This window comes from Scyliorhinus canicula, chromosome 5 (assembly GCF_902713615.1).
Source record: "Scyliorhinus canicula chromosome 5, sScyCan1.1, whole genome shotgun sequence".
Classification (NCBI taxonomy): domain Eukaryota; kingdom Metazoa; phylum Chordata; class Chondrichthyes; order Carcharhiniformes; family Scyliorhinidae; genus Scyliorhinus; species Scyliorhinus canicula.
This window is the reverse complement of record NC_052150.1, coordinates 208,005,727-208,149,905: the sequence shown is the minus strand read 5'-3', so window position 1 is coordinate 208,149,905 and position 144,179 is coordinate 208,005,727.

Sequence of the window (144,179 nt, the reverse complement as noted above, 5' to 3'; positions counted from 1 at the left end):
ATTCGCTGAAACAGTGCTTGTGGCGTGAGCAGCATTAATCAGGACTCTCACTGCCAATAAGATCAGACTAAATTGTATCGAAAGTCAATAGTCAGCAGAACCAAAACAAAATACAGGAGGGCGTCAAAAAACCTACAGAATGGGCAAATCTTTACGGGGGCTGGTTTAGCTTAGTTCGCTGGGCAGCTAGTTCATGATGAGTGAGACTAGCAGCACGGGTTCAATTCCCATACCAGCTGAGGTTATTCTCAATCTTGACCACACCGCCCCCGCCCCCCTGCTTGAGGTGCCTATGGTCATGGGACTATGTCAACTGCTTTTACTGTGTGCAGTCCTGATCGTCACATTATAGAACGGATATAGAGGCATTGGAGAGGGTGCAGAGAGATTTACAAGGATGATACCAAGAAGGCACAGGTATAGGAAAGGATTGACAGGCCGGGCCTTATTTATGTTGGTAAAATGGCTGAGGGGGGGGGGGGTTAGTGGAGTGACAGAAATCTTTAGAACTATGAACGGTTTTGATACAGTAGGCACAGAGAAAATGTTTTCTCTTGTGGGAAGGGCAAAACTAGATGCTGTCGATATAGTCAGGAAGAAATCAAATAGCGAAGTCAGAACAAAAACCTTTATCCAAAGAGTAATGAGAATGTGGAACTGTCAAGAACACAAGAAACAGGAGCAAGGGTAGACTATTTGGTCCATCGAGCTGGAATTCAGTCCGATGATGGCTCACCTCGGGCTTCAACTCCATTCCCATACCAGCCTCCCCGGACAGGTGCCGGAATGTGGCGACTAGGGGCTTTTCACAGTAACTTCATTGAAGCCTACTCGTGACAATAAGCAATTTTCATTTCATTTTTCATTGTTCATTTTCCTGCCTGTTCCCTATCTCCCTTAATTCCCTGAGAGACCAAATATCTGTCTGTCACAGCGTTAAATATATTCAGTGACACAGCATCCATAGTCCTCTGGGGGATAGTGAATGCCAAAGATTCATAACCGTTGAGTGAAGTAATTTCTCCTCATCTCAGTCCTAAATGATCAATTGATTCCCCCTTCTCTCTGTTCCCCAGTGTTTCATATTCCCTGACCAGTAGAAACAATGTCAGTATCCATCCCGTCAAGCCCCTTCAGAATTTTGCCTTGGCGATGGCAACATATAATAAGTTTTTGTCCGTCTGGACTATTTCGATTGGTCAGGTCAGGAGTGTTTATTTGGCGGGCGGGGGGTGCCAGGCACATGTGAATGCACTCTTGGCACATGGAGGAATAGAGTGTGATATACATGTGCGGCTGCCAACAGTCGCCCCCCCACCGACTTCCTGTGGACTTGAAATGAGCCACCCTTCACACACCCTGCCGGGCCAATTGTGCCTCCCCACCTCGATGAGACAACATTCACCTGCCCGAGGTTTCCCCTCCCCCAATGGGGGTGGGGTGGGGGGGGAGGGGGGCGGGATTGGGAGGGAGAGAGACCGGCGTGTCTGGTGAAGAGGAAGAGACAGTGCAAGGTAAGAGGAACCCACAACAAAGTTACACTGACTGGTACACTGACTGACACTGCCTGGAGACATTGTTTCCATGAGGGATAGGTTGGGATTAATGGGAGGGATGGGGATGGAAGGTGAGATACTGAATGGGAAGGATGTAATGGAATGTGGATGGCATGGTAAGGTTTGATTTGATTTGATTTATTATTGTCACTTGTATTAGTATACAATGAAAAGTATTGTTTCTTGCATGCTGTACAAACAATGCATACCGTACATAGGGAAGGAAGGAGAGACTGCAGAATATAATGTTACAGTTATAGCAAGGTGTAGAGAAAAGATCAACTTAATACGAGGTAGGTCCATTCAAAAGTCTGATGGCAGTAGGGAAGAAGCTGTTCTTGAGTCGGTTGTTACGTGACCTCAAACTTTGGTATCTTTTTCCTGATGGAAGAAGGTGGAAGAGAGTATGTCCGGGGTGCGTGGGGTCCTTAATTATGCCGGCTGGCTTTCTGAGGCAGCGGGAATTATAGATAGAGTCAATAGATGGGAGGCTGGTTTGCGTGATGGACTGGGGAGAGGATTGCATGGGAAGGAGAAGACGCCATGTGAAGGGATGAATGGGATGAGAATTGGTTCAGTGTTGAAATGGCGGGGGGGGGGGGGGGGATATTTGATGCAACATTGAGGTTCAAAAGGAGGAGGTGTTAGCAATTTTAGAAAATGTCAAAATAGATAAGTCCCCTGGGCCAGATGGGATTTATCCTAGGATTCTCTGGGAAGGCAGGGAGGAGATTGCAGAGCCTTTGTCCTTGATCTTTATGTCGTCTTTGTCGACAGGAATAGTGCCGGAAGACTGGAGGATAGCAAATGTTGTCCCCTTGTTCAAGAAGGGGAGTAGAAACAACCCTGGTAATTATAGACCTGTGAGCCTTACTTCGGTTGTGGGTAAAATGTTGGAAAAGGTTATAAGAGATAGGGTTTATAATCATCTTGAAAAGAACAAGTTGATTAGCGATACTCAACACGGTTTTGTGAAGGGTAGGTCATGTCTCACAAACCTTATTGAGTTTTTTGAGAAGGTGACCAAACAGGTGGATCAGGGTAAAGCTGTTGATGTGGTGTATATGGATTTCAGTAAGGCGTTTTGGGGCCTCACGGTAGCATGGTGGTTAGCATCAATGCTTCACAGCTCCAGGGTCCCAGGTTCGATTCCCGGCTGGGTCACTGTCTGTGTGGAGTCTGCACGTCCTCCCCGTGTGTGCGTGGGTTTCCTCCGGGTGCTCCGGTTTCCTCCCACAGTCCAAAGATGTGCGGGTTAGGTGGATTGGCCATGCTAAATTGCCCGTAGTGTAAGGTTAATGGGGGGGATTGTTGGGTTACGGGGTTACGTGGGTTTAAGTGGGGTGATCATGGCTCGGCACAACATTGAGGGCCGAAGGGCCTGTTCTGTGCTGTACTGTTCTATGTTCTATGTTTGATAAGGTTCCCCACGGTAGGCTATTGCAGAAAATAAGGAAGTATGGAATTGAAGGTGATTTAGCGGTTTGGATCAGTAATTGGCTAGCTGAAAGAAGACAGAGGGTGGTGGTTGATGGCAAATGTTCATCCTGGAGTTCAGTTACTAGTGGTGTACCGCAAGGATCTGTTTTGGGGCCACTGCTGTTTGTCATTTTTATAAATGACCTGGAAGAGGGTGTAGAAGGATGGGTTAGTAAATTTGCAGATGACACGAAGGTCGGTGGAGTTGTGGATAGTGCTGAAGGATGTTATAGGATACAGAGGGACATAGATAAGCTGCAGAGCTGGGCTGAGAGGTGGCAGATGGAGTTTAATGCGGAAAAGTGTGAGGTGGTTCACTTTGGAAGGAGTAACAGGAATGCAGAGTACTGGGCTAATGGCAAGATTCTTGGTAGTGTAGATGAACAGAGAGATCTCGGCATCCAGGTACATAAATCCCTGAAAGTTGCCACCCAGGTTAATAGGGCTGTTAAGAAGGCATATGGTGTGCTAGCCTTTATAAGCAGGGGGATTGAGTTTCGGAACCACAAGGTCATGCTGCAGCTGTACATAACTCTGGTGCGGCCACACCTGGAGTACTGCGTGCAGTTCTGGTCACCACATTATAGGAAGGATGTGGAAGCTTTGGAAAGGGTTCAGAGGAGATTTACTAGGATGTTGCCTGGTATGGAGGGAAGGTCTTACGAGGAAAGGCTCAGGGAATTGAGGTTGTTTTCGTTAGAGAGGAGAAGGCTGAGAGGTGACTTAATAGAGACATATAAGATAGTCAGAGGGTTAGATAGGGTGGACAGTGAGAGTCTTTTTCCTCGGATGGTGATGACCAACACGAGGGGACATAGCTTTAAATTGAGGGGTGAGAGATATAGGACAGATGTCAGAGGCAGTTTCTTTACTCAGAGAGTAGTAGGGGTGTGGAACGCCCTGCCTGCAATAGTAGTAGACTCGCCAACTTTAAGGGCATTTAAGTGGTCACTGGATAGACATATGGATGAAATGGAATAGTGTAGGTCAGATAGGCTTCAGATGGTTTCACAGGTCGGCGCAACATCGAGGGCCGAAGGGCCCGTACTGCGCTGTAGTGTTCTATGTTCTATGTTCTATGTTGGGTCAGAACTTCCTTAGAGTGGAAACCACCATCGGAATGCCATCTTGCACCTTTCTACTTCGTCGGGAGCTGCACGTTTCTTGCCTAACCTTCCTATTCGAGCATGTTGAGAAAGTACGGTGCAGTGGGTTCCTGCGAGTGTCAGTGCTGAGCACTGGCATCGTGGGAAGCAAGACCATGTCCCCTTTTCACAGCAATAGCTGCCGTAAAGCAGGTAGGTTCAAAGGTCCTGTCATGTTGAGAAGCCAGGAAGAAGGTAAGTGGGTAGGGTTGGGTGGAGTGGTGAGGGGGACAGGATGATACAAGGGGGAAGGTTGAGGGAGGGAGGGAGGTATGATGGGTAGGTGATACAATGGGGAAAGGGGTTCGATGGGGACATGATAAGATGAGGGAGGGAGTTGAGGGTACAATGGGAATGGGTGTTCAACGGGGAAGAGGGTATGATGGAGGGAGGAGGTAGGATGTGGGAGGGATGGAGGTACATAGGATGGAGGTGGTATGATTGGGAAGGGGATGCAATGGGCTGAGGGGGTAGGATGAAGAAGGGAGTGAGGTAGGCTGGGAACGGGTGTACGATATGGGAGGGAGGTATGTTGGGGAAGAGGTATGATGGGGAGGTGGGAGCATGATGGACAGAGGTAGGATAGGGGGGGGGGTATGTTGGGCCGGGGGCATTGGGGGAGTGGAAACCTCAGAGGGGTGAGTGTTGTGTCATCGAGGTGGGTTGGGGGAGGCACAATTGGCCCTGCAGAGTATGTGAGGGTTGGCTCATTTCAAGTCCACGGGGTGGGATGGGGAATACTGTGGAGCGGGGGGTGCCCTCAGGGTGTATGGGGGGGGGGGGAGTGATGTGGAGGAAGTCCCGTGAGGTGTTAATGGGGTTGGGTGAGGGCAGTCCCATGGGTGAGTAGTCGGGGCTGAGGGGTTGGTGCGAGGGGAGTCCAAGGCGCGTTAGGTTGGGGTGGGGCAGTCTTATATTGGGGAGGTAATGGGGCGGTGGGGAAGCCCCTCAGCGATTGGGTGTATAGGGGGAGCCATAGAAACATAGAAAATAGAAGCAGGAGGAGGTCACTCAGCCCTTCGAGCCTGCTCCGCCATTCATGGTCTTGGCTGATCATCAAGTTCAATACCCTGATCCCGCTTTCCTCCCTTGATCAGTTTAGCCCCAAGAGCTAATCTAATCTAATAGAACCCTAATCTAATTCCTTCTTGAAATTACACAACTAATTTTTTTGTGGTAGTGAATTCCACAGATTCACCACTCTCTGGGTGAAGACATTTCTCCTCACCTCAGTCCGAAAAGGTTTACCCTTATCCTCAAACTATGACCACTAATTCTGGACTCCCCCACCATCAGGAACATTCTTTCTGAATCTACCCTGTCTAATCCTGTTAGAATTTTGTTAAGTGTCTATGAGATCCCCTCTCACTGTTCTAAACGTTGGGCAGCACGGTAGCATAGTGGTTAGCACAAATGCTTCACAGCTCCAGGGTCCCAGGTTCGAATCCCGGCTTGGGTCACTGTCTGTGTAGAGTCTGCACGTTCTCCCCGTGTCTGCGTGGGTTTCCTCCGGGTGCTCCGGTTTCCTCCCACAGTCCAAAGATGTGCAGATTAGGTGAATTGGCCAGGATAAATTGCCCTCAGGGTCCAAATTGCCCTTAGTGTTAGGTGGGGTTACTGGGTTATGGGGATAGGGTGGAGGTATGGGCTTGGGTAGGGTGCTCTTTCCAAGAGCCGGTGCAGACTCGATGGGCCGAATGGCCTCCTTCTGCACTGTAAATTCTATGAAACTATGAAACTTCAATGAATATAATCCTAACCGATTTAGTCTCCCCTCATATGACAGTCCCATCATCCCAGGAATCAGCCTGGTAAACCTTCACTGCATTCCCTCCATAGCAAGAACATCCTTCCTCAGATAAGGACACCAAAACTGCTCACAATACTCCAGGTGTGACCTTGCCACTGCCCTATACAATTGCAGTAAAACACCTCTATTCCTATCCCCAAATCCTCTCGCTATGAAGGCCAACATACCCTTTGCCTTCTATACTGCCTGTGGTACCTGCATGCTTACTTTCATGCATGGGTGGCATGGTAGCTTAGTGGTTAGCACAGTTACTTCACAGCTCCAGTGTCCCAGGTTCGATTCCTGGCTTAGATCACTGTCTGTGCGGAGTCTGCACATTCTCCCGTGTCTGCGTCGGTTTCCTCCGGGTGCTCCGGTTTCCTCCCTCAGTCCAAAGATGTGTAGGTTAGGTGGATTGGCTATGCTAAATTGCCCTTAGTGTCCAAAAAAGGTTAGGGGGTTGCTGGGTTACAGAGATAGGGTGGAGGCCTTAGGTCGGGTGCTCTTTCCAAAGGGCCGGTCCAGACCCGATGGGCCGAATGGCCTCCTTCTGCATTCTAAATTCTTTGATCAGCTGATGCACGGGGACACCATGATCTCACGGAGTATCCACCTCTCTCAATTTACACCCATTCAAATAATAACTTGCCTTCCTACTTTTGCTACCTAAGCGGATAATTTCACATTATCCACATTATACTGCATCTGCCATGCATGTGCCCACTCACTCAGCCTGTCCAAATCCCATTGAAGCATCTCTGCATCCTCCTCACAGCTCACCCTCCCACCCAGCTCTTTGTCATCTGCAAATTTGGAGAAAATATATTTAGTTCCCTCGTCCAAATCATTAATATCATAGAATTATCATAGAATTTACAGTGCAGGAGTCCATTCGGCCTATCGAGTCTGCACCGGCTCCTGGAACGAGCACCCTACCCAAGGTCAACACCTCCACCCTATCCCCATAACCCAATAACCCCATCCAACACTAAGGGTAATTTTGGACACTAAGGGCAATTTATCATGGCCAATCTACTTAACCTGCACAACTTTGGACTGTGGGAGGAAACCGGAGCACCCGGAGGAAACCCACACACACACGGGGAGGATGTGCAGACTCCGCACAGACAGTGACCCAAGCCGGAATCAAACCTGGGACCCTGGAGCTGTGAAGGAATTGTGCTATCCACAATGCTACCATGCTGCCCCTTAATATATAATGTGAACAGTTGGGGTCCTAGCACAGATCCCTGCGGTACCCACTAGTCACTGCCTGCCAATCAGAAAAAGACGCATTTATTCCAACTTTTACTTCCTGTCTGCTAACCAGCTGTCTTTCCATTTAAAGACACTACCTGTAATCCCATGTGCTTTAACTTTACAGTTATACGGGAAGCCTTCTGAAAGACTAAATAAACCACATCCACTGGTTCTCCCTGGTCAACTTTACTAGTTGCATCTTCAAAGATTTCTAGTAGATTTGTCAAGCATGATTTTCCTTCTGTAAATCCATGCTGACCTTGTCTGACTACGCTACTGCTTTCCAGATCCCGTGCCACAAAACCTTTGGCTAGGGGGACTGGTCTGGGCCTTTACAATAGGTACGCAGAATTTAGAAGAGATTTCAATTCTTCAGTGTTTGCAATTTAAATTGCATTTTGGTGTGACCCCCAGTGCGTGAAGCCTGCACTTTCTGGGAAATTGCCATGCAAACCCTTACTGTGAATGTCCGAGAAGGATTCCCCAGTACATCATTGGGGTGCCCCCCCAATCCGACTCTGGGGACCTGGGAAGTTCCAGTCTCCAGCTGTTACTGGTGGAAGTATTGCGGAATCATCTTCCTGAGATCCACCCTACCAACAGGCCTTTCTTTTTTTTCCTCTCTCTTGTTTCCCCTCACCACCTAAACAGCAGGGGCTGTTTAGCTCACTGGGCTAAATCGCTGGCTTTGAAAGCAGACCAGGGCAAGCCAGCAGCACGGTTCGATTCCCGTAACAGCCTCCCCAAACAGGCGCCGGAATGTGGCGACTAGGGGCTTTTCACAGTAACTTCATTTGAAGCCTACTCGTGACAATAAGCGATTTTCATTTCATTTCATTTCACGTCCGCACCTTTATCCATGGCTCTGCACTTGCTGTTGATTTCTAACTGGCTACCACAGGGAGCATTTGAAGTGAATGGTATGGATGAATTAAAGGGGAAAGCTTGGCAATGGAATGAGGTAGAAGGGCTTGAATATTAGGATGTTAGATTTAAAAGAGGAAAGATGTGCGGATGTTCAAGTGGAGCATAAATGCTGGCATGGAGTGCCTGGTGCGAATAACTTGTTTCTGTGCCTTATAACCTATTGCATCCTATGCAATTCAACCTGAATAAGTCTGGTTTGCAAGTATTGGCTAACTTTCTTGTCTATTTCCAGCATTTCCTGCTTTTATTTCAGAATTTAGGTGTTGTATAAGATTTTCTGTCGAGAAATGAATCTAGAGTGACATCTAGTTATTTTCAGGGGACTTGTGGTTTACAAAGTGCTTTTATAATTAGGATTTCATTTCACTGGGTCATTAAAGTGCAGAGGTCAAAACAAACACTTACTGATGCCTTTGAAATCAAATTGAATCAAATTGCTGGGTTTCAGAGCCATCCACTCAGAACTTTCCCTGGCGCTGCCTGAGTGAAGTCCCTGGTACACTACCAGGCACAGCCATCACTCCTGATGGCGCTGCTGGCAATGGTGAGCTTATGGGTGGCTGGCAGCTCACGCCAAGTAGGATTTTTGACACTGGGGTTCTAAATCCTGGGAAGGCTCGACACTGGCTCGTTAAGTACCTGACAGGCACTTAATTCAGTTCGGCCCTCCCCATGGAAGCGATGCAGATTTCCCACAGACTCCCCAACGTTGGGCAGGACATATGTCCGGAACATTTTATTCCAATCCTGAACTCTGTTTCCCTCTCTCCAGTAGATGCTGCCTGACCTGCTGACTGTTTTCCAGCATTTTCTGTTTTTATTTCCGACAACCTACTTATCATGTGTTAGCTTACATCATTTCCCATCTGGTGCTGTACACAGATCGTACCCACGGCGAGTCAAAGGTGCACCGCAACATACACAGCTAAAGACGTGGCCACCGATGGTGCAATGGTGGGATGGCGAATGCGGTGGTTGGGGTGGGGGGGGGGGGGGGGGGGAGCTGCACAAAAGGCCAATGTTGAAGGAAGGCAGGGTTCTTGAGAATTACAGAACTAGAGAGGGGTTACAGAAATAGTGAACATCAAGGCAATGGTGAGATTTGAACACAAGACTAAGACAGGGTTTTCCAGAAGATTAGACTCGATGGGCCTAATTCAGATCCTATATCTTATGGTCGTACCCTGCCAGCAGCCAATGGCGAGTCGCTTCCACTGCTTGAAAACACGCCAAAGGGAGCGGGGGCGGAAAATTGGGTCCGAAGAATTTTGAATTTGAAGCATTAGTTCATTGTGGACTGATGCAGCTCAGCAAGCACATGGCGATGGATGAGTGGAACTTGGTGCAGGTTTGGGCGGGGGCAGCAGTTCTGGATGCTGAGCTGAAAGTTAACATAAGCATGGATAAAGGTTTCAGGGGCCGATAAGCTGAAGCAAGAGCCGAGATGGTAGAAGAAGATGGGTTTTCGTGTGGCACGGTGGCGCAGTGGTTAGCACTACTGCCTCACGGCACCGAGGTCCTCGGTTCGATCCCGGCCCTAGATCACTGCTCGTGTGGAGTTTGCACATTCTCCCTGTGTTTGCGTGGGTTCACCCCCACAACCCAAAGATGTGCAGGGTAGGTGGATTGGCTGTGTTAAATTGCCCCTTAATTGGAAAAAGTGAATTGGATACTCTAAATTTATTTTTTTTAAATGAGTTTATGAGGGCACATAAAGGCAGCGACCAAGTTAAACATTTTATTAAAATGATTGCAAAATTGGTGGCTTTCAGATTTTTAGGATCTTAAGTGGCCTTGTTACTGCAAACAAAACCTGACTTGTACTGTTTAAAGAGAGAGAAGAACAGCGATGGATGAACGTCCAGATTTCAGCAGACATATCTCCTCTTTGTGAATTTGCACAAATGTGTGCAAGTTGCTGAAATACAAACAAACATAAATTCCTTTTTCCTATTCATCAGCATTAAGCTTTGTTCTTGTGCAATTTAATTTTCAAGGTTGTCAATCTGTGGGTTTATACATTTTAATACAGTGGTTTTAATTTTCATCTGTTAGTTAGGGAAAACTATGTTGAAATGTTGATTTCATTCACAGGAAGATCACTTGTTATCCTGGGTTCAGGACTGTGTTACCATCTCTGAAAATCGAAATCCGGCTCAATAATAATCTTTATTATTGTCACATGTAGTCTGACATTTACACTGCAATGAAGTTACTGTGAAAATCCCCTAGTCGCCACATTCCGGCGCCTGTTCAGGTCCAGAGGGAGAATTCAGAATATCCAATTCACCGAAGAAGCACATCTTTGTGGGAGGAAACCGGAGCACCCGGGGGAAACCCACGCAGACACGGGGAAAAGATGCAGACTCCGCACAGACAGTGACCCAAGCGCGAATCGAACCTGAAACCCTAGCGCTGTGAAGCATCAGTGCTAATGACCTGGCCGCCTATGCTACCATGATGCCCTCAGCTCAAGTTTGTGCAAAGGCTCAAAACAGATGAGGGAGGCTTAGGCTGCTGTGCTGTGAGTGGGAAGAACAAGGAATGGGCCCCAGCTTCTGACCAAAGAACAATAGCGGCTCATATAATTCTCAACAGATTTTTGCAAACTGATGCTGAAAAATTATAATCTATTATGCATATTTAAATTAAATCATAACTGTCATCAATATGAAGTCGAGCTTGAATACAGTCAAAATTTCTTTCAATGAGGAACCGTACGATGGAACTCTTGTTAATGGAAAGGATGTGGCGTCAGAGACTCAGTTGAGTTACAAATAGGACACCAAAGTTGAAAGCTGTCTGGGGACAGCCTAAGAGGGGATGGGCTTGAGAGCAACCCTAAGGGACGGCACGGTGACACAGTGGTTAGCACTGCTGCCTCACAGCGCCAGGGACCCGAGTCCAATTCTGGCCTTGGGTGACTGTCTGTGCGGAGTTTGTACTTTCTCCCCGTGACTGCATGGGTTTCTTCCGGGTGCTCTAGTTTCCTCCCACAGTCCAAAGATTTGCAGGTCAGGTGCATTGACCATACTAAACTGCCCTTAGTGTCCAAAGGGTTAGGTGGGGTTACTGGGTAACGGAGATAGGGTGTGTCATAATATACACCAGTATATCATGGTGCGGACACACACACTGATGGACACACAGTAGGACCAATCAACACGCACAACACGGCAGCCAATCACCAGTTAGAGCACACTCACTACAAAGACAGAGGGCATCAGTTTTCCCGCTCCTTCGGGATGCAGCCTTTCAGAAGGACAGAGCTTACAGCTTACAGCACAGATCTTCACCATGTGCTGAGTGCATAGACTGGTTAGGATAGGCATAGATCTTTAGTTTAATCTAACATCGTGTTAACCCACAGTGAAAGTAAGTTCAACATTTTCTAGCTTAATAAAATAGTGTTGTACTATTTTAAGTGTTGGTAGCCTGTATGTGTTCCACGGATCCAGAGCACCCAACACATCAGGGTGCAGGCATGGACTTAAGTAGGATGCTCTTTACAAGGGTGGGCTGACACATTCGATGGGACGAATGGCCTCCTTCTGCACTGTAAATTCTACGATTCTAAGGCAGTAGTGCGGTGCAAAGTTAATGACTTTGGTTTTCCTAATACTTTGATTGGAGGAAATTGCAGCCTGTCCTGAACTGGATACTGTGGAAGCAGTCTAACAACACCAGGGCTGTGGAGGGGTTGAGAGAGGCAGCGCTAAGATTGGGTTGGGTTGTCATCATCATACACGTGTCTTCAGATAATGGCCGTGGTGGGGAGTGTGCAAATAAGAAATAGGAGGGAACAAGCACGACTTCTTTGGGGAATCTCCAAATGTGACTATATGGGGTCTGAAGAGAAGCCATTGCAAGGGTTTCTCTTGTTATGGCTGGGTAGATAAAGATGGAACAGGGAGTGTAATCTGACTTAACTGAACGATGGAGGAGAATGGTGTGTGAAAGGCTGTAGAGGGTCTGTGAAGGATGAGGAGCAAAGCGCATTACAGTCACAGAGGTGGTCATTGTGACTCCGATCGGGGGATTTCAGTGCTGTGGCAGGGGCAGAAGGCTGATTGGAGAGAGACAGACAGAATTGTGAGAAAGCTGGGCATTGATATTTTAGTCTCAACCTATACAAGGATTCTGAGGAGGGAACAAAAGGTTGAGCAGTAGTTTGCATGGATTGATGGATGAAGAGTTGGATTTTTTACAAGCTGCGCGATAAGACAAATTTGAAAGGGAGTTGCAGTGCCTGATATGAAGTGCAGAAGGAGTAAAGAGGGAGGTTGAGGGAGCCAAGAGTAACATGTCAGAAGAGAATGCTGCTGGAGGTTGCTGGGAATGGATTGAGGAGGAAGTATTTGTAATGTAATCGAGAAGTGTAATTGTGATGCACAGCGAAGGATGTGGTACAAAGGGAGGGAGTTTTCAAAGTGCGGGAGGACAAGAGTGGGGAGGACCAAGCGAATGTTTAGGGGAGGTTGTGGAAGCAGATACATTAACGGCGTTCAAAAAGCATCTCTACAAATACATGGATAGGATGGGAATAGAGGGATACGGCATTGGAAAGTGCTGAGGGTTTTGACCAAGAGTGGTATCGTAGTTGACGCAGGCTTGGAGGGCCGAAGGGCCTGTTCCTGTGCTGTATTGTTCTTTGTTCTCTTTGTTACTGAGGAATTCAGAGCTACAGTCATGCTTCCTACTGAGGACATTGGTGACTTTCCTGCATTCGATATAGGTTCTGGGAGTGAGGTCCATGAAGCTGGAGATTTCAACCACCTTTCCCCAGACCGGGTAGATCTCATGTTTGAGAACCTTCCTTCCACTCATCAGTTAGAGAACTTCACTCCGTGTTTTCATCTCTTCCACCAGTACCTCCGGGAAGACCTGCAGTTTGCCCCAAAGTCTATCAAAGGAAGCGGCATGATAGCTGAAAACATATTCAATGAAGAATAGAATTTCTATCTTAAATCAACCTCTAGGAGTCTGCTGGAAATTACACGTGCTTATACTGACAACGTGATGGTGTGGCAAACCCAGCACCCCAATGTTAATGAGGCCTCAGAAAGTGAGTGCGTTTTGCTGGAACATTCCAGTGACCCTCCCCCAGCCTTTTTATCTCTTGTCTGTATTTTGTAATCATGGTGTACTGCCTTTAATGCCCCATAATGGCCCCCATCCTGGCGTGGGAGTTAAAAGAAGCAAGATTCATGCCTCCCTGCCATAAGTACCACTTGGCCTTTGTCCACGACCGTCACACTCCACAAATGCCACCTTTGTCCTTCTTTTGGAGGCCATTGTCAGCTTCTAAACAGCTTTACCCATGTAATTATTGGTTGATGAATGGCCAAAATCGTTTTCTGCATGGCATGGTTTTTAACCGTGATAACAATGACTTGGCGTCACAACTTGACTGCAAATTAAGTTGCAGTCCATCAGAGTTGCAGAGCGCATGTACACACTGCGGCACCAGCACAATGCCTACAATGTATTTGTACCCCGATAGTCGGAATATTTATTACTCCCTCTTTCCTCATCAGTACTTGTCTCGTTAATGTAAGATGTTGCTCCTCCATTAATATCAGGACAACCAAGGACAAAAAAGGTCATTAATTCCAGCAAAACTGGTCTTTTGAAGTCTCCCAATAATTGAATCTGTCTCTACAACCTTGACTGGGCAATTATTCCAAGCATTAATTTCCATTTCTGAAAGACTCGCGGTGGCATTCTCCCATCGGGAGACAAACAGCCGACGCCGGAGTGAAACCCGGAGTGTTTCACTCCGGTGTCGGAGGCCGCTCCTCACCCCGTAATCTCCCCACCCTGGGGGGCTAGGAGCGGCGGCGCGTGAATCTCAGGCGCCGGGCCTTGACGCTTGCGTCAAAGCGGCACGCCGGGAATGACGTGGCCGGCGGCACCAAGTGACGTCAGCCGCGCATGCGCAGGTTGGCCGGCGCCAACCCGCGCATGCGCGGTTGCCGTCTTCCCCTCCGCTGACCAGCAAGACATGGCGGCTAGATCTTGCCGGGCGGCGGAGGGAAAAGAGTGCGTCTTTTAGAGACGCCGGCCCGACGATCGGTGGGCACCGATCGCGGGCCAGACATCTCCTGAGCACGCCCGTGGTGCTCGATCCTCCCTCCGCCCCCCACAGGCCCCACACACAGACATTGCGTGCTGTTCAAGCCGGCAGCGACCAGGTGTGGTTGGCGCCGGCGTGAACCGGTCGGGTTCGGCAGGCTGCTCGGCCCATCCGGGCCGGAGAAACGCCGGTCGCCGTGAGAAATGGCGAGCGGCGATTCTCCGAGCGCCCTGTCGGAAAACGTGACACATCATTTTGGGGGGGGGGGGGGTGGGAGAATCGTGGGAGGTGCCAGGGAGGCATGTCGTTATTTGCCCGGCCCTCCTGCGATTCTCCCACCCAGTGTGGGGTGCGGAGAATCGCGCCCTCTGTGCCTAAAATTTGTTCGAGATACACCTCAGCCGCCAAATGGCATGCACTCCCTCCACCGCTGGTGCACAGTGGCAAGAATGTGCAACATAGGGCAGCATGGTGATGCAGTGGTTATCACTGCTGCCTCACGGCTCCGATGTTCGCTCCCAGCTCTGGGTCACTGTCCATGTGGAGTTTGCACATTCTCCCCGTGTTTGCGTGGGTTTTCGTCCCCACAACCCAAAGATGTGCAGGGTAGGTGGACAGGCCACGCTAAATTGCCCCTTAATTGGAAAAAATGAATTGGGTGCTCTAAATTTATTAAAAAAAGAATGTGTAACATATACAAGATGCACCACAACAGCTCACAAGGTACCTTTGACAGCACGGTCCACATTCATGACCTTTACCACTTTGAAGGACAGGGGCAGTACATGCATGGGACCACCACTTGCAAACTTTTCAGTCAGAGCATTCCCATCCCTAACCACTCGTGTGAAAAAGCTTTTTCTCATATTCCATTTGCTTCTTTTGCAAGTCATTTTAAATCTGTGCCCTCTCATCTTGATCCTTTTATGAGGGGGAATAGTTTCTCCTTATCTACTCTGTCCATCCCCCTCATGATTTTGAGCATCTCTATCAAATCTCCTTTTAACCTTCTTCTCTCCAAAGAGAACATCCCCAAAATCTCCAATCCATCCTAATAACTGAGGTTTCTCATCCCTTGAACCACTTTTGTTATCCTCTTCTGTACTCTCTCCAATGCGCACATATCCTTGCTACACTGTACACAAGAACTGTCCACAATATTCCAACTAAGATCTAGCTAGCGTCTTGTATAAGTTCAGCATAACCTCCTTTCTCTTGTACTTTAGGCCCCCATTACTAAAGCCCAAAATGGTATATGCTTTATTAACTGCTCTCTCCACCTGCCTTGCCATCTTCAATGATCTATTCATACATAGACCCAAGTCCCTCTGCATCTGCACAATTTAAGAATGTTTTCCCTAATTTTATATTGTCTCTTCATATTCTTCCTACCAAAATGCATCACCTCACATTTCTCTACATTGAACTTCATCTGCCACCTATCTGCCCACTCCACCAACTTGTATATCTCCTTTTCAAGTTCCACATTATCTTCTTCACAGTTTACAATACTTCCAAGTTTTATGCCATTCACAAACTTTGACATTATTCCCTGCACACCAAGATCTAAGTCATTAATATATATCAGGAAAAGCAAGGATCCCAATACTGACCCCTGGGGAACTTCACTGCAAAGATTCCTCCAGCCTGAAAAATATCCATTGGCCATTACACCTCTGCTTCCAAATATTCAGCCAACTGTGTATCCTAGTTGCTACTGTCCCTTTTATTCCATGGGTTATAACTCTTCTCACAAGTCTGTTCTGCGGCACTGTATCGGATGCTTTGGTTAGCACTGTTGCTTCACAGCGCCAGGGACCAGGGTTAGATTCCTGGCTTGGGTCACTGTCTGTGTGAAGTCTGGATGTTCTCCCCGTGTCTGCGTGGGTTTCCTCCGGGTGCTCCGGGTTCCTCCCACAAGTCCTGAAAGACGTGCTTGTTAGGTGAAATGGCCATTATGAATTCTCCCTCCGTGTACCTGAACAGGCACTGGAATGTGGCGAATAGGGCCTTTTCACAGTAACTTTATTGCAGCGTTAATGTAAGCTGACTTGTGACACTCATAAAGATTATTATTATTATGAAAGTCCATGTACACCACGTCACCAGTATTACCCTCATCAACGCTTTCGGTTATCTCCCCAAGAAACTCCAGCAAGTTAGTTAAAAACAACGTTCCCTTTAGAAATCTATGTTGTCTCTTCCTAATCAACCCACGTTTTTTCATGTGACTACCAGAATAATTGTTTCTAGAAGCTTGCCCACCACTGAATTTAAACTGACTGGCCTGTAATTGCTGGGGCTATGCTTGTGAACCTTTTTTAACAAGGGAATAACATTGGCAACTCTCCAGTCCTCTGGCACATCCTCTGAATCTAGGGAAGACTTGAAGATTATGGTTCCCACCTGCAATTTCTATTCTAATTTCCTTCAATATCCTTGGAATCATCTGACCTGGCCCTGGTGCCGTGTCAACTTTAATTATTGACAGTCTATTCAACGCGCTGTCCTTATCAATTTTGATGCTCGTTTTGGGAAATCATTTATTTGTCTGTCACCATGTCCTGGGTAGTATCTACCACCTTGCTACAGACGGATGCAAAGTATTCATTTAATACCTCAGCCATGCCCGCAGCCTCTTGACGTAAATTTCCTTTTCAGTCCCTAATCGACCCTCCTTATCCTCTTACCACCAATTTATTATTTTTGCATTAATAGATGACTTTGGGAGTCTCCTTTATGTTGGTTGCCAGTCTTTTCTCATTCCCCCTCTTTGCTTCTCTAATGTGCTTTATCGCCTCCCTTCATGTCGGATGAAAACATTTGGAGTTGGGTGAAAACAGGCAGCTCAAGTGGTGAGTGAAAAGGAGGTAAGTAGTAATTAAACTTATTTTCAGGGTTAATTGCAAGATAGATTAGTTCTTTAATCAGGTAATTAACAGCTCCGAATAGTTCCAGCGATGTAGAGGAAAGGATTGCAAAGATGATTCTCGACAGGAGCGAGAGTAACAGGATAGTTGTTATGGGGGACTTTAACTTTCCAAATATTGACTGGAAATACTATAGTTCGAGTACTATAGATGGGTCAGTTTTTGTGCAGTGTGTGCAGGAGGGTTTTCTGACACAGTATGTAGACAGGCCAACAAGGGGCGAGGCCACATTGGATTTGGTACTGGGTAATGAACCCGGCCAGGTGTTAGATTTAGATGTAGGTGAGCACTTTGGTGATAGTGATCACAATTCGGTTATGTTTACTTTAGTAATGGGCAGGGATAGGTATATACCGCAAGGCAAGAATTATAGTTGGGGGAAAGGCAATTATGATGCTATTCGGCAAGATTTAGGATGTATAGGATGGGGAAGGAAACTGCAGGGGATGGGTACAATCGAAATGTGGAGCTTTTTCAAGGAACAGCTACTGCGTGTCCTTGATAAGTATGTACCTGTCAGGCAGGGAGGAAGTTGTCGAGCAAGGGAACCGTGGTTTACTAAGGAAGTTGAAGCACTTGTCAAGAGGAAGAAGAAGGCTTATGTTAGGATGAGACATGAAGGCTCAGTTAGGGCACTTGAGAGTTACAAGTTAGCCAGGAAGGACCTAAAGGGAGAGTGAAGAAGAGCGAGGAGAGGACACGAAAAGTCATTGGCGGATAGGATCAAGGAAAACCCTAAAGCTTTCTATAGGTATATCAGGAACAAAAGAATGACTAGAGTAAGATTAGGGCCAATCAAGGATAGTAGTGGAATGTTGTGTGTGGAATCAGAGGAGATAGGGGAAGCGTTAAATGGATATTTTTCGTCAGTGTTTACACTGGAGAAAGACAATGTTGTCGAGGAGAATACTCAGGTTCAGTCGACCAGGCTAGATGGAATTGAGGTTCACAAGGAGGAGGTGTTAGCAATTTTGGAAAGCGTAAAAATAGATAAGTCCCCTGGGCCAGATGGGATTTATCCTAGGATACTCTGGGAAGCCAGGGAGGAGATTGCAGAGCCTTTGTCCTTGATCTTTATGCCGTCTTTGTCGACAGGAATAGTGCCGGAAGACTGGAGGATAGCAAATGTTGTCCCCTTGTTCAAGAAGGGGAGTAGAGACAACCCTGGTAATTATAGACCTCTGAGCCTTACTTCGGTTGTGGGTAAAATGTTGGAAAAGGTTATAAGAGATAGGGTTTATAATCATCTTGAAAAGAACAAGTTGATTAGCGATAGTCAACATGGTTTTGTGAAGGGTAGGTCATGCCTCACAAACCTTATTGAGTTTTTTGAGAAGGTGACCAAACAGGTGGATGAGGGTAAAGTGGTTGATGTGGTGTATATGGATTTCAGTAAGGCGTTTGATAAGGTTCCCCACGGTAGGCTATTGCAGAAAATACGGAAGTATGGGATTGAAGGTGATTTAGCGGTTTGGATCAGTAATTGGCTAGCTGAAAGATAGGTGGTGGTTGATGGCAAATGTTCATCCTGGAGTTCAGTTACTAGTCGTGTACCGCAAGGATCTGTTTTGGGGCCACTGCTGTTTGTTATTTTTATAAATGACCTGGAAGAGGGTGTAGAAGGATGGGTTAGTAAATTTGCAGATGACACGAAGGTCGGTGGAGTTGTGGATAGTGCTGAAGGATGTTATAGAATACAGAGGGACATAGATAAGCTGCAGAGCTGGGCTGAGAGATGGAGTTTAATGCGGAAAAGTGTGAGGTGGTTCACTTTGGAAGGAGTAACAGGAATGCAGAGTACTGGGCTAATGGCAAGATTCTTGGTAGTGTAGATGAACAGAGAGATCTCGGCATCCAGGTACATAAATCCCTGAAAGTTGCCAGCCAGGTTAATAGGGCTGTTAGAAGGTATATGATGTGCTAGCCTTTATCAATAGGGGGATTGAGTTTCGGAGCGACAAGGTCATGCTGCAGCTGTACATAACTCTGGTGTGGCCGCAGCTGGAGTACTGTGTGCAGTTTTGGTCACCACATTATAGGAAGGATGTGGAAGCTTTGGAAAGGGTTCAGAGGAGATTTACTAGGATGTTGCCTGGTATGGAGGGAAGGTCTTACGAGGAAAGGCTCAGGGACTTGAGGTTGTTTTTGTTAGAGAGGAGAAGGCTGAGAGGTGACTTAATAGAGACATATAAGATAGTCAGAGGGTTAGATAGGGTGGACAGTGAGAGTCTCTTTCCTCGGATGGTGATGACCAACACGAGGGGACATAGCTTTAAATTGAGGGGTGGTAGATATAGGACAGATGTCAGAGGCAGTTTCTTTACTCCGAGAGTAGTAGGGGTGTGGAACGCCCTGCCTGCAACAGTAGTAGACTCGCCAACTTTAAGGGCATTTAAGTGGTCACTGGATAGACATATGGATGAAAATGGGATAGTGTAGAGCAGATAGGCTTCAGATGGTTTCACAGGTCGGCGCAACATTGAGGGCCGAAGGGCCCGTACTGTGCTGTAATGTTCTATGTTCTATGGGGGAAAGATGACATTGCTGTTACTGAAACATGGTTGAGAGAGGGGCAGGATTGGCAGCTCAATATTCCAGGATATATGATCTTCAGGTGAGATAGGGAAGGAGGTAGCAGAGGATGGGGTGTGGCAATTCTGGTCAGGGGATCCATTTCAGAAGTAAGGGAGGAAATAGCAGGTGATAATCTTCAATTCCTCTCTGGCCACAGGAGAGGTGCCAGAGGACTGCAGGATAGCCAATGTGGTACCATTATTCAAGAAGCGATGAAGGAATAAACCAGGAAACTACAGGCCAGTCAGTTTAATCTCAGTGGTGGGGAAACTGTTTAAACAATTCTGAGAGACAGAATTAATCTGCATTTAGGGAGGCAAGGATTAATCAAGAAGAGTCAGCATAGTTTTGTTAAGGGGAGGTCATGACTGACCAACTTGATATAATTTTTCAAAGAGGTCACCAGTTGTGTAGATGAGGGCAATGCATTTGACGTGGTCTACTTGGACTTCAGCAAGGTTTTTGATAAGGTCCCACATTAGATTGGATTAGATTTGTTTATTGTCACGTGTACTGAGGTACAGTGAAAAGCGTAAAGTGTTCTGTATACAGTCCAGACGATCATTCATTACATGGAAAAAAAAACATAGGGCAAACAAATGTACAATGTAAATACATAGACACAGGCATCAGGTGAAGCATAGAGGAGTGTAGTACTATTCGGTAGAGAAGATGTGTGAAGAGATCAGATGAGTGCATAAGAGGGTCGTTTGGGGTCTGGTAACAGCGGGAAAGAAGCTGTTTTTCAACCTGTTAGTGTGTGTTCTCAGACTTTTTTTATCTCCTGCCCAATGGAAGAAGTTGAAAGAGTGAATAAGGCGAGTGAGAGGGATCTTTGATTATGCTGTCCGCTTTCCCCAGGCAGCGGGAGATGTAGACAGAGTCAATGGATGGGAGGCGGGTTCACGTGATGGACTGGGCTGTGTTCACGGCTCTCTAGTTTCTTACAGTCTTATGGGAGACTGATAATGAAGGTAAGAGCCCATGGGATCCAAGCAAATATGGCAAATTGGATCTAAAATTGGTTGAGCACATTTGCTTCACAGGGCCAGCGATCCAGGTTCAATTCCCCGCTTGGGTCACTGTGCGGAGTTTACGCGTTCCTCAGAGCCCTATGAGAGGCATAGATAGAGTAGACGGGAACAAACTTTTTACCCTTGGTGGAGGGGTCAATGACCAGGATGGTAATGGGCAGAACGTTCAGAAGGTGGTGGGAGTTTGGAATTCTCTGCCTGAAAGAGTGGTGGAGGCAGAGACCCTCATAACGTTTAAGAAGTATTCAGATGTGCACTTGCGATCCCAGCGCGTATAAGGCTATGGGCTAAATGCTGGAAAATGGGATTAGAATGCTTAGGTTGTTGCGTTTGACCAGCGCAGATGCGATGGGCCGAATGACCTTTTCTATGCCATATGATTCTCTGACTATGAAAAAATTGGATTTTGCCACAATACATCTTTACTCCCTCGTTGGCTTAACAATTACCCTCAGGTTCTCGGAGTAACACTGATTATAACGTACATCTTAATCGACAATGGTCTCATTAACACAAAATCCCTTTTAAGCACAAAAGGTGACTATGGGCAAATACACTCTCCACGCTGATCCCCAAGTGAATGTTTGTGGAAGTCGCTTTAGTATACCCCCAGATGTTTGTCACATGTGTTTTTAAAGTTCACTCCCAGAAACACGTTTTAACATCTTCTCTAATAAAAATAAAAACATGCTTTCCCTGAGGAGTTTGCATTTTGAAATCCAGTCCAGGTTTTCCAAATGATACTTTTAAACGAAGCTTCTGCTCCACTTATAATAGTGAATCAAGTTCAGGATTTTAAACAAACCCCTTTAAGATTTCTTTGTCTTGACTGCTGTGCGAACAACTCATAATGCTTTGACTCTCGATTCCTAGACTGTATTAAAATTGCATCAGATGTTCGATTTATCTTTCAAGACTCCTGCCCAATTTTAAATGTGGCGACTGCAATTGTCTCATTAACTCAGAACATGTTGATTGCCCTTCCATGAATTCTTCTGAACAATCCCTTGGCTCTGTTCACTTAACTCCAGTTGTTGTAAAAGTTCTTGCTGTCCAAATTCTCTGGTTGTCTGTAATTTATACTTTAGGAAGCCTGCATCGATATAGCTCCCATCGTGTCCAGTCTTTCTTCTGGCAGAGTTGAGAGATATTCATTCCCAAGGTCCTGTCCATAACTGCCTACAAAATCAACTAAAACTAACAATTCAAAGCTTTTTAAAAATCCTTACAAGGACCTCCAGTTGCTAAGCAAAGCAACCCCCACATGCTTATGCCTTTTGCTTATTATTCGTGCCGTATCCCTTTCTAAACACAATAGAAACACAGTTGGAACTTAACCAACCCCTACACATACAAGCACCTTTGTCCTGCATGATTCTAACTATAGATTGTATTCTTCCAAGCACAGAAACATTACATCATACCCACTTAAAACTTTATCTTATTTCTAATGATTACCGATACAAATAGAAATCCCTTAAATTACCTTTATTTTCCTCACCACCCCAGAGAATGATTTACTGACAAATTGAACCCAGAAATATTTAACACCACGTCTTGCCATTCCTTGAGTCAGGTCTCTGCTGTGGACACACCATTATATTTCCACAATGCAACTGTGCATAAATCTGCACCTGTAATTCCCCAGTCTTATTTTCTATGCGTTATGGGCTGGTTTAGCTCAGTGGGCTAGTCAGTTGGTTTGTGAGGCAGAACAAGGCCAGCAGCGCGGGTTCAATTCCCGTACCAGCTGAGAATTCTGAATTCTCCCTCTGCGTACTGGAACAGCCGCTGGCATGTGGCGACTAGGGGCTTTTCACAGTAACTTCATTGCAGTGTTAATGTAAGCCTACTTGTGACAATAAAAAGATTATTATTATTAGTAGTAGTAAATGCTGTACATGCACTGGTTTAAGTTTTCCATGGACTTAATCAGGGCAATGGCGGGAATATGGTCAAGTCCCCTTCATCGCACCACACAGAGGGAATACATTTCTCCCATCATCTCTGTTTCTCCCTCCTTAGATGCTGTCAGGACACCTGAATATCTTCAGCATTTACAGTTCATACTTCAGATTTCCAACATTTGTAGTATTTTGTTTTAGTCACATAATCTAGATCTCAATACCATACGACATAGGAGCAGAATGAGGCCACTCGGCCCATCGAGTCTGCTCCACCATTCAATCCTGGCTGATATTTTTCTCATCCCCATTCTCCTGCCTTCTCCCTATAGCCCCGATCCCATTATTGATCAAGAACCTATCTATCTCTGTTTTAAACTCACTCAGTGATTTGGCCTCCACAGCCTTCTGCGGTAAAGAGTTCCACAGATTCATCTGATTGACAAGTGGAATGCCACTGGGATCAATGCTGGGGCCTCAACTATTCATAATTTCTATCAATGACTTGGGTGAAGGGGGTCAAATGTGTGATTGTTACGTTTGTTGATGATACAAAGAGAGGTAGGAATGCAAGTGTTGCAAAGGACTGAAGTATTCTGCAAAGGGACATAGATAGGTTAAGTGAGTTGGCAAAAATGTGGTTGATGGAGTATAATGTGGGAAAATGCGAACCTGTCCATATTGACTGGAAGAATCGGAAAGCAGCATATCATTTAATTGGAGAGAGATTGCAGGACTCAAACGTAATGAGGGATCTAGATGTTCTGGTATATTAAACAGGAAAAATTAGTATGCAGGCAAATGATTGAAGGCAAATAGAATGTTGGCATTTATTGCAAGGGGATAGGAATATAAATGTAGGAAATTTTGTTACAGCTGTCAAGGGGATTGGTGAGACCACTTCTGGAGTATTGTCTCCAGTACTGGTCTCATTATTTAAGCAAGGATATAAGTGCATTAGAAACTGTTCAGAGAAGGTTCACTCGACTGGTATCTGGGTTGGGGGGGGGGGGGGGGGGGGTGATCTGATGAGGATAGATTGGACTGGTTGGGCCTATATTCATTGGAATTTAAAATAATGAGATGTGAGCTTATTGAAAAATATAAAATCCCGAGGGGGCTGGCATGGATGCTGAGAGGACGTTTCGCTTGTACGAGAGACGAGATCTAGGGGATGCATTTTATAAATAAGAGATCTCCCATTTACAACGGTGACACGAATAAAGCTCCTCTCTCAGGTGTTTGTGAATCCTCTTCCCCAGAAAGCGGTAGTGGCAGGACCAATGATTATTCTTAACGCAAAGGTAGCTGGGTTCTTGACGAACAAGAGAGACGCAGGTTATCAGAGGTACGTGGAATGTGGCGTTGAGGTTATGATCAGGGCAGCCATGATCTTATTGAATAGCAGTGCAGGCTCAAGGAGCTGAAAGGCCCACTCCTGCTCCTGATTGGATTGGATTTTGTTTATTGTCATGTGTACTGAGGTACAATGAAAAGTATTTTTCTGCGAGTAGCTCAAACAGATCATTAAGTACATGAAAAGAAAATAAAATAAAAAGAAAATACATAATAGGGCAACACAAGGTAAGGTTAGTAATAATGTTAGTCTTGGAATTTAATTTTAAAAGATTATTACGATTATTAGATATGTAAAAAGAGGATCTGTTCGGGAGAGCTCGCAGAGAGCCGCCATGCTCCGGCGCCACCTTGTATTAATTTGTATGCTTCCAAGTATGTATCTAAATGCTATCCATACTATTCAAGTAACCCTCAAGATTGGTTACCAGCAGCAATTTCTAGTCTGCGATGAACGTGTATCTCAAATGGCCATTTTCATCACCTCTGTATTAGGCTTTTATCAAACTATAGTGCTCTGACATCCAATGTTTTAGATCTCAGTGATTCCATGCTATAAGTACCATTTTCCTCCTGTATGTGGACATGTGTGACGAATCATGGGCTTGTGCCAAATAGATGCTAATTATAGTTACAATCTTAGATAATGACCCTATTTAACATCTCAACAAATGATGGATTACACCATGAGCAACAAGTCCAACTCTGCTGACGAATGACCTCTGATTACAATAGCTATGTGCATGCTAGAAATTATGTTTGAATCAGAATTGTAAACAGCTCCCGCACTCATGGTCAAGGCATATTCATTACAGAAATTGATTTGATCTCATAGTATCACAGAATTTACAGTGCAGAAGGAGGCCATTCGGCCCATCGGGTCTGCACCGGCCCTTGGAAAGAGCACCCAACCCAAGCCCACACTTCCACCCTACCAGCAACCCACCCAACCCTTTTTTGGACACAAAGGTCAATTTAGCATGGCCAATCCACCTAACCAGCACATCTTTGGACTGTGGGAGGAAACCGGAGCATCCGGAAGAAACCCACACAGACACGGGGAGAACGTCCAGACTCCGCACAGACAGTGACCCACGCCGGGAATGAAACCAGGGACACTGGAGCTGTGAAACAACTGTGCTAACCGCTATGCTACCGTGCTGCCCATTTTAGGTGTATTGTAAATCTGTCTTTGGAGACAATAAACTTTAGAAAAAAATAGATGGTAGACTTTTGCTGGTAGCTGCATGTGCAATTAGTTAATTTTCTAGTGGAAAAGGTAACCTAAAAAAATTTAAGTTAATATGACAATCAAAATCATGAAATGAATGCTGAACTAAAAGTTGTAGTGCATTGAAAATTGCATTGTGCATTTTGTCCACTTAAAGAACAAAGAAAAATACAGCACAGGAACAGGCCCTTCGGCGCTCCAAGCCTGTACCGACCATGATACCAACCTTGGCCAAAACCCTCAGCACTTCTAGTGCCATATCCCTCTATACCCATCCTATCCATTGTTGCTCATTTTACTGAGTGTGCTTTACACTCAATTGGCTCTGTTTTATTCCTTAGCTGTAGAGTCGCCAGGTATCTTTATGATACCACCACGATGTTCAAGTTCAAGTTCAGATCAATGACTCAATACACCAGTTAGTAAGGTTCAATCAAACACATTTATTAATACACGGTAAATCGATACTCATGTAACTAATACTAATGGACTAAACTATTCCTACCACTATAAGCCAATACTTATCTTCGATAATGGAACACACTGGATCAGGGAACAATGGCCTCTTGTTCTGTCCTGAGACTGCAGGCTTCCCAGTTGGTATGGGCTAAGGGGTCAGGAGTGTCTATTCTCATAGCATGCCTTGTATGACACTTACTTGGTGGTGCAGCAATTGGCCAGGCCTCTCCTTCTCACGGTCAAGTTATTCGAGAGCTGCTAAGGTGTTCTGCTGGGTGGGCAGGCTAAGAGAGAGAGCTGGACTTGGGGTCTGTCCTTTATAGGTCACAGGGGCTTCGCGCCCATCTGGGCGGACCCTATACCTGCTTGCAATCGATTGGACCTCATACCAATCGATTGGTTTGAATTCCCCAATACTGGGGCTGTTTCCCGATCGCTGGGTGGTTCTTGGGGCTGTTTGTAACTTATTGTTTCAGACTCCCGTAGGCGCCGGGAAGTCTGACCTTCTATAGAATGTCCCAATTGTAGCTAATCGTTGTATCCATTGTTCCCGAGGATCGCTTCATTAATATGCAAACTTGTTAGTTTCCGTGCTGTCTGGTTTCTCTGCAGACAGAATACACAGAGAGATTCTGCAGCCTGCTTGTCTTTCTGACATTGTCCAATTTTCCCTGCATGCATTTCAATTCTCCATTTTATGTCGGGCAGTGGCCAACTTCGGTGGCTACACCATGAAGATGCTTTTTGAACGCCATTAATGTATCTGCTTCCACAATCTCCCCGAGCAACGCATTGCAGGCACTCACCACTCTCTGTGTAAAAACAAAACTGCCCCACACATCTACCGTACTTTCCGGACTATAAAGCGCACCTGACTATAAGCCGCACCCACTGATTTTGAAATTTTTTTTTATTTTGAACATAAATAAGCCGCACACGTATATAAGCCGCAGGTGCTTACCGGTACATTGAAACAAATGAGCTTTACACAGGCTTTAACGAAATACGGCTTGTAACAAAAATAAAAAATTAGCGGTAAAGAATAGCCTACCAAGAAAGTCATTGGTCACTGTGGAGCGAAATCAATCCGATTAAGCTCTTAAGATTAACATAGAATCATCAGTTTGAAACATTAAAAATAAATAAATCATGTGTAAAAAGAAGTATTTTATTACTGATCGTAATCAAGATATCACCAACCCAGGTGATCAGAGTCACTATCCTCCTCTTGTGCACTGAAACCACTGAAGTCATCTCCTTCAGTGTCAGAGTTGAATAGCCTCAGAATTGCTTCATCCGATGTTGGATTGTTTTCATTGTCGCTCTCATCACTTTCATCCGGAGGCAAATTTCCCGCTGAGCTCATGCTGCCCTCTTCAACACGCAGCAATCCAGCTTTTCGAAACCCGTTGATGATAGTGGATTTTTTAACAATGCTCCACGCTGTCAGGACCCACTGGCAGACTTGACCATAAGTTGCTCTTCGCATGCGGCCCGTTTTAGTGAAGGATTTCTCCCCACTTGTCATCCAAGCCTCCCACTGAACACGAAGCGCCACCTTAAATGCACGATTTAAACTGATGTCGAGTGGCTGTAAATACTTTGTTGTGCCCCCAGGAATCACAGCTGGAATTGAGTTTGTCCTCTTGATGGCTTCTTTCACAGAATCTGTTATGTGGGCCCTCATGCTGTCCAAAACGAGCAATGCCTTGTTCCTGTGAAAGAATCCTCCCGGTCGCTTGCCGTAGCACTCCGTATGCCATTCATGCATTAGGCTTTCCGTCATCCATCCTTTCTTGTTGACTTTCACAACAATTCCTGTAGGGAATTTTTCTTTTGGTATCGTCGTGCGTTTAAAAATCACCATCGGTGGAAGCTTTTCTCCCGATGCCGTGCAACTCAGAACACAGGTGAAGTGCGTTTTTTCATGCCCAGTTGTTTTCAGCATGACGGATGATTCACCTTTCCTGTTGACAGTCCGAGTGAGAGGCAGGTCAAATGTCAGAGGAACCTCATCCATATTTATGATATTGTGTGGGCCAATGGAATGCTCTGCTATCATTGCATCAGTGAATTTGCGGAAGTTTGAAATTTTTTCCTCGTAGTCGGGAGGGAGCTGCTGACACAAACTCGTCCGTACCCTGATGGACAGGCCTTTACGTCTCATAAATCTGAGACACCACGATGGTCCACCTCTAAAATTCTCAAACTTCATTGCGGTGGCGATTGTTTTGGCTTTCAGTCGGATCTGTACTGTTGAAACACCTCGGCCGTCTGCTCTCTGCATGTTGACCCAGTCTTCGAGCTCATTTTCTAGTTCGGGCCATCTGCTTTTCTTCCCTCTGAAAGCTTTAGTTGTCTTTTTGCACTGAGTCAATTTCTCACGCTGCTGTTTCCAACGTCTTATCATCGACTCATTAAGACCAAGCTCTAGTGCAGCAGCTCTATTTCCTTTCCCAACAGCCAGATCGATCGCCCTCAACTTGAAAGCTGCATCATATGCATTTCTCCGTGTCTTTGCCATGATGAGGGTGACAAAATGACTACCGTAATCAGAATGATGGGATGTTTGAGCGCGCTCGATTTAATCTAAACAGTAAACTAAAAAGTTACATTGTTTTACCTTGACCCGTTACGCAATTTCATTGGTTTAGTGAAAAGAAAGCGGGAAAAATCCATAAATAAGCCGCGTCATTGTATAAGCCGCGAGGTTCGAAACGTGTGAAATAAGTCGCGGCTTATAGTCCGGAAAGTACGGTACTCTAAACTTTGCCCCACGGACCTTAAATCTATGCCCCCTGGTGACTGACCCCTCCACCCTGGGAAAGAGTGCATGCCCATCCACTCTATGCCCCTCATAATTAACGCTACCACACCCATGTACCATCCGAGGGAGTTAAGAAGGAGTAGTTCATGTTTTAGCAGAACCTACAATTCTGATTCTGAATGCTTCTTATTGAATCTTAATACATAATAGTAGGCTTACAATAATACTGCAATGAAGTAATGGGCAGCACGGTAGCATTGTCGATAGCATAATTGCTTCACAGCTCCAGGGTCCCAGGTTCGATTCCGCCTTGGGTCACTGTCTGTGCGGAGTCTGCATATCCTCCCCGTGTGTACGTGGGTTTCCTCCGGGTGCTCCGGTTTCCTCCCACAGTCCAAAGATGTGCAGGTTAGGTGGATTGGCCATGATAAATTGCCCTTAGTGTCCAAAATTGCCCTTAGTGTTGGGTGGGGTTACTGTGTTATGGGGATAGGGTGGAGGTGTTGACCTTGGGTAGGGTGCTCTTTCCAAGAGCCGGTGCAGACTCGATGGGCCGAGTGGCCTCCTTCTGCACTGTAAATTCTATGACTATGAAGTTACTGTGAAAATCCCCTAGTCACCACATTCCGGCGCCTGTTCGGGTACACGGAGGAAAAATTTAGAATATCCAATTCACCTAAGAAGCATGTCTTTCGGGACTTATGGGAGGAAACTGGAGCACTCGGAGGCAACCCACGCAGACACGGGGAGAACATGCAGACTCCGCACAGAGAGTGACCCAAGCCAGGAATCGAACCCGTGTCCTTGGTGCTGTGAAGCAACAGTACTAACCACTGTGCTACTGTACCGCCCATGTATCTTCCCAATGTTGACTTCAGCGGTTCAAGAAGGCAGCATATCACCACCTTCTGAAGGGAAATCAGGAATACACAATAATACTGGCCTTACCAGTGACACCTACATCCCATGAACGAGTGAAAAACAAATTCACACTGGCGATAGAGAGGATGAAATTGTGAAATATTGCTGGGTATGAAACTTTTGGAAGGGTTTTTGCCTATTTTCTGCAAACAATATTTTAAGATAGAAATTTAGGGAACTTATTGATGCTGTAACCTGCACATTGAGGCACTCCAGTTTGGCATTAGCATGAGAAAAGCCTGCACGGTGTACAGAACTACTGATCTCACATATATAACCATCTAAACAAAATGAAAGCAATCGTACATCATCACTCAGAAATCTTCCTTTGGAAGGAACTTGATCCCAGATTCTTGATCACACTCTATTATTATGTTATGGATCAAGATGACGTTGTCTATGCACAATCTACACTGGCAAAAGTGGCTGCAATGTTTTGAAGTTGCAATGGGTGGGTTTGCTATCACAGATGGCAAAAGAAAACCACCGTAACCATCTTCTTTTGTGCCAGGTGTGGTTCCAGCCAGCGGAGGGTTTTCTCCCCGCTTCCCATTAACTCCAGTTTTGCTGGGTCTCCTTGATGCTACACTTGGTCAAATGCTGCCTTGATGTCAAGGGCAGACACTCACCTCACCTCTGGAATTCAGCTCTTTTGTCCATGTTTGAACCAAGGCTCCAATGAAGTCAGGAGCTGAGTGACGCTGGTGGCTGCTAAAGGATCAATGAAAAGGAATGAAACTGGCCCCTGAACCAGCAACAGCAAACCCAGCCCTGTCGACCCTGCAGAGTCCGGTTTACTAACATCTGGGGGGCATGTGTCAAAATTGGGAGAGCTGTCTGACAGATTAGCTAAGCAATAGCCTGATATAATCCTACTCACAGAATGATACAAAGTACATTGAAGAAGAAGAAATAAACTTACAAAATATTACAAAATAGGATGGAGAGCCGATGTTTTTTGTTGACAGTTCTAGACAGTTGTATGTTTTTTCTCTCTAGTCACTTATTGCTTTCCAGTGCAATTATGTAAGCATTGGCTTGAATCCAAATATTATACTGCTGTGTTCAAAGGAGCCTCTGTGTGCTGTGCACAGACAGTGATCCAAGCCGGGAATCAAACCTGGGACCCTGGAGCTGTGAAGCATTTGTGCTAACCACTATGCTATTGTGCTGCCCCTATTACACTTCTGGTAGCATAATATATTATACTACTGAATGTAATATATGTTACTCAATACTGTTGTTGATGAGGTTTTCTGAACCTTGATGAGAAAGACTCAGTCGTCCAGTAATGACAAAAGATTTATTGAATAACTAAAACAATAATATCGTGAGTTCTTTGCTTTAATATTTATACTAGCAAAAAGTTAATAAGATTTAAATACAGCAACTATGTTTATCTACAATACCACTCTGAGCCAATCTACACTTCTATCCCCTAGTCACAATACACCCAAAAGAGAGCGGGAAACAGAATGAGCTTGCTTTTATACACCTGTTAGTGCTGCCCTCTAGTGATCATCTGATTCTAATGATTACACATTAACCCCTTGTGTACATGCACATACAGAGATCACTACAGTTCCCTACACAGCTTGTTGCTGCAGCCGGGTGCAGAGGGAAGTTGGAGGGCGGGGAACTGGGTTGGACTATTGGGGTCCTCAGCGGGTGATTGGGAGGATAGATGAGGAGCTGGGATTTGGGATGCATAAGCTAGCAATGGAGTGGAAACCTGGGGTGGAGGCCAGCCATTGGTGTGGTGTCCTCAAACAGTCTAAAAAAGGAGAGCTCTCCCTTTCCCATGACCTATCCGAAGAGTGGGACTCGGCAGGCTTCAAACCTGACTCCCTCCTCTTCCCGTTGCACGACAGACATGACAAAGGGGCTGGTTTAGCACACTGGGCTAAATAGCTGGCTTTTAAAGCAGACCAAGGCAGGCCAGCAGCATGGTTCAATTCCCGTACCAGCCTCCCCGAACAGGCGCCGGAATGTGGCGACTAGGGGCTTTTCACAGTAACTTCATTGGAAACCTACTTGTGACAATAAGCGATTTTCATTTCATTTTTTAATTTCAAATTGCAGCAGGGTGGGAGCTGGTCCAATGATAGTTACGTCGCCTGACCCCCTTCGCTGCTACATGTAATATTGTGGTGTGGTCTGGGGCAGGTGAGTAGGTACCATAGCATTGTACCCAGGTTTATGACTCCTGCCAACCTGCCTCCAACGGAGTGTAAAATTCTCCTCACTGAGCTTTTCCTTCTGCTTACAGTAAAGCAACCCATGACTGGAAAGGAACTGCTCGGGTTTCCACATGGAGTGATATTGTTAGCTATAGCTACGCTGTTGGTGTTCTTCCCTCTGATTCAGAAGGTTGTTGGTTCAAGCCACACTCCAGGCCTGACACTTCGGTGCCATATTGAGGGAAGATCTGTTGGAGCTGCAATCTTTCAGATGTGATAAGTCAAAACCCTGGGTGGGATTCTCCGTTGGCCAATGCTGAAATCGTGATTGGGTGGAGAATAGTTCCAGCGCTAAAACCGCGGTGGGCGGCGATTTGATATTAAATCACCATTCACCATCATCTCAGCATCAGCTTTTAATAATCGTGAAACTGGCGTCATGGCTGCTGAGGGAGAGAGAGAAGAGGGTACGAAAAGTGTCCAACATCACCATAGTTTGCTGACAGTTGTGCCGCTGGCCTGGGGGGGCTCTGCCAGGGTCAGGGGGTGTAGCGGGGGTGGCCAAGAGGTGGGCTGTGGGGTCAGGGTGGACGGGCACGGAACACCATTGCCGCGGCCGGCAAGGCAGCCACGCAGCTGCGCATGCCGCTGACTGTCCACTGTGAACGTAGGGCCACAGGTCATATAGGTGTCCCCGCAGGCCATCCCTCTTGTTGCCCTCTGGCCCCAGCCGATCCACCAGTTGTATGGGCGCGCTCCTACACAACCAGTGCCATCTTGTTGGCTGGGATGCGTGTATGTGGGGATTATAATGTGTATGTGCGGCTGCAAGTTGTCAGCCTCCCGAGTGTCAATCATGGACTCAGTGAATCCTGCACTGTTTTTCATTGGAATTGACTGTGTTCCACGCGGCTCCGGTGCTAGCCCCTCCCACAGTTGAATCGGTCCAGGTGCGGCACCAGTTTTGCTGTCATGAAAGTCCACGAATTCTGCGTCGGCGTCAACACTTAGTCTCAGAAACGGAGAATCCCGTCCCCTATCTGTCCTTTCAAGTGGATTTAAAAGATTCCACAGCAGTACTTTGAAGAAGATCAGGTGAATTATTCCCTGAGTCCTGACCAATATCTATCACTCAGTCAGCATTACAAAACGCAGATTATCTGGTCATTGCAGCTTTTGGGAGCTTGCTGTGCAAATTAAATGGCATGCAGTTTCCTTCTTGCAGCATCCTCTCCATGAACAGTGGCCACTGCTGGGACCGCAGGCAGCCCTCGAAGAAGAGGTGTCTGTGGAGCCCAGACAAAGGTAGGTTAAAGTAAGTGGCTTTGGTGTCACCTTCCCTCATCAGGGGTAAAGTATAGGGAGTATTGTAGGGGGCTAAGCACGTAGCCTTGTGGGACACCCGGTACTGAGGACTATCATGGAGTTATTTAATGCATGAATCATACAAGATCTCAGCTTCAATCACAAAAACAACTTGCCTTTATATCGCACCCTCAATGCGGCAAAACATCTCAAGTTTCTTCACAAGACAAAACTTGACACCGAGTGGTGATGGTCTGGAACTCGCTGCCTGGGAGGGTGGTAGAGGCGGGTTGCCTTACATCCTTTAAAAAGTACCTGGATAAGCACTTGGCACGTCATAACATTCATGGCTGGCAAGTGAGATTAGGTAGTTAGGTCAGGTGTTCTTCATGTGTCATGCAGATTCGATAGGTCAAAGGGCCTCTTCTGCGCGGTATTTTGTCTGCGATTTCTGAGTCACGTAAAGAGCTGAATTTTAAGCACCTAGAGGAAATATGGCAGGAAAGTGGGTGTAAAACTGGGTGCCAATGCTGTGCCAATTGCCTGCCCTCCCCCCCTCCCCATTACTCATGATGGGGAAGGTGCATGTTGGCTTGCTCACCCAGAGGGGACAATTGAGATCCTTAAGTTGTCAATTTGAATTTCCAATTCTCTGACCAAGAGTCTCTCTCTCGCTCTTACCGCCAGCCATTGGTGTGTTTGGAAGGATTAATAGGTTGGCACAAGTTATAAGTGCATCTTCCTTGGCCATCAAGTCCTGGCGTGGTACTCAAACCCAGAGCTTCTGTCTCAGAGGTAGGGACGGGACCCACTGTACCGCAAGCCCTCCAAGTTATCAATGACTATTTCATTCAGGGCCTCCTCCCAACATTATTGGAACTTTACCCCTGACGAGGTGCTTGGTGTCACCCTCCCTCGTCATGAACACAGCACAGTCCATCACACGAACCTGCCTCCCACCCATTGACTCTATCTACTCCTCCCACTGCTTTGGGAAAGCGGGCAGAGTAATCAAAGACCCCTCCAACCTGCCTTATTCACACTTCCAACTTCTTCCATCGGGCAAGAGATGTAAGAGTCTAAGAACACGCACTAACAGATTCAAAAACAACTTCTTCCCGCTGTTACCAGACTTCTAACTGACCTTCTTATGGATTGATCTGATCTTTTCACACATCTTTTCTACTGAGTAGTAGTACACTCCTGTATGCTTCACCCAATGCTTGTGTCTATGTATTTAAATTGTGTATTTATGTTTGCCCTATACTTTCTTTTCCTGTACGGAATGATCTGTCTGAATTGTGCGCAGAACAATACTTTTCACTGTACCTCGCTACACGTGACAGTAAATAAACCCAATCCACCAGTATGGAGAAACTGAAGTTTGATAGAACAGTGAATAGAATTCCACTTGGATCTGGACTCTCCTGAACCCTCAAAGGACTTCTCCTACAGAGCTAAATGGGGACATTCGGACCTTTGAGTCTGCACCGCCCCTCTGAAAGAGCACCCTACCTAACCTACAAATCTTCAGGACAATTTTTAAGCACGGCCAATCCACCTAACCTGCACATCTTTGTACTGTGGGGAGGGCAGCACAGTGGCGCACGGTGGGTTAGCTCTGCAGCCTCACGGTGCTGAGGTCCCAGGTTCGATCCCGGCTCTGGGTCACATCCGTGTGGAGCTTGCACATTCTCCCCGTGTTTGCATGGGTTTCACCCCCACAACCCAAAGAAGTGCAGGCTAGGTGGATTGGTCATGCTAAATTGCCCCTTAATTGGAAAAAAATAATTGGGTACACTAAATTTATAAAGAAGCAAAAAAGCAAAATCTTTGGACTGTGGGAAGAAACCGGAGCATCCAGAGGAAACCCCTGCAGACACGGGGAGAACGTGCAGACTCCACACAGTCACCCAAGGCCGGAATTGAACCCGGGTCCCTGGTGTTGTGAGGCAGCAGTGCTACCCTCTGTATCACCGTGCCGCCACATGAGCCACACCTTTCCTTCTTCATTTAATCAGCAGCAAGAAGAATCTCCCATTTTCACTTTTGCTAGGATGCCCACAGCACTGTTGTTAATGCGTGGCCATTCATCCTCAGCTGAATGCCTCCTCGGTTACGTACTGCTGATTAATGTCTAATTAATTGTCTATCGTTTTAAACCTCTTCGCCTTTGGCTTCTACTGAAATCCTCATCGAATGATGCTCCACAGTTTGGATTTGTGAGGTTACCTTTCATGTCGGAGCAATGCAAAATGGAAATGCATTTGATGACCACCAGGGTCATCGGAATAATCTTGCGCTTTTTGCAGTTGTCAAAATAATGCTGAAGTAAATATGACAAAGTCATCCTTTCGTTCAGGTTGAAAATTGCTTCGTGTTCTAATGCCAGAGTGGTGTGGGCATCAATAATTTGACTTCCTCACATTCATCCCACGCGGTTAGCCCTCGAACACAAGAAGGTTACCGTACCCAAGAAAATAAATTGAAGCTGTTGTTTTCAATTACCTCAGCCAGTATAACGCCTCATGATAATCTCACTGCAGCCAGCCTACAAGTTACAAGATATATAAAAGTGGCTCGGGTCAGGGGATATAATGCCTATTGCCTGTCTGTTATGGGTCCAGCTTGATTTTTAGTTTTATTTGTATTGATCCTTTCATGGGTGAACCATTTTGTGGCAGTTAAAACCCCAAAATTTAATCACAAGGCGGCGCAGTGGTTAGACTGCTGCCTCACAGTGTCAGTGATCCGGGTTCGATTCCAGCTTTGGGTGACTGTCTGTGTGCACTTTCTCCACTTGTCAGCGTGGGTTTCCTCCGGGCGATCCGGTTTCCTCCCACAGTCCAAAGATGTGCAGGTTAGGTGGATTGGCCATGCTAAGTTGCCCTTAGTTCCTATAGATGTGCAGGTTCAGTTACTGGCCATGATCAGTGGGCGGGATTACAGTGGGAGAGTGGGCCTAGGTAGACGCCTATTTCCAAGGGACGGTATGGACTTGATGGGCCAGATGGCCTCCTTCTGCACTGCATGGATTCTGTGGAACTGAATATGCCAAAATCAAAATAAACGTAGATATGAGTTCAATCATTACTGGTGCACTGACAACCTTATGTGCTTATGTGTGAAGGGGCGAGAAAGAGGACACAGGAGCAGGTAACGATTCGAGTTCCAAATCTATAGTTCACTGTGAAACAGGCTAAGAAGTTCTTTTGATTCACTTGTGCTTCAATAATCTTTATAGCAATGATCTGAATTGTCAGCAAATAAAATACCGTAATGTTGTACAATGGGTTATCTTGATCAGAAATAGGGCACAATTTGATAAATGTGGCTCTCGTTTCCCTTCATGTTTTTCTTCATTGCAATAGATTAATGCAATAAATCATCTTTAGCAATGGCCAGAGCCTAGAAGGGGGAATCCAGCAGACAAACTTAATGCTTTAAGACAGAGATAGATATGTTCATGATTAATAAGGGGATCAGGGGTTATGGGGAGAAGGCAGGAGAATGGGGATGAGAAAATATCAGCCATGATTGAATGGCGGAGCAGACTCGATGGGCCGAGTGGCCTAATTCTGCTCTTATCTTTACGGGCAGCACGGTAGCATTGTGGATCGCACAAATGCTTCACAGCTCCAGGGTCCCAGGTTCGATTCCGGTTTGGGTCACTGTCTGTGCGGAGTCTGCACATCCTCCTCGTGTGTGCGTGGGTTTCCTCCGGGTGCTCCGGTTTCCTCCCACAGTCCAAAGATGTGCAGGGTAGGTGGATTGGCCATGATAAATTGCCCATAATGTCCAAAATTGCCCTTAGTGTTGGGTGGGGTTCCTGGGTTATGGGGATAGGGTGGAGTTGTTCACCTTGGGTAGGGCGCTCTTTCCAAGAGCCGGTGCAGACTCGATGGGCCGAATGGCCTACTTCTGCACTGTAAATTCTAATTCTATGATGTCTTATGGTCTTGTGGACTCCGAAGGTGTCTGTGATGTGGTATGGACCCAGTACCGCCGGACAATAATCGGTGGCTGTGGATTTAGGTGACGGCCCACCCGATCAATCAGACTGGTGAACGGCAACCCATCTGGCCTGGCTATTGTACTGCTGCTTTCCAGTCAGTGACAGACTCCATGGATTTCAAGCGGCAAGCCAGAAGGTTTAACAGCAGGACGGGGTCCCTCGGGGCGCTCAGAAAGCATTCCCTGATGGGACAGGGAATCAGGTGTCGGGGCAAAATTGGGATCGCCGACAGTGCGGGACGGGGAAGATCGTGGCCGATTTGCGGTGCGGGGTGGGTGGGGGGGGCAAGGGGGGTGTGGTGTCTGTCACGGGACTCCGCTCAAGGTAACAGCCCAATATCAGGATTCCCCTAGGAGTCCCCTTGTATTCAACGCCATGTATAAATTTGCATCCTGCTTTACGACCACAAGGGGACTGTAAAACTAGTGCAGTTCAGCTGAACTGAGAATCCAGCCCCAGATCTTTGTTTCGCCCAGAGTCAGTTTGACAGCGCTGAGTTTTTTCCAAAGCATCACACAGACTCATTAGCAATCAGACAATACTAATTGCTTTCATTCTGAATTATTGCATTCTATTGGTGACCTTTGCTTCATGGTGGAATCAAAAAGAATGCGGAGCATATAATAATAAACAGTTGTATTTAACTGTTCCGTGATTAATGAAATGAAATGAAATGAAAATCGCTTATTGTCACGAGTAGGCTTCAACGAAGTTACTGTGAAAAGCCCCTAGTCGCCACATTCCGGCGCCTGTCCAGGGAGGCTGGTACGGGAATCGAACCGTGCTGCTGGCTTGCTTGGTCTGCTTTAAAAGCCAGCGATTTAGCCGAGTGAGCTAAACCAGCCCCTTAATTAATTGTGGATCATTTTTCCTGGTGCATATTGTATGGGCCGGATTTCCTGTGGAGCCAGGAAAACTCAGCGGGGAATCAGAAATGCGTGGATCACGTGATGGGAGCGCGGACGTGGCTGCGTTTTCTCGAGCTCCAGCTCCGCTCTTCTTTCAAGCTTTATTTTTGTCCTTGTGCACATGTTTTTGTTACGACCCCCTAGAGGGACAGAGCTGTATAACATCCCCTCCTACCCACCCGAGACTGAGCTACTCAGGTCACTAGGGGGCGGAGCTTCCTCCTAATGGGAGGAGCACCCCACAGAATATAGACCCCGACCTGGAAGCTGTTTGGGGAAGGATACCGAGTGGTGAGTATTGTGGAGAGTATTGTGACAAGTGTGCAATTGTGACTATTGTTGAATAAAGTTATTTGTACCCTGCCAGCCTGGCTTCTCGTGGAGTCTTTGTCTCCTTCCACTACACTGGCGACGAGGATGGGATGGAGCTCCGTAAGAGAAAAGTGCTGCGGCCTCGGATTGTTTTTCAATCACCTCAGGAGGCCACTCGTCAACCAGCAGGCATGGCAGACATAGGTAAACTCGAGCTTTTTGATGCCTACTCAGATGATTGGGCCCAGTATGGCGAAAGACTCCAACTTTTTTGACACACGAATGGCACGAGTGACGAGCAATAGACTGTCATCTTACTGAACGATTTATGCGCTAATCAGGAACTTGACTTATCCGGACAGGCCGGATGGGTTGCCGTTCACCAGGCTGATCGATCGAGTGGGCCGTCACCTAAATCTATAGCCACTGATTATTGTCCGGCGGTACCGGTTCCATACCACATCACAGACACCTTTGGAGTCCACAAGACCATAAGACATAAGAGCAGAATTAGGCCACTCGGCCCATCGAGTCTGCTCCGCCATTCAATCATGGCTGATATTTTCTCATCCCCATTCTCCTGCCTTCTCCTCATAACCCCTGATCCCCTTATTAATCATGAACTTATCTATCTCTGTCTTAAAGACACTCAATGAATTGGCCTCCACAGCCTTCTGCGGCAAAGAGTTCTACAGATTCACCTCTGAAGAAATTCCTCCTCATCTCTGTTTTAAAGGATCGTCCCTTTAATCTGAGTTGGTGTCCTCTGGTTCTAGTTTTTCCTACAAGTGGAGACATCCTCTCCATGAGCACTCTATCCAGGCCTCACAGTATCTTGTACGTTTCAATAAGATCCCCTCTCATCTTTCTAAACTCCAACGAGTACAGACCCAGAGTCCTCAAACGTTCCTCATACGACAAGTTTTTCATTCCAGGGATCATTGTTGTGAACCTCTACTGGACCCTTTCCAAGGCCAGCACACCCTTCCTTAGATATGGGGCCCAAAACTGGTCACAATACTCCAAATGGAGTCTGACCAGAGCCTTATACAGCCTCAGAAGCACATCTCTGCTCTTGTATTCTAGCCCTCTTGACATGAATGCTAACAGTGCATTTGCCTTCTTAACTGCCGACTGAAACTGCACATTAACCTTAAGAGAATCGTGAACAAGGTCTCCCAAATCCCTTTGCGGTTCTGATTTCCGAAGCATTACCCCATTTAGAAAATAGTCTATGCCTAAATTCCTTCTTCCAAAGTGCATAGCCTCACACTTTTCCATATTGTATTTCATTTGTCACTTCATTGCCTACTCTCCTAACTTGTCCATGTCCTTCTGCAGCCCCCTTGCTTCCTCAATACTACCTGTCCCTCTGCAGATCTTTGTATCATCTGCAAACGTAGCAACTGTGCCTTCAGTACCTTCTTCCTCCTCATTGACTTATCCGGACAGGCCAGATGGGTTGCCGTTCACCAGGCTGATCTTTCGGGTGGGCCGTCACCCAAATCCACAGCCACCGATTATTGTCCGGCGGTACTGGTTCCATACCACATCACAGACACCTTCGGAGTCCACAAGACCATAAGTCATAAGAGTAGAATTAGGCCAGAATTAAACTAGAACCAGAGGACACCAACTCAGATTAAAGGGACAATCCTTTAAACCAGAGATGAGGAGGAATTGATGTATATTGTGAAAAGTTGTGGTCCCAGAACAGACCCCTGAGGCACACCATTAGTCACCGGCTGCCATCTTGAAAAAGACCCCTTTATCCCCACTCTCTGCCTTCTGCCAGTCAGCCAATCCTCTATCCATGCCAAGATCTTACCCTTAACACCATGGGCTTTTAACTTATTTAACAGTCTCCTATGCGGCACCTTGTCAAAGGCCTTCTGGAAATCTAAATAAATCATGTCCACTGGTTCTCCTTTGTCTAACTTCTTTGTTACCTCCTCAAAGAACTCTAAAAGATTTGTCAGACACAACTTCCCTTTGACAAAGCCGTGCTGACTCAATCCTATTTTACCATGCACTTCCAAGTACTTTACGATCTCATCTTTAATAACAGACTCTAGAATCTTACAAATGACCAAAGTCCGGCTAACCGGCCTATAATTTCCCGTTTTCTGCCTCCCTCCCTTCTTAAACAGTGGTGTCACATTAGCCACCTTCCAGTCCTCTGGGACCCTTCCTGCCTCCAGTGATTCCTGAAAGATCATCACTAATGCTCCACAATTTCCTCAGCTATCTCTTTTAGGACCCTTGGGTGTAATCCATCCGGTCCAGGTGACTTCTCCACCTTCAGACCTTTCAGTTTCCCCAGAACCTTCTCCTTAGTAATGGTCACTGCACTCACCTCTGCCCCCTGGTTCTCCTGGAGCTCTGGCATCCCACTGGTGTCTTCCACCGTGAAGACTGAGGCAAAGTAACTATTCAGTTCGTCTACCATTTCTTTGTTTCCTATTATTACTTCTCCAGCCACATTTTCCAGTGGTCCAATGCCTATTTTTGCCTCTCTCTTACCTTTTATATATTGAAAAAAATCTCTTCCGTCTTCCTTTATATTACTAGCTAGCTTGCACTCATACTTCATCTTCTCCCTCCCTATTGCTTTTTTAGTTGTCCCCTGCTTGCTTTTAAAAGCTTCTCAATTCTCTGGTTTACCACTAATCCTCGCCACTTTGTATTCTTTTTCTTTAGCCTTTATGCTGTCCTTGACATCCCTCATCAGCCATGGATGCCTTAGCCTCCCCTTAGCATGTTTCCTCCTCCTTGGGATGAATTTCTGTTGTGCCTCCCTAACAACCCCCAAACACTCCTGCTATTGCTGTTCCACTGTCTTCCCTGCTAGGCTCCTTTTCCAATCAACTCCCTCATGTCTTTGTAGTTACCCTTATTTAATTGTAATACCTGCAGGGTAAATTCGATCATGTTATGGTCACTGCTCCCTAAGGGTTCCTTCACCTTAAGTTCCCTAATCAAATCTGCCTCATTACACATCACCAAATCCAGAATTGCCTGTTCCCTAGTCGGCTCTGTCACAAGCTGCTCCAAAAAAACAGCTCTTAGACATTCCACAAATTCCATGTCTTGGGGTCCTCTGCTAACCTGATTTTCCCAGTCCACCTGCATATTGAAGTCCCCCATGATTATTGTAATATTGCCTTTTTTACATGCCTTTTCTGCCTCCTGATTTATTTTCTGCCCCATATCCTGACTACTGCTAGGGGGGCCTGTACATAACTCCCATCAGGGTCTTTTTACCTTTGCGATTCGTCAACTCTACCCACAGAGATTCTATGCCTTCTGATCCTATATCGCTCCTTGCTATCGATTTAACTTCATTCCTTACTAACAATGCAACCCGGCCCCCTTTGCCCATCTGCCTGACCTTTCGATAGGACATATATCCTCAGATATTTAGATTCCAGCCGTGATCCTCTTGCAGCCACGTCTCTGTCATGCCCACAATGTCATACCAGTCAATTTCAATGTGTGCAACAAACTAATTTACCTTGTTCCGTATATTGCGCGTATTTAGGTACAACACCCTCAATCCGGCATTGTCCACCTCCCTTTTCACACTCTCCTCAGTCACTGTACCCTATACTGTCGCCCTTTTTGATTTTTGACTATGGCTTCTCTGCCTTACACTTTCCCCCTTACTGCTTTTTGTTTCTTGCTCCGTTTTACTTCCCTCCGACTTCCTGCATCGGTTCCCACCCCCCTGCCACATTAGTTTAAACCCTCCCCAACAGCACTAGCAAACACCTTCCCCAGGACATCGGTTCCAGTCCTGTCCAGGTGCAGACCGTCCGGTTTGTACTGGTCCCACCTCCCCCAGAACCGGTTCCAATACCCCAGGAATTTGAATCACTCCCTCTTGCACCATCTCCCAAGCCACGCATTCATCCTATCTATCCTTACATTCCTACTCTGACTAGCTCGTGGCACTGGTATCAATCCTGAGATTACTAACTTTGAGGTCCTACTTTTTACTTTAACTCCTAACTCCCTGAATTCCGCTTGTAGGACCTCATCCCATTTTTTATCTATATTGTTGGTGCCTACGTGCACCACGACCGCTTGTTCACCCCTGCTCCCTGCCAGAATGTCCTGTAGCCGCTCCGAGACACCATTGTCCATGAGAGATTACGTAATACTTTTACAGGGACACACTGCCCCCTGCGAGTTCGGAGCCACCCTGACTGAATCGCTGCAGGACCGCGTCATTTGCGGACTTTGGGACCGGGAGACGCAGCAGCGGTTGTGAATGGAGATGCCTGTGACCCTTGATAAGGCCGTTGACATAGAGCTCGCTCAGGAAAGTGCCAACAGTGGGCTCCAGGCACATTGGGCGTCGCCGAGACCACCGACCGACGGCTACCGGAAGCGAGGTGACGAGGAATTCGCAGGTTGGAAACCACCGCAGGCTCCGCACCCGCCGCCACAACTCACCCTGGAGACCGTGGAGCTTCCCCCCAACTCAGCGTTCCCGGAGGATGGAAGCCTGAATCGAGTGGGAAACCAGACCAGGAACGAGACTCCGGTCAATCATGTGAGGGCGCCATCCCCCAGCAGTGCACAAATCGCCGTTTTCCCCCAGGAGGCTGCACGCATTGCCTGGAGAACCTTGAAGCTGCGGAGCCAACCCTGCCGCTGCTGTGTGTGACTGACCCCAGAATGGCACCAATCCAGGTGACACTGCTGCTAAATGGACCTCCTATCGAGAGGGAACTGGACATGGGAGCAGCAGTTTCGCTCATCAGTCCATGTACATTTACCGCCAACTGGACAGGTCTTCAGCCGCTCGAGCTTCGCGACACAGGAGCCTGACTGGCCACATATACCAGGAGCCCTTAGAAATCGAGAGCACCGCCCACATGCCCATGGCATACAGAGACTAGTCTGCGTGCCTACCATTGGTGAGAGTCTGAAGCAACGCGTCCAGTCTATTGGGCCGCGATTGGCTGCGTCACCTCCGCTTGGATTGGCAACGCGTGTGTCAGATGTACCCCAGTGGACCGGATGGAGTGCTGCCCAAATTCCTGTCGATTTTCGCCTCGGGACCATTAAAGGTACAATGGCCACAATAAATGTGGAGGAACACGCCCAGCCCCTGTGTTTGTTTGCCTGCCCTGTGCCGTTTTCAATTCATGCCAAGGTAAACCAGGAATTTGACCATTTGGAGCAGCTGAGGATTATTCGGCCTGTCACGTTCGCCAATTGGGCCGTGCCCGTGATCCCGTGTTGAAGCCAGATGGGTCGGTTCGGCTCTGTGGACTTTATAAAATAACCGTAAACTGGTCCCTCAGATCGAGGATCTCATCACCTGGCTCAGAGGGGACAAAATTTTCACTAAGCTGGACATGAGTCATGCTTGAGCCAAGCTCCTGGAAATATGCGACAATCAATACCCATCGGCTATTGTATGGATATACTCGGTTATCGTTCGGAGTCGCCTCAGCTTATGCAATATTCAAGAGGGTTATGGAGAACAGCTTCCAAGGGTGGGCGTCTACCTGGACGATGTTCTCATCACTGGGACGTCGCATCAGCAAGACGTAGAGAACCTAACCAGGATCCTCGAGCGGTTTGCTCGGCCCGGGGTCCAGCTCCGGCGGGAGGAAATGCGTTTTCCACATGCTGGAGGTCACGTATCTCGGCCACTGAATGGCCAACAGAGGCCTCCACCCAGTGGAAAAGGTCTGGGCGATTCGCGTGGCCCCCATCCTGGGTGGCCAAATGGAGCTCCACTCTTTTCTAGGCCTGGTGAACTATTGTGGGAAGTTCATACCCAGTCCACTCTTCCAACTACTGAAGAAGGGACAGAAATGGGACTGGGCCCCCCACCCCCCCGCACCAGAAGGCGTTTCACAAGGTGAAGCAGCATCACTTGTCGGAGCAATTACTTACCCATTTTGACCCGGACCAATGCCTGCTCCTCACATGCGACTCCTCACTGTACGGCGTGGGGGCAACCTTGGCACACCGCATGCCCGACAACTTGAGACACCAATTGCATCCTGCACGCTATTGGGCGCTGAGCGAGACTACGCTCAGATAGAGAAGGAAGGCTTGGCAGTGGTGCTCGCAGTGAGGAAATTCCACCAGTACGTTTATGGGTGAACTTCCTTCATAACGTCGCGCAGCAGAGGGGCGACATGTTGGAGGAATTTACATAGAATTTACAGTGCAGAAGGAGGCCATTCGGCCCATCGAGTCTACACCAGCTCTTGGAAAGAGCACCCTACCCAAGTTGAACAACTCCACCCTATCCCCATAACCCAGTAACCCCACCCAACACTAAGGGCAATTTTGGACACTATGGGCAATTTATCATGGCCAATCCACCTAACCTGCACATCTTTGGACTGTGGGAGGAAACCGGAGCACACGGAGGAAACCCACGCATACACGAGGAGGATGTGCAGACTCCGCACAGACAGTGACCCAAGCCAGAATCGAACCTGGGACCCTGGAGCTGTGAAGCAATTATGCTAACCACCATGCTACCGTGCTGCCCGAGGAGGAGGATGAATGCCAGGCCCTCGTCCGATGAGGAGAATGCAGTGAAGGGGGCAGATGGGCAGGACATGGGGCCCAGGCAGGCACATGAGGGCCACACAGCACGTGCGCCAGGGCCAACGTGCACGGGACGCTCTGCCTTCAGGTTCACTGACTCGAGAGTTGGGGGGGGGGGACTGGCCAGGGCATGGACACCGCACCCCCCATCCACCCCTGATATATACCTGCCGGACTACCGGGTGTGGGCCCTGGGTTGGCAGTAAAACCGGATCTGGTCCATGGGATGGAGGATGATGAAAACTCTGCAATGAGCTCTGGTGCTCCACACGTATGACAACCTCTGGTAGCACTTTCCACCGTTCCACCTAGGTGATCCCTGCAAGCGAGCTCGTCATTCCATCACACGGTCCCATCGGGTTTGTGGGGTGATGGCAGTTGGGATGGTCAGGGGTGGGGGAGAGCCCAGGTCACCCACAATGTCAACCCACCCCCCACCCCTACCCTGCACCCTTTCTCTGGCCAGCCCAGACCAGCTCACCCCTCACACCCATCTGACAGCACCAAGGCAGGTTGTGAGTGTGAACATGTGTTTAATGTGACAACATATATACAGATTTGTGCCCAAGCCCCTATAACTAAATTGTGTCCTGCACCCATGCCAACTTAACTGGTGTCTAACCTCCTGACCTTACAGGCCCTAACGCGATGTCTAGGTGGATCCCCAGACGGTACAGCAGGAGTGGAGGCAGCCTGCTGTGATTCCCACCCTGTGACCTGTGACCCCATTGGCGGGCGACTTCTGAGGCCTCCGGGCCTGGTCCAGATGGTGTTGTCCACAGCCTCTGCTACCTGCGTCCAGGCACGGCAAATGAGGGCAGCTGGCAGCCCCCATCCCGGGCCGGGGTACAGGGTCAACCGCCTCTCCTCCACCGTGTCCAGAAATGTTTCCAGTTGGTGTCAGTGAAATGTGGGGCCATGCGTCTTGCTGCCATCTTGGTCGCTGGGATGGTGTGTGTGGGGAGTGATGTTTGTTTATGTGACTGCAGTTTGTCAGCCTCCTGAGTGTCAATCGCGAACCCGGCGAATCCGGCACCGTTTCTCCATTGAAATCGATTGTGTTCCACGTGGTGCCCTTAACGGGAGCTGAATCGATCCAGGTGCGGCGCCAGTTTTGCTGTCGTGGACGTCCACGAATTTTGTCCGGGCGTCAACACTTAGGGCTGGATTCTCCGATTCTGAGTCTATGCCCGGAGGCAGTGTCCAGTTTTACATTGAAAAAGTCGGCGGCGCCCCTGCGGGGGCAGGGGGATAGAAGTCCCTGCGTTCCCAACATAAATGGCCAGAGAATTACTCGGTCTGTGGCCACGCATGCGCACTGCGACGACCTGCAGCGGTCGCACTGGACAACATGACGCCAGTCACCCACGGACCCAGCCGGCCAAATAGTGTCCCCCTGGTCTCCGCCTCGCAAACCCCCGGACCCCCCCCCCCCCCACCCCCCCACCCCCTCCACCAGTCCCCCCAGCTCTCTCCGGAGCCCTCCCTGCCAGCAGCATGGCCACTACCCGATTGTGGAGGTGCTGGACACAGTCGGCAGCCGCCATGCCGGGTTTACGAAAACTCAGACCACACGCGACTCGTGCGGTCGTAAACTTGGCCCATCAGGGACGGAGCATCGAGGGTGGGCCTCAAAGCCATGTGACATGCTGCGCTCTCCTCGATGATGCCGATATGGAGGGGGCAACCCCGATTCGGTCGCAAATGGGGATTCTCCGCCTGATTGCCGGGGACGTTTCAGCATCGGGCAATGGAGAATCCCGCCGTAAGTCTCAGGAATGGAGAGTCCCGTTGCCTAACATTTGGGAAAATGTGGCGGGTCCAGCGGGTCAAGAAATTTCACAACTCGAGCTACCCAGCTCAGTAGCCAAGTTGTTGCGGGCAAGAAAGAAGTGATAATGAATATTTATTTAAGTAATCATAAGTTTGTTTCATTTCTTCCTTGTGGTCTTCAACAACAAAAAAAGGCACCATTTGTTTTCATCTGGAATTATGCCAGGCACAGGGAAGGTGGCAAACAAAATGAAGGAATTGAAGTTAGGAGTGAAGCAAAATGGCGGACGGCTTGATAGCACGGAGGAAACAATTTGCACAGCCTTTGGGAGTGGTTTGACGCAGCTGAGAAAGTGTCTGTAAATTTATCACATTAAAATGGTGCAATCCGTCAAAATCTTGGCAACTCTAAAAAGGCTTGTGTCAAACATGTAAGCTCCTTTGGGAAAAAAGATAACAGATAGGACTGGATTCTGTCCTTGGGGATTTAATGCGTGTTTGAATGTTTTTAAGCTAGTTAGTATGCTTGGCGTAACACAGCAACCTTTCATCGCTCAATGCAACATTTAAAACAAGCCTGGACTTATGACTCTATAAATTAACGGCGTCTTAAGTGAAAGGAGTTTGGCAGAACAGATCTAGTTCTTTTTTCATGGACACAATTGCACACAGCAGGTCTGTAACTTGGCACGAAATTTGCAGTATCACTCAAAGAGGCTAGAAGGGTGACAGATATGGGAAAGAAAATGAAATGGCAATAAAGTAGTGGGGGCGGGGGGGGACCTTTCTCTGGATCTAAATTACGCTGTATCTGATCTGGGGAGGTCACAGTAGTCACATACTTGGTCCAATAGATTTACAAAAAAGAAACAAATCTGTTCTTCAATGCTACAAACCACGTTGTGAGCATGTAATATTGTTTACAAACAAGAAGCTTGTATGTTAAAAAAAATAAAAATGCAAAAATGCCAAAAATAGTTGGCAGGTCAGCCAGCAACTACTGCCTATTACCTTACTGGGGGGGGATCCATCTTGAAGAAAATAAAAGGTCTTTTTCGTCGAACATAGAAAGAAGCTGGAAAATCGGAGGTTGATGGGTGACCTGATTGATGCACGATCAATTACACAAAGACGAGAGTTGGATGCAACCGAGGCTTTAATACACTAAGATGTGTCGCCTCCTACAGCAGCTGGCGAAATGGCTGCTGTTCAGGGAGCACACATATTTATACTCCACCTACTGGGTGGAGCCAGCAGGCAGGGATCTACCCCCGTACCTGTAGTACAGGGCCTTCCCACAAATCACCTAATATATACATCAGTGGTGACTACCACACTGATAAACATAAAGAAGGTGTTTCCACTTGTGGAGGGGTCATAACTATAACTTGATTGATAAGGGGGTCAGGGGTTATGGGGAGAAGGCAGGAAAATGGGGATGAGAAAAATATCAGCCATGATTGAATGGCTTCAATTGGCCGAGTGGCCCAATTCTGCTCCTATGTCTTATGGTCTAACTAATAACAGGGAATTGAGCAAAAATCATCTACACCCATGAGTGACAAGAATGTGCAACTTGCTTCCACAAGGAGTGCTTGAGGCAAATAGCATAGATGGATTTAAGGGGGTGGTGGATAAACAGAGGAGGGAGAAAGAAATCAATGAATTCACTGATAGGGTAAGGTGAAGAAGGGTGGTAAGAGCTTGGAAATATGAGCCACAAGACCACAAGACATGAGAGCAGAATTAGACCACTCGGCCCACTGAGTCTGCTCCGCCATTCAATCATGGCTGATATGTTTCTCATCCCCATTCTCCTGCCTTCTCCCATAACCCCCGATCCCCTTATTAATCAACAACCTATCTATCTCTGACTTAAAGACACTCAGTGATTTGGCCTCCCCAGCCTTCTGCGGCAAAGAATTCCACAGATTCACCACACTCTGGCTGAAGAAATTCCTCCCCATCTCAGTTTTAAAGGATCATCCCTTCAGTCTGAGGCTGTGCCTTCGGTTTCTAGTTTTTCCTACTAGTGGAAACATCCTACAAGTGGAAACATCCTCCCCGCAACCACTCTATCCAGGCCTCTCAGTAGTGCAGAAGTCACTGCAACAGCAGTGCATCATGGGAAGTTTGATAGCCTCACAGCCTTCATTTAGAGCTAGTGAAAATGGGAAAAGAGAGAATCGATAATATGTTGTGGTGGTTCAACAGCAGCAATTGGTTGTGTGCATTGTGTTCCTTGTTCAGCTATATATTGAGTGTTTCTTGAAAACGTATTGTCGTATTATTTATTAAGTAGAAACCCCTAGTTTGTATATCTTCAGGTAACTTCTGTCCCTGAAGAAAAAATTTCTCTTGGCACAATATCAATCCAAAGCCAAATCAGAGATTTAAAAAAAAAAAATCTGGTTTGTGGGTAAATTCTCTGTTGCGCTACACTTTTTAGCTCTGTGTTGTTGTATAAGGGGAATCTATTTGTTGTGATATGCTTTTAAAGCAGAGCAGCATGACATCACTAGTAGGAAAGTGTGTTGTGCCATCCAGTCGTAGTTTCACTTGCTAGGATCCCGGATGAAAACCCAACTATTTGCAATGTGTAGAGCTACGAGGAAATGTTACTGCACCACAGAATTAATAACACTGACCCATTCGGTATATTTTATGCTGAAACAAACTTAAATTTAATCGCAAAATTAACCACACCAGCAACAAAGAAATAGCTTTACAGTGAACAGTTACAGCAGTTCTTAATTAGAAGAGAAAACCTTAACTTCCTAAACCTGCCAATATATTCCAATTAAGCGAACCAACATGTTTCAAATACCACTCATGAATGAAATTAACAACCAGGTTTCTACTTGCTTTTCTCTGTGCTGAATCTTTGGAGAGAGAACATTTCAGGACCGACTGAAATGCCAAAGCTTAGTCCACACCGACCATAATGTGCTTGCGCTCGTAGAAAAATTTAAAACTCGGTGCACAAGATTGTTCCGTTGGAGTTTACTGTTGCAACCATTCAACGTACAATCTGTGCAAATTCCTGGAAGGGGCAATATTATTGCCGACGCGTTGTCACTGACATAAATGTTGCTAAGTGTCAGATATAAGAATTGGGGAAACTTAGGTAGTGGAAAAGGAAGGATGAATGGATGTGTGTTTTGTGACACATACCTTACGATGAAATCCCTTTGGAATGACGCTTCATCCCACTAAGGGGGAGAACATAGAACATAGAACGATACAGCGCAGTACAGGCCCTTCGGCCCACGATGTTGCACCGACATGGGAAGTCAAAAACTAAAGGCCATCTAACCTACACTATGCCATTATCATCCATATGCTTATCCAATAAACTTTTAAATGCCCTCAATGTTGACGAGTTCACTACTGTTGCAGGTAGGGCATTCCACGGCCTCACCACTCTTTGCGTAAAAAACCCACCTCTGACCTCTGTCCTATATCTATTACCCCTCAATTTAAGGCTATGTCCCCTCGTGCTAGCCACCTCCATCCACGGGAGAAGGCTCTCACTGTCCACCCTATATAACCCTCTGATCATTTTGTATGCCTCTATTAAGTCACCTCTTAACCTTCTTCTCTCTAACGAAAACAACCTCAAGTCCATTAGCCTTTCCTCATAAGATTTTCCCTCCATACCAGGCAACATCCTGGTAAATCTCCTCTGCACCCGTTCCAAAGCTTCCACGTCCTTCCTATAATGAGGCGACCAGAATTGTACGCAATACTCCAAATGCGGCCGTACCAGAGTTTTATACAGCTGCAACATGACCTCATGGCTCCGGAACTCAATCCCTCTACCAATAAAGGCCAACACACCATAGGCCTTCTTCACAACCCTATCAACCTGGGTGGCAACTTTCAGGGATCTATTTCCCCGGCACCGAGATCCCTCTGCTCATCCACACTGCTAAGAATTTTACCATTAGCCAAATATTCCGCATTCCTGTTATTCTTTCCAAAGTGAATCACCTCACACTTCTCTACATTAAACTCCATTTGCCACCTCTCAGCCCAGCTCTGCAGCTTATCTATGTCCCTCTGTAACCTGCAACATCCTTCCACACTGTCTACAACTCCACCGACTTTAGTGTCGTCTGCAAATTTACTCACCCAACCTTCTGTGCCCTCCTCTAGGTCATTTATAAAAATGACAAACAGCAACGGCCCCAGAACAGATCCTTGTGGTACGCCACTCGTAACTGAACTCCATTCTGAACATTTGCCATCAACCACCACCCTCTGTCTTCTTTCAACTAGCCAATTTCTGATCCACATCTCTAAATCACCCTCAATCCCCAGCCTCCGTATTTTCTGCAATAGATGACCGTGGGGAACCTTATCAAACGCTTTACTGAAATCCATATACACCACATCAAATGCTCTACCCTCGTCTACCTGTTCAGTCACCTTCTCAAAGAACTCGATAAGGTTTGTGAGGCATGACCTACCCTTCACAAAACTATGCTGACTATCCCTAATCATATTATTCCTATCTAGATGATTATAACTCGTATCTCTTATAATCCTCTCCAAGACTTTACCCACAACAGACGTGAGGCTCACCGGCCTATAGTTACCGGGGTTATCTCTACTCCCCTTCTTGAACAAAGGGACCATATTTGCCATCCTCCAGTCCTCTGGCACTATTCCTGTAGCCAATGATGACATAAAAATCAAAGCCAAAGGCTCAGCAATCTCTTCCCTGGCTTCCCAGAGAATCCTAGGATAAATCCCATCAGGCCCCGGGGACTTATCTATTTTCACCTTGTCCAGAATTGCCAACACTTCTTCCCTACGCACCTCAATGCCATCTATTCTAATAGCCTGGGTCTCAGCATTCTCCTCCACAACATTATCTTTTTCCTGAGTGAACACTGACGAAAAGTATTCATTTAGTATCTCGCTTATCTCCTCAGCCTCCACACACAACTTCCCACCACTGTCCTTGACTGGCCCTACTCTTACCCTAGTCATTCTTTTATTCTTGACATACCTATAGAAAGCTTTTGGGTTTTCCTTGATCCTACCTGCCAAAGACTTCTCATGTCCCCTCCTTGCTCATCTTAGCTCTCTCTTTAGATCCTTTCTCGCTTCCTTGTAACTATCAAGCGCCCCAACTGAAACTTCACGCCACATCTTCACATAGGCCTCCTTCTTCCTCTTAACAAGAGATTCCACTTCTTTGATAAACCACGGTTCCCTCGCTCGACCCCTTCCTCCCTGCCTGACTGGTACGTACTTATCAAGAACATGCAATAGCTGTTCCTTGAACAAGCTCCACATATCCAGTGTGCCCAACCCTTGCAGCCTACTTCTCCAACCCACACATCCTAAGTCATGTCTAATGGCATCATAATTACCCTTCCCCAGCTATAACTCTTGCCCTGCGGGGTATACTTATCCCTTTCCATCACTAACATAAAGGTCACCGAATTGTGGTCACTGTTTCCAAAGTGCTCACCTACCTCCAGATCTAACATCTGGCCTGGTTCATTACCCAAAACCAAATCCAATGTGGCCTCGCCTCTTGTTGGCCTGTCAACATATTGTGTCAGGAAACCCTCCTGCACACATTGTACAAAGAACGACACATCTAATGTACTCGAACTATATCTTTTCCAGTCAATATTTGGAAAGTTAAAGTCTCCCATAACAACTACCCTGTTACTTTCGCTCTTTTCCAGAATCATCTTCGCCATCCTTTCCTCTACATCCCTAGAACTATTAGGTGGCCTACCTAGAACTATTAGGTGGCCTACCTAGAACTATTAGGTGGCCTACCTAGAACTATTAGGTGGCCTACCTAGAACTATTAGGTGGCCTATTAGGGGAGAGGTATGTAAACATCTTTCCTGTTTCTTTCCTTTGTTCCTATTTATTTTATTATTTTTGGTCCATGGACCAAAAGGTGTGAGGTTTATTCATTTTGGAAACAAAAACAGGAAGGCAGATTACTACCTGAATGGTTGTAAATTGGGAAGGGGGAGTGTGCAGCGGGGCCTGGGTGTCTTTGTGCACCATTCACTGAAGGTAAGCATGCAGGTGCAGCAGGCGGTAAAGAAGGCTAATGGTATGTTGGCCTTCATTGCGAGAGGTTTTGAGTATAGAAACAGGAATGTGTTGCTGCAATTGTACATGGCCGTGGTGAGGCCACAGTTGGAGTATTGTGTGCAATTAGGGTCTCCTTCTCTGAGGAAGGATGTTCTTGCTCTCGCGGGAGTGCAGCAAAGGTTTACCAGACTGATTCCAGGGATGACGGGACTGTCATATGATGAGAGATTGACTAGGTTGGGATTGTTCTCGCTGGAGTTCAGAAGAATGAGGGGGGATTTCACAGAGACTTATAAAATTCTAACAGGACTAGACAGGGTAGATGCAGGGAAGATGTTACCAATGATGGGTGTGTCCAGAACCAGGGGCCACAGTCTGAGGATTCAGGGTAAACCGTTTCAGACAGAGATAAGGAGACATTTCTCACACAAAGAGTGGTGAGCCTGTAGAATTCATTACCACAGGAAGTAGTTGATGCTAAAACTTTGAATATATTCAAGAGGCGGCTGGATATAGCACTTGGGGAGAATGAGATCAAAGGCTATAGCGAGAAAGCAGGATTAGGCTATTGAGTTGGATGATCAGCCATGATCGTGATGAATGCCGGAGCAGGTTCTAAGGGCCAAAAGACCTCCTCATGCTCTTTGACAAAGCTTTCACAAAGAGTCATCGGACTCAAATCGTTAGCTCTTTTCTCTCCCTACAGATGCTGCCAGACTTGCTGAGATTTTCCAGCATTTTCCCTTTCGTTTCAGATTCCAGCATCCGCAGTAATTTGTTTTTATCCTCATGCTCCTATCTTCTATGTATCTATGTAATCAGAATGTGCCTTTAAGAAGATGACTCAAGCTGAAATAGCCTGCTTGTCAGGACGCTCTATTCCCAGGTTTTATGTCTTGGTAAGGAGAAATCAGGCTTGTCAGTGCCGAGTGAATCTTAGGAACCTGTTTTGTAGGAAGTTAGTCCGATTGGCTAACTGGCAACTAGTGGGTTGGCCAGGGACAGTGTTCCGACTGACAACTGTCAGCAATTGGTTCCTACCAAGTATTTTGTTCAGAGAGAACGTGCTAGAAGCCTCGAGATCCTCAAAGGAAGAGGAGCTTTGCTTTCTCCCTCTGTTGCCTGCTCTCATAGAATCATAGAATTGACAGTGCAGTACAGTACAGTGCCATTCGGCCCATCGAGTCTGCGCCAGCCCTTGGAAAGAGCACCGTACCCATGCCCGCACCTCCACCCTATCCCCGTAACCAAATAACCCCAGCTAACCTTTCTTTGGACACTAAGGACAATTTAGCATGGCCAATCCACCTAACCTGCACATCTTTGGATTGTGAGAGGAAACCTGAGAACCCAGAGGAAACCCACGTAGATGGGGAGAACGTGCAGACTCCGCACAGACAATGGCCCAAGTCGGGAATCGAACCTGGGACCCTGGAGCTGTGAAGCAACTGTGCAAACCACTGTGCTACTGTGCTGCCCTCCGTGAGTCTGCAGTGGAGATCATTACAATCTGAAGGAAAAGAAAGTACCCAACTGAAGGCCTAACCCTGAGAAAGAAACTTACTGGAAGGCATCCATCTGAATCAAAGATCCTTGTCCTTTTATTTTATTATTATTTTCTTCCCTTTACTTCTGTGTTGTGTGTGTGCGTGTGTGTGGAAAGTGGGCGAGTTAGAAAGAGGGGTGGCGAGGTGGTTGGGAATCAGATTTTGGATAGCCAGTTGTTTTTTTTTGTCTATTTAATTCTAATTAATTGTTAATATTAAAAGGTTACCTGTGTTTAAATCTTACAAACTTGGGACTGTACGCAATTTAACTCAACCAAAGTTAAGGGTATTAATATAAAATCTAATTCCACCTGTGTTGTGACTCAGGGTCAAGTGGGTCTGGAATTGACCACATTCTAAAAATATAAAATATGACAATTTCTTACATTCGTCGCACACTTTTTCTTCTGAGCAGAGCGCACACGGGCACGCAAACACACAACCACACACTCACACACACACACGCCCACAGACACACACACATCCATCCACACACACCCACAGACACACACACATCCATCCCCACACACACATCCCCACACACATCCATCCACACACATACATCCCCACACACACATACATCCACCACACACACAGAGGTCTACGGCTGTTTTCAAGCTTTCTACCGTTGCATAATTGGTCTTTTGTGGTAGTCTAAATAAATGAACCCACAACATTTTTACCCAATCCCCTATGTGTAATTGAACATAGAACATAAATTGGTTTGGTCTCCAATCTGCAATAATCACCGGTTTGCCCCGGGGAAGACTGGATGGAGGGTTCCGGAGATGACAGAGAGCAGGGATCGAGAGGATGGGATATATGTTTATAGAAGGGAACTTTTCCAGCCTGAGGGAGTTGGAGGAGAAATTTGAATTGACAAGAGGGAATGAATTTAGGTGCCTACAGGCGCGGGACTTCCTACGTAGGCAGGTCTCAACCCTCACGCTCCTACCACCAAGGGGGATACAGGACAGCGTCGTTTCCAGAGTGTGGGTGGGCGTAGGGAGGGAACTCATGGGGTCAGAGGAGACACAGACTGAGGAGTTGAAACGCAAATGGGAAGAGGTGTTAGAAGGAGAGATAAAGGATGGTCTATGGGCGGAAACGTTGAGTGGAGTCAACGTGTCCACATCATGTGCCAGGCTCAGCCTGATACAGTTTAATGTCGTTCACCGGGCCCACATGACAGTGGCCCGGATGAGCAGGTTCTTTGGGGTAGAAGATAGGTGGGCAAGGTGTACGGGAGGGCCAGCAAACCGTGTCCATATGTTCTATGCATGGCCAAAGCTAAGGGGATTCTGGCAGGGGCTTGCGGATGTCATGTCCAAGGTGTTGAAAACAAGGGTGGCACCGAGTCCAGAGGTGGTGATTTTCGGGGTGTCGGAAGAGCCGGGAATCCAGGAGGAGAAAGAGGCAGACGTTCTGGCCTTGGCCTCCCTGGTAGCCCGGACATGGATATTATTTGCTTGGAGGGACTCAAAGCCCCCGAGGTCTGAGACCTGGCTATCGCACATGGCTAGCTTTTTCTGTTTGGAGAAAATCAAGTACGCCTTGAGCAGGTCAATGTTAGGGTTCACCCAGAGGTGGCAGCCGTCGTCGACTTTGTTGGGGAAAATTAACCGTCAGCAGAACGGGGATGGGTGTTGGGGTTTAGTTTAGTTTAGAGTAGGGTGTTAGTTAAGGTGGGACCTGTGAGGGAGGATGACGGCTTTTGCATTATGTTTATATTTGCATGTACAATGTCTCTTCTGTAGTTATAAAACCATAAATACCTCAATAAAATGTTTATTAAAAAAAAGAACATAGAACATAGAACAGTACAGGCCCTTCGGCCCACATTGTTGTGCCGGCCATTTATCCTAATTTAAGGTCAACCTAACCTACACCCCTTCAATTTACTGCTGTCCATGTGCCTGTCCAAGAGTGGCTTAAATGTCCCTCATGACTCTGACTCCACCACCTCTGCTGGTAGTGCATTTCACACACCCACCACTCTCTATGTAAAGAACCTACCTCTGACATCTCCCCTACACCTTCCTCCAATCACCTTAAAATTATATCCCCTTGTGACAGCCATTTCCGCCCTGGGGAAAATTCTCTGGCTATCCACTCTGTCCATGCCTCTCATCACCTTGTACACCTCTAGCAAGTCACCTCTCTTCCTTCTTTGCTCCCACGCTTGTTTTTATATCGTAACAACGCAACCTTGTTCACCTTTCTTTAATTCCTTCATAAGGTGTGGGCATTGCTGGTCTAGCCAACATTTATTTTTCCATCACTAACGGCCCTTGGGAAGATGGTGTTGAGCCATCTCCTGGCACCACTCCTGTCAATGTTGGGAAGGTACTTCCTCAGTGCTGTTAGGGAGAGAGCTCCAGGATTTGACCCAGTTCTCTCCAGTTTCATGCAGTTTACCTCATTTCAAGAATTGCTGCATGTGTTGAAACAATACTGGTAACAAATTAGCACTTGCTAATCAGAGTACTAAACGTGTTCTCACGAAAAAGAAGTAGGCAGAGGAGACTTATTTTGTATTGACCTTTTGGCTCGCACAAGATGGAGAAAGATGATTCTTCCCGAGAAATAACAGACAATTCAAGAGTCTCAGAGGCCGCAGTGTTCCTGATTATCTTCAGACAATAAGGGCGACATGGTAGTGCAGTGGTTAGCACTGCTGTCTCACGGTGCTGAGGACCTGGCTTCAATCCCAGTCCCGGGTCACTGTACATGCGGAGTTTGCATATTCACCCTGTTTTAATTTTAATTTTAGGGCACCCAATTATTTTTTTCCAATTAAGAGGCAATTTTGCATGGCCAATCCACCTAACCTGCACATCCTTGGATTGTGGGGGTGAAACTCACGCAGACACGGGGAGAATGTGCATACTCCACACGGACGATGACCCGGGACCGTGATCGAACCTGGGTCCTCATCGCCGTAGACAGCAGTGCTAACCACTGCGTCACCATGCTGCCCATTCTCCCTGTATTTGCGTGGGTCTCCCCACAACCCCAAAAGATGTGCAAGCTAGGTTGGTTGTCTAAAATTGCCCCTTGATTGTTTAAAAAAAAGAATTGGGTACTCTAAATTAAAGAAAAAGTAAAGCTAAATGGACACTCCTGCTCTGCCTCTTGTTACGTCCCTTCCACCAGCAATGCCAGTGTCCTGCCAATTCGGTTCACTCCACATGGCGTTAACAAATGGCTATGTGCCCTGGACACGACAAAACCGACGGGCAGAGGAAAGAGAAAGGCATAGCAATATTGTTCGATGTGCCAGGGCATTAGGGCATGCAAGCGCAGGCACAGCATGGCGAAGAGCAAATTTAAGACCAGGCACAGGAGGGATTTCTTTGCAAAGGTGGTTGATCATCTCGGCAGGAATGGCTAGGGACTTGGCCACCGGAAGAGAAAATGTAAGGAACAGCTGATTGTTGTGATCGGGAGAGGGAAGCTGGTTTTCTGGGGTGATGAGATCAAGTGGGCTGATGTCATCTTGCTCCGAGACAACTGAATCATTTGTGCAGCTCAATCATCCTTCAGGTGTGCCCCACATGAGGATTGGTTTCGACTTCAATTTTGCACATTTGGTTGAAAAATCTGTCAAAAGAAGTGAATTGTATTTGCAGCGTCTCAGCTCCGTTCAAGATGTTTGAGAAAAGGTTCTTGTTTAGTGTCCACAAAGGCACACGTCATGAATATTTGGTATTCTTTCCGTTGTTGCCTGGAAGTGCTTTCCACACAATTGTGCCTTCAGTGCAGAGATCAAGCCGAATGAATGTGTTTGACCTCCGCGGGTCGGAGTTCCACCTCCACTTTTTGCCAGTCAGTAATTTTCCATTCTTTAGAATGAAAGGGTAGGAAATGACAGTCTGACGAGCTTGCAAGCAGCATGGAAAGTTCACTGCTTCCCCTGGCTTTGTGTTATTAATTTCAACCGGCAACAAACTGGAGAGGAGCGCAGAGCTTGGATACCCGTGGTTTGTATACAGCAGTCACTCCAGAGCACAACATGCAGCCATCAATCATCTCCAGAACCGAAGAAATAGTTAGGGAGCTGCCTGACTGGAGTCAGGATGCAGACTGGCATATATCCCGGGATCCAATATCTCTTCGGCTGGATCTGCATCCTGGGAATGTTCACTGTTGACCATATTGGACTTTCTCGATCGGGGACGGGAGGGGTGGTGTTCGTTGCTATAGGATCAATGGCGGACACAATCATTGCCACCCATAAAAGAAATACATGAACATCCACTCAGTTAGCACCTTTCGAGGCTCGACTATCCCAATACACTCAAAGAACCAATACAATTACAACACAGGAACGGGCCCTTTGGCCATCCAAGCCCGTGTTGACCATGCCTCCCGTCTGAACTAAAACCCCCCAACCTTCCGGGGACCATACCCCTCTATTCCCATCCTATGCATAAGACCTACGACATAGGAGCAGAATTAGGCCACTCGGCCCATCAGGTCTGCTCCGCCATACAATCATGGCTGATATTTTCTCATCCCCATTCTCCTGCCTTCTCCCCATAACCCCTGATCCCCTTATTGATCAAGAACCTATCCATCTCTGTCTTCAAGATACTCAGTGATTTGGCCTCCACAACCTTCTGTGGCAAAGAGTTCCACAGATTCGCCCACCCTCTGGCTGAAGAAATTAATCCTCATCTCTGTTTTAAAGGATCGTTTGAGATAGTGTCCTCTGGTTTTAGTTTCTCTTACAAGTGGAAACATCCTCTCCACGTCCACTCTATCCACGACTCACAGTATCCTGTAAGTTTCAATAAGATCCCCCCTCATCCTTCTAAACTCCAACGAGTACTGACACAGAGTCCTCAACTGTTCCTCATACGACAATTCCAGGGATCATTCCTGTGAACCTCCTCTGGACTCTTTCCAAGGCCAGCACATCCTTCCTTAGATACGGGGCCCAAAACTGCTCACAATACTCCGAATGGGGTCTGACCAGAGCCTTATACAGCCTCAGAAGTGCATCCCTGGTTTTATATTCTAGCCCTCTTGACATGAATGCTAACATTGCATTTGCCTTCTTAACTGCCGAATGAACCTACGTATTAACCTTAAGAGAATCGTGAACCAGGACTTCCAAGTCCCTTTGTACTTCTGATTTCCTAAGCATTTTCCCATTTAGAAAATAGTCTGTGCCTCCATTTCTCCTTCCAAAGTGCATAACCTCACACTTTTCCACATTGTATTTAATTTGCCACTTCATTGCCCATTCTCCTAGCTTGTCCAAATCCTTCTGCAGCCCCCTTGCTTCCTCAATAATACCTGTCCCTCTACATATCTTTGTATCATTTGCAAACATAGCAACAGTGCCTTCAGTTCTTTCTTCCAGATCATTAATGTATATTGTGAAAAGTTATCGTCTCAACAGAGACCCCTGAGGCACACCACTAGTCACCGGCTGCCATCTTGAAAAAGTCTCCTTTATCCCCACTCTCTGCCTTCTGCCAGTCAGCCAATCCTCTATCCATGCCAGGACCTTACCCTTAACACCATGGGCTTTTAACTTATTTAACAGTCTCCTACGCTGCATGTTCATAGAATTTTCAGTGCAGAGGGAGGCCACTCGATCTACCGAGTCCGCACTAGCCCTTGGAAAGAGCACCCTAGCCAAGCCCACATCTCCACCCCACCCCCGTAACCCAGCAACCGCAACCCACTTTGTTTGGACACTAAGAGCAATTTAGCATGGCCAATCCACCTAACCTGCACATCTTTGGACTGTGGGAAGAAACCGGAGCATCCGGAGGAAACCCACGCAGACATGGGAAAATGTGTAGACTCTGCACAGACAGCGAGCCAAGCCAGGAATCAAATATGGAGCCCTGGAGCTGTGAAGCAACTGTGCTAACCACTGTTCTACCGTGCCTTCTTGAAATCTAAATAAATTACATCCACTGGTTCTCCATTCTCTAACCTCCTTGTTATCTTATTTATTTGTCAAGACGCCCCTTAAAAGTTAGTATTGTATCTGCTTCCACTACCTACCCCGGCAGCGAGTTCCACGCTTCCACCACCCTCTGTGTAAAAAGCTTGCCTCATACAAACTCCTTTAAACCTTTCCCCTCGCACCTGAAACCTATGCCCCCTAATAATTGACTCTTTCACCCTGGGAAAATGCTTCTGACTATCCACTCTGCCCATGCCACTCATAAACTTGTAGATGTCTATCAGGTTGCCCCTCAATCTCTGTCATTCTAGTGAGAACAAACCAAGTTTCTCCAACCTCGCCTCTTCTAGTAGTGTGGCAAACAAAATTGAACACTCCTCAAGTGTGACCTACCTAAGGTTATATAAAGTTGCAAGATGACTTGCCAATTCTTATACTCAATGCCCCAGCCAATGAAGGGAAGTATGCCGTATGCCTTCTTGACTACCTTCACTTCCTGCGTTGCCACTTTCAGTGACCTGAGTACCTGTACACCCAGATACCTCTGCCTATCAATACTCAGGTTCAGGGTTCTGGCATTTACTGTATATTTCCCATCTGTATTAGACCTTCCAAAAAGCATTACCTCACATTTGTCCGGATTAAACTCCATCTGCCATCTCTCCGTCCAAGTCTCCAACCGATCTATATCCTGCTGTATCCTCTGGCGGTCCTCATCACTATCCGCAACTCCACCAATCTTTGTTCCACCAACCAAATCCTGGCTGTTGTCCCATGTTCAATCTTCTTGAAGCAGCCCATATAACTCACACCAAGTCCTGTTCTCCTCTCCCTTATGTGCTCAAATAACCTACATTGGCTCTCGGCCAATAAAAGTCTTAATTTTAAAATTCTCCATAAAACCAATGGGCGCGATTCTCCGCTCCCCACACCGGGTGGGAGAATCGCGGGAGAGCCAGGCGACTCATGACACGCCGCCCTGTCACCCCCAGCGATTCTCCCACCCCCCGCTCAGAGAATCGCCACTCGCCGTTTTTCACGGCGACCGGTGATTCTCCCGCCCGGATGGGCCGAGCGGCCTGACGTTCCCAACCTGTTCACGCCGGCGGCAACCACACCTGGTCGCTGCCGTCGTGAACATGGCACCAAAGCTTCGTTTGTGGCTTGTGGGGGGCGGAGAGGGGAGTGAGCACCATGGCCATGCTCGGGAGGGGACTGGCCCACGATCGGTGCCCACCGATCGTCAGGCCGGCGTCTCCAAGGGACGCACTCTTTCCCCTCCGCCGCCCCGCAAGATCAAGCCGCCACGTCTTGCGGGGCAGTGGAGGGGAAGACGGCAACCGTGAGTTGGAGCCGGCCAACCTGCGCATGCGTGGCTGACGTCACTTAGGCGGCGCCGTCACGTCATTCTCGGCGTGCCGAGATTTACGTAACGCCGCTCCTAGCCACCTGGGGGGGGTGAATAGGGTGCGAGGAGCGGCCTCCGAGGCCGTCGTGAAACTTGGCCGAGTTAACGACGGCCTTCCCGATGCCACGCGGGAGCGGATAATCACAATCTCTTTTGCCCAAGCTTTTGGTCACCTGACCTATGCACTCCTGCCGTGGCTCAGTGCCCTGCTTTGTTTTCTAACACTCCTGTGAATCACCCTGAGCTATTGGAGAACGATAAAGGCGCCATATAAATGAAAGTTGCTGTTTCATGGCTTCCGGATATCAGCCGAGCTTCCCTTCTGAAAGGCAGCGTTTCCTCAAAACTGCACTTTTGCACTGTCATGCTTGCTGTACTCAGAGTCCTGAGGCAGGACTTGAACCCACAACCATCAAACTCTGAGGCACGCAAACTAACAGTGAGCCACAGCTGCATATGACTGCTTCACATGTGCCCTTTGGGTGAAGGAACGTGAATTGCAATGCTGGCCAGCCAGCTCACTCGGTCTGCCGGTGACTTTCCAGAACTGGACATGAGGAAACTCCTAAAGAAAAAGAGGAAAGGCTGAAAATACGCAACAGGTCTGGCAGCATCCAGAGAGAGAGAGAGACAGGATTAACCGTTCAGATCTGTGACCTTACACCCCTGTCCAAGAGAGTCCTCCCAAGTCAACACTATCAGATGGACATGACCTTATTTGGAGTTGATGGAACTATCAATTGTGCTGATGCATTCTCTTCAGCAATGGACTTTTCTTCTGCTGCACTCTGCCATGCAATAGGGAGCTCCTCCACACAATCTAAAACAGAATCCACACTCATGTTTAATTAATAATCTTCATTGTCACAAGTAGGCTTATATCAACACTGCAATGATGTTGCTGTGAAAAGCCCCTAGTTGCCACTTTCCGGTGCCTGTTCGGGTACACAAAGGGAGAATTCAGAATGCCCAATTCACCTAACTGCATGTCTTTTGGGACTTGTGGGAGGAAACCGGAGCTCCCAGAGGCAAGTCACACAGAAACACACGGGGGAATGTTCGGACTCCACACAGACAGTGACCAAGCCGGGAGTCGAACCTGGGACCCTGGAGCTGTGAAGCAACAGTACTACCGTGCCGCTCGTTGTGGACATTGCTGGCAAGGCTGGCATTTATTGCCCATCCCTCGTTGCCATGTGAGGGTGACCCGTGCCTTCTCATCCAGTGCACTAAATTCTCCCTTGCTCGTACACAGTTTCTGCGGAAACGTTTAAGCCCGAAACCTCTCCAAATCGCCACATCCATCACTATTCTCCGGCTTCATGGGGACGAAATGCCCTTTGGCAAGACTGGTACGACAAACAAAATAAAATTCCGAGCGGCTGTGAGCCTCTGTCATCGTAAACAGAGCAGTCGTACCTGTGGAGAAGACCCTCAAAGCATTTGCAATTACCTGCCACATTTCAGTAAGTGCCTCTTCGGAGAGTGATTATATTATGGTAAAGCTGACTGATCAGAATTGAAATGTTTCTGAAGGTCTAACAACACAAGAAACAGCAGTGGAATGTGCACTGAATGAACTGTCACTTGTGAATAGGAATTACTAGTTGTTTGGTAAATGGCATTTAACTTGGATAAATGTAGTGTTTATGTATGCCAGTTGGACCACAGCCAAGTATATTCACCCCTACAGGGTAAAGAGCTCAAGTACATTGCGAAGGAACAGAATCTTAGTATTACAGAATATAATTCCCTTCAGGTTTGCCATCAGTGCCGTGAAGAGATAAGCAGAGCAAGTAGTGTATTAGGTTTACATTGCCATGATGATTCAGTACAGAACAAAAGAAACATGATGATGAGTGGGGGAGACTTGATGGACTAATTGTTCTTTTCTTGTCCATCTATTTCACATGATTGCGTGATTGTGGAGCGGGTTAACAATAGAACATAGAACAGTACAGCACAGAACAGGCCCTTCGGCCCTCGATGTTGTGCGAGCCATGATCACCCTAGCTCAAACCCACGTAACCACCCTATACCCGTAACCCATAAACCCCCCTTAACCTTACTTATTAGGACACTACTGGCAAATTTAGCATGGCCAATCACCTAACCCGCACATCTTTGGATGTATGCAACATTCACAATGTTGAATGTAGTTCCACGAAGCTATAATAAAAAAGCAAGTTGCATACATTTCATAGACGTGGAGTGGTGAGATACATTGAACGCAAAGCTTGCTCCAGTTTCATTAGAATCATAGAATTTTACACAGAAGGTGGCCATTCGGCCCCCGTGTCTGCACTAGCTTCTGAAAAGAGCTACCCAGCTAGTCCCAATCCCCAGCTCTATCTCCGTAACCGTCTAAATTAAATCACTTTCAAATATATATCGGCTCTTTTTGAAACTCCTACGGAATCTGCCTCCACACTCTCACCAGGCATGTGCAGTTCCAAAACCCAACAAAGCTCTGAGTAAAAGAAGTTTCCTCCTCATCTCAATTGCTGGCCATCCTGAAATTGCGTCTCAGAAGACAAGCACGGGACACAACTGACAGAGTACCCTTCGTCGTCCAGTACTTTCCTGGGGCGGAGAAACTACGACATCTTCTTTGCAGCCTTCAACACATCATCAATGATGATGAACATCTTGCCAAGGTCATCCCCAGACTCCCATTACTTGCCTTCAAACAACCGCGCAATCTCAAACAAACCATTGTTTGCAGCACATTACCCAGCCTTCAGAACAACGACCATGACACCACACAACCCTGCCAGGGGAATCTCTGCAAGACATGCCAGATCATCGACTTGGATACCACCATTACACGTGGACACACCACCCACCAGATACGCAGCACATACTCGTGCGACTCAACCAATGTAGTCTACCTCATATGCTGCAGGAAAGGATGTCCTGAAGCGTGGTACATTGGCAAGACCATGCAGACACTGCGACAACGAATGAACGGGCATCGTGCGACAATCACCAGGCAGGAATGTTCCCTTCCAGTCGGGGAACACTTCAGCAGTCAAGGGCATTCAGCCTCTGATCTCCGGGTAAGCGTTCTCCAAGGCAGTTTTCAGGACACGTGACAACGCAGAATTGCCGAGCAAAAACTTATAGCTAAGTTCCGCACGCATGAGTGCGGCCTCAACCGAGATCTTGGATTCATGTCGCATTACATTCACTCCCCACCATCTGAAATGAAATGAAATGAAAATCGCTTATTGTCACAAGTAGGCTTCAATTAAGTTACTGTGAAAAGTTTGGGGAGGCTGGTATGGGAATTGAACTGTGCTGCTGGCCTGCCTTGGTCTGTTTTAAAAGCCAGCGATTTAGCCCAGTGTGTTAATCTGGCCTGGACTTGCAAAATCCTACCAACTGTCCTGGTTTGAGACAATTCACACCTCTTTAACCTGGGATTACCCCCTATCTCTGGATCTGTAATGATTTGATTACCCGCAAATGCTCGCATTCCAAGCATTGTCTGGCATCTCTGACTTTGTCTGTATAAATGTTTCTGGAACATACCTCTCCATTCACCTGAGGAAGGAGCAGTGCTCCGAAAGCTAGTGTTTGAAACAAACCTGTTGGACTTTAACCTGGTGTTGTAAGACTTCTTACTGTGCTCACCCCAGTCCAACGCCGGCATCTTCACATCAGGATTTGATAGGATAGATTCAGAAAGAATGTTCCCAATGATGGGGAGTCCAGAACTTGGGGTCATAGTTTGAGGATAAAGGTTAAACATTTTAGGACTGAGGTGAGGAGAAATTTCTTCACCCTGAGAGTGGTGAATCTGTGGAATTTGTTGTCACAGAATGTAGTTGAGGCCAAAACGTTGTGTAATTTAAAGAAGGAATTAGATATAGGTATTGGGGCTAAAGGGATCAATTTCTATGGGGGGAAGGGAGGGTCAGGGTATTGAACGTGATGATCATAATGAATGGCGGAGCAGGCTCGAAGGGCCGAATGGCCTCTTCCTTCTTCTATTTTCTACATTTTTATGACCTATCAACCCAAAACATTTCTAATTTTCTAACCAACCTGCCATGTTACACCGTATCAAATGCTTCTTTGAAAGTCCAAATATAGAACTTTCCATCATCTACCTACCATCGTTGAAGACCTCAATTAAATTTGTCAGACATATAGTCATAGAATTTACAGTGCAGAAGGAGGTCATGCAGTCCATCATGTCTGCACTGGCCCTTGGAAAGAGCACCCTACTCAAGCCCAGGCCTCCACCCTATCCCTGTAATCCCACCTAACCCTTTGGACCCTAAAGGGCAATTTAGCATAGCCAGTCCACCAAACCTGTACATATTTGGACTGTGGGAGGAAACAAAGCACCTGGAGGACACCCACACAGACACAGGGAGAAAGTGCAAACTTCACACAGACAGTGTGGAGGCAGGAATTGAACCTGGGACCCTGGAGCTGTGAGGCAGCAGTGCTATTCACTGTGCCATTGTGCTGTCCATGACGCACCCATGTTGACTGTCTAGTATTAAATTGTTTTTCTCGAAGTGTATATTTATCTTATCCCATATTATGGCCTCCATCAGTTTTTCCACTGTTGATGTCAAGCTGACAGGTCTGTAGTTTCCTGGGTTATCCATTCCCTCTTTCTTAAATAATGGCAGTCCCAGGGACTAATCCTATGTTCAGAGAGGCCTGGAACATTTCTGTCAATGGCTCCGCAATTTGCTCCCATACACCTATCAGCAATCTAGGATTTGTCCCATCCGGGCCTAGCAACTTCTCTGCCTGGAGTGCTGCCAGCCTTTTTAAAAATAAATTTAGTGTACCCAATTCATTTTTTTTCCAATTAAGGGGAAATTTCAGGAGCGTGTTCAATCCACTTACATTGCACATCTTTGGGTTGTGGGGGTGAAACCCAATCAAACACGGGGAGAATGCGCAAACTCCACACGGACAGTGACCCAGAGCCTGGATTGAACCTGGGACCATCGGCGCTGTGAGGCAATAGGGCTAACCCACTGTGCCCACCATGCTGCCCTCTGCCAGCCTTTTAGCACCTCTCCGTTATCTATTATTATACTGCTTAATTGCTCAACGCCCACATTTTCAACTGGGCCATTGTCACCATCTTCTATCTTGGTAAAAACAGAAGCTAAGTTCTTATTTAAGCTTCTTTGTTCTTTGCCACACCCTCTGCTTCAGTGAACAGCTTACCCTCCTTGTTCCTATAGGTCTCACTCTACCCTTCATTAATCCTTTACCATTAATGTGCTTGAAGAACCGTTTGCTTTTTGTTTTCGCATAGCCTATAATCCTTTCCTCATGCCTTAGCCTGTCTCCTGTATTTGAAGTACTCTTCCTGGTTTCTATTGCTCTTATTATTCCAGGATGAATTATATGCCTCTTTTTTCTTCCTTATTTTCTCCTCAATGACCATAGTCATCCAGAGTACTCTAGCTTTGGATACCCTCTCTTTGTTTGCCATGGGTACGTATTAGCTTGCACCCCTATTCATCTCTTCTTTGTGTCTCGACACCCTGGGCTCGAGCACGGTCAGTTCCAGCCCCACGTGCACCGGAGTCACATTACAAGTGAATGAACCAACAATTTTCATCAAAATACCAAAGTCTTTGACTTTTGGCTGCCCAATAATTACAGTCACCAGGTTTGTACGTTTAAACACAATTACTATTTATTTATGACAAGGACTACCTTGTAACTGCAGCTGGTTAATGACAAGCTAATACCTACTACTCACTTTAACTTTTCCATCTTTTACCCACACACACTAAAGCCAGACAAATACAGAAGAGTGGAAAGGGTTAAAAAATAACAAGGATGAATGTAAAAAGATAAGAGTCTTTGCTTCAGATGGTGCTTCTTTAGCACACTTTCTTCACAGAAAGCCTGCTGATTAAAGTCTCCAGTTTACAGCCGATAATGGTCTTCTTTGTGGAGTCATTCAAATCAGGGTTCCTCTAGAGAATGCAGTACTCACAGGTGGCAAGCTTTTGTGAGGCACCTTATTCTCATGAAACTAGCCTTCAGTTTGAGTTTCGCATTCAGGCCTCTATTTTTCTGGGGAGACTCTTTATTTCAAATCAAACTTTGCTTTCAGCTCATGGTTTGAATTCAGGCCTCTGCAGTCTCAAGAGGACAGAATCCAGAGGCTTGCTGGAGAGAGAAAGTTAGCTGCACAGAGATCTTCTGGAGAGAATTAGCTGGATCTTTTTGGAGAGAGTTAGTTGGTCTCTTCACTGACTGCCAGAATCAGCACTGAAACAAAACCAAGGCTTGGGACTCTGAAAACATATCAGTGGAATCAGATCTAATCGCCACCTGTTACCGGGCAGAACACTGTCTTTTGCATCAATTCATTGGCCACCAGCTTATCAATCAAGCCGAGTCCTCACTGATGTCGGCCAGTCTGCACTCACCACCTTAAACCAGCACAACCTTCTTCTGTTTGAATTAAAGGTACAGGCTTCTTACTGGCTGCTTGTCTTAACGTGAGATGTCCACCTATCATCCATAGATCAAAAGTGCAACTTAAAATAAAATAAAGGGGGAACACAGGGAATAAAGGGAAGGGCACTTACATTTGAAATTCTCCCATCTTTCAGCCACTGTTTTATCCACCAAAATGCATTTCTAATCAACCTGCTCCAGTTCAACTTTTAGACCCCTAAAACTTTCCCTTTTCCAGTCTGGGATCTTAATCTGTGACTGATTTTTATCCTTTTCTAACTTAATATTGAACCTTATTATATTATGATCGCTATTTCCCAACTGCTCCCCCTACTCTAACATTCTCTACCTAGCCTGCCTCATTTCCGAGGACCAGATCTAGCACTGGTCACATTCTCAAAAGCCCTGCAGGTGATCAGAACTGATGGTATGAGCGATTGGATCTTTCTGTCACTCGATGACCATCATTTGTGTTTTCGCAACACCTTTGCAAAACCATTTCCGTTCTTCTTATCCAAAAGTTGGAAGCAACATCCACAAATTTAAATCACTGGGTGCCGTGAGGCCGGTCCTTTAGTTCTAAGTAAAACGTGTTTCAGCTTCATTCATCCACATTGCTACCAATCTCAACTGTACACTTCACCAACATACAGGAAAAGAGCAAAAGTGATGTGTATGATGTGTGAGTCAGCCATTGTTTCTGTGCACCTGTCTCCTCACTGGCACCGTTGCTGAAGAAGGTGGGAGGAAACAGAGAAACAAACACATAAATACATCTGATACAATGTTGTGATGGAAAAATTGCAACTCTGGTGAAAAGTTTGAAAGTGTGCTCTCGGGTGGCTAATGAAGACTATGAATGGAACAGTCAAAATAAATGAAAACTGTAGGATTTCAGGACTTAATTATCCCCCATGCTGTGTCTATTCGCAACATTAGCTAGAATACCAACAAATTGCACATTGAGGCAAATATAATGAAAATATAATGAATGACTAGCTCCTGAATTTTCTTAAAGCATGACTTAAAATTGAGGTGGGACACAGTTTGGCACAGAATAGATTTCCTAAAGCAACCTCCAGCAATTCATTACTAATTGTGGTTTTGAACTTTTGTACAAAAAAATGTCAGAAATCAAAGGAGCACGCAATCTCGCGGAGGCTTATAGGCACAGATACGCATTCCTCAAGCTCTGGAAGGTGTCAATGCTTTTGGCTTGATGGAGAATATTGAGCTGCCGTTGCAGCTGCTGCCTTTACATCTGGTTGAAGTATGAGCGACGGTTGTTTTCCCCTCTACATGCTGGCCCTTGGCGACATAATGTCGGGTTGCATGTGAATGCTGGCTACAACCAGCTCTACCCCACTGCCATCACTCTCGTCTCCTCCACCTGTTTCTGCATCACCAGACTGCTTGCCCGACATCCAGTTCTGGATGAGTAGACACCTTCTCCAACTAAATACTGGGAAGACCAAAGCCATCTTGTTTGGGCCCTGTTCCCCAGCGATCGACCTTACCCCTTTCTTTCGCAATGCTCTGAGGCTGAGTCAGATTATTTGTACCCATTATGTATCTACACAATCTCTTTTGAGTGATTGTACTTTTCTATCATTGTCAAAAACTCACACACCATGCATGGTGTTCAGTGGTGGTCAAAGAGTTTGGCAGCAAGATTATGCATGGTGACCAGCCCTAGATCGTGCTATATTGTGTGTCACGGTGGCACAGTGGTTAGCACTGCCGCCTCACAGTGCCAGGGGTTCAATTCCGGACTTGGATGACTGTCTGTGTGGAGTTTGAACGTTCTCCCCATGTCTGCGTGGATTTTCTCTGGGTCCTCTGATTTCCTTCCACAGTCCAAAGATGTGCAGGTTAGGTGGATTGGCCATGCTAAAATTGCCCCTTAGCGTCCAAAGATTAGGTGGGGTTATGGGAAAAAGGCATGGGAGTGGGCCTAGGTAGGGTCCTCTTTCGGAGGGTTGGTGCAACCCGATGGGCCAAATAGCCTCCTTCTGCACTCTCGGGATGCTGTGGATTTCGTATGGCCTGAGACGAGCTGGAGCTTTTGATTAAACAGCAGAGAAGCTGCGGGGATGGAGGGTATTGAAATCGCTGTGGGGTGACTGGGCACAGGATCTCTGACGACACAGTGCTCGAGTAAAGAGCTGATAAGCAGATGGGAGGATCCCTCATGGTGACATAGCCTTTCAGGTTAATGAATGGGAAAGTGCGTCGAGGAAACCAGCACTGTGTTACCTCACTCGAGAAAGATGAGTGACCAGGGTGTGGGCTGGGTCGACAGCGGTACAAGGCATCATAAAAATGGGACCAAACAAGGATGTGATTATAAAAGCAAATTACTGAAGATGCTGGAATCTGAAACAAAAACAGCAACGTTTCCAGTCTGGATGACTCTATGTTTAAAGGTTGTGATTTTAACAGGTGGCTTTGGGAGTTGCTGAACAATAAATTGAATAAAACAAGGAGGAAGGCCGAAGCGTTATTGTCAAAAAGTCCACAAAATTCCCTAAATTGAATGGGGATGCAGCTCCTCGACCATCTGAATTCAGAATGTTCAACTATGTACAGTGCTATGGTTTCTTGATCAAGTGTGTCTAAACCAGATAAGCAAGCCATAAAAATACACCTCACCATTGGGAATGAAAGCCTATACAGGCCGAACATGACAGGAATAACAGAGGAAGAGCTGAAGGACTTCCAAATGATACCAACCATACTGGAAGGCTGGATCAGAATCAAGCCAAACTTAGGTACTCATCGAATCGAATTCATGCCATTTCGGCAATAGCCTCCTGAATCCATAGACCGCTTCATCAGCAGATACAGAGAAATGGGTAGGTGCTGTGATTTTTCAAACACAGAGCTAGCAGATAGAATTGTTGAGTTGGTGATCGCATCTACTCGCATGGAAGCTGTGGAGCCTGGAGACATACTCTGGAGGCTTCCAATAGTTAACAAGGGGTTTACCGATGAAAGGTAAAGATGGGTAAGTAACGGGCACAGGACACAATGGGCTCAATTCAACTAAGTGGCAACAAAGTTCATAGCGAGCGCGTTTAGCCGCGTGTTTCTCAGCGCTCGCAGTTGTATAAGGGGCCTCAGCAGGGAACGCGAGGCTGAGGCCACACAGAGCCCCATTTTGTATACTGGCGAGCTCTGCTCGCAGGAATTCCCCAGTGAAGCGAGAGGGTCCCAATCTCTGAGGCTTCCCTAAGTGATCCCCGACACCCCCCAGTCTGAAAACACTACAAGAGGGTCCCCGGACCCGCCATCCCACAGCCTCCCCAACACCCACACAGGACACCCCTGGCTGGATTGCACGCATGAAAAAAAATGCTAGCTTGGCACCACCAACTTGGCACCCTGGCAGTGCCCATGCCAGCTGGAAATGCCACTTGGTCACCTTGGCAGTGCAGGTTGGCATCCAGGTCGACTGCACTGCACTAATTTACCTATTGGTTACCCTTCAAAAAACTCCATCAAATTCGTGAGAAATGGTTTTCCACTCACAAAACAGTGCTGACTGTCCCTAATCAGTCCTTGCCTCTCTAAATGCCTGTAGATCCCTGTCTCTCAGAGTAACTTCTAACAGCTTACCCATCACGGACGTTAGGCTCACTGGTCTGTAGTTCCAAGGCTTATCCCTACAGCCCTTCTTAAACAAACGCACAACTATTGCTGCCCTCCAATGTTCAGGCATCTCACCTGAGGTTGTCGGCGATTAGAATATCTCTGTTAGGGGACCTGCAATTTCCTCCCTAGCCTCCCACAATGTCCTGGGATACATTACATCTGGTCCCGGGGATTTATCTATCGTGATTCGCTTTAAAACTCCCAGCACCTCCTTCTCTGTAATATGTACAGCCCTCAAGGTATTACTATTTATTTCCCCAAGTTCCCTTACATCCATGTCTTTCTCAACAGTAAATGCCGATGAGAAATATTCATTTAGGATCTCAACCATCTCTTATGGATCTGCACATAGGTGACTTTGTAGATCTTGAAGAGGCCTCATTTTCTCTCTAGTTACTGTTTTGCCCTTTATGTATTTGTAGAAGCTCTTTGGATTCTCCTGTGCCTTATCTGCCAAAGCAATCTCATGTCCCCTTTTTGCCCTCCTAATTTCTCTCTTAACTCCACTCCGGCAACTTCTATACTCTTCAAGAGATCCACTTAACTGCCTATACATGTCACATGCTTCCTTCTTTTTGACCAGGGCTTCAATATCTCGAGTCGTCCAGGGTTCCCTACTTCTACCAGCCTTGCTCTTCATTCTGAAAGGAATGTGCTTACCCTGAACCCTGGCTAATACACTCTTGAAAGCCTCCCACTTACCAGCCGTCCTTTTGCCTGCCAACAGACCCCCCCCCCCAATCAACTTTTGAAAGTTCCTGTCTAATATGATCAAAATTGGCCTTGCTTCAATTTAGAATTTTAACTTCTTGGCCAAATCTATAATTCTCCATAGCTATCTTAAAACTTATTGAATTATGGTCATTTGTCCCAAAGTGATCCCTCACTAACACTTCTGTCACCTGCCCTTCCCTATTCCCCAAGAGGAGGTCACGTTTTGCCCCCTCTCGAGCCAGGCCATCCACATTCTGAATGAGAAATTCCTCCTGAATGCACTCAACAAATTCCTCTCCATCCAAACCCCTAATGCTATGGCTGTCCCAGTCAATGTTGGGAAAGATAAAGTTTTCTTGCAGCTATCTCTAATCTCCTTACATATTTGCTCCTCAAATTCCCGGTGACTATTTGGCGGCCTGTAGTACAATCCTATCAAAGTGATCTCTCCCTTTTTATTTTTCAGTTCTACCCATATAGACTCAGTGGGTGAACCCTTGGATATAACCCCTCTCAGTAATGCCGTGATACTCTCCCTGGCCAAAAACACAACGCCCCCTCCTCTCCTATCTCCTGGTCTATCTTTCATGTCGTATCTGTACCCCGGAACATTGAGCTGCCAGTCCTGCCCCTCCTTCAGACATGTTTTCAGTAGTAACTATAATATCCCAGTCCTATGTACCCATCCATGACCTGAGTTCATCGGCCTGGCCCGTCAGGCCTCTTGCATTGAAATAAATGCAGTTTAATCTAGACTTCCCTTGCTCTCTGCCCCGCTTTCTCAGACCATCAGTCCGGTCAAGTTTTGTACACTCTCCCTGTGTTTTATTTCTCTCAGCCTTACTGGACCCATTCACTGAGTTCTCAGTCTCTGTACTGTGGCCCTTTTTGAGTGTTGACTTTGGTTTCTCTGCCTTTCACTTTTTTCCTTACTGCATTTTGTTTCTTTTTTTTCAATTTAGAGTACCCAATTCATTCTTTCCAAGAAAAGGGCAATTTAGTGTGCCCAATCCACCTAGCCTGCACATCTTTGGGTTGTGGGGGCGAAACCCACGCAAACACAGGGAGAATGTGCAAACTCTACATGGACAGTGACCCAGGGCCAGGAATGAACCTGGGACCTTGGTGCCGTGAGGCAGCTGTGCTAACCACTTCGCCACCGTGCTGCCCTGCCTTTTGTTTCTGTCCCCACTTTAAATCCCTCTGACTTCCTCTATTGGTTTCCATCCTCCTGCCACATTAGTTTAAACTCTCCCCAACAGCACTAGCAAACACTCCCCCTCGGACATTGGTTCCAGTCCTGCCCAGGTGCAGACCGTCTGGTTGGTACTGGTCCCACTTTCCCCAACCGGTTCCAATGTCCCAGGAATTTGAATCCCTCCCTCCTGCAGCATCTCTCAAGCCACGTATTCATCCTATCTATCCTGACTTTCCTACCTGACTCGCACATGGCATTAGTATCAATCCTGAGATTACTACCTTTGAGGTCCTACTTTTTAATTCTACTCCCAATTCCCTAAATTCAGCTTGTAGGACCACATCATGTTTTTTTACCTATATCGTTGGTGCCTATATGTACCACGACAGCAGAGAGCCCATCGATATACTGACTCCAATTTTTAGCTTCGTGGTCAAACGTGTTGAGTTCACCGATGAGAGGCATTTTCATTCACGGTTTAATGGGCGCCTGACTCTCATTGGTGCTTCTTTGCTTTTACAAATGCTCCTTCCTTCCCCCCTCACTTCAGACTGCAATCGAACCTTTTAGCTCATCGCCAATGTGGTGGCCCCAGTATAGATCCTTGTGGCTCTCCACCAGTTACACTTTTCTATTCTGAAAATGCACCTCTTATCCCAACTCTCTGCCTTCCATACATTAGCCAATCCTCTTTCCAGGCTGATATACTGTCCCGGCCTCCTCACCCTGGGACCATTCTCATGAATCTTTTCTGCCTGGGCAGCACGGTGGCGCACTGGGTTAGCCCCGCTGCCTCACAGCACCGAGGTCCCAGGTTCGATCCCGGCTCTGGGTCACTGTCCGTGTGGACTTTGCACATTCTCCCCGTGTTTGTGTGGGTTTCGCCCCCACAACCCAAAGATGTGCAGGGTGGGTGGATTGGCCATGTCAAATTGCCCCTTAATTGGAAAAAATGAATTGGGTGCTCTAAATTTATTAAAAAAAGAATCTTTTCTGCCCTCTCTCTAAAGCCTCCACTTCTATCTGAAAGAGCGGTGTCCAGAACTGGCTGCAATACTCCAGCTGACGCCAAACCAGTGTTTTCGGCTCCTTTGTTCATAAAATGTGATTGACTGTCCTAATATTGGGGGAGGTGGTGTTGCAGTGGAGTTGGCACTGGGCTAGTAATCCAGAGACCCAGAGTCATTACCTGGGGACCTGGGTTCAAATCCCACCAGGGCAGCTGATGAAATTTGAATTCAATAGAAATCTGGAACTAAAAGAAATCATTTAAAAACAATCTACTGATTTGGCTTGGTGGCTTTTTAAAAAATAAACAATGCTCTTGCGAGGTGCTTTAAAAATGCAAGTTGCTGTTGTAGTGCTTCTTTGACTGTGTTTTTGGAGTCTCGAAAACCTTTGACTATTGAAATACTCTTTGGTGTAATTTGGTGTTGATTTCTGGAATTCATTGTCATCATTCTTGGATGATGTGGTGCCAAAATGCTCCAACCAGTCAGCCCCATAACACACTGCAGGCAGACTAAACAAAGGCCAAGTCGGACTTACATCTTCACTGGTGAGAATACCCTCTCCTCAGGAGCTGCTTGTCAATCCAGTTTCAGTAGTGTCAAGAGCACATTAGTGGGTGCTACTGGGACTGCAACAGGGGACAAGGGAAGGCCCATGGAGCCCTGAAAACAGGTACATCTGGGGTCTTGGCAGGAAGTGTTTGGGTAGGTTAGGCGGATGGAGGAGGTGCTTAAGACTGCACATGACCCACTCTCATCCTGTACCTGATCTGGTGATGTTCCCCCACCATCCTCCTGCTCCCCAACCTCCTCCTGCTCCCTCACTCTCCTCCTGCTCCCTCACTCTCCTCCTGATCCCTCACTCTCCTCCTGCTCCCCAACCTCCTCCTGCTCCCTCACTCTCCTCCTGCTCCCTCACTCTCCTCCTGCTCCCTCACTCTCCTCCTGATCCCTCACTCTCCACTTGCTCCCTCACTCTCCTCCTGCTCCCCAACCTCCTCCTGCTCCCTCACTCTCGTCCTGCTCCCTCACTCTCCTCCTGCTCCCTCACTCTCCTCCTGCTCCCTCACTCTCCCCCTGCTCCCTCACCCTCCTCCTGCTCCCTCACTCTCCTCCTGCTCCCTCACTCTCCTCCTGTTCCCTCACTCTCCTCCTGCTCCCTCACTCTCCTCCTGCTCTCTCACTCTCCTCCTGCTCCCTCACTCTCCTCCTGCTCCCTCACTCTCCTCCTGCTCCCTCACTCTCCTCCTGCTCCCTCACTCTTCTCCTGCTCCCTCACTCTCCTCCTCCACCCTCAGTCTCCTCCTGATCCCTCACTCTCCTCCTGCTCCCTCACTCTCCTCCTGCTCCCTCACTCTCCTCCTGCTCCCTCACTCCTCCTCCTGCTCCCTCACTCTCCTCCTGCTCCCTCACTCTCCTCCTGCTCCCTCACTCTCCTCCTGCTCCCTCACTCTCCTCCTGCTCCCTCACCCTACTTTGCTCGCTCACTCTCCTCCTGCTCCCTCACTCTCCTCCTGCTCCCTCACTCTCCTCCTGCTCCCCAACCTCCTCCTGCTCCCTCACTCTCCTCCTGCTCCCTCACTCTCCTCCTGCTCCCTCACTATCCTCCTGCTCCCCAACCTCCTCCTGCTCCCTCACTCTCCTCCTGCTCCCTCACTCTCCTCCTGCTCCCTCACTCTCCTCCTGCTCCCTCAGTCTCCCCCTGCTCCCTCAGTCTCCTCCTGCTCCCTCACTCTCCTCCTGCTCCCTCACTCTCCCCCCTGCTCCCTCACTCTCCCCCTGCTCCCTCACTCTCCTCCTGCTCCCTCACTCTCCTCCTGCTCCCTCACTCTCCTCCTGCTCCCTCACTCTCCTCCTGCTCCCTCACTATCCTCCTGCTCCCCAACCACCTCCTGCTCCCTCAGTCTCCTCCTGCTCCCTCAGTCTCCTCCTGCTCCCTCACCATCCTCCTGCTCCCTCACTCTCCTCCTGCTCCCTCACTATCTTCCTGCTCCCTCACTCTCCTCCTGCTCCCTCACCCTCCTCCTGCTCCCCAACCTCCTCCTGCTCCCCAACCTCCTCCTGCTCCCTCACTCTCCTCCTGCTCCCTCACTCTCCTCCTGCTCCCTCACTATCCTCCTGCTCCCTCACTCTCCACTTGCTCCCTCACTCTCCTCCTGCTCCCAACCTCCTCCTGTTCCCTCACTCTCCTCCTGCTCCCTCACTCTCCTCCTGCTCCCTCACTCTCCTCCTGCTCCCTCACTCTCCTCCTGCTCCCCAACCTCCTCCTGCTCCCTCACTCTCCTCCTGCTCCCTCACCCTCCTCCTGCTCCCTCACTCTCCCCCTGCTCCCTCACTCTCCTCCTGCTCCCTCACCCTCCTCCTCCTCCCTCAGTCTCCTCCTGCTCCCTCACTCTCCTCCTGCTCCCTCACTCTCCTCCTGCTCCCTCACTCTCCTCCTGCTCCCTCACTCCCCTCCTGCTGCCTCACTCTCCTCCTGCTCCCTCACTCTCCTCCTGCTCCCTCACTCTCCTCCTGCTCCCTCACTCTCCTCCTGCTCCCTCACTCTCCTCCTGCTCCCTCACCCTCCTCCTGCTCCCTCACTCTCCTCCTCCTCCCTAACTCTCCTCCTGCTCCCTCACTCTCCTCCTCCACCCCCATTCTTCTCCTGCACCTCCATTCTCCCCCTGTTCTCTTACTTATCTCCCGCACTGCCAATCTCCTCTTGCTCCACCATTCTCCTCCTCCCCCACTCACCCATACAGAAGTAGGCCATTTAACCCTGCAAACCTACCCTGCCATTTGATAGCATTGTCTAAAATATATCAGTGGCGACAACTCAGAAGTATTGATTTGGCTGTCATGCAATTTGGGGCATCATGAAATGTGCAGTGTAAATGTAGGTTTTGTTTTTTTTCATTGCACCTGCATTCAGTCAGAGTCACTGTAGCAATGGTGAAATTGGATGCCCAATGCTGATTCACTAAGAGTAATTAATCAAAAAGCAATCATCTGACATGAGGAAAGTGGCTGCACTGAAATCACTACATTTGCAAAACAAATCGACTCTTTAGCTAATATAACCTTACCGTTCTGACTTTTCTGGTGCCAACCCATAATATACCATGAAAGGCATGTTTGCCATTGATGCTAATAACACTATCCTCAGGATTTACCAATCAGGCATCTACTGGCAACTCAGCTAAAATGTAGACTAAACTGTTGACACATGTGCAACAATTCAGTGTGGCCTTAACTAAAGAACTGGATTATTTCCGTTTCCCCCAGAAACTGTTATACAAATTGTGTTGAACACTGTGAATTTGCGGCCTATCTTGGGTGGACCTAGAATGGAGAAATGTTTTTTTTTTACACAATTTCCTAGTGACAAATGAACATTTAATTCCCAGACTTCACAAGATAAATAAAATGGTTGATACTGAGTCAACACCCTGATTTGGATAACTTGTGGTTTTCAGTTTCTTCAGCTGTTTTATTTGATGAAATTGAAAATTCTCAATCCTCTGCTACACCAACGCAGCCTGTTGTCAGATTTGTGCCTGCCTATTTTAGAGCACAATGAAAAAGGTGTTTACGCGCCGGTTTAAATACAAAAGAAAATTTGGGGATGAGTACACTATTTAATTTTGTGGTATTATACCTAAAAAGTGATTCCCTGACCACCCCAACCCCCTACCAACCCGTACCACCCCCCCCCCCCCACATACAATCCCCTCAATGCGGGAATATTCCCCCACTACGCCCTCACTCCCCCCCCACCACATTATCCCCAACCACCCACACCTGCTTCAATTCCTCAACCTTCACCCACTCGCTTTCACCCACCCCCTCACATCTCCTGACATCCCCTCATAGCATCCAATTGACACTAGAATTATTACAGGGGTCTCACTGGCCATTTTGCAAGCAAATTCTCAACCGAGAACAATTGCCGACGTCTGTCAGTAGGAACGGTTTCCCATCTTTGTGCCACAACATGGCTTTCGGGCAGGCTTGTAAAAAAGACCCAATTACAACCATGAAGGTGCCTGAAGGTTGGAAGCAGCATCGCAGCAACTCAGTGAAGGCGACCTGGCACTGACAGACTGGCTTTTAAAAAATCAGTCGTCAGGCTGACAGTACTGTTTATTGTTAAAACCCATCTTTCAGGTCTGCAGCTCTAGTTGCTCATCTGGATGATCAGAATCTCCACTTGCAACACCAAATCTGAACATTCTGAATTCTCCCTCTGTGTACCCGAACAGGTGTCAGAGTGTGGCGATGAGGGGATTTTTCACAGTAACTTTTTTGCAGTGTTAATGTTAGCCTACTTGTGACATTAATAAAGATTACTATTACTATTATGATTCCTGCTGCAATGTCCTGAAGCTAAGGTAATTAACCTCCAACCACCACACCCATCTTCCTTTGTGTCAGCTATGACTCCAGCTAGTGCAGTTTCCCCCCCAGATTCCCATTGACTCCAGTTTTGCTCGGGCTCCTTGATGTGACACACTCGGTCAAATGCCATCTTGAAGTCGAGGGCAGTCACTCTCAACACACGTCTAGAATTCGGTCCTTTTGCTCATATTTGGATCAAATCTGTAGTGAGGCCAGTGATGCACCATCGATTGCACGTGAGGCGAGTGATTTACCAATGTCAGGCTTTAATTAACTAGAACACAGCCTGGCGATCGTCTACAGTGGAAAGGGACGATCGTCAGGCTTCTGAGCATTTATACCTCGTTGATAGAGGCGTGGTTAACTCAGCCTCTCGGCCAATCAGTCGAGAGGCACATGACCGACCAGGGCCAATGGTAAGCCGACGTTCTGGTCCAATGGCAGACGAGTATGCAGATCATATCATCACAGCCAGCAGCTGAGTGGCCTGTCAGAGCCCAAACTGAGTATCAGGGAGCACTCTGCATCAAACCATAGTACAGAGTGTTCAATCTGTTGAAATGGTCTTTGCAACTTGATAGAAAAAAATATTGAATCTTATCAAAGTGCCATGCATATTAACCAGAAGTAAATTACATTATACAAGTGTGGTACAACACCCAAAACAGACATGAAATGGAGAAATACTGCAGAAAACTGCAGCACAGAAGGATTGGGGGTTCTCATGCATAAACACCAAAATATAGCATACCCGTTTTGCAGCTAGTTGGGAAGGCAAATTAAATGTTGGCCTTTATTTCAAAGGGAATGGAATATAAAAATAGGGAAATCTTGCTAAAACTACACAAGGCACTAGTTAGACCTCACCTGGAATACAGTGAACAGTTTTGGGCCCCTTCTCTAAGGAAAGATATACTGGCATTGGAGGCAGCCCAGAGAAGGTTCACTCAGTTGATGTCGGGTATGGGAGCAATTTTCTTATGAGAGCTTGAGTAGGTTGGGCCTGTACTCTTTGGAGTTTAGAAGAATGTGAGGTGACCTTATTGGGGCATATAGAATTCTCAGAGGTTTGACAGGGTAGATGCTGAGAGGTTATTTTCCCTTGTGGGATAGGCATGGGCCCACAAGGCATAATCTCAGGGTGAGGGGTGACCCATTTAAGAGATGAGGAGGAATATCTCCTCTCAGAGGGTAGTGAATCTGTGGAATTCTTTACGGCAGAGAGCTGCAGAGCTGGATCTTAAGTATGTTCAGGGTTAAGGTACACAGATTTTTAATCAGGAAGAGAATCAAGGTTTATAGGGAAAATGTGGGAAAGTGGAGTTGAGGATTATCACTTTTTAAAAGAAATTTAGAGTACCCAATTCTTTTTTATCCAATTGAGGGGCAATTTAGCAGGGCCAATCTACCTACCCTGTACATATTTGGGTTGTGGGGTGGGGGAAACAAACGCAGACACAGGGAGAATGTGCAAATTCCACATGGACAGTGACCCAGGGCCGGGATCGAACCTGGGTCCTCAGTGCCGTGAGACAGCAATGCTAACCGCTGCGCCACCATGCTGCCCCTGAGGATTATCACATCAGATCACATTGAATAGCAGAGCAGACTTGATGGGCCGAGTGGCCTACTTCTGCTCTCATGACTTATGGTCTTATGATCTTGTGGTCTCATTACTTTCAATCATAATATGCCAATCGATGTCATATTTGAATAACTATCAATAATCAATCTAATTAATAAAACAATAGACTTTTAATCTCCATAGCCCTGAGAATCACTGCATAAACGCAACATCTGCTATTTCCTGACTTCCCACAGGTACCTCGACTTCATTTCCTCACACTCTGCCTGTAAGGACTCTATTCTATTCTCCCAGGGTGGAATTGTACAGCCCCATCATGGTGGGGGCAGGACTGTAAAATGCGGCAAGCCATTTGAAAGTCCATTGACTTCAGCGTGACTGTAAAATTCCGCCCACAGTTTCCCCATCTCCTTCGCAAGAGTTCCTCAACAGTGCTTCGGACAAGTCTACCTTCATCCTCCGCCAAGGATTCATCATTGTGGTTGACCGGGCCCTCAACCATGTCTGATCCATTTCCACACCTCTGCCCTCGCCCCTTCCCCTCACTCCCACAACCATCATCGGGGCTGGGGGGGGCGGGAGCGGGGGGGGGGCGGACCCGGGGGGGGGCGGACCCGGGGGGGGGGACAGACCGAGCCGGGGGGGGGGGGGCCGCCCTGGGGGAGGGCGGCCACCGCGCATGCGCTGGTTGGCACCTGCCCAACTGCGCATGCGCGGGACCCGAGTCTCTGGCGCCCCCTAGCACATGGCGCCCCGGGCGACTGCCCGAGTTGCCGGTGCCTTGAGCCGGCCCTGCCAAAGCCCCGAACATGGGGTCTGATGAAAAGATTCGAAATGTTAGCCATGAATTTCAAGCATTTTCTGTTTTTCTTTCCGATTCGAGCAGCCGCAGTAATTTGATTTCACCTGAACATCCTTTCCAGGTTCAGCAGTGATTTACGTGCAGTTCCTTCAATTTAGTCCATTGCTCATGATGTGGTCTCCTCTACAATGGGGAGCCCAGACACTGGCTGCGTGACTGCTTTGCTGAACACCTCTACTCGGTTCGCCTGCATGGCCCCGAGGTTCCAGTTGTTTGCTGTTTTCATTCACCACCTTGCTCTCACACTCACACCTCCGTCCTCAGCCTACTGTAACGCATTCCAGTGAAACTTGTGGTGGTATTATTAGCATAGCTGCCTGCCATTGGTGCAGAACACCGGCTTACCATTGGCCCTGGTCGGTCATGTGCCTCTCGACCGGTTGGTTGAGACCAGTCATGTGACGGCTCCCCGATTGGTCGAGAAGCTGAGTTAACCCAGCCTCCAGGGCGGGGTATAAATACCCAGTACGCCCGGCGGTCGTCCTTCTACTGTAATCGACCGCAGGGTTAACATCTAGTAGATTAAAGCCATACTTTTGTCCAGCAACTCGTCTCGCGTTCAATTGATGGTACATCAAAACTCGAGGAACATTGCCCCATTTTCTGATTCAGGACTCAACATAGAGCTCAACAATTTCCGACCAGGAACTTTGTCCTCCTTTTGACTGTTTTTGCCATCTGCGTGTCGTGGCTTTGCTTTGGGATGGAGCTGTTCATTATCTGCCAATCAACTCAGTCCGGACAAATGCTTTGTTTCCTCGCTGCAACCACTGCCACTCCCTTTGCCTTTTGCTCCATGAATCCATTAATTCACTGAAGGACATTATAAGGCCAACTGAGGTGAGAAGTGATGTGACCTTTAGGTCTTCCAGTGTCTGATTAGCTATTAAAAACAATTGGAATCTTCTTTATATGAATTCCTTGTTCCACAATCCTCATCAAATGCATCCATGGTGCTGTTCCTCCCGCCACTTCTGGATTGCGGCTCCTACACTTCCTCCCTTCTGACTGTGTTGCAAATAATGGCACTAATAATCCCTTGAACAAGCAACTAGAAATTCTTTCCCCATTTTGCCTGAGTATATTTTAACTGTTCGCCCGAGAAATGGCCCGTGCAGAGTCGACAGAATTCGACATTTCTGTTCCCTGTTTCCCATGTAGCTTTGCTATGTACGTGTTCCCTGCAGCTCAGACCCCAATCACTTCAAAGCAAGCAAACCTCTGACTGTCAGTCTTCTTACTCACGGTTGCTGTCTAAAAGGTCTTTTTGAACCTTCACATTGGCAGCAGTTCTTCACCTGACATTTATGTGTGTGCAGGTCCGGTCCCGAGAATCTCCCGTTGCTCCCAATGCTGTCCCAATAATGGGATGGGCAATAAATGGTGGTCTAACCAGTGACCTCACCTTTCGTAAATGAATGAAAAAAAACAAAAAGCAATTAGTCGACGAAAATCTTCGTTCCAGTGATTTTTCTGCCTCAATTTTCTTCGCCAGTTTTTTATCCTGTTATATTTCTTTGCTACCGCAAAGACAAAAGGCACGGAGGTGCCTGCACTCTGGATTCTTGTAAAACATAATGAGAGCCTATTGTTAAACATAATCATAGAATCATCAAATTTACAGTGCAAGAGGCTGCCATTTGGCCCATCGAGTCTGCACCAGCCCCTGGAAAGAGCACCCCACTTAAGCCCACGCCTCCACTCCATCCCCGCACCCAGCCCAACCTTCCTGGACACTAAGGGCAATTTAGCATGTCCAATCCACCTACCCTGCACATCTTTGGACTCTGGGACAAAACTGAAGCACCCGGAGGAAGCCCACGCAGACACGGGAGAATGTGCTGACTACGCACAAACAGTGACCCAAGCCGGGAATTGAACCTGGGACCCTGGAGCTGTGAAGTAACTGTTCTAATGACTGTGCTACCGTGCTGCCCAGATAAAGAGTGTTGCTCATAAAAGCAAGGTGGTGGCCTGCCCAAACACTCTGCTGATGTCTGATGTCACTGCGCAGCACCTGACTCAGAACCAGCAAGAATATATCCCCAGGTACAGAACAAAAATACATGGTAATTGTTTTGTTTTCATAATGCAGGACAACTGACACCATGGGCGCGATTCTCCGATCCCCACGCCGGGTGGGAGAATTGTGGGAGTGCCGGGAGAAGCACGCCATGCCGCCCTGGCACCCCCATGCGATTCTCCCACCCCCCCAAAATGGCGTGTCGCGTTTTGCGACAGGCCGCTCGGAGAATCGCCGGTCGCCGTTTCTTTTTTTTTTTGATAAACAATTTTATTGAGGTAGTTTTTGGCTTTGTAAACAGTTACAGACATCAACAGAAAGAAAGCAAAAAAGGCAAAATGTGCAAACATCCACGTACATTCAATACTTAAATCGTAACATACTGCACAAGCCCGCTCCTCTCCCACCAGTACTACCCGCCATTTTATCCCTCCTACTCTACTCAACCCCCCCCCCCCCTGCTGAAGGTCACTCTCCCGCAAAGAAGTCAATAAATGGTTGCCACCTCCGGGCGAACCCCTGTACAGATCCCCTCAAGGCGAACTTAACTTTTTCCATACCCAGGAAACTCGACATGTCCGCAAGCCACAACTCAGTCTTCGGGGGCTTTGAGTCCCTCCACACCAATAGTATTCGTCGCCGGGCTATCAGGGAAGCAAAGGCCAAAACATCGGCCTCTTTCTCCCCCTGGACTCCCGGGTCTTCCGAAACCCCAAAAATTGCCACCCCTGGGCTCATCACCACCCTTGTTTTTAGCACCCGGGACATGACGCCCGCAAATCCCTCCCAGTATCTCCTAAGCTTAGGGCATGCCCAAAACATGTGAACGTGGTTCGCTGGTCCTCCCGCGCACCTAGCACATTTGTCCTCTATCCCAAAGAATTTGCTCATCCGAGCCACCGTCATGTGGGCCCGGTGAACGACCATAAATTGAATCAGCCCGAGCCTAGCACATGTCGCAGTCGAATTTACCCTACTCAGGGCCTCTGCCCACGGCCCGTCCTCCATTTCCCCACCTAGCTCCTCCTCCCATTTAAGTTTCAGTTCCTCTGTCTGGGACCCTTCCTCCCTCATGAGCACCTTATAAATATCAGAGACTCTACCCTCCCCTTCTTCCCCCCTGGAGACTATTCTGTCTTGGATCCCCATTGGTGGGAGGCGTGGGAAAGATGGGACCTGTCTACGAACAAAGTCCCGCAACTGTAGGTACCTAAAATCATTTCCCCTTACCAGCCCAAATTTCTCCTCCAAGCTCCTCAAACTCGCAAAGCTCCCTTCCAGGAACATATCGCCCACCCTTCCCAACCCCGCCCGCCGCCATGCTCAAAACCCCCCATCCATACTCCCGGGAGCAAACCGATGGTTGTCGCAGATTGGCGCCCAAACCGACGCCCCCGTCTCCCCTACATGCCTTCTCCACTGGCCCCATATCCACAGGGTCGCCACCACTACCGGGCTGGTGGAGTACCTGGCCGGCAGCGGAGGTAGAGGAGCCGTGACCAGGGCTGCCAAGCTGGAGCCCCTGCACGAAGCCGCCTCCACCCGCTCCCAGATAGACCCCGTACCCACCATCCACTTCCTTATTATAGCGATGTTGGCCGCCCAGTAATAATTAATCAGACTCGGCAGTGCCAGCCCTCCCTCGCTGCGGTTCTTCTCCAGCATCGCCTTCTTCACCCGCGGGGATTTTCCCACCCAGACAAAGCTCATAATCATCCTGTTAACTCTTCTGAAGAAGGACTGCGGGACAAAGATCGGGAGGCACTGAAAAACAAACAGAAATCTAGGGAGGATTGTCATCTTTACAGTCTGCACCCTCCCTGCCAGCGACAGCGGGAGTGCATCCCATCTCCGAAACTCTCCCTTCATTTGCTCCACCACGCTGGCCAAATTTAACTTGTGCAGCCTGCCCCAGTCTTGTGCCACCTGGATTCCCAAATACCGGAACTTTTCCTCAACCAGCCTAAACGGTAGCCTTCTCAATCTGTTCTCCTGGCCCCTTGCCTGTACCACAAACATTTCACTCTTGGCCATGTTTAATTTGTATCCTGAAAACTGGCCGAACTGCCTCAACATTCCCAGTATACTTCCCATCCCGGCCACTGGGTCCGACACGTACAGGAGCAGGTCGTCTGCGTAAAGAGAAACCCTGTGTTCAACCCCGCCCCTCACCATCCCCTTCCATCCCTCTGCGGCTCTCAGCACAATCGCCAGCGGCTCTATGGCCAGCGCGAACAGCAGCGGGGAGAGCAGGCAGCCCTGTCTGGTCTCTTAGTACAGCCTAAAGTACTCAGACACCTCTCTGTTAGTCCTGACGCTGGCCTTCGGGGCCTGATATAATAATTTGATCCAATCCACCAGTCCCTCCCCGAACCCAAACCGTCCGAGCACCTCCCATAGATAGTCCCACTCCACCCGGTCAAAGGCCTTCTCGGCGTCCATTGCCACCACTACCTCCACCTCTCTACCCGCCGGGGGCATCATTATCACATTGAGTAATCTCCTCAGGTTGGCCGCCAGCTGCCTACCTTTCACAAACCCAGTATCCGATCGCCGTTTCTAACGGCGACCGGCGATTCTCCGGCCCAGATGGGCCGAGCGGCCTGCCGAACCCGACCGGTTCACGCCGACGCCAACCACACCTGGTCGCTGCCGGTGTGAACATCGCGCGACCGCTGCATGTGGGGCCTGTGGGGGGCGGAGAGAGGATCGAGCACCAGGGGCGTGCTCAGGAGGAGTCTGGCCCGCGATATGTGCCCACCGATCATCGGGCTGGCGTCTCTAAAAGACGCACGCTTTTCCCTCCGCCGCCCCGCAAGATCAAGCTGCCATGTCTTGCGGGGCAGTGGAGGGGAAGACGGCAACCGTGCATGCGTGGGTTGGCGCCGGCCAACCTGTGCATGCGCGGGTGACGTCACTTAGGCAACGTCGGTCGCGTCATTCCGGCCGCGCCACTTTGACGCAAGCGTCAAGGCCGGGCGCTCTAAATTAATGTGCCGCCGCTCCTAGCCCCCGGGGGGGAGAATAGGGGGCGAGGAGCGGCCTCCGATGCCGGAGTGAAACACTCCGGGTTTCACTCCAGCGCCGGCTGTTTGTCTCCCTTTGGGAGAATTTCGCCCCATTGCTGTCAACTAACTTTATTAAGAACATATTTTCGTTTGCGTGGGTTTCACCCCCACAATCCAAAAGATGTGCAGGGTAGATGGATTGGCTATGCTGAATTGCTCCTTAATTGGAAAAAATGAATTGGGTAGTCTAAATTTATTTTAAAAAACAGTTTCATAACATGAACACACAACTGCAAGGCATCTGCAGCCTTGTTACAACCTATTCTAACCTGAGCATCTAACCCAAGGCAGGTGACCCCATGTAGGACAGAGTGTACCGTATTGTATCTAATACTGGAGTGTGCTACCGCAATCAATTATCATCATGACATTTCCCTTTTTTTTTAACCAAAAAATTTCAGACTAGTTTCTGATAGAACAAAATAGATTGTGAGTGTCATACACAAAGGTCTCTGCCTTGATCAGTCTGCTTTATCCATTACTCATCTCCCTGTATCTCTGCGGTTTGGTTTACAATTCCTCCACTGGCTGCTGTGATTGGTGACAGAGATGACTTTAAATGCCAAGGAGTCTTCTCCTTCTCTGTGTCACTTTGTACCGTGTGAAACCTTGCTTCTTCTGTGACTCCTGTGACAGTAGTTAGCACTTCTGCCTCGCAGCGCCAGGGACCCGGGTTAAATTCCGGCCTTGGGTGACTGTTTTGAGTTTACACGTTCTCCCCGTGTCTGTGCGGGTTTCGTCCGGGTGCTCCAGTTTCTTCCCACGGTACAAAGATGTGCAGGTCAGGTAGATTGGCCGTGCTAAATTGCCCCTTAGTGTCCCAAGGATGTGTAGGTTAGGCAGGGTTATGGGATTCTGGGGGGGGGGGGGGGGGGTAAGGCCTAGATAGGATGCTCTTTCAGAGGGCCGGTGCAGACTCAATGGGCCAAGTGGCCTCCTTCTGCACTATTCAATGATTCTATGAATAGCAGGATTCCAGATGCCTTCCTGCTGAATCCTCACTGCCTCCCCCAGGGTCATAGAACATAGAACAGTACAGCCCCTTCGGCCCTCGATGTTGTGCCGAGCAATGATCACCCTACTCAAATCCACGTACCCAACAACCCCCCCCCCCTTAACCTTACTTTTAGGACACTACGGGCAATTTAGCATTGCCAATCCACCTAACCCGCACATCTTTGGACTGTGGGTGGAAACCGGAGCACCCGGAGGAAACCCACACAGACACGGGGAGGATGCGCAGACTCCGCACAGACAGTGACCCAGCCGGGAACCGAACCTGGGACCCTAGAGCTGTGAAGCATTTATGCTAACCACCATGATACCGTCAGTTCAGACAGATCACTTAGCTCCTCGGCCAAAGTACTGTTTCTGTTTCTGCTCTCCCTGTTTGAACAGGTGCTGCACGTTGTAGCTCACTGATTGTGAGAATAGCAGTTGGAGCGCAGCTGGAAGCTTAATTCTTAGTCTCCTCTCCATCAGGAGCAGTGCTGGAGATAACCCTCAAATGGAGTATTCCTGAAATCCAGCAGGGCCAACAAAGAGTCTCTTCCGTCCGCTTTCACCTTCCTCAACAGGCAATGTAAGGTCTGCATGGGAATATTCCACTATTCCGTTGGATGATGAATGTTTGGGATTTAACAGGGAGTGGCTCTGGTCAAACCCCATTTGGAGTATTGTGAGCAGCTTTGGGCCCCGTATCTAAGGAAGGATGTGCTGGCCTTGGAAAGGGTCCAGAGGAGGTTCACAAGAATGATCCCTGGAATGAAGGGCTTGTCGTATGAGGAAGGGTTGAGGCCTCTGGATCAGTACCCGGAGTTTAGAAGGATGAGGGGGTTTTTATTGAAACTTACAGGATACTGCGAGGCCTGGATAGACTGGATGTGGAGAGGGTGTTTCCACTTGTAGGAAAAACTAGAACCAGAGGGCACCATCTCAGACTAAAGGGACGATCCTTTAAAACAGAGATGAGGAGGAATTTCTTCAGCCAGAGGGTGGTGAATCTGTGGAACTCTTTGCCGCAGAAGGTTGTGGAGGCCAAATCACGGAGTGTCTTTAAGACAGAGATAGATAGGTTCTTAATTAATAAGGGGATCAGGGGTTATGGGGCGAAGGCAGGAGAATGGGGATGAGAAAATATCAACCATGATTGAATGGCGGAGCAGACTCGATGGGCTGAGTGGCCTAATTCTGCTCCTATGTCTTATGGTCTTATGGTCTTGTAGCAAAACTCCCAGTCTTGAGCAAGCCTGAGAGACTCAGTACCTGAGAATTTTGGATCATGTCTGAGGTCAGCACTTCAGTTATGCCATGCAGAGCAAAAATTGATTTCAGATGATTTTTTTTTACAGTGATGCTCTTACCGCCCTTTCTCAGCAGCACAAAATCAAACAACTTTGAATTGTTGAGTCTACTGCTGGTAGGTACTCACTGTTGTCAAATGTGAACAAGTCCACTCCAATTTTCTGCCAGGGCCTCTCTGGGACATTGTGCGATTAAAGTTGTTCTTTTTGTTGTGATTTATTGCATTTTTGGCACCCTGTACACGCATTCACCATTCCCCCGATTTGTGCTCCCACTCCAGACTAATACATTACATCTCGAGCCCTTTTCCTGCATCTTTCCACAGCATTTGTGCATCGCAGAATTTCTTTTGAGAGTATTGCAGGGATTCTTGGGCAGGATTCTCTGACCTGGGACACCCGGAATGTGATAGGCGCTGGACCCGACACAAATGCTCTGACCCCAACCCCACCCCCGCCCCCATTGGTGGTGTGAACGAGGTCCACGCTGCCCACCAGCCGGGGCGGGCGGGGGGGGGGGATGTAAATAAATGCAAATGATTTTTTGTGACCCATTTACATTTATTTAGTGGGCCCGGCGCCCGAAGCTCCGGCCTCCCATGATTCTCCCGTCCTCATGGCTAGAAATCACGTGGGCTCGAATCACTTGTGGTTTTTACGAGCATGGCCAACGTGTCAAAGCTATGCTGGCAAAGACCATCCGACTCCATCTAAGGCCCCCCCCAAACAAAGCACTGCCTGCCCACGCCTGCTCCATCAGACAGCATCCCCCCACGTCACCCCCACAAGGACCTCTGTAATAGGGGACCCCCCGAGGGACCCCTATAATTGGGGGATCTCCCCAGGGACTCCTGTAATAGGGAGACCCCCCACATGAAAGCTGTAATTGGGGGACACCCCCCCCCGCACAGGGGCCCCTGTAATAGGGAAACCCAACGCAAGAACACCCTGCCTAAAGGAATCCCTTGGGGGGGGGAACCTCACTATAGGCCCGCCTGCTTCACATGATGGCTCGATAGCTGGATTCTCTGGCAATCCCTCCTATTCCACGCCACGCAGCAATTTGCATGGAGTGGATCACTGAATTGCAAACTGCTTTTCTCCCTTGAACAGTATTCTCTCTGATACATAAATGTCCTCACGAAAGTTCCAGTACTCTTTATGCAGCAGAAAGGGCTCTGCTCCGATGTGTGGGCCGGCCAGTTTGCACATTTTGCTGCAGTTTTCCTGGGGTGGCATCGCTGTTGACAGTTTGCCTGATCTCATCCAGCTTGGTTACACTCCCAGGTAAGCTCTCTGTCAGCATGGGAACCTGTGCCTGTGTTTCTTTGTCTTCTTTCTCTGTGATGAGCAGGAATGCACATAGAATTCATAGAATTTACAGTGCAAAAGGAGACCATTCGGCCCATTGAGTCTGCACCGGCTCTTGGAAAGGGCACCCTACCCAAGCCCCCACCCTATCCCCATAACCCATTAACCACACCCAACCCAACACTAAGGGCACTTTTGGACACCAAGGGCAATTTATCATGGCCAATCCACCTAACCTGCACATCTTTGGACTGTGGGAGGAAACCGGAGCACCCGGAGGAAACCTACGCACACACGGGGAGGATGTGCAGACTCCACACACAGTGACCCAAGCCGGGAATCGAACCAGGGACCCTGGAGCTGTGAAGCAATTGTGCGAACCACTATGGTACCGTGCTGCCCTAAAGAGAAGGCTGGGTCTTCATGAATAACCTTAGCTGGTACAGGAATTGAACCCTCGCTGCCAACCTCACTCTACCGTCCAGCCAACTGAACTAAACCAGCTAATGACAGACTGTCTGTGATGTACATTATTTTGCCCGGTTTGTCTTTAACACTTCTGGTAGTATGACTAGGGGTATTATGGTACCTCAGAGGTGAGCTGCTATTGGTGTGAACGACTCGCTGCCCATTGGCCCGGGTAAGTCATGTGCCTCTCAGCCGATTGGCTGAGAGGTAGGTAGCTCCGCCTGCTAGGCGGGATATAAGAACCCATGTTTCCCGGCAGTCAGCCATTCTTCTGTACATCTGCTGCCGGGCACACATCTTGTGCATTAAAGCCTTTTGTTTGGATCACATCTTTGTCTCGTGTCCAATTGATGGTGCATCAATTTAATGCACAGGTTTTTAAAGGATGGAGCTTTGTATCAAGCCGGAGCGCCTTCGACTCAGCCCACACGCAACAAATGCAACAGCTGCATTTAAACACTGGCTGGCGTGTTTCAATAGTTATTTAAGCACAGACGAAAACCGCCCGTCGAGGGAACAAAAACTACATATCCTCCACTCGTGCGTGGGCACCGCCGTGTACAAGCTCATCGAGGACAGAACAGACTATGACGCAGCTATGGACTTGCTAAAAGGACATTTCATCCGGCCGGTGAACCAGCTCTACGCACGGCACTTGCTGGCCACGAGACAGCAATTCCCCGGTGAGTCCTCAGATGAATTCTACCAAACCCTCCTTGTTCTGGGGAGGAACTGCGCCTGCCCACAAGTTTCTGCGGCCGAGCACGCCGAACTTTTAATTCGAGATGCTTTCGTGGCGGGTATTCAATCTTCCCAGATCCGCCAGCGACTGTTGGAGAAGGAAACATTAAGCCTCGCTGAGGCATGGGCCCTCGCCTCCTCTCTCGATATCGCTAACCACAACACCCACGCGTACGCTCCTGACCGCGTGGCGGCCCCCTGGGCGGCATGGAACGCGACCCCCCTCACCTCTGCAGACTCCGACCCCCCCAGGCCTGCGCCGCAGGGTGCCCCGATAAACGCATGGGGCCCTGCTGCTACTTTTGTGGCCAGGCCATGCACCCCCGCCAACAATGCCCGGCCCCCACCGCAACCTGTAAATGCTGCGGCAAAAAGGGCCATTATGCGGCTGTTTGCTAGTCCAAGGCAGTCGCTGCAGTCCCGACCAGCGAACGCGGGTCCCCCCCTGCGCTCCTCACGCGCCCCATGTGGCCCACGGACCTCTCTGCCCCCACCCCCACTGCCACGAGTGGTCACCGGGCGCCGCCATTTTTGCCTCCGACCCCACGTGTGATCCCCGGGCGCCGCCATTTTGAATCCCCGACTCCACATGCGATCCCTGGGCACCGCCATTTTGTTCACCCCCCACCATGTGTGGCCGACGGGCGCCGCCATCTTGGATCGGCACCGAGGACCCCGCAAGTGACCACTCGCTGCCGGATGACGACTCGGAGTTCCTGCCACGACTCACCTCAGTAACGTTGGATCAGTCACGGCCCTGCACGCTTTCCACGGCCACCACAAAGATCTTCCTCAATGGTCACAAGACGAGCTGCCTGTTGGACTCCGGGAGCACGGAAAGTTTCATCCACCCCGCCACGGTAAGACGCTGCGCACTTCCCGTTTATCCGGTAAAACAAAGAATCTTTCTGGCCTCCGGTTCGCTCTCGGTCCAGATCACAGGGTGCTGCATAGCGGACCTCACGGTCCAGGGGAGGGGGTTTAAAAACTATAAGCTCTTCGTCCTTCCCCACCTCTGCGCGGCAGCACTCCTGGGGTTAGATTTCCAGTGCAACCTCCAGAGCTTAACATTCAAATTCGGCGGCTCTATGCCCCCCACCCCCTTACTGTCTGCAGCCTCACGTCCCTCAACATCTTGTATCGTCCTGGGAAGCTAATCGAGCCTCCCGATGCCCTGCATACCATCTTCTCCCTGTTCGGTTACCCCGCATACATTCATAGCGATCGGGGGTCCTCATTTATGAGCGACGAGCTGCGTCAATTCCTATTCAGCAGGGCATCGCCTCCAGCAGTTACAACCCCCGGGGTAACGGGCAGGTCGAGAGGGAGAACGGTATGGTCTGGAAGACCGTCCTGCTGGCCCTATGGTCCAGAAATCTCCCAGTCTCCCGCTGGCAAGAGGTCCTCCTAGATGCCCTCCACTCAATCCAGTCACTCCTCTGTACCGCCACTAACCAAATGCTTCACGAACGTCTTCTTGTTTTTCCCAGGAAGTCTTCCTCAGGGATCCCGCTCCCGACCTGGCTGGCTACCCCTGGGCCCATCCTGCTCCAGAAGCACGTGTGGGTGCACAAGTCGGACCCGTTGGTCGAAAGAATCCAGCTACTCCACGCGAATCCGCAATACGCGTATGTGGAGTATCCCGACGGCCGAAAGGACACAGTCTCCCTTAGGGACCTGGCACCCGCCGGATCTCGTCCACATCCCCCAGCACCAGCCACCCCCCCCCCCCCCCCCTCCCCCCCCAACACCCACTGCCCCCAGCAACGACGCACCCACAGCTTAGCGGACAGGGACCCCGTCTCCCGGCCTGGCCCCCGCTAGCTCCGACCAGGAGTACGGACACTGAAACAAGATCATCGTTCCCGGAGTCATGGACGACCACCGCTCCGACGTCACCGGCACTACTACGCAGGTTAAGCAGGACATCGAAGGCGCCCACTCAACTGATTGAATCGATGTGACCTACGGATGGACTTCTGTCTACGGATGGACTGTAGTGATTTTTTGTTCTTTACTTTACCTATTCACCCATCCCCCCACCACCCCCCCCCCCCTCCCCCCCCCCCCCCCCTGGTTAATGCGCACTGTACATAGTTATTGTTCTTTTCTCCTCTTGCATATTAGTTACGGGTCAGTGGGCAGCCATCAATGCAACGGCACGGCGCAAACAGCTCTAGTCATACTATCAGTCTCACGTACTCACGGGACCACCCCCCCCCCCCCCTCATGCCCGCTTCCCCCCCCCCCGGCTTCCTTTTCAACAAGGGGTGAATGTGGTAGTATGACTAGGGGTATTACGGTACCTCAGAGGTGAGCTGCTATTGGTGCAGAGGACTCGCTGCCCATTGGCCCAGGTAAGTCATGTGCCTCTCAGCCAATTGGCTGAGAGGTAGGTAGCTCCGCCTACAAGGCGGGATATAAGAACCCGTTGTCCCCGGTAGTCGGCCATTCTTCTGTACATCTGCTGCCGGGCACACATCTTGTGCAGTAAAGCCTTTTGTTTAGATCACATCTTCGTCTCGTGTCCAATTGATGGTGCATCAACACTGACCTGGTATGTCAGCAGAACCATAAGTAATCTTTAGATTCTTGGTGATGCACAGTTTAGGGGGGTTTTCAGAACATCTCACAAAGGCTTATGATCAGACTCTACCTCAACGTCATAGCCATAGACAATGTAGTCACAATTGCGAGCATTTATTGCTCTATTTTGGCTTCATGTTGCTGAGTTTCAGTCATTGCTTTGAAGCGTATGTCACTGGAGCCCCATTTTGCAAGAGGACAACCTCCCAGGCTGGCTTTTGAGAATCTACTGATATCTTGACTGACTGACTGACATCGTAATACTTTAATAATCTTTGTCTTTAATCATCTTTATTGTCACAAGTAGGCTTACATTAACACTGCAGTGGAGTTACTGTGAAAATACCCTAGTCGCCACATTCCGGCGCCTGTTCGGGTACACAGAGGGAGAATTCAGAATATCCAACTCGCCTAACAAACACGTCTTTCAGACTTGTCGAAGGAAACCGGAGCTCCCGGAGGAAACCCACGCAGACACGGGGAGAACGTGCAGACTCCGCACAGACAGTGACCCAAGCTGGGAATCTAACCTGGGACCCTGGAACTGTGAAGCAACAGTGCTAACCACTGTGCTATCGTGCCGCCCACACCCTGGTGTCTGGGTCAGTATTCCCTTCAGACTGGCCAAAGCTTCTTGGTGACTTTATTCCAAGAGGTGTTGTCAGGTCTGCCATGAGTAGACAGGTCACCATGCCCCCAAAACCTCTCCTCATCTTCCTTACATTCTGGGGGCGGCGTGTCCATGACTGCTTCAGTTTTACCCTGGTCCGGCTTCAGTCCCTCACTTGTGAGTACGTGTCCCTAGTATTTGATTTCATGAAGACCCGTTTTGCATTTTTCCTTCTTTAACCTGAAGTTCCTTTCTTGAGCTCTTGCCAGCACCTGCCTCAGTTTGTGGTTGTGTTATTCTCCCCAGACCAGCACATGGTTCATATCGGTTTCCACGCCCACTAACCCTCCTGACAGCTTATTCACTGTTCCGTGGAACACCTCAGGAGCTGAGTCAATCTCAAAAGGTAAGCACAAAAACCCTGTACGATGCCTTGAAGGTGCTGGGATAGAAGCTGCATTTATCCAGCTTGACCTGCCAGAAACCAATCGGATTAGTCAACAGCTCTCCAAGGCGGGACTTCCTTCCAAGGATGAAAGCAAGTCCCGCCCACTGCCAATCAATGCTCAATTGAAAAGAAATGGCAGTAGGCTTCCAAAAGTTGGCAGGAGTGCAGGGGATTGGGAACCTGAATTGTAGCTCCAGAATACAGCAGGTTGAGAGTAGTGAGGTCATGAGTAAGGTTTCAAAGTTGCTGGAGTGTACCGTCAGGAAGGAAGGTGGTTTAAAGTGTGTCTACTTCAATGCCAGGAGCATCCGGAATAAGGTGGGTGAACTTGCGGCATGGGTTGGTACCTGGGACTTCGATGTTGTGGCCATTTCGGAGACATGGCTAGAGCAGGGACAGGAATGGTTGTTACAGGTTCCGGGGTTTAGATATTCAGGAAGCTCATGGAAGGTGGTAAAAGAGGGGGAGGGGTGGCATTGTTAGTCAAGGACAGTATTATGGTGGCAGACAGGACGTTTGATGAGGACTCGTCTACTGAGGTAGTATGGGCTGAGGTTAGAAACTGGAAAGGAGAGGTCACCCTGTTTGGGGTTTTCTATAGGCCTCCGAAAAGTTCCAGAGATGTAGAGGAAAGGAATGCAAAGATGATTCTGGATAGGAGCGAAAGTAACAGGGTAGTTGTTATGGGGGACTTTAATTTTCCAAATATTGACTGGAAACGCTATAGTTTGAATACTTTAGATGGGTCCGTTTTTGTCCAATGTGTGCAGGAGGGTTTCCTGACACAGCATGTAGATAGGCCAACGAGAGGCGAGGCCATATTGGATTTGGTACTGGGTAATGAACCAGGACAGGTGTTAGATTTGGAGGTAGGTGAGCACTTTGGTGATAGTGACCACAATTCGATTACGTTTACTTTAGTGATGGAAAGGGATAGGTATATACCGCAGGGCAAGAGTTATATCTGGGGGAAAGGCAATTATGATGCGATGAGGCAAGACTTAGGATGCATCGGAAGGGGAGGGAAACTGCAGGGGAGGGGCACAATTGAAATGTGGAGCTTGTTCAAGGAACAGCTACTGCGTGTCCTTGATAAGTATGTACCTGTCAGGCAGGGAGGAAGTGGTCGAGCGAGGGAAACGTGGTTTACTAAAGTAGTTGAAACACTTGTCAAGAGGAAGAAGGAGGCTTTTGTAAAGATGAGACGTGAAGGTTAAGTAAGGGCACTCGAGAGTTACAGTTAGCTAGGAAGGACCTAAAGAGAGAGCCAATAAGAGCCAGGAGGGGACATGAGAAGTCTTTGGTAGGGAGGATCAAGGATAACCCTAAAGCTTTCTATAGGTATGTCAGGAATAAAAGAATGACTAGAGTAAGAGTAGGGCCAGTCAAGGACAGTAGTGGGAAGTTGTGCGTGGAGCCCGAGGAGATATTCGTCAGTATTCACACAGGAAAAAGACAATGTTGTCGAGGAGAATACTGAGATACCAGCGACTAGACTAGAAGGGATTGAGGTTCATAAGGAGGAGGTGTTAGCAATTCTGGAAAATGTGAAAATAGATAAGTCCCCTGGGCCAGATGGGATTTATGTAAGGATTCTCTGGGAAGCTAGGGAGGAGATTGCTGAGCCTTTGGCTTTGATCTTAATGTCATCATCGTCTACAGGAATAGTGCCACAAGACTGGAGGAAAGCAAATGTTGTCCCCTTGTTCAAGAAGGGGAGTAGAGACAACCCCGGTAACTATGGACCAGTGAGCCTTACTTCTGTTGTGGGCAAAGTCTTGGAAAGGTTTATAAGAGATAGGATGTATAATCCTCTGGAAAGGAATAATTTGATGAGAGATACTCAACACGGTTTTGTGATGGATAGGTCATGCCTCACAAACCTTATTGAGTTCTTTGAGAAGGTGACCAAACAGGTGGACGAGGGTAAAGCAGTTGATATGATGTATATGGATTTCAGTAAAGCGTTTGATAAGGTTCCCCACGGTAGGCTATTGCAGAAAATACGGAGGCATGGGATTCAGGGTCATTTAGCAGTTTGGATCAGAAATTGGCTAGCTGAAAGAAGACAAAGGGTGGTGGTTGATGGGAAATGTTCAGCCTGGAGTCCAGTTACTAGTGGTGTACCACAAGGATCTGTTTTGGGGCCACTGCTGTTTGTCATTTTTATAAATGACCTGGAGGAGGGCGTAGAAGGATGGGTGAGTAAATTTGCAGATGACACTAAAGTCGGTGGAGTTGTGGACAGTGCGGAAGAATGTTACAAGTTACAGAGGGACATAGATAAGCTGCAGAGCTGGGCTGAGAGGTGGCAAATGGAGTTTAATGCAGAAAAGTGTGAGGTGATTCATTTTGGAAGGAATAACAGGAAGACAGTACTGGGCTAATGGTAAGCTTCTTGGTAGTATGGATGAGCAGAGAGATCTCGATGTCCATGTACATAGATCCCTGAAAGTTGCCACCCAGGTTGAGAGGGTTGTTAAGAAGGCATACGGTGTGTTAGCTTTTATTGGTAGAGGGATTGAGTTTCAGAGCCATGAGGTCATGTTGCAGTTGTACAAAACTCTGGTGTGGCCGCATTTGGAGTATTGCGTGCAATTCTGGTCGCCGCATTATAGGAAGGATGTGGAAGCATTGGAAAGGGTGCAGAGGAGATTTACCAGGATGTTGCCTGGTATGGAGGGAAGATCTTATGAGGGAAGGCTGAGGGACTTGAGGCTGTTTTTGTTAGAGAGAAGAAGGTTAAGAGGTGACTTAATGGAGGCATACAAGATGATCAGAGGATTAGATAGGGTGGACAGTGAGAGCCTTTTTCCTCGGATGGTGATGTCCAGCACAAGGGGACATAGCTTTAAATTGAGGGGAGATAGATACAGGACAGATGTCAGAGGTAGGTTCTTTACTCAGAGAGTAGTAAGGGCGTGGAATGCCCTGCCTGCAACAGTAGTGGACTCGCCAACACTAAGGGCATTCAAATGGTCATTGGATAAACATATGGATGATAAGGGAATAGTGTAGATGGGCTTTAGAGTGGTTTCACAGGTCGGCACAACATCGAGGGCCGAAGGGCCTGTACTACGCTGTAATGTTCTATGTTCTACACGCTGACTCTCAGGATGGCCAAGGCCGGAGTGCACATTGGCCTTCTACAGCAATTTCTTAACTGCGTAAGCAAACAGCTTCAACCTTGTTTTAGTTAGCTTTTTTCCTTTTTTTTAGTTACGATACAGGCTTATGGGAATGACATTTGCTTGTGCACCGGTGTCAATCAACATCCCGGGGGTTACCATTGATCAGGAACTGAACTGGACTAGTCACATTAATACCGTGGCTACCAGGGCAGATCAAAGAGTAGGAATCCTACGGCGAGTAACTCACCACCTGACCTCCCAAAGCCTGCCCACCATCTACAAGGCACAAGTCAGGAGTGTAATGGAATACTCTCCACTTGCCTGGATGAGTGCAGCTCCAACAACACTCAAGAAGCTCGACACCATCCAGGACAAAGCAGCCCGCTTGATTGCTCCTCCTTCCACAAACATTCAAACCCTCCACCACCGATGAACAGTAGCAGCCGTGTGTACCATCTACAAGATGCACTGCAGGAACTTACTAAGACTCCTGAGACAGCACCTTCCAAACTCAAGACTATAACCATCTAGAAGGACCATAGCAGCAGATACCTGGGAACCCACTACCTGGAGGTTCCCCTCTAAGTCACTCACCACCCTGACTTGGAAATACATCACTGTACTTCCACTATTGTTAGGGCAACATACTGGAACTCCCTCCCTAACAGCACTGTGGGTGTACCTACACCTCAAGGACTGCAGCGGTTCAAGAAGGCAACTCACCACCACCTTCTGAATGGCAACTAGGGATGCACTGTAAACGCTGGCCTCACACCCTGTAAATGAATAAAAAAAAAGATATTTACTGCTTTCTCCTGTATGCAAATTATTCTATCCCGGGTGAGCGACTCTACAAACTCTCCAAATTCACATGGTTTAGCCTATTTTCTCAGCTCAGTTATGACCAATGTTGCCACTGCCTTGTGTGCACAAAAATGATGATCCGCCAGCACGTTTCCTGTGCGGCGCGCCACCGCCGGCAATGAGATTCTCCGTTCTTGCAGCCGGCCAATGGGGTTGCCCATTGTGGCCACCCCCCAAAGTGGGGAAACCTGCGGGCGTGGGTGTACTGCCGGCGGACTGGACGATCCCGCCGATGGAGAATTCCGCGGTGCATCTTTCATACATGACGGCTTTTCATTGGACTGAAGTAAGCTTCAAGTGTTTTCCTTATTTACTTCAAGTCATTTTGTCTCTCATCACTTTCAAACGTGAACAAGTGAGGAACTTTGAGGGCTTCTTCCCATGCTACATGAAGAAAGCTGGAAGACTGTACCTGCGGGTCTTCCTTATCAGTGTTCATCGCTGTGAGATACGGGCCAAACCACTACCGGAATTCCCTCCAGTTTTCAGTGAGATTTCCCTCCAAACTGAGCTCTGACTGTGGTTCAGACCCTCCATTGTTGGGTCTAGTTTACTTCCGACGCCCTGTCTTGTTTTTATGTTGCAGGATGACCGACATCATTACTGTGAACCAACTTTATGAATGAGACATTTTCATACCATGAACACACAGCTGCAAGGCACCTGCAGCCTTATTATAACCTACTCTAACCTGTGCTATCTGGCCTTCGACCCCCCCCCCCCCCCCCCCCCCGGCCCCCCGGTCATAGAATCTTCAGTCCAAAAGGAGGCCATTCAGCCCATCGGATCCACACCGGCCCTTACTAAGAGCACCCTACTGAAGCCCACATATCTACACTATCCCCGTAACGCAGTGACCCCCACTTAATATTTTCTGGACACTAAGGGCAATTTATCATGGCCGATCCACCTAACCCACACATCTTTGGACTGTAGGAGGAAACCGGAGCACCCGGAGGAAGCCCACGCATGGGGTCACGTTGATACCATGAAGTGCAGAAGGTACTGAATTATATCCAATCCTGGAGTTCAAAATAACAATCAATTATTACCATGACAGTAATCATTGTGTCATTTGTGGTTCAAATGTTCCCAACAACACTTTAATAACTCTGAGATCCCTTGTCCTCTCCAGAGATTTCAAAGAAATTAAATCTGTGCGTAATTTATAGCTGTTTTTTTCCACTGTATGAGGTGGGAAGGGGTAAGTAGAAGGGAAAAACATACAGCACCTATGAGGTAGGCATTCCATGTGGTCCAATGAAAGAGAGAACAGCAACGGTGCCGTATTACGTTGGGACAGGAGTACACAGTTCAGCAATTCAAATCGATCATGGCTGATTTATTTTCCTCCCATTTATCTGTTTTCTGCTCCATATCCCCTGACTTCCTTACCTAAATAAGTGTTACATTACTTCACTTGCAGTAGTATTACTGGGTTAGAGGTATCGATCAGAGTTATCATAGAGTCATAGAATTTACAGTGCAGAAGGAGGCCTTTCAGCTCCTCGAGCCTGCACCGGCCTTGGTAAGAGAACCATATTTAGGCCCACGCCTCCACCTCATCCCTGCAACCCAGTAACCGCACTTAACCGTTTTTAGGCATGTGGGGCAATTTATCGTGCCTGCACATCTTTGGACTGTGGGAGGAAACTGGAGCATCCGGAGGAATCCCATGCAAACACGGAGAAAATGTGCAGACTCCGCACAGACAGTGACCCAAGCCGGGAATCAAACCTGTGACCCAGGAGCCGTGAAGCAACAGTGCTAACCACCGTGCTACTGTGCTGCCCATTCTATAACATATCTATAAGTTCCAGAACATCCTCTACGTCTCTGAGTGGTTCAGTGAAATTCTAAAGATTTGACCCTCCTATTTCGTTCTGCTGTTGCTGCCGGCCCGGAGAGCAGGTAGCTTTGAATTGCTCAGTCAGCCATTGCCATTTTGTTCAACATCAAAGACCAGAGAGTGTAAAAAGTAATTAGAGTTCCCCTTAAAGATCATTAGCAGGTTTATTCTGCATTATTCATGAAAATGCTATTGAGTTCAATGCCCGCAGAGTATTAAACGTCACCAGATTTTGAACCGTACACGTGTTCCAGTTTGGCTATAGATTTAAGCCAGTGCTCATCACTGCCAAACTGAAGCTTCAAGTAAACCGCTTATTAACATGGGATTCAATTAACTTAAAGAATGCTGCACGTTCTAAGTTATGAAATATCATGTGGCCTGGAACCCATTGCATGTTAATGAGGCTTATTACTGCTCACCGACGTAATACATTCAGGTCATGTTTTATTAAGAGGACACAATTTCTAGCATAAAAGGGATGCATGCTCCATACAAATAAATTAATCCTGACGAGCTTCTTCTACGCAGCGATCGGTAAGTGATTTGTACTCTGTGAATATTGGTTTTGCACTGTTCCCAATTGTTCAACTGGAGTAATGCTATTAAAATCCACGCAAGGTAAGTTACACTTACTGCACCGCTGGACATTGTTGGAAAGGTCAACTCCCGTCAGTGTAGATGAGGTCATCTCCTTCAGCAGAATTAACGTATTGCTGCCGCCCTACTTGGCTAAATATGCAGCTGGATCATAGGCAGATCAGGTCAGGGTTTTTATACAGGGCAGTTTCCCCTTAGTGAAACCCCACCCCCAATTACCGGGGAGTACATACCCAGCTGTGTGAGGGGGAAATCAAATGGAGCACAGACCTTGGGCCCAAAGGGGATCACACCACTTACACTTACTGGAAGCTACACCTATTCATATACCGTGACCTGTCCTCTGCAGACAAAAGGAATATGTCCAGACATTGTTTGTGCAATTTTGCGCCCACTTTAGCCATAAGCGAGAACAGTGACGCGGGTGCAAAATCCAGCGAGAATCAGGAAACGTGATCTTACATAAGAACATAAGAACTAGGGGCAGGAATAGGCCATCTGGCCCTTCGAGTCTGCTTCACCATTCAATGAGATCATGGCTTATCGTTTGTGGACTCAGCTTCATTTTCCCACCCGAACACCATAACCCTTTATTCCTTTATTCTTCAAAAAACTACCTATCTTTATCTTGAAAACATTCAGTTAAGGAGCCTCAACTGCTTCACTGGGCAGGGAATTCCATAGGTTCACAACCCTTTGGGTGAAGAAGTTCCCCCTGAGCTCAGTTCTAAATCTACTTCCCCTTATTTTGAGGCTATGCTCCCCAGTTCTGCTTTCAACCGCCAGTGGAAACAACCTTCCCACATCTATCCTATCTAGTCCCTTTTAAATTTTATGTTTCTATAAGATTCCCCCCCCGCCCCCGCAACCTTCTAAATTCCAACGAGTACAGTCCCAGTCTACTCAATCTCCCCTCGTAATCCAACCCCCTCAACTCTGGGATTAACCTAATGAATCTCCTCTGCACACCCTCCAGCACCAGTACATCCTTTCTCGGGTCAGGAGACCAAAACTGAACACAATACTCCAGGTGTGGCCTCACTAACACCTCATACAGTTGCAGCATAACCTCCCTAGTCTTAAACTCCATCCCTCTAGCAATGAAGGACAAAATTCCATTCACCTTCTTAATCACCTGTTGCACCTGTAAAACACCTTTCTGCGATTAATGCACTAGGACACTCAGGTCCATCTGTACAGCGGCATGCTTTAATATTTTATCATTTAGATAATAATCTCTTTTTTTATTCCTACCAAAATGGATAACCTCACATTTGTCAACATTGTATTCCATCTGCCATTCACTTAAACTAACAAATCCCTCTGCAGTATCCTCTGCATTTTTGTTTTACCACTCATCTTAGTGTCGTCTGCAAACTTGGACACATTGCCCTTGGTCCCCAACTCCAAATCATCGATATAAATTGTGAACACTTGTGGGCCCAACACTGATCCCTGAAGGACACCACTAGCTACTGATTGCCAACCAGAGAAACACCCATTAATCCCCACTCTTTGCTTTCTATTAATTAACCAATCCTCTATCCATGCTTTACCCTTAATGCCTTGCCTCTTTATCTTATGCAGCAACTTCTTGTGTGGCACCTTGTCAAAAACTTTCTGGAAATCCAGATATACCACATCCATTGGCACCCTGTTATCTACCACACTGGTAATGTGCTCAAAAAATTCCACTAAATTAGTTAGGCACGACCTGCCCTTTATGAACCCATGCTGCGTCTGCCCAATGGGACAATTTGCATCCAGATGCCTCGCTATTTCTTCCTTGATCATAGATTCCAGCATCTTCCCTACAACCAAAGTTAGGCTAACTGGCATACAATTACCCACATTCTGCCCATCTCCTTTTTTAAACAGTGGTGCCACATTGCTATTTTCCAAGTTGCTGGGACCACCCCAGAGTCTCGTGAATTTTTGTAAATGATCATGAGAGCATTTGCAAATTCCCTAGCCATCCCTTTTAGTACCCTGGGATGCATTCTATCAGGGCCAGGAGACTTGTCTACCTTTAGCCCAACTGGCTTTTCCATCACTACCTCCTTAGTGATAACAATCGTCTCAAAGCCCTCATCTGTCATAGCCTCATTTCCATCAGTCACTGGCATGTTATTTGTGTCTTCCACTGTGAAGACCAACCCAAAAAACTCTGTTCAGTTCCTCAGCCATTTCCTCATCTCTCATTATTAAATCTCTCTTCTCATCCTCTAAAGGACCAATATTTACCTTAGCCACTCATTTCATTCATTTTTCATTTCATTTTTTGTTTTATATATTTGTCGAAACATTTACTATCTGTTTTTATATTCTGAGCAAGTTTACTCTCAAAATCTATCTTACTCTTTTTTACAGATTTTTTAGTAGCTTTCTGTTGCCCACTAAAGTTTCCCCAATCCTCTCGTCTCCCACTAATCTTTGCCACTTTGTATGCTTTTTCCTTCAATTTGATACTCTCCCTTATTTTCTTAGATATCCAATGTCGATTTTCCCTCTTTCTACCGTCCTTCCTTTTTGTTGGTATAAACTTTTGCTGAGCACTGTGAAAAATTGCTTGGAAGGTTCTCCACTGTTCCTCAACTGTTTCACTATAAAGTTTTTGCTCCCAGTCTACCATAGCCAGCTCTTCTCTCATCCCATTGTAATCTCATTTGTTCAAGCACAAAACACTAGTGTTTTATTTTACCTTCTCATCCTCCATCTGTATTTTAAATACCACCAGATTGTGATCACTCCTTCCGAGGGGATCCCTAACTATGAGATCATTAATCAATCCTGTCTCTTTACACAGGACCAGATCTAGGACCGCTTGTTCCCTCATAGGTTCCATTACATACTGTTCTCGGAAACTATCGTGGATACGTCCTATAAACCTGTCCTCAAGACTGCCTTGACCGACCTGGTTAAACCAATCGACATGGAGATTAAAATTCCCCATGATAACTGCTGTACCATTTCTACATGCATCAGTTATTTATTTGTATATTGCCCATCCCACCGTAATGTTACTATTAGGTGGCCTATAGACTACTCCTATCAGTGACTTTTTGTCTTACTATTCCGGATTTGCACCAAATGGATTCAACCTTATCCTCCATTGCACCGATGCCATCCCTCACTACTGTCCGTATGTCACCCTTACATAACAGAGCTACACCACCTTCCTTACCATCCACTCTGTCCTTCTGAATAGTTTTATACCCTTGGATATTTTGTTCCCAGATGTGACCATCCCTTAACCATGTTTCAATAATGGCCAGTAAATCACAGTCATTCATGATAATTTGCACCATCAACCCATTTACCTTATTCCGAATACAACGAACATTCAGGTAAAGTACCCTTACGTTGGCTTTCATACCTCCGTTTTGAATCTTAACACCTCTATCAGTAACCTCTCCTAAGTTATTTTTCCTTTTAACTTTTCTCCTAATTTTCCTTGTCGTTGAACCTATATCATTGAACCCATGCCTCGCTTTCCATTTATCTTTTTACTTCCCATTTTATTCCTTTTAGTATTACTGGGCCTATTCACAGAGCTCTCCTCACCTTGCCAGTGATTCCCGATTTTGCACATCCCTCACCAGTGACGCAGTGAGATTCCTGCCATGGAAGGTCAGGAACTGCATTTAAATACTTTTGCGTATAATTAGCAAACCCTCACGCCGGGTATTTCCACCTCAATGAATAGTCATTGGGCACAAATGTTGACGCCAACGTCACCGTTCCCAGACTGCTTCACCGTGATGCTGATTATGGCAGGACACCATTCCCAGACTGCTTCACTGTGACACTGACTGCAGGACACCGTTCCCAGACTGCTTCACTGTGACACTGACTGCAGGACACTGTTCCCAGACTGCTTCACTGTGACACTGACTGCAGGACACCGTTCCCAGACTGCTTCACTGTGACACTGACTGCAGGACACCTTTCTCAGACTGCTTCACTGTGACACTGACTGCAGGACACCATTCCCAGACTGCTTCACTGTGATGCTGACTGCAGGACACTGTTCCCAGACTGCTTCACTGTGACACTGACTGTGACAGGACACCGTTACCAGACTGCTTCACTGTGAAACTGATAGGACACCGTTCCCAGACTGCTTCACTGTGATGCTGGCTGCAGGACACCGTTCCCAGACTTCTTCACTGCGATGCTGACTGCAGGACACTGCTCCCAGACTTCTTTTTTTTTTCAAAAAAAATATACTTTATTCATAAAATTTATAATAAACTTTACAGAACATTTCAAATTGTCTTGACTGTACATTCCCATCTAAGTTACATTAATTTGTCTTTCTTCAATTCAATTGGGATAACGTTACACACGTATCCTACTATAAGTTACAGTTGTTTCTTAAATATTTACATTGCTTTGTTTCTTTCATACATTGTGGTATTGAAGACCCGGACCGAGGGGTTTTACACTGTTACCAACCCCTCGGTGTACATTTGTTGGTAAGACCTTACACAGTGATCTTTCCCCATTGCGCCTTGGCGGCAGCTGCCCCAAGCTTGAGTGCATCCCTCAGCACGTAGTCCTGGACCTTGGAATGTGCCAGTCTGCAACACTCAGTCGAGGACAATTCTTTGCACTGGAAGATCAGCAAGTTTCGGGCAGACCAAAGAGCGTCTTTCACCGAGTTGATGACCTTCCAGCAGCAGTTGATATTTGTCTCGGTGTGTGTCCCTGGAAACAATCCGTAGAGCACAGAGTCCTGTGTTACAGAGCTGCTCGGGATGAACCTGGACAAATACCACTACATCTCTCTCCAGACCTTCTTTGCAAAGGCACATTCCACAAGGAGGTGTGTGACCGTCTCATTTCCCTCACAGCCACTCCGAGGGCAGCGTGCAATGGCGCTGAGCCTTCGGGTGTGCATGAAGAATCTGACAGGGAGGGCCCTTCTCACCACTAGCCAAGCTAGGTCTTGGTGCTTGTTTTAAAGTTCTGGTGATGAGGCATTCTGCCAGATGACTCTGACAGTCTGTTCAGGGAACCATCCAACGTCCTCCACAGTCTCCTTTTCCCTGAGGGTCTCGAGGACATTACGTACTGACCACTGCTTCATTGCCTTGTGGTCAAAGGTGTTTTCCTTCAAAACATTTTCCACGAGGGACAGGTGGTACGGCACGGTCCAACTACTTGGAGCGTTCCGCGGCAATGAGGCCAGGCCCATCCTTCGTAACACCGGGGACAGGTGGAACCTCAGTATGTAGTGACACTTGGTGTTTGCATACCCGGGGTCTACGCACAGCTTGATACAGCTGCACACAAAGGTGGCCATCAGGATGAGGGCGGCGTTGGGTACGTTCCTCCCTCGTTTTTCTAGAGGCTTGTACATGGTGTCCCTTCGGACACGGTGCACCTTGGATCTCCAGATGAATTTGAAGATGGCCCGGGTGACTGCTGCGGCGTAGATCCGAGTGATGGGCCAGACCTGCGCGACGTGCAGTAACACCGAGAGTGCCTCGCACCTGATGACCAGGGTTTTGCCCGCAATGGAGAGGGAGCGTTGCTCCCACCAGCCCAGTTTCTGTTTTACTTTAGCAATGTGTTCCTCCCAGATTTGGTGCACGCCCCAGCCACTCCGAACCATATCCGCAGCATCTTCAGGTAATCTGACCTGACAGTGAAGGGGACAAAGGATCGGTCGGCCCAGTTCCCAAAGAACATGGCCTCGCTCTTGCCGCGGTTTACCTTGGCTCCTGAGGCCAGTTCAAACTGGTCGCAGGTGTCCAAGAGCCTGCGTACAGACGCGGGTTCCGAGCAGAAGACGGCGACGTCGTCCATGTACAGGGAGGCCTTGACTTGCGTGCCTCCGCTGCCTGGGATCGTCACTCCTCTTATACCCGGATCCTTCCTGATGGACTCGGCAAAAGGTTCTATGCAGCACACAAACAGGGCCGAGGAGAGTGGGCAGCCCTGTCTGACTCCAGATTTGATCTGGAACTTTTCTGATTCCCACCCATTGATTGAGACTGCTCTATAGGTGTTTGTGTAGAGCAGTTTGATCCAATTGCGAATTCCCTCCCCAAACCCAATTTTGGAAAGCACATCCATCATGTAGGTGTGCGATATTCTGTCAAAAGCCTTCTCCTGGTCAAGGCTGATGAGGCAGGTGTCCACCCTCCTGTCCTGCACGTAGGCGATCGTATCCCTGAGCAGCGCGAGGCTGTCAGAGACCTTCCTGCCGGGTACAGCACAGGTCTGGTCAGGGTGGATCACCAACTCCAGAGCAGACTTGACCCGATTGGCGATGACCTTGGCTAAGATTTTGTAATCCACATTTAACAGTGAAATGGGTCGCCAATTTCGAATTTCTTCCCTTTCCCCCTTCTGCTTGTAGATGAGGGTGATGATGCCTTTCCTCATGGATTATGACATGCTGCCATCCAGAAGCATACTCTCGTACACTTCCAGCAGGTCTGGGCCCATCCAGTCCCACAGAGCCAAATACAACTCAGCCGGTAAGCCGATTCCCATTCCCAGGGCACCATTCCCAGACTGCTTCACTGAGACACTGACTGTGATAGGACACCGTTCCCAGACTGCTTCACTGAGACGCTGACTGCAGGACACCGTTCCTGGACTGCTTTAGTGTGACACTGACTGTGACAGGACACCGTTACCAGACTGCTTCACTGTGAAACTGATAGGACACCATTCCCAGACTGCTTCACTGTGACACTGACTGTGACAGGACACTGTTCCCAGACTGCTTCACTGTGAAACTGATAGGACACCGTTCCCAGACTGCTTCACTGTGACACTGACAGGACATCGTTTCCAGACTTTTTCAATGTGACACTGACTGTGACAGGACACCGTTACCAGACAGCTTCACTGTGAAACTGGTAGGACATCGTTCCCAGACTTTTTCAATGTGACACTGATTGTGACAGGACACTGTTCCCAGACTGCTTCACTGTGACACTGACTGTGATAGGACACCGTTCCCAGAATGCTTCACTGTGACACTGACAAGAAACCATTCCCAGACTGCTTAACTGCGATACTGACTGTGACAGGATACCGTTCCCAGACCGCTTCACTGTGTGGTGATCCACTGTGTGCACCTGTATTAGGGGATGTAAGGTAGGACCTGCACTACAGGTTCGCCAGTAGCCCCTGCCGGCTAGCTCCGCCCATAAGGAGCCGTATAAATATGCATGACCTCCTCCTGATCAGCCATTTCGCCAGCTGCAGCAGGAGGCCACGCATCTGACTGTAATAAAGCCACAGTTGTACCAATCTGAGTCTTTCATGCAATTGATCGTGCATCAATTTATTACAGTCAGATTTTTCCACATTATGGACATCAGAATCAAAACCAGATCGCCTGCAGCTGGATCCGCACTCGCCAGACGCCAGAAAGGACTTTAATCACTGGCTGGCTTGTTTTGAGGCCTACATCAACGTTGCGACCCCCACGCCGACGGAAGCTCAGAAGATCCAAGTTCTATACTCCAGGTTGAGCTCCAGCGTGTTCTAATTGATCCAGGACTCTCTGAGTTACGCGGAAGCGATGGCACTCCTTAAAGAGAACTACGTTCAGAAGACAAACACACTCTTCGCAAGGCACGTACTCGCCACTCACGTACAACTACCTGGTGAGTTGATCGAAGACTTCTGGCGGGCTCTTAGCCAACTCGTACGGGACTGTGACTGTCAGGCCGCCACGGCCACTGAACATTCCAATCTCCTCATGCGTGACACATTCGTGATGGGGATTGCGTCGGACCCCATCCGGCAATGACTGCTGGAAGGGGCCACGCTCAACCTAGCGGAGACGAAAGCTTTAGCGCTCTCCATAACGGTCGCATCTCTCAACGACCAATCCTACCCCGCTCGCCACGCGGCCCACCCCTCCTACCCCTCCTGGACCCCGCAAACAACCCCCCCCGGCTGGGGCCTCGCCTACACAATATGCCTGCGCCGCCCGCCACACCACGCACCCTGGGGGTCCCCGCTGCTACTTCTGCAGCCAGCAGAAGCACCCCCGCCAGCGCTGCCCAGCCCACACCGCCACTTGAAAATCCTGCGGTAGGAAGGGCCACTTTGCGGCGGTGTGCCAGGCCCGCGCAGTCGCCGCTATCATGCCCGCAATCGCCCCCTTCCCCCAGCCGAACATACAATGGGCGCCGCCATCTTCTCCTCCCGAGGCCACGTGCGACCAGTGGGCGCCGCCATCTTCTCCCCCCAGGTCCATGTGCAGCCCGTGGGCGCCGCCATCTTGCCCACCCCTGCAATGTGCGCTCCATGGATGCTGCCATCTTGTCACGCCCCTACAACGTGCGCTGCATGGGCGCCGTCATCTTCTCCTCAACAGGTCCTCCAGATGCCACCATTGCCACCATTTTGTCTCCCCCACGGGACTGGAACGCTGGATCCGGGTCGCCGACGCTCCCCATCTGAATCCTCGGACGACCACTCGCAGCTTGCCTCTATGACACTGGACCAGTTCCGTCCTCACAACCTGGCCACCGCTTCGACGACAGTGGAAATCAACGGCCACGCGACCTCTTGCCTACTGGACTCCGGGAGCACCGAAAGCTTCATCCACCCGGACACAGTAAGGCGCTGCTCCCTCGCGGTCCACCCCGCCAACCAACGGATCTCCCTGGCCTCCAGATCCCACTCTGTCTCGATCCGAGGTTTCTGTGTGGTCAATCTCACACCTCCAGGGCGTAGAATTCAGTAGTTTCCGCCTCTACGTCCTCCCCAACCTCTGCGCTGCACTATTGCTGGGTCTGGATTTTCAGTGTAATCTCCAGAGCCTCACCCTCAAATTCAGCGGGCCCCTACCCCCACTCACCGTTTGAGGCCTCACGACCCTCAAGGTTGACCTCCCCTCCCTCTTTGCCAATCTAACTGCGGATTGCAAGCCCGTCGCCACCAGGAGCAGACGGTACAGTTCCCAGGACAAGGCCTTCATCAGGTCCGAAGTCCAGCGGCTGCTTCGTGAGGGTATCATCGAGGCCAGCAATAGCCCCCGGAGAGCCCAAGTGGTAGTGGTTAAAACTGGGGACAAACACAGGATGGTCGTGGACTACAGCCAGACCATCAATCGGTACACGCAGCTCGACGCGTACCCCGTCCGTCGCATATCTGATATGGCCAATCAGATTGCACAGTACCAGGTCTTCACAACGATTGACCTTAAATCTGCCGACCACCAGCTCCCCATCCATAAATCGGACCGTCCATACACTGCCTTCGAGGCGGACGGTCGCCTCTATCAATTTCTTAGGGTTCCCTTCGGCGCCACTAATGGGGTCTCGGTATTCCAAAGAGAAATGGACCGAATGGTTGACCGGTACGGACTGCGGGCCACGTTTCCGTACTTAGATAATGTCACCATCTGCGACCATGATCAGCAGGACCACGACGCCAACCGTGCCAAATTTCTCCACACCGTCACTCTCCTCCACCTCACCTACAACAAGGAGAAGTGCGTGTTCAGCACCAACCGCTTAGCTATCCTCGGCTACATAGTCCAAAATGGACTCCTGGGGCCCGATCCCGACCCCATGCACCCCCTCATGGAGCTCCCCCTCCCCCACTGCCGCAAGGCCCTCAAACGTTGCCTTGGGTTCTTCTACTACTACGCCTAGTGAGTCCCAAACTACGCGGACAAGGCCCGCCCACTTATACAGTCCACTCAATTTCCCCTCACGGCCGAGGCACAACATGCCTTCGCCCGTATTAGAGCAGACATAGCCAAGGTCGGGATGCACGCAGTAGATCAGACATTGCCCTTTCAAGTAGAGAGCGACGCTTCAGATGTCGCCCACGCCGCCACTAAACCAGGCAGGCAGGCCCGTGGTATTCTTTTCCCGTACTCTTCATGACTCTGAAATTCGACACTCGTCTGTTGAAAAGGAGGCCCAGGCTATCGTTGAAGCGGTGTGGCATTAGAGGCATTACCTGGCCGGCAGGAGATTCACTCTCCTCACTGACCAGCGGTCGGTAGCTTTCATGCTCAACAACACGCAGCGGGGCAAGGTCAAAAATGATAAAATCTTGAGGTGGAGAATCGAGCTCTCCACCTACAATTACGAGATCTTGTATCGCCCCGGTAAGCTCAACAATCCCCCAGACGCCCTCTCCCGAGGTACATGTGCCAGCGCACAAGTAAACCAACTCCGTGCCCTGCACGACAGCCTTTGTCACCCGGGGGTCACTCGATTGTACCACCACGTCAAAGCCCGCAATCTGCCCTACACCGTCGAGGAAGTACGGACAGTCACCAGGGACTGCCAGGTCTGTGCAGAGTGCAAGCCGCACTTCTACCGGCCAGACCGCGCGCGCCTGGTGAAAGCGTCCCGCCCCTTTGAACGCCTCAGCGTGGATTTCAAAGGGCCCCTCCCCTCCACCGACCGCAACACATATATCCTCAGTGTGGTCGATGAATTCTCCAGGTTCCCCTTCGCCATCCCATGCCCCGATATGACGTCTGCCACCGTCATCAAGGCCCTCAACTCCATATTCGCTCTGTTTGGTTTCCCCGACTACATCCACAGCGACAGGGGATCCTCATTCATGAGTGATGAGCTGCGTCAGTTCTTGCTCAGCAGGGGTATCGCCTCCAGCAGGACGATCAGCTATAATCCCCGGGGAAACGGGCAGGTGGAGAGGGAGAACAGGACGGTATGGAGGGCCGTCCAGCTGGCCCTACGGTCCAGAAACCTCCCAGCCGCTCTCTGGCAACAGGTCCTCCCGGGTGCACTGCACTCCACTGTGCACCGCCACAAATAACACACCCCGTGAACTTGTTTTCACCTTCCCTAGGAAGACCCTAGGTGTCGCTCCCGACTTGGTTCGCAGCTCCAGGACCGGTCCTTCTACGTAGGCATGTCCGACTCCACAAGGCGGACCCCTTGGTGGACAGGGTACGCCTGCTCCACGCCAACCCCCAGTATGCCTATGTGAAGTTCCCCGACGGCCGCCAGAATACGGCCTCACTCAGGGACTTGGCTCCCTCAGGTTCCACTCCCACACACTTCCCCACCCACGCGCCACTCTCCCCTTCCCCGGCACTCCCAACATTAGGCCCCACAAGGTCCATCCCTCCTTCCCCTGCCCACGCTAGAGGACGAGGAAGATTTCGGCACGCTCCTGGAGTCATCCTACTACTGGCCAGCACCAACACCGCCAGCAACGACATCATCGTCACAGACACCACCGACATCGCCACCACCGCTACGTCGCTCCCAGCGAACCGTCAAATCACCGGACAGACTTCACCTCTGATGGGCACCAGACTACAAGATGGACATATTTTTTTTTCCCCCTCCCCTCTGTAAACTATTTGTAAATCTGTATATAGTTCCACGCCACCCCCGCCGGACTCATTTTTAACAGGGGGTGAATGTGGTGATCCACTGTGTGCACCTGTATTAGGGGATATATGGTAGGACCTGAACTACAGGTTCGCCAGTAGCCCCTGCCGGCTAGCTCCACCCACAAGGAGCCGTATAAATATGCGTGACCGCCTCCTGATCAGCCATTTCGCCAGCTGCAGCAGGAGGCCACGCATCTGACTGTAATAAAGCCACAGTTGTACCAATCTGAGTCTTTCGTGCAACTGATCGTGCATCACAATGCGATACTGACTGTGACAGGACACCATTCCCAGACTGCTTCACTGTGATACTGACTGTGACATGACATCGTTTCCAGACATTTTAAGTGTGACACTGACTGTGACAGGACACTGTTCCCAGACTGCTTCATTGTGACACTAACTGTGATAGGCCACCGTTCCCAGACTGCTTCACTGTGACACTGACAGGAAACCATTCCCAGACTGCTTCACTGTGACACTGACAGGACACCGTTCCCAGACTGCTTCACTGTGACACTGACAGGAAACCATTCCCAGACTGCTTCACTGTGACACTGACAGGACACCGTTCCCAGACTGCTTCACTGTGACACTGACAGGACACCGTTCCCAGACTGCTTCACTGTGACACTGACAGGAAACCATTCCCAGACTGCTTCACTGTGACACTGACAGGACACCGTTCCCAGACTGCTTCACTGTGACACTGACAGGAAACCATTCCCAGACTGCTTCACTGTGACACTGACAGGACACCGTTCCCAGACTGCTTCACTGTGACACTGACAGGACACCGTTCCCAGACTGCTTCACTGTGACACTGACAGGAAACCATTCCCAGACTGCTTCACTGTGACACTGACAGGACACCGTTCCCAGACTGCTTCACTGTGACACTGACAGGAAACCATTCCCAGACTGCTTCACTGTGACACTGACAGGACACCGTTCCCAGACTGCTTCACTGTGACACTGACAGGACACCGTTCCTAGACTGCTTCACTGTGACACTAACTGTGACAGGACACCATTCCTAGAATGCTTCATTCTGACACTGACTGCGACAGGACACCATTCCCATACTGCTTCACTGCGATACTGACTGTGACAGGATACCGTTGCCATACTGCTTTACTGCGATTCTGACTGTGGCAGGACACCGTTCCCAGACAGCACATACCCTGATATACAGCCTAATCCTTTCTTTATCATTTATTGCATCTCTGATGTGACCATCAATTCACTCGAGACGCAAGAGGAAGTAAACTGTGGCTTTAATAGACTTACAACTGAGCCTGCCTGCGACCAGAGGAACTGAGGGCAGACTCACAAGGCTGCAGCACATTATACTTCCAGTAGTGGGAGTGGCCATGGGTGGAGCCATGGGCCGAGCCGAGGGTGGACCCATGTACAAGCTCCTCATCTCCCCCTGTGGGCAGAGCCGCGCAACGGCTCACAGACAGAGCCCACAAGGACACAATGCTAATACAGTGTGAATGCAATACTATACAGTGTGAATTACATGATGTGCATTCACCACAATCTCCCCAGACTTGAATGATTCCCTGGTGCCAAGGTCAGATTGCTCATCTATTCTGTGGACCCCACTCTCGTCAATCTAGCTGCAAGGTCATTGTAGCAGGATTAGCACATTCAGCCCTGTGAACCTGCTCTGCTATTCAATATGACCATGGCTGATTTGGTCATGGTCTCCACTCCACTTTCCGGTCTGCTTCCCATAACCGTTCACTCTCTTGCCTAAAAGTCTATTAAACCTTGAGCCATGTTCAATGATGCAATTTCCAATGCTATCTGTAGACGAGAAGTACACAGACTAACAACCACCTGAGGGAAAAGATCCCCCTCGCCTCCGTTGTAAAGATTGAGGCTCCTCTATTTCAACCTATTGTGTCCACATACCTGCCTCACTCGCAGACACTCCACTTATGGCACAGCTGATGGTAAATGGCAAGTTGCCCAAATCCAAAAGGTGAACAGCTGCCAAAACAATTTTTGCAATTTGTATATTTAGAGGAGACATCCTAAATTCAGGAAATGATGTCGCTGACCAATTGTAATGAGCTTGTATTAAAGTAAATACTGATTAAAAAAACTTCCCGACAATATGCAACCTGGGCGTTATTCCTGCAGTTCAATTGGCTGTCATGGCTGAGATGGTAGAGCTTTCACCTCTGGATCAGGTTAAGTGGCACCCCCGAGACTTGAGTGCAGAATTTAGACAGACTTTTTAATGCAGTACTGTGGGAGTGCTGCACTGTTGGGAGGGACTGTCTTTTGGATGGGACATTAACGTAAGGGTCTATCTGCCCTCTTGGGCAGAGAGAAAAGATCCCTGGACATTGTTTTGCAGAGGAACCTCGGAATTCCCCCTGAGCCAACATCTCTTAAAAGCTGTAAAGCGCTTTAGCGCACACTGAAAATCATGAGAGGCACTAAATGAGCGGCTGTTTTTCTTTAAAACACTGACAATATGATTTAAGTTGATCACTGGAAGCAATTGTAAAGTATGTGCCTGGAGTGAGTAAGCAGATAGGCTAAGGTGTAGATTGATTAAAGTTTTTTGACAGGTTGGTAATTTATACTGGAACAGAGAGCATGATGAATATGCGCATTATGTGTTCATGTGGAGCATAAACAGTGACATAGATGTTCGGATCAAATAGCCACTTTCTGTATTTTAAAATCTGTAATTTGAAGCACTTTTCAAGAAATGTAATCTTACTGGAATACTCTCTCAAGGTCACGCGGTGATAAATGGGAAGATCTTATTCTAACCTTATAAATATCATCAATGCCATTTGGAATACTTCTACTGGTTTGGTCCCCTTTGGCCTAAATTTTCCAGCCCCGCCCACCAAGGGAATTGTCATGGGTGGAACCAAAACTTTAACGGAGCACCAAAGGTCCGTTGAACTCAGGTGGGAATGTTGGGCCCGGGAATGAACGGGACTGGTAAATCCCACCACTTTGGAGCTTAGTGCATGTGAGAGACTTCGGAGCAGGAGGGTGAGGCTGATTCTCAAACTTGGATTTGAGTGTGATTTCCAAATGTTTCAGACGGTTGATCATCTTTCATTCAGGAGAAGGAAATGAAAGCTGGGGCATGGCGTGGTTATATTATGTCTGAATCGGAACTGCTGAGAGGCACGGATATTGGAAATGCAAACAGACCAATTAAGTTTGAACTGTGAGTGTAGAACTGGAAAACACAAAGTCTCAAGAGAGACGAGAGGTACGAAGCTATTTCTGTTTCCCACAGAGATTTTTCAATGTGGAACGATGAAACAATTTGAGTAAGTTAGATGATTAACGTTAAGAATACAACCGAGGATTGTATTATCCCATGCAAAGCTGGCCCCAAAGGGAACATGGGGCGGAGATAGTGTCATTGCGTTCGTGCCAATTCTTCGACATTGATTCTTAATTGCCACCCCATCCACCATCTTCAATATCGACCCCCTCCACCACTGATGCACAGTGGCAGCCGTGTGTACCATCTACAAGATGCACTGCAATAACTCGCCAGGGCTCCTTAGACGGCACCTTCCAAACTGTGACCACCACCAGCTAGAAGGACAAGGGCAGCGGATGCATGGGATACCACCACCTGCACATTCGCCTCCAAGTCACTTACCATCCTGACTTGGAAAGAGACGCTGTTCCTTCACTGTCGCTGGGTCAAAATTCAGGAACATCCTTCCTAACAGCACTGTGGGTGTACCTACATCACATGGACTGCAGTAGTTCAAGAAGGCAACTCACCACCCCTTTCTCAAGGGCAATTAGGGATGGGAAATAAAAATGTTGACCTAGGCAGTGATGCCCACATCACATGTCGGAATAAGAAATAAACGCTGATTGGGATAAATGTAAGAACAATCATAAATATTGTGGAGATTTGTTTGATTTTCTTTACAGTGTAAGGAGCAACTGCTAAGCACTTTCCCTTGGCTAGTTAAATAGGTGGAACAGAGCCTGAGAAAATAGCTCCTGCTATGGTTCCTTTACCTACGTAGAGCCACAAAATTGTAAGGGTCAAGCTCCGCTCTTGCTTCGGGTGGTTAAGGCTGAGCCACATAGAAAAAGAAAATTGCAAAATCAAAATACCGCAGATGCTGGAAATCTGAAATACAAACATAATTAAAATACTCAGCAGGTCTGTCAGCATCTGAGGAGAGAGGTTTACGTTTCCGATTGTGAAACACTAACCTAGGTTTGATTGATACTAGTGGTGCACAAACCAGACTTTCATCTGCTGCCATAACAAGGTTCTTTTCCTAGTCTGACCTCAAAGGTTTATAGTTTGAGGGGTGCCACTCTGCGTCAAACCAAAATGGCTGACCCCAGGAGTCTCTCCTGTTCTTACCTGCCATTGGCATGTTGGAAAGATTTTGCAAGTTGTCACTCAGCCTGTTTGACCGTGTTATAAATGCACCTTCCTTGGCCATCAGGTTCGGGGGATAAGACTTGAACAAAGAACTTCTGGCTCAGACGCAAGGTAGCACAGTGGTTAGCACTGTTGTTTCACAGCGCCAGGGTCGCAGGTTCGACTTCCGCTTGGGTCACTGTCTGTGTGGAGTCTGCATATACTCCCCACGTCTGCGCGGGTTTTATCCAGGTGCTCCACAAGTCCCGAAAGATGGTGCTTGTTAGGTGAATTGGACATTCTGAATTTTCCCTCCATGTATCCGAACAGGCGCCGGAGTGTGGCGACTGGGGTCTCTTTAAAGTAACTTCATTGCAGTGTTAATGAAAGCCTACATATGATAGTAATAAAGATTATTATAAAGATTACCTATTGTGCCACAGATCCTCCCAGCGAGGTTGCAGTGCAGTTTCTAAAACAAAACAAATTGTCCTGATCAGCCCAGTTTTGGGGTCAGGAAAGATGGGCACTCCTGAATGTTATGAAACAATTCCTTCTGGAAGGGTCCTTGTGTGAATTTAGAATAGAGCCAGATTGCCTCTCCAAAAGCCCGCTTTCAAGTAGCCACTTTGGAGATGTGCTGGAGAGAAACTAACAGATTGTTGCCCAAGAAGGACTGAACATCTTCCAGAACTGGAGAGGAATTTGGTTGAATTTTTTCTTAATGGCTTCGAGATCTACCTAAACTGGACCGTACACAATTATCAATTAGAAAGATCTGAATTTCCAATTTAAAATGCATGGTAGAAGCTGGCTTGTTTCATTCTGGATCAGTCTAAATTATCAGGAAAAGGTAGGGCGCAATTCTCCCAAAGGGAGACAAACAGCCGGCGCCGGAGTGAAACTGTGCAGGGCCGACTCTGGCATTTCCCCAATACAGGTGGGGCAGCCCTTATTCGAAATTCAGAAAACTGACATTTTTGAAATCCCCACTTTTTTTCCCGAGTGCCGACGTGACATCGCATGTGGGAAATCCCACAAGGCTCCTGGGCGATGTGTAGTTCCCAACACGTTCCGCACGCGTACAGTTTCCAATGCGCACTGCACATAAAGAACAAAGAAGAGTACAGGACAGGAACAGGCCCTTTGGCCCTCCAAGCCTGCGCCGACCATGCTGCCCGTCTAAACTAAAATCTTCTACACTTCCGGGATCCGTATCCCGCTATTCCCATCCCATTCATACATAGTTCCCAATGCGCGCCGCACATGAGTAGATCGTAAGAAAGGCGCATATGCGCATGTATATTCCAAAATCCGAAAAATTCCAAAATCCGATACACAGCCAACCCCAAGCATTTCAAATAAAGGATTTCCAACCTGTCATGTGGAAATTTATTCAGGTCTGTCCTGTTTACAAAAGTCTGGTCAATTTACGCCCCAACAGACTGCTCGTGATCATCAGCATAGTGATAGAAGGGGGTCATTGACAGTGCTATCAAGTGACACTTGCTCAGTTTCAGGGACACTCAACTCTTGACCTCGTTACATCTTTGGTCCAAACAGTGACCTCTGTGAGCTAAATTTAAGTGGAAGACGCCCCGCTGGTTGGCGGCATATCTAGCAGAAGCAAAGATGGTCGTAGTTGTCGGAGGACAAGCATCCTAGTCCCAGGATATCGCTGCAGGAAAAACTTCAGGACAGTGCCCTAGGCCCAACCAACTTAAGATTCTTCATCAATCGCCTTCCCTCCATCAGAAAAGCCGATGTTCACTGTTGGTTACATAATGTTCAGCACCTGTGGTAGTATGACTAGGGAGATTACGGTACCCTAGAACCAAGCTGCCATTGGTGCAGAAGACTCGCTGCCCATTGGCCCAGGCAAGTCATGTGACTCTGCCAATTGGTTGAGGCTGGTCATGTGCCTCCCCGCCGATTTGCTGAAAGGTAGGTAGCTCCGCCTACGAGGCGGGATATAAGAACCCGTACCGGCTGGCAGTTGGCCTTTCTCTGTACGTCTACTGCCGGGCACATATCTAGTGTATTAAAGCCTGTTGTTTGGAACTACCTCTCTCCTCGTGTCCAATTGATGGTGCATCAATTTAATACACTAGAATTTTGAAATGGAGCTACGGATCAAGCCAGAATGCCTCCGAATCAGCCCGCAAGCCGCAAATGTGTCAGCAACGTTCAAACATTGGCGGGCGTGTTTTAACAGCTACCTCACCACAGCAGACAAACCGCCCGACGAGGGAACAGAAACTCCACATCCTCCACTCGTGCGCGGGCAACGCCGTCTACTCTCTTATAGAGGATGAACTCGACTATGATGCCGCCATAGACCTGCTGAAGGGACATTTCATCAGGAAGGTGAACCAGGTCTACGCGCGGCACCTCCTGGCTACGAGGCAGCAATTCCCCGGTGAGTCCCTCGACGAATTCTACCGGGCCCTCGTTGTCCTGGGGAGAAATTGTGCCTGCCCGCAAGTCTCTGCGGCTGAACATACCAAACTTTTGATCAGAGACGCTTTTGTTGCGGGTATGCAATCATCCCAAATACGCCAGAGACTCCTGGAAAAAGACACTTTAAGCCTCGCTGAGGCACGGACCCTCGCATCCTCCTTAGAGGTCGCTGACCTCAACGGCCGCGCGGATGCCCCTTGGGCAGCGTGGTACACGAGCGCCCTCGCCCCCGCGGACCCGGACCACCCCCCCAGACCTGCGCCGCGGGACACCCTGATAAACACACGGGGCCCCGCTGCTACTTTTGCGGTCAGGCCAAGCACTCCCGCCCGCACTGCCCAGCGCGCACCGCAACTTGTAAAGGCTGCGGAAAGAAGGGCCAATCAAAGTCGGTCGCTGCCGTTCCGAACAGCAACCGCGGGTCCCCCCCCCCCGTGCTCCTCTAGGGCCCCGTGCGGCCCGCGTACCTCGCTGCCCCCACCCACCACTGCCACAAGTGATCCCCGGACGCCGCCATCTTGGGCCCCCGCACCACGTGTGATCCCCAGGCGCCGCCATTTTGGGCACCTGACTCCACGTGCGGCCGACGGGCGCCGCCATCTTGGATTGGCACGGATGGCCCCGCAAGTGACTACTCGCTATTGGATGACGACTCTTGGTTCCTGCCACGACTCGCCTCGGTGACATTGGATCAGTCACGGCTCCGCACGCTTTCTACAGCGACCACGCAGATCCTCCTCAACGGCCATGAGATGAGCTGCCTACTGGACTCCAGGAGCACAGAGCGTTTTGTCCACCCCGACACGGTAAGACGCTGCGCGCTCCCCGATCACTCAGTAAAACACAAAATCGCTCTGGCCTCCGGTTCGCACCCAGTCCAGATCACCGAGTGCTGCGTAGCGGACCTCACGGTCCAGGGGAGGGTTTTTTAAAACTATAAGCTCCTTGTCCTTCCCCGCCTTTGCGCACCAGCACTCCTGGGATTGGACTTCCAGTGCAACCTGCAGAGCTTAACTTTCAAATTCGGCGGCCCTATTCCCCCCCTTACTGTCTGCAGCCTCGTGTCCTTCAAGGTCGACCCCCCCTTCCTTGTTTGCAAACCTCATCCCGGATTGCAAACACGTCACCAACAGGAGCAGACGGTAGAGTGCCCAGGACTGGACCTTCATCAGGTCTGAGGTCCAAAGGCTTCTGAAGGAAGGGGTCATAGAGGCCAGCAACAGCCCCTGGCGAGCACAAAGTGCTGGTGGTTAGGACTGGGGAGAAAAATCGGATGGTCATAGACTACAGTCAGACCATCAACAGGTTTACGCAGCTGGACGCGTATCCTCTCCCCCGTATCTCCGACCTGGTTAACAGGATCGCGCAGTACAAAGTATTTTCCACGGTGGACCTTAAGTCCGCCTACCACCAGCTCCCCATCCGCGCGAGTGACCGAAAGTACACTGCGTTCGAGGCAGACGGGCGACTCTATCACTTTTTAAGGGTTCCATTCGGTGTCACAAATGGGGTCTTGGTCTTCCAACGCGAGATGGACCGAATGGTTGATCAATATGGTTTACGGGCAACCTTCCCGTATCTCGACAACGTCACCATCTGTGGCCATGACCAGCAGGACCACGACATCAACCTCCGCAAATTCCTCCGGACTGCAAAACTCCTTAACCTCACTTACAATAAGGATAAGTGCGTGTTCAGCACCGACCATCTAGCCATCCTCGGCTACGTAGTGCGTAACTTAGTGATAGGCCCCGACCCCGAACGCATGCGCCCCCTAATGGAACTTCCCCTCCCCAACTCCCTCAAAGCCCTCAAAGGCTGTCTGGGCTTCTTTTCCTATTACGTCCAGTGGGTCCCTAACTACGCCGACAAAGCCCGCCCTCTCATCCAGTCCAACACGTTTCCCCTGTCGATGGAGGCCCGCCAGGCCTTTAGCCGCATCAAAGCAGACATTGCAAAGGCCACGATGCGCGCTATCGACGAGTCCCTCCCATTCCAGGTCGAGAGCGACGCGTCTGACGTAGCTCTGGCGGCCACCCTCAACCAAGCAGGCAGACCCGTGGCCTTCTTCTCCCGGAACCTCCACGCTTCCGAACTCCGCCACTCCTCAGTGGAAAAGGAGGCACAGGCCATAGTCGAAGCTGTGCAACATTGGAGGCACTATCTGGCCGGCAGGAGGTTTACCCTCCTCACAGACCAACGGTCAGTGGCCTTCATGTTCGATAATGCACAGAGGGGCAAGATCAAGAATGACAAGATCTTGCGGTGGCGGATCGAGTTGTCCACGTACAACTACGATATCTTGTATCATCCTGGGAAGCTTAACGAGCCTCCTGATGCCCTGTCCCACGGCACCTGTGCCAACGCACAGGTGGACCGCCCCCGCCCCCTCCACGCTGACCTCTGCCATCCGGGGGTCACCCGCTTCTTTCATTTCATTAAGACCTGCAACCTGCCCTACTCCATCGAGGAGGTCAGGACTGTGACCAGGGAATGCCACATCTGCACCGAGTGCAAGCTGCACTGCTACCGCCCCGAACAAGCGCTTCCCGCCCCTTTGAATGTCTCAGCGTAAACTTCAAACGTCCACTCCCCTCCAACAACCGCAACACATATTTCCTAAACGTGATTGACGAGTACTCCCGCTTCCCTTTCGCCATCCCCTGCCCTGACATGACCACGACAACCATCATTAAAGCCCTGCATACCATCTTCTCCCTGGTCAGTTACCCCGCATACATTCATAGCGATCGGGGGTCCTCCTTTATGAGTAACGAGCTGTGTCAATTCCTGCTCAGCAGGGGATCGCCTCCAGCAGGATGACCAGTTATAACCCCCGGGGTAATGGACAGGTCGAGAAGGTGAACGGTACGGTCTGGAAGACTGTCCTGCTGGCCCTGCGGTCCAGGTGTCTCCCGGCTTCCCACTGGCAAGTGGTCCTCCCAGACGCCCTCCACTCTATTCGGTCACTCCTCTGTACCGCCACGAATCAAACACCTCACGAACGTCTTCTTGTTTTCCCTAGGAAGTCTTCCTCAGGGACCTGGCTCCCGACCTGGCTAGCCACCCCCGGGCCCATCCTGTTCTGGAGCACGTGCGGTGCACAAGTCCGACCCGTTAGTTGAAAGAGTCCAGCTACTCCACGCGAACCCGCAGTATGCGTACGCGGAGTATCCCGACGGGCAGCAGGACACGGTCTACCTTCGGGACCTGGCACCCGCCGGAGTGCGGCCGCACCCCCCAGCACCAGCACCCCCCCTCCAGTCCCAACCGCCCCCAGCGCCCCCGCAACCCGGCGCATAGAAACCCCCTCCCCCGGTCTGGCCACCGCTAACTCCAACAAGGGGTTCGGACACAGGACAACAACCGCAGCTCCCGGAGTCACGGACGACCATCGCTCCGACATCACCGACACCGCTGCGCAGGTCCAGCAGGACATCGAAGGCACCCATCCGGCTGATCGAGTCAATTTAATGTACTGATGGACTTTATGGACTCTTGTGTTCTTGTATATGTTCCTTGCCTGTTCTCCATTTTTTTTGTTCCCTCGTACACTGTAAATAGCAATATCGCTTTCTTGCACATTAGTCACGGGCCCGTGGGCAGCCACAGATACCTCGGTACGGCTTAAACATCTCTAGTCATACTACCAGTGTCACGCACCCGCAGGACACACCCCCCCTGCCCCTGCTCTTCCGTCTCTCCCTCCCGCCCCGCTTCTTTCTCAACAAGGGGTGAATGTGGTCGTATGACTAGGGAGATTACGGTACCCTAGAACCAAGCTGCCATTGGTGCAGAAGACCCGCTGCCCATTGGCCCAGGCAAGTCATGTGACTATCTGCCAATTGGCTGAGGCTGGTCATGTGCCTCCCCGCTGATTGGCTGAGAGGTAGGTAGCTCCGCCTACGAGGCAGCGTATAAGAACCCGTACCGGCTGGCAGTCGGCCTTTCTCTGTACGTCTACTGCCGGGCACATATCTAGTGTATTAAAGCCTGTTGTTTGGAACTACCTCTCGCCTCGTGTCCAATTGATGGTGCATCAGAACCATTTATTACTCCTCAGATATTGAAGCAAAGTGCGTCCACAAGCAGCAATACCTGATTAACATTGAGACTTAGGCTGATAAGTGGCGAGTGTGGGGCTCAATTGCTCTGTGTAAACAAAACTATAGAAAACGTAGGCAGCACGGTAGCACAAGTGGCTAGCAATGTGGCTTCACAGCGCCAGGGTCCCAGGTTCGATTCCCCGCTGGGTCACTGCCTGTGTGGCGTCTACACATTCCCCCCGTGTGTGCGTGGATTTCCTCCGGATGCTCCGGTTTCCTCCCACAGTCCAAAGACATGCAGGTTACGTAGATTGGCGATGATAAATTGCCCTTCATGACCAAAAAGGTCAGGAGGGATTACTGGGTTACGGGGATAGGGTGGAAGTGAGGGCTTAAGTGGATCGGTGCAGACTCGATGGGTTGAATGCCCTCCTTCTGCACTGTATGTTCTGTGAGAAGCTAGAACTTAAAGCATGGAGTAGACATTTTAAAGCACAATCAATAAAAGCTGTCCCACATATTGAAGCTTGGGTGTCATCTCTGTCTGGATCCAAGACATATAAAATATACAATAGCAGGTCACATTGATGCCACATAAGTGCTATGCAATAACCATTTCCAACAAGAGAGAACCTAACCACCTCCTCTTGACATTCAATGCCATGATCAATGCTGAATCCCTCACCAACAACATCCTGTGGGTTACCATTGACCAGAAACTCAACTTAACCAGCAGTAGGGCTACAAGAGCCGGTCAGGGGCTGTGAATTCTGTGGCAAGTAACTGAACTCCTGTCTCCCCAAAGCCTCTCCACCATCTACAAGGACAATTAGGGATGGGCAACAAATACAGACTTTGCCAGTGACTCTCACATCCCAGAAAAGAATGAAAAAAGCGTCTTGCACACCAGTGCCCTCCAATATTGAGCCCCATTGGAGGCACTGGGTTGAGTGAAGTGGCACCTCAGTTGATATATTAAAGTCCTTGAGGAATTCAAGAGTGATGCAAACAATTGGGATAATTTGGAATTTTACTTCAAATACCATTGAGATCAAGGAAAAGTCAGCATGGTTTTCGAGGCAGAACATGTGCCTCTCAATTCATTTGAATCTTTTGAGGAGGACTGCTGGTTTGAGCAGGTATTAAATACTTAGAGATGATTTTTAAAAATGCATTTATATAGCATCTTCCACGGCCACTAGACATCACAATGCAATTTCCGGCCAATGGGTACTTTTGAAGTCCATTCACTGTTGTAGTGCAGGAAACAGAATAGCCAATTTGCACAGAGAAAATTCCTGCAAAAGCAACATTGTAATGATTAGACAATTTGATTTTGTGATGTTGAGTGCATGCTAAACATTGGCCAGGGCGTCAGGGTAATTTTCCTTCTCTTCTTCAAACCTAATGTTCTGGGGCTTTGGGCCCTCAGGTTAACATCTCATCCAAATGATAGAACAATGCAGCACTCCCTTAGCCCTGGAGTGTCAGCCTTTTATATGCTCCAGTCCTGGAGAGGGGCTTGAGCATGAAGCCTTCGAACTCCAAGTTAAATTGAGCTGTGATTGACACACCGAGAAACCCATTAATTATCGTGCTAGTAATCTGGCGGGTCTGAGTTTATCTCCCACCATTGTAAATTGTGAAAGTTAATTCCATTCATTTGTGGATCAGCAGCAGAAATTGACTGTGAAGGCTGCTGAAATGTTGCAAAATCCCCGTTTGTTGTTAATGTTCTTCAGAAGACGAAAGCTGCAAGAAAGCTTTTACGTGATGCCAGTCTCACAAAATATGGTTGATTCTTAATACCCTGAGGGTAACACGGATGGGCAATAAAATAGTGGCTTGTCAGTGCATGACTACACCCCAAGATTAAAGGATAACTAACTAGGACTGGGAGGGCATTGATATCGTTTGATATAGGAGTTTTATTAAAAAAAAGCCAGAGTCAGAGGGAGAGGGAGTCAGAGGGAGAGAGATGAGATGTCGTGGATCTTGCAGAGGACAGGGTTTTCTTCCAGGGAACTTCACCAAATGTCCCGGCCAGCATTCACCCCTCAACAATGCAACAATGACCGGCAATCATCTTGTGGCAAGTCCTTCTCGGGACTTTCCATTTTGCCACTTTGGAGAGAAAGCCGATAGGTCTGGAAGAGTCTGCGAGGAGGCTGAGAATCCCTTTCAGGCTGAGAGAATGAGAGTTAAAATGGGGTAACTTCTGCTTAGTACTGCAAGGAATATTTGAGATAAATGAGTTCATTGGGGGTAGCACTGTTGCTTCACAGCGGCAGGGTCCGAGGTTCGATTCCTGCTTGGGTCACTGTCTGTGCGGAGTCTGCACATTCTCCCTGTACTTGCGTGGGTTTCCTCCGGGTGCTCCGGTTTCCTCCCACAAGTCCCGAAAGACGTGTTGTTAGGTGAATTGGACATTCTGAATTTTTCCTTGTGTACCCAAACAGGCGCCGGAATGTGGCGATTCATTGCAGTGTTAATGTAAGCCTACTTGCAACAATAAAGATTATTATAATATATTTTTTTAAATGCCACGCTGTTGGGAAACTCCCGGGCTGCCGGCGCAATGGAGAATCCCGACAGTGGAGAATGCAGCCCAATTATTTCATGGGATGTGGGCGTTGCAGGCTGCGCCATTTATTGCCCATCCCTAATTCCTCTTGAGGGGGAAGTTAAGAGTCAACCACATTGCTGTTTTTCTGGAGTCACATGTAGGCCAGACCAGGTAAGGATGGCAGATTTCCCTCGCTGAAGGACATTAGTGAACCAGATTGGTTTTTACAACAATCGACAATGGTTTCATGATCATCATTAGACTTATAATTTCAGATTTTTACTGAACTCAAATTTCACCATCTGCAGTGGCGGGATTTGAACCTGGGTCCCCAGAGCATTACTCTGGGTCTCTGGTTTACTAATCCAGTGACAATACCACTACATTAGATCGCATTGCCAGGCTGTACTAAACAATATTGCTAAAAGCCCAATTGAGTGTGTCATTTGTATCTGCTATGGTTGTGGTGTTCATTCAGAGTGAGCTAGTTTTTTGGACACCATCCATATGTGTCATGTTTGGATAATGTTTATGTCAGGAATGAACTAGTGTCTGAAGCCAAAATATTGAATTTCTGTCTAACGTTCTCTCTATTCCAGCTGTTCTTCGGAAGCATGGCCGAGTTGTTCATTTCAAATTAGAATACACTTGTTGAGTCATGTTTTTAAAATTATCCTGAATAGTTTGTGCAACCTGATGCAATCCCATGAGATACTGCAGATAGATCTCAAAATAATTGAAAGGAAGAACTGTGATCAAGCAGTAAATCACTACGCTCTGAATGGAATTGAGTAGAAATATTTTTTCTTCTCCATTAACCAGAATTCAACTCCCTTTCTCTATTTCTTTACTATTTCGTGAATTTTAACTTCCATAACACCTTATTACAAAATACTTCACAGTTAATAATTGATTTAGGAACTGGGTTAGTGTAAGGTAGGCAAACGGAGAAGCTTCATTTCAGTCACTGAGGTGGTTACATAGAATAGATAGAATTTACAGTGCAGAAGGAGGCCATTTGGCCCATCGAGTCTGCTCCAGCTCTTGGAAAGAGCACCCTACCCAAGCCCACACCATCCTATCCCCATAACCCAGTAACCCACTCAACCAACACTAAGGGCAATTTAGCATGGCCAGTCCACCTAATCTGCACATCTTTGGACTGTGGGAGGAAACCGGAGCACCCGGAGGAAACCCACGCAGACACGGGGAGAACGTGCAGACTCCACACAGACAGTGACCCAGCCGGGAATCGAACCTGGGACCCTGGAGCTGAAGCAATTGTGCTAACCACTGTGCTACCGTGCTGCCCCGGTTCAAAGGCCAAATCAAATGAAGGAAAAGTTTGTCTGTTTTTGTTGGTCATGCTGAGGGATGAATGTTGGCCAAGACATTTAGTGAAGATCTTTTCTTGCTCTTTTTCTCAATGTCGCCAAGGGATATTGTGCATCCACCTGAACTGGTAGACATAGACTCAATCTCATGTACCATTGCAAAAACAGTACAGACAAAGGTGCAGTATGTCCTTCACCCTGCTTCAAAGTGTGAATCAAGCTCAGCTTTCGAATGGAGTGGCCAGGGTTGTACCAGCTTGTGTGGAGCTGATACATTGGGCTGAACTTTTAATCAGGGGTTGGGACCTTGATTTGGGGGCTTGTTCTGAGTGCCAAGACCCCCATGGTGTGCTTTAGACATGCTCACTGCAAATTTTCAAACCTTCATCCAATTAAAGGCAAACGATCAATCAGGGATGCCGGGTGGGCACTTGCTGGTGGCGGGTTAGTGCTCCAACACTCAGAGATTGGCAGCCCCATTGGCTCAGGTAGGAGTTGCTGATGTGAGGATGCAGATCGCCAGGAACATGTTTACTTTCTTTCTTAACATGCCACAGCTGCCTGACCTTGATCCTGGAGGAGCAAATGCACCAGCTGCACCTGTGGTCTGGTGACCATTGTGAGGTCTGGGGTAAAGTATTCTTTGCTTGATTCACTGCCCACCACCCCCACCCCCACCCACAATCATTGCCCCACTGCCCTGTTGCGGTCCAGGCCAACGTGAGATGCCGAGGTTGCTGAACGGAAATCCCAATTGCAGCAGGAACGGAGCCTTAACTGGGCAACTGATCTGACCCCAAGTCACCCTCATTCAAAAAATGACACAGGGTTAAAGGAACCCAGCACAGAGGCTGCTGGTGATAAATTGTGCTTGCGCCCACCTTCAATCCGGACTCAGAATGGTCTTAAAAATTCAACCCATAGAAACAGAGAAGAATTGACAGCATTCGAGGGGGCCATTCGGCCCATCAGGCCCATTCCTGATGAGAGGGAGATATCCAGCTTAATCCAGGTCTTATTCAACCCTAGCTCTGTAGGTTACAGCACCTCATGTGCATATCTAAGTATTTTTTCAATGCAGGAAGGGTTTCTGCCTTTACTGAATTTTCAGGCAGCGAGTCCCAGAACCCCACCATCCCCTGGTTGAAACATTTAAACTCCCTTGAACCATTCCACCAATTACTTGTCCTCCATTCCCACTCCGTCATTATTGGTCTCACTGCTAACGGAAATAGGACCTTCCTGTCCACTCTATTGTTATGTTCTGTGTTGTGGTCATCGTACAGATGTACACAAAACATCTAGTTCTTTGACTAGTAAGATCATTTATTAACAAGGTGAACAGGTGGAAATATAACTAATGAACTATGATACCAACAGTAACAAGTAAGTGAATTCAGTGAATTCTCCTGGAGCTACTTCTAGTGTGACTATCCTCTTATACGACTTCTTACCAACTGCCAGATATTTTGAGTCACATGGTAGATCTCTATCACCACTAGCTGGTTGGAGGTCGCATTGATAACTATAGACAATGATAGCCAATTTTAAACAAAACTGTGCACAGGCATATCACCACATCTACCTCTGTCCCATGGGTGTTGATTTAGCTCAGTTGGCTAGGCAGCTGGTTTCATGACACAGAGCGAGGCCAGCAGCATGGGTTCAATTCCCGTCCTGGCTGAGGTGATTCCTGAAGGCCCCGCCCTGCCCCTTGCCTGTGGTGTGGTGACCCTCAGGTTAAATCACAACCAGTCAGTTCTACCCCTCAAAGGGGAAAGCAGCCTATGGTCATCTGGGTCGATGCTGACTTTATCCTACCTTCACTCTGTCACTCACAATTTCATACATCTCAATGAGTGGTTGGCACTGCTGCCTCACAGCACCAGGGGCCCGTGTTCAATTCTAACCTTGGGTGACTGTGTTAAGTTTGCACATTCTCCCCTTATCCGTGTCTGCTTGGGTTTCCTCCGCGTGCTCCGGTTTCCTCCCACAGTCCAAAGATGTGCAGATTGGCCATGCTAAATTACCCCTTAGGGTCCAAAGGCTAGGCAGGTTTACGGTGATAGGGCGGGTGTGTGGACCTAGGTAGAATCAGTGAGGACTTGCTGGGCCGAATGGCCTCCTTCCGCACTGTAGGGATTTTATGAAATCTACCCTCGGCCTCCTCTGTTCTAAAGGAAATAATTCCAGCCTGTCCAATCATTCCGCATCGCAAATATTCTCCAATCAATACATATACGTATATATTATATAACTTACTGCTGATTCAGTAAAAGAAGAATAAATAAGAAGAATAAAGAAAGTATGCTTGCCTGAGGATGGTTTAGCTCTGATGCTATGGCAACGTGAAGTGATGGAACCCATGTTCACTTCAGGAAGTTCCTGAATGAAGAATTTCCAATGGATAGGTGAGATACCAATAGAAAATGAGCGGCTTCCCCACAATTCTGTGTGAGTTGTGATTTTAATGAGCTTGCATTGTGGCCTCAAGGAGACGACTGATTTAAACCTGCTTTTTTATCTTTCCCTAATGAACGTAATGGACTGCCAAACTTCATGTGCCTAACAGATACTTTCAAGCAATTACGTTTGATGCTGATTTTAAAATACATTGATCGAGAATTTGTAATTAGGAAGTTCACATACAATTGCTTTGAAAGCTGAGAAAATGAAATATAATTTGTATGCAGCGATGGTATAGAAATCAAGAATGACTGTTTCACCAAAAGCAACTACTTTTTGAATTTATTATTAAAGCAAAGGGGAGAGTTTAACTCTCTTGGCTTGAATGGAATAGCGAGGAACCATTGGTGGCTGTGCCTCAGGTCCCAGTTTCTGGCATGCCCTCCGTTGTAAGAAACCTTTAACGGATATCAGCATGTGATATGAACAGGGAGATGTGTCATGTGACCCAGTCATCACTTAGTATCAATTTTGCTTTGAGCAGAGCACACACACACACAGCTCTGATGTCCTCAAGCTTTAGACCTATGTATAACTGTCCTCATGCGCCTAGTCTCAATAAATGAACCCACAATGTGTTTACCCAATCGCTTATGAGTGATTGGTACCTTCTGTCTTGCAGCATAAATAAGCACAAGGCATTATTACGTTGTAATAACATGACATGCTGATCCGTGGTGGTAGGACAGATAGCAGCAGTATCAAGTACAGGTACAATGTGGTGAACAGCCATAGATCATACGATATGGCATGAGGTGACCCTCGCCATTTTGGTTGGACCACAACAAAGTCGGAGATACAGAGCCAATCTCATGCTCAAGTAGATATAGATATAGAGAAATACAGCACAGAACAGGCCCTTCGGCCCACGATGTTGTGCCGAACCTTTGTCCTAGGTTAATCATAGAATTTTGGACACTAAGGGCAATTTATCATGGCCAATCCACCCAACCTGCACATCTTTGGACTGTAAAGAGATGACAAGCAGACGGATCCATTGTGGTGAGGTTGCCGGGCTGAGCCCACAGCCATCACGCTGAGTTCCCGATGGAAGAGACCATGAGAGACCCTGCCCTCGGGAACTCGGCCAGTAGGGAGCGGAGCATCGGGGGGGGGGGGGGGGCCTCAGCCAATGTCCTGAGGCCGTCGATACATGGCAGGGCGTACTCTGGGAGTACGCTGCTTTGGAGGGGGTGGAGCATTGCGAAAGCGGCGTCGCCCCTGATTCTCCGGCCGATCGCTGTGGTTTCGACGTCGGCGACCGGAGAATCCAGCCCAGTGAATTTTGTTCTCTCTTCTAAATCATGAATATATATTGCGAAGAGCTGGGGTCCCAGCACTGATCCTTGCGGGACCCCACTAGTCGCTGCCTGCCAATTTGAAAATGATCCATTGTCACAAGCTGCACCAAAAAACCATCTCTTAGACATTCCACAAATTCCTTTTCTTGGAATCCACTACCAACCAGATTTTCCCAGTCCACCTGCATATTGAGGTCCCCCATGATTATTGAAATATTGCCTTTTTTACATGCCTTTTCTATGCCCTGATTTATTTTCTGCCCCACATCCCGACTTCTGCTAGAGGGCCTGTCCATAACTCCGATCAGGGTCTTTTTTCCTTTGTGATTCCTCAACTCTACCCACAGAGATCCTATGCCTTCTGATCTTATATTGCATCTTGCTTCTGATTTAACTTCATTCCTTCCTAACAATGCAACACCATGCCCTCTGCCCATCTGGCTGTCCTTTTGATTGGATACATATCCTTGGATATTTCGATCCCAGCCCTGATCCCCATGCAGCCACGTCTCTGTGATGTCCACATTGTACCGTCCAATTTCAATGTACGGAACGAGCTCATGGTTCCATATACTGCGCGCATTTAGGTACAACATCCTCACCCCTGCATTGACCACCTCCCTTCTCATATTAGTCACCTTTTTTGCTCTTCCTGAAGTTCGAGACCTGCCACCTTCTGTACTCTCTGTTCTATTGCGTGGTCTGGAAACTTTACTAACCTCTCGCAAGACTTTGGCTCCGTTAACTAGTTTAATGTCCTCATCATTAACCTGCACTTCTACCTTCCCCTTTAACCTTGATTTTCTAATTCTCCATACAACTAAACCCTCCCCCCACTATTTAGTTTAAAGGCCAATCTCCAGCCCTAGTTATACGATTCGCTAGGACTCTGTTTCCAGCGTGATTCAGATGAAGACCGTCCCTTTGGAATAGGTTAATTTTCCCCAGTGATGCCGATGTCCCATGAATTCAAATCCATTTCCCCCGCAACAGTGTTTGAGCCGTGCATTTACCTCCTTAATCTTATTTACCCTGTGCCAATTAGCACTTGGCTCAGGTAGTAATCCAGAGATTATTACCTTTTTGGTTATGCTTTTTAATTTAGTTGTTGCTGTTCATACTCCCTTAGCAGAACTTCTCTCTATGTTCTACCTATGTTATTGGTACCAACGTGGACCACGACAACTGGATCTTTACCTTCCCACTCCAGGTTCCACTGCAGCCCAGATAAGATATCCTAAACCTGAGCACCAGGCAGGCGACAGAACCTTCGAGACTCTTAATACTGGTCGCAGAGAACAGTGTCAATGACCCTCACTATACTATCCCCGATTACGACTACATTTCTTTTGTCTCCCCCCGCTCTACTTCTACCTCCTGGATCCCTCCCTCTACCTGCCTCACTCGCAGCCACACCCTCCTGCTCCTGACCACTGGCCGAATTCAAGATATTTAATCTAAGGGGTGTGACTCCCTCCTGAAATACTTCCTTCTTTTCTTTCTACCTCCCTTTTTACATCGTGGCATTACATTAGGTATCTTCAAATTTGTAGAAACTGTTCCAGAGTCTATAATCCTCGAAGATGAGTACCAATGCATCCACTATTTCTAGGGCACTTCCTTAAGTACTCCAGGATGTAGATTATCAGGCCCTGTGGATTTATCAACCTTCAATCCCATCCATTTCCCCAACACCATGTCTCAACTGATATTGATCTCCTTCAGTTCCTTCCTCTCACTAAACCATGCATTTCCTTCAGACCTGGCTCACCCTGACAAAACCTTTGGAGGCTTCCATTCAGGCTGTAGGTATGCCACATATTGGGAAGTTAGAGGCGTTCGATGGCGAGACGGGTGACTGGACTCAATATATTAAATGAATGCATTAGTTCTTTTGACAGAACGCCAGTGCCAGCAATGAAAGACAAACGGTGATCCTCCCATGGTGTGTGGGGCAGACACCGATAGCATCATCAACAGTTTAACTCACCTGGATTCGCCTGACACCTGCCAGTTTGCAGAGTTGGTTTCCTTGGTAAACAACCATTTCAATCCAAAACCACCCGCTGATAGTCCGCCATTTATATCAAAACTCCAATACCTAGGGCTTGCCTCCTCCCTCTGCAACTGCCTTGACTTTCTTGGGAAAACGAGCTGTAGTCCAGAAGCCAGTGTTGAGAGTAGTGAGGTACTGAGGATGGTATCAAGGTCGCAGGAGTGTATTGGCAGACAGAAAGGTAGGTTGAAGTGTGTCTACTTCAAAGCAAGGTGCATCCGGACTAAGGTAGGTGAACTTGGAGCGTGGATTGGTACTTGGGAGTACGATGTTGTGGCCATTACGGAGACATGGTTAGAACAGGGACAGGAATGGTTGTTGGAAGTTACGGGGTATGGATGCTTCTGTAAGAGTAGGGAAGGTGGTAAAAGAGGTGGAGGAGAAGCATTGTTAATCAAGGAAAGTTTAACGGCTGCAGAAAGACAGTTCAAAGGGGATCTGCCGACTGAGGTAATATGGCCGAAGTTAGAAATAGGAAAGGAGTGGTCACGTTGTTAGGAGTTTTCTATAGACTGCCAAATAGTAATAGAGGTGTGGAGGAAGAAATTGCAAAGCAGATTATGGATAGGTGTGGAGGTCTCAGGGTAGTTGGCATGGGTGACTTTAACTTTCCAAATATTGATTGGAACCTCTATAGGTCAAACAGTTCGGATGGGGGCAGTTTTTTACAGTGTGTGCAGGAGGGTTTCCTGACACAATATGTGGATAGGCCGACAAGAGGGGGGGCCACATTAGATTTGGTACTGGGTAATGAACCGGGCCAAGTGTTAGATTAGTTTGTGGGAGAGCACTTTGAAGATAGTGACCACAATTCGGAGTCTTTCATTATTGCAAAGGAGAGGGATAGGGCCATACGGCAGGGCAAGGTTTATAATTGGGGAGAGGTAATTATGATGCGATTAGACAAGAATTAGGGAGCATAAGATGGGAACAGAAACTGTCAGGGAAAGGCACAAATGAAAAGTGGAGATTGTTCAAGAAACAAATACTGCATGTCCTTGATAGGTATGTCCCTGTCAGGCAGGGAGGAAATGGCCGTGTCAGGGAACCATGGTTCATAAAAGAGGTTGAATGTCTTGTCAAGATGAAAAGGGAAGCGTATGTAAGGATGAGAATACAAGGTTCAGTTGGGTCGCTTGAGGGTTACAAGGTAGCAAGGAATGAGCTAAAAAAAAGGGCATAGGCGAGCTAGAAGGGGGCATGAGAAGTCCTTGGCGGGTCGGATCAAGGAAAACCCCAAGGCTTTTTACTCTTATGTGAGAAATAAAAGAATGACCAGGGTGAGGTTAGGTCCGGTCAAGGACAAGTGGGAACTTGTGCATGGAGTCAGAAGAGATAGGAAGGGCGTTGAATGAATACTTTTCTTCAGTGTTAACCAAAGAGAGGGGCCATGTTTTTGAGGATGAGAGTGTGATACAGGCGGGTAGGCTGGAGGAGGTAGATGTTCTGAGGGAGGATGTATTAGCAATTTTGAAAAACCTTAGGGTCGACAAGTCCCCTGGGCCGGATGGGATATATCCTAGGATTCTTTAGGAGGCAAGGGATGAGATTGCAGAGCCTTTGGCTTTGATCTTTGGGTCCTCACTGTCCACAGGGATAGTGCCAGAGGCCTGGAGAGTGGCGAATGTTGTTCCTCTGTTCAAGAAAGGGAATAGGAATGACCCTGGTAATTATAGGCCAGTTAGTCTTACTTCGGTGGTCGGTAAGTTAATGAAAAAGGTCCTGAAGGATAGGATTTATGACCATTTGGAAAGATGCAGCTTAATCCGGGATAGTCAACACTGATTTGTGAAAGGTAAATCTTGCCTCACAAATTTGATTGAATTCTTTGAGAAGGTAGCTAAGTGTGTCCATGAAGGTAGAGCAGTTGATGTTGTATACATGGATTTTAGTAAGGCATTCGATAAGGTTCCTCATGGTCGGCTCATGAAGAAAGTAAGGAGGTGTAGGATAGAGGGAAATTTGGCCAATTGGATAAGTAACTGGATATTGTGTTCAGTTTTGGTCTCCTTACTTGAGAAAGGATGTACTGGCGCTGGAGGGTGTGCAGAGGAGATTCACTAGGTTAATCCCAGAGCTGAAGGGGTTGGATTATGAGGAGAGGTTGAGTAGACTGGGACTGTACTCGTTGGAATTTAGAAGGATGAGGGGGGATCTTATAGAAACATTTAAAATTATGAAGGGAATAGATAGGATAGATGCGGGCAGGTTGTTTCCACTGGCGGGTGACAGCAGAACTAGGGGACAGAGCCTCAAAATAAGGGGAAGTAGATTTAGGACTGAGTTTAGGAGGAACTTCTTCACCCAAAGGGTTGTGAATCTATGGAATTCCTTGCCCAGTGAAGCAGTTGAGGCTCCTTCATTACATGTTTTTAACGTAAAGATAGATAGTTTTTTGAAGAATAAAGGGATTAAGGGTTATGGTGTTCGGGCCGGAAAGTGGAGCTGAGTCCACAAAAGATCAGCCAGGATCTCATTGAATGGCGGAGCAGGCTCGAGGGGCCAGATGGCCTACTCCTGCTCCTAGTTCTTATGTTCTTATGTTCTTATATCACATAGAAGACAGAGGGTGGTGGTGGATGGAAAATTTTCAGACTGGAGACCCATTACCAGCGGTGTACCACAGTGATCAGTGCTGGGTCCTCTGCTATTTGTGATTTTTATCAATGACTTGGAGGAGGGGGCTGAGAGGTGGGTCAGTAAATTTGCTGGTGATACCAAGATTGGTGGAGTAGTGGATGAGGTGGAGAGCTGTTGTAGGCTGTAAAGAGACATTGACAGGATGCAGAGCTGGGCCGAAAAATGGCAGATGGAGTTTAACCCTGATAAGTGCGAGGTGATTCATTCTGGCAGGAAAAATTTGAATGCGGATTACAGGGTCAATGGTAGGGTTCTGAGGAATGTGGAGGAACAGAGAGATCTGGGGGTTCATGTCCACAGATCTCTGAAGATTGTCACTCAAGTGGATCGAGCCCAGAAGAAGGCCTATAGTGTGTTAGCGTTTATTAACAGGGGGCTTGAGTTTAAGAGCCGTGGGGTTATGCTGCAACTGTACATGACACTGGTGAGACCATGCTTGGAATATTGTGTGCAGTTCTGGTCACCTCACTATAGTAAGGATGTGGAAGCATTGGAAAAGGTGCAAAGGAGATTTACCAGGATGCTGCCTGGTTTGGAGGGTAGGTCTTATGAGGAAAGATTGAGGGAGCTAGGGCTTTTCTCTTTGGAGCGGAGGAGGATGAGAGTAGACTTAATAGAGATTTATAAGATGTTGAGGGGGATAGATAGAGTGGATGTTCAGAGACTATTTCCTCGGGTGGATGTAGCTGTTACAAGGGGGCATAACTATAAGGTTCAGGGTGGGAGATATAGGAGGGATGTCCGAGGTAGGTTCTTTAATCAGAAAGTGGTTAGGGTGTGGAATCGACTGCCTGCTGTGATAGTGTCGGACACTTTAGAAACTTTCAAGCGGTTATTGGATAGCACATGGAGCACACCATAATGACAGGGAGTGGGATAGCTTGATCTTGGTTTCGGACAAAGTTCAACACAACAGCGAGGGCCGAAGGGCCTGTTCTGTGCTGTACTGTTCTATGTTCTGATCCATCGACCACAATCAGTAAGGATACACAATAACATGTCCTCCACGATAATCCTCAATACCGGGGCCCCGCAGGACTGCATACTTAGCCCCCTACTATACTCCCTTTATACAAATATCTGTGTGGTAAAAAATTGGCTCCAACTCCAAGGCTGTGATGCAGCCAGATAGGATGCTTTCTATGGTGCATCTGTAAAAAATGGCAACTGTTGGGCCCAAGATCGTAAGAAACTACAGAGAATTATGAACACAGCCCAGTCCATCACACAAAACTACCTCCCATCCGTTGACTCTCTTATTCATTCTTCCAACTTCTTCCATCAGGCAGGAGATACAAAAGTCTGAGAACACGCATAAACAGATTCAAAAACAGCTTCTTCCCTACTGTTACCAGACCTCTGAATGACCCACTTATGGACTGAACTGATCTCTCCACTCATCTTCTCTACTGAGTAGTACTACACTCCTGTATGCTTCACCCGATGCCTGTGCCTATGTATTTACATTGTGTATTTATGTATATCCTATGTCTTTATGTCTTTTCATGTTTGGAATGATCTGTCTGGATTGTACGCGGAACGATACTTTTCACTGTACCTCAGTACACGTGACAATAAATCAAAATCAAATCAAATCCAAATCCAAAGTTTTCATTTTCACAAGGCCACCGAACACCAGGGAGAGTCCATGTCCACCGAGCTTTGCGAATTCATACCAATCTTATCCGAGTTGTGCAGCATCTGATTGCGGTGACCCATGACGCTTGCTGGGCGAAACGCGTCTCGATTTACAGAAGGTGACCGATATAGCTTTGTCCCGGGAAGGTGTAGAGGGTGGTATCTTGGAGCTTTACGGCATGGCCGTCCTAAAGCTGGGGCTCCCAGCTGGGCATGGATCCCGCACCCCCCTCCCACTCCACACCGGGCTGTAGTTCATGACTCCCACCACTGGGGATGCACTCTTTGAGGCCTGGACCAGCGGACGAGGCTCGGTTGAATCTCGCGAGACCTCTCGAGGGTCATGAATCTCGCGAGAGACTTTGTCGCGTCACCATGTCAGGCGCGTCAAGGCCAGTAAATCGCGCCCTAAAACTTCCGTGTCACTTCAACGCACAGAATAATTTTTTCCAGATGTTTCCATTTGCCTGAATCCACCCTATTATTAAGACTGACTTTTCACTGATGCCCTTCAAGTTCCAATGATCTACATCAATCATACGGTTTAACAGATCTCTTTGACACAAGAAAATGGCAATCTGCCAGTAAGACTTGAAATACGTCACAATTATAGAAATGTATTGTTTTGATAGATACTAGATTTATAGTCCTTTATAATCTGGTAAATTCAGCAAAATTGTTTTTTAAATGAATTTCATATATTTCTATTAAGGCTCATGTTGCTGAGTATTGACTCCTACTGAATAGATAAAGCTCCATTGTCTGTTCGTTGTTAGCCACTGTAGTCCTTTGATAAAATGAACAAAAGATCATCCCGCTTAGCAAGGTTTAATGAAAAGGAGAGCACTTGCATTTACAGACAACAAATGTTTAAAAACATTGAAAAACAATCTAAATTGCTTCAGAAAATAATTATTGAAAGAATTAACAGCTAGATGTGAAGGTCTACCCAAGAACTTGGGCATGATATGGAGATGCCGGCGTTGGACTGGGGTGAGCACAGTAAGAAGTCTTATAACACCAACAGGTTTACTTCAAACACTAGTTTTCGGAGCACTGCTCCTTCCTCAGGTGAATAAAGAGGTATGTTCTAGAAACATATATATAGACAAATTCAAAGATGCCAGACAATGCTTAGAATGCGAGCATTTGCAGGTAATTGAGTCTTTACAGAGCCCTTTCGGGATCTTGTCTGCTTTCTTGCATCTTTGTAGAAACTTAATGTCCGTGTCTATATGTGCGATCTTCCTGGAGATCATTGTACAAGAACTTGGGCAAAGCAGGAAATCTTAAGAAGGGGACGGAGAGTTGAAGGGATTTAGGGACAGAGGCCGAGGTCGGTGAAGGCATAATGATAATCTTTATTCGTGTCACAAGTATGCTTACATTAACACTGCAATAAAGTTACTGTGACAAGCCCCGAGTTGCCACACTCTGGCGCCTGTTCGGGTACCCTGAGGGAGAATTCAGAATGCCCAAATTACCTAACAGCATGTCTTTCGGGACTTGTGGGAGGAAACCGGAGGACCCGGAGGAAACCCACGCAGACACGGGGACAACGTGCAGACTCCACACAGACAGTGACCCAAGCCGGGAATCAAACTTGGGATCCTGGTGATGTGAAGTAACTGTGCAACCTACCGCCCTAGTCGAGTGAAGCGATTTGGGGGGTATGGGAAAGAGTGATCAACAAGATACAAGAGCCGGAGGAATTGAGTGTTGAAAGAATGGTTCGTAGGGCTGGAGCAGTGAAATTAGATTTAGATTTAGATTTGGCTTTGGATTTGGATTTGAATTTGGATTTAGATTTATTGTCGCGTGTACCATGTGCAGTGAAAAATATTGTTCTGTGTACAGTCCAGGCAGACCGTTCCACACTTGAAAACATAGGACATACATAAATACACAATGTAAATACATAGACATAGACATTGGGTGAAGCATATAGAGTATAGTGCTACACAGTAGAGAAAGTGCTTGGAGAGATCAGTTCAGTCCATAAGAGGGTCTGGTAACAGCGGGGAAGAGGCTGTTTTTGAATCTGTAGTGTGTGTTCTCAGACTTTTGTATCTTCTGTTGGTTGATTGCAATGACAGTGTAAAATGAGGGCGTTTGGATTGCTTGCCCATTATACATCACTTGCTTTTTCATTTCCATTGACCTTTAAATTCAAAGTCAGAATTATCCCTGCTGGTCTTCCCTATTTCTAACTTGAGGAAACTACAATTCAGCCACAGCTGGATGTTGGACAAGCTGTCAGACAACGCAGAGACGATGGAGGGATCAGGAGACTTGATGGGGAGGTCGAGCTGGATATCACCAGTGCACGTGTGGAAGCCAATCCAATGTCTGCATGTGACTTTGCCAGGGGGAAGCATATTGATTTGGCAAAAGATAGATCCTCTCAGGAACCCTTGATGCAGGAATTCAAGAACTAGAAGAGAAGCTGTTAACAGAGACACTTTGGTTATAATTGGATAGATATGTGTGGAACCTAGGGATGTCCCATTGAGCTGGACAATGGAGGTGAGACATTGGAGAAGGATGATATGGTCAACCATGTCAAAGACCACAGAGCGGACAAAGAGGGATAATGCACAATGGTCACAGTCCACACTGAAAGTGAAATTAGCTTAGGTTGTTTAAGTGCATAGAACGGTACCAAGCTGCTTCGGAGCTTCTGCTATGCGATTGCGGCAGGTATTTGCGAGGTGACATTGCACATTCAATTACTTTATTGAAGAAAGGAAGGCTGAAAGAGAGAAAATAGTTTGCAAAAGCGGAATGAGTGAGAGTGGACTTTTGCAGAGAGGGTGTGGTTTTAAGTCGGAGGATGACAGTCCTTAAAGAGGGCGAAACATTCAGGATGCCAGCTAGCACGTGGGCTAAAACGGTAGTTTGGGTAGTAAGCAGTTTAGTGGGGGTGGAGGTGAGGAAGCAGAATGTGATGCCCTTGGTGAGGTCAAAGAAGTCAGAAATGGGTCCCTTGAACCAGTTCTAGCATTCAGTCCAATCACAACTGATCTGTACCTCAAGCCTATTTACTGGCCTTTGCTCCATTTCCATTGATACATGTGATTTGAGGTATATGCACCTTTAAGGCCAGGTATCTTAAACTGCTGACAGTCATTACCCACCTCAACAGGATATGATGCAATAGTCCCATGACTTGTATTCAGTTCACAAACGGCAGCAGTATATATTTAGCAATATATACTAAGCATATACTTAGCCTGCCAGTTAGCTCAATTTGTTCAGGGTCTTCAAATAAAGAACCCACATTAATGTTTCACCAACCATGTCATATGATTGGTTTGTTTATGTTGGAGGGAAGAACGTTGCAATTGAACAAAATAATGTATGAATGGGAGGGGTGAAAATTACAATCTATGTGGGCAAAAAGCTGGTCAGGCAGATATTTTTTTTAAAAAATAATTTTTATTGAAATTTTTACAAAATATAAACAACTCAACTCTATTAACAAAACAACCGCGGTAACACCCAAAGAACAATTCCCACCCAACTTCAAAAGCAACGACAAACAAAAGAAAAAAAACCAAAGGAACACCCAACAACAAAAGGGAAAGAGATAACACCCAACAACAAAAGGGAAAGAGATAACACCCGCCACATCCCACAGACCCATGTACACAGTTCTCCCTCCCCCCGAGCCAACCCCCCCTCCCTCCCTCCCTTCCCTTCCCCCCTCCCTTCCCCCCTCCCTCTCTTCCCCCCTCCCTCTCTTCCCCCTCCCTCTCTTCCCCCCTCCCTCTCTTCCCCCCTCCCTCCCTCTCTTCCCCCCTCCCTCCCTCTCTTCCCCCCTCCCCCTCCTCCCCCCTCCCCCCCTCCCCCCCTCCCTGAGGCTAAAACATTGTGGGAGGGATGACCTGTCCCGTCGCACCAGTTCTCAGGTGCAGTGTGCCCTGCCGGCAGCGGGATTCTCCATCCCGTCAGAAGGCCAATGGGGTTTCCCACTGTGGGCAGCCCCACGCCATCGGGAAATCCATGGGCACGGGTGCGGAGATTCCCGACAGCAGAGAATCCAGCCCTGTATGTTTTCAAGAACCAGTTAGATATAAAACTTGGGGGGGAAGGGGATCAAAGGATATGGTTGGGGGGGGGGGGGGGGGGGGGGGAGACGGGATCAGGAAGACGGGCAGGCGGGAACAGTACTTTTCACTGTATACTAATACATAGAACATAGAACATACAGTGTAGAAGGAGGCCATTTGGCCCATCGAGTCTGCACCGACCCACTTAAGCCCTCACTTCCACCCTAACCCCATAACCCAATAACCCCTCCTCACCTTTTTGGACACTAAGGGCAATTTATCACGGCCAATCCACCTAACCTGCACGTCTTTGCACTGCGGGAGGAAACCGGAGCACACGGAGGAAACCCACGCAGACACAGGGAGAACGTGCAAACTTCACACAGACAGTGACCCAGCGGGGAATCAAACCTGGGACCCTGGCGCTGTGAAGCCACAGTGCTATCCATTTGCGCCACCATGCTGCATGACAATAATAAATCAAATCAAAATCAGGCTCCGAAGTTGGATGGTTAGCCCTGATCATGAATGGTGGTGCAGGCTTGAAAGGCCGAAAGGCCTTCTCTTGCTATTTTCTGTGTTTCTATTGTAAGTAGACTCCTTCTCTCGTCTGCTTCTTTCATTAGCAGCCTCCTGCCTGTTTGCTTCGACTTGTCGGTGGCTTTCCTGGTTATTGTCTCAGCGAGCTGCCTCGGTTGACAGCTTCCTGCTTCCCCATCCATTGATCAAATTCAGCTATTCATCCCTCATCTAAAACCACCAAAGCAGGCTATTTGGTTATTCCTTTACCTGTGGGACACTCCTTGAACGCAAGTTGGCTGCTTAATTTGACAACATTACCTCAGTGGCTGCACTTTTCAATATGTACCTCATTGCCTACAGGCACTTTGGTTGCCTTGCTCCCTAAAGCAAAGCCCTGTCAGTCAGATTGACCGCTCATTTATCTCATTGCTACTTGCGGGATTTTTCAGTGCCAATTTGCTAACCACAATGCAATAATGGCTCCAATTCAAAAATACCTGGCTGGATATGAAGAGCTCAGGGGCATCTTGAGATTGTGAAAGTTTGGTCGACCACCAAGGGAGCCCACAACGAGTTGAAGAATTAAATACGGTTTGAGGCAATAACTATTATGTGCACATCACAAAAGAGCCCTGCTAGTTCTTTCTCTCCCTGTCGGGACCCAAACTGGCCAACTTTATACAGACATTTAGTTATACATGATCTAACATTCCCCGTCTCCTTCCCCGGGGAGTTCGTATTCAGCGAGGCTCACGGGGAGTTTAATCATTGCCACTTTGTAAGTGGGTTGTGACAGAAAGCTATTATCTAAAGGCAAACTCATTCTGGGAATTGTGGAATATAAAGATAACTTTGTTCTTGATTGCTTAATGTCCTGACGTCCATTGATTGCGAACATTTGCTGCACGTAAATCATTTCAATCTACACTTTCTCAAGCAGTAATTTATCAGCTTTAACGCAAATTAATTACCTGAAACACCCTTAGCACAGCCAGGATGAAATCATAAACCACAGCACAAAAAGAAGGTAATGGCACTGAATTTGCAGGTGTCGCACGACTGATGGAACTTCCGGGTGTATAACCACCACCTGTGCCTCCTGGCAGGAACTCCTCTCCAAATCCCCTCAAGGCCAACAAATTAGACACTTCAGGATTTGTCGCAATAGCTCATCCACAGAAACATACATAGAAAATAGAAGCAGTAGGAGGCCATTCGGCCCTTCAAGCCTGCTCCGCCATTCATTATGACCATGGCTGATCATCAAGTTCAATATCCTGATCCCACCTTTCCCCCATATCCCTTAATTCCTTAGCCCCAAGACCTATACTTAATTCCTTCTTGATACTATACAACTACAACATTGGGAACTTCTCTCTGAATCTACCCTGTCTCATCCTGTTAGAAATTTATCAGTTTCTATGATCCCCTTAGGGGGCAGCAGGGTAGCATGGTGGTTAGCATAAATGCTTCACAGCTCCAGGGTCCCAGGTTCGATTCCCGGCTGGGTCACTGTCTGTGTGGAGTCTGCACGTCCTCCCCCTGTGTGCGTGGGTTTCCTCCGGGTGCTCCGGTTTCCTCCCACAGTCCAAAGATGTGCGGGTTAGGTGGATTGGCCATGCTAAATTGCCCGTAGTGTCCTAATAAAAGTAAGGTTAAGGGGGGGGTTGTTGGGTTACAGGTATAGGGTGGATACGTGGGTTTGAGTAGGGTGATCATGGCTCGGCACAACATTGAGGGCCGAAGGGCCTGTTCTGTGCTGTACTGTTCTATGTTCTATGTTCTATGAGATCCCCTCTCACTCTTTTAAACTCCAATGAATATAATCCTAACCGATTTATTCTCTCCTCATATGACGGTCCTGCCTTCCCAGGAATCAGTCCGGTAAACCTTCGCTGCACTCCCTCCACAACAGGAACATCCTTCCTCAGATAAGGCCATCAAAACTGCTCACAGTACTCCAGGTGTGGCCTCACCAAGGCCCAGAGGCATGTTCATTACCTTTTCCAAGCCTACACAAGATGTCAAATGTGT